Below are 141,728 nucleotides of genomic sequence, written 5' to 3' on the forward strand. Positions count from 1 at the left end.
GTTCTCAAATCTTATGACTTCACCTCCGCAACTCCTCAATGCCAACCAAAGCTATCGCGCTCCGTTCACCGGGGACTGAAATGGTTATTCAATAACCACCTGAGACAACGTCTCGGCAAGTTCAACCCCTAAACCCCTATTAGAAAGAAAATACGCCCAAGGGTGGCCTAGCCACATCACACGAAGACTTACCTCGCCTCGGCCTTCATCTGCGAGGTTAGCACAATTTATATAATTCAACCACGTACAATTATGATAACCAAACAACCATGGCTCAATCACATTATCAAAACAATTCAACCACTTGGATCGTCTCAACGATCAATCGACTCGGCCGATTACAGGTCATTCTAGCAAATCAATCATTGCTCACAATCACGGCCCACTAGGCCAACATTAGAATCAGTGGCATCACGGCCCCACTCGGCGCGACCTTTAACAGGTGGCAATTCACGGCCCCACTGGGCGCGACCTTTATCAGGTGGCATATCACGGCCCCATCGGGCGCGACCTCTAATAGGTGGCATATAACGGCCCCATCGAGCGCGACCTCTAATAGGTGGCATATCACGGCCCCATCGGGCGCGACCTCTAATAGGTGGCATATCACGGCCCCATCGGGCGCGACCTCTAGTAGGTGGCATATAACGGCCCCATCGGGCGCGACCTCTAGTAGGTGGCATATCACGGCCCCATCGGGCGCGACCTCTAGTAGGTGGCATATCACGGCCAATCGCCCATCAATTTCCACACTTAGAAATTTATAAAGAATCCATATATATCGAAATCACATTCAATTCGCCACAACCAATCATAAATATCAAATTCTAAATGCACAGCAGCGATCGGCACGAAATTCTGAGCAACCGGGGTCAAAAATAATTTTTCTGATTTTTTTTTATAAAAATAATATTTTAATAATTTCGGATTATAATATAATATTATATTTTCCAGAATTTCGAAGCACTTAAATAATTCAAAACTAAAATCATTTTGTGTCACATCAAGGCTTAACTTTAAATAAACTCCCTTAGCATTTAATTAAACATACTTTAGATTAAACAAACATCTTAATCTAAATCATAATTAAATCAACTAAATTAACCACATAAGCTTAATCAACTTAAGCTAAGCACACCTAAAGCATAATTAACCCTCTAAGCGAGGTTTAGTGAGCTAAACTCACCGGATTAGCGAGCCGAGCGGACCAAAACGACGAGCACGACGCGAGGATCGACTTTCCTCAAAGCGGGCCGAGCATCCGAGCTCGGGAAGGCGGCCAAAACGAGCCAAACGTCCGCTGCATACCCATTTTCCAACTCTCGCTCACCTTGCTGGTTGGGGCCGAAAATGAGCAGATCCGAGGCTGGTTGGGGTCGGGAGTGGGCGGAGGAGCTATGGCGGTGGCTGGTGGCGACGAACGGCGGTGCACGGCGGCGACGAACGAGCTCCGGCAGCTCTTGCGTGAGCTGAACAGCAGCTTGGGACGACGAGCCGGGCAAAGCGGGCGGAGCGGCGCCGGCGCGGGCTTCACGCGGACGACGATGGTAGCGGCGAGCTTCGGCGACGGGCCGACGGCGGTCGGGCGGGCTACGGCCCGCTTCGACACCTCCTCGGATCCGCTGGGTTTTCAAGCGTAAACCGGAGCCGAGAAGAGAGAGAGAGGGCGACGGTGGCGCGGCCGGTGGTGCGGGCGGACGGCGAGCAGCTTGGCGGTGCAAACGGCGGCGAAGGAGGCGGACGGCGAGGGCTACCTCGGCTTCTTCCTCTGCAATTTTTCTGGTCTTTCGCACAAAGAAGATGGAGGAGAAGCCAACGGAAGGGAGAGAGGAAGGGAGAGAGGAAGGAGAGAGAAGGAGGAGAGAGAGAGATGGGACCATTTTTTCTTTTCTTTTTCTTTAATCCCACCAAATGGCCCACCATGACCTAGGATGACATCACACTCCACTATCTCCCACAACCTCTTCCAATGGGTTCACTTGCAATTTCCGCCGGGGTCCAATTCTTGTACATCAAATTCTTCAATTATAATCAATCCACTTCCAATTGAGTCCAAATTGAAATCCATACAATTAATCCAATGTCACCATGCTTCAATTCACATCTTCACTTGTCCATAGGACCAACTTAAGTCCCAAAAGCGCGACCAAAAGCGGCCTACTAATTTCTCGAGCCAAATTAGCCATATCTTGGTTAATTTGCCGAAAAACTCGGCTTGCATGAAAAATCTTCTGAAGATTAGTCAATATTCCTAAAATGATTTGTGACACACCTAGACTTCCAATTTCTGAATTTAATCTCAATTTCACGGTAAATTTCACTTTGGCACGATACTAGCGCGGCCCAACCTACCGGGTAACCTTTAGAAATTTTCATGCATTTGACCTGTGGTTGATCATCTCAAGCCACAATGTACATCTTTGAAACATTTGCGACTTTCGGTTGTCGAGGAAATCTCAAGGTTTCAAATACGAACACAGGTACCCAATCGACGTAAAAGTCGATCCGGTGCCGATCAACAAGAATTGTGCGATCCGGTGGAATCACCCACACACGATCACATGCCTCGTCGAGTCGACCTATCTCCGATCTCTAATCGATTTTTAATTGTGCCGTAATGACCCTTGCAGATTAACTCGGTCGAAAGATCACTTCTGGTCAAATTCTCGAGTCGATGCATTGGAAACTCTTAACGGCTTCACCCGATAGACTAGTTTCCACATGAGTGGCCGACTCAAGGAAAAGAACTATATGTGTGCCAACGAAATGCCCGCCTCAATTTATTGAAAATAGAATTGGAAAAATCGGGATGTCACAATTATTCTCTTATAAATAAACTTAAGTTGAAGGCTCTTTGAAAATCACACTGTTTAAATCTTGCTCATAATATATGAAACTCGATCGATGCTTATGAACATGATATTATGATGCTTTATCACATCAATATATGTTCTTCTCTGCCTGATGGAATGTTGCTAAGTTTTTATTCAAATGATTGAATTCATGATAATATGAAATTCATATTTGACAATCTATAGGAGATTAAAGATATGGGGGAGAGCTTAATGGGTGGAATCCTGACCAGGATGACCTACTTAATGAATGAATATATATCATTTAAAGCGTGTAAGGACTTGACAGTTTACCTACTATTGCCTATTTTGATGAAGTCTATTTACTTGAGACTTGCATTTTGCTATTTATATTTTGTGAACATTATTATGCTTGTTTCTTATATTTGTAAGGCCTTGGACTATTTTAACTGGCCTACTTATACTTGACTATTATGCATATATTGGTTGTGAACTAAGTCTGAGATTTATTTTGGGATTTGGATTTTGTTAATCTTAAAACATATTCATGATAAAAATGATGAGTGAATGATGATTTAGTTTAGTACTTTACTGCAAAAATACTCTTTGACCGATCCGAGTTGATTGTCTTGGATTGAATGTGGATGATTCATGTTTGTGTGAACATTACACTAACCACCTTATTGGATTGTGCTGTGTCGCGGCCAAAATTTTTCGGGTATGAACCACCTAAGGTTTGGCTAATGGATTGTTAAGTCTAGACTTAACTCGGGCTCTCCCAAGGCCATACCAATTCACGACTTAGGTTCAAGTTCTTAACATGCAATTGATTTTCAATTAGGAGTCGCCACTAATCTATTTTTGGTGGATCGATTAGAAACCCAAGTAACGGGAGATTTACTTTACTCCTATGAACCAAAGATTTGGGTATAGGGACTTGGTTACGCTTAATTTCTCTAACGCCCTTTCGGTACCATTTCTTTTATTTTGAAAAATATTTTGCAGGCAGCTTGAATTGATTTTAAACTATCTCTCTAACATGTGAGGCGATCATGCGGGTGCGCAAACCACCAATTTAACATTCAAGAAAGCAATGAATAAATTGCAGGACTTACCTCATAGCAACGAAAGCATTTGCGTTGTTAGATCAGAATTTACATCAACAACCCTAGATATGATTTCTAATTAACACGCAATTCCTTTTTTTTCGCTTATTTAATGAAAATCATGCAATATGCAATGCAATATAATTAAATGACCTAATTCTAATGACATGCAATTTCTAATTAAATGAACCTAATAATCTCTAAATGACGTGTATTTCATGAACCTAATCCTATATGACATATGCATGATGATTTTTTGTTGTTTTTCCTTATTCCTTTTTTAATTTCAAATTTAATAATTGCCAAATAATTAAACATGCAATTTAAACTAGTGAAACAAAAATCTAACATCCTAAATTTATGTTTTTTGATATTTTTATTTAAGAAATTCGAAATAAATAAATTTCCTATTCTAGACTTGCAAAATAACCTAAAACAAGTAATATCCTAACATGCATCTAATCTAACTCAAATATTTTTTTTCTTTTACGGGAGCAAACAAATAAGGCATCAAGAACAACATGGCACCAAATCAACCAAGACATCATCCACGTCCATTTAATTTTGGGAAATAAATTGACGAATCGTATCTCACGCATGAGATCGGATTAGCCAATTTTTAAATAAAATCACGTATTGTATCTTGAGCGTGATATCGGATTGATGATTTTTCCGTACGATTGCGGGTCATATTTCGAGCGTGAAATCGGATCGTCAATCATATGTACGTTGCGAAATTAGGAAGATTTCCCAATTTAAAAGGTTAATCGATGTTTTGTGGATATTATGGTATCATTCAAATATTCAAACGAGGTAATCTCACAAATTAGGCAACAAGGATATATGAAAATCAAATTAAAGAGATTCTTACCTAATATTTGGCGTCACATGAACCACGTTGTCAAGTTCGGTCGAATGACGGATGGCGGGATGATTCACGGGCGGCAGTTCAAGATGACGTGCTACTGAAAGATGGTGCCTCGCTCAGTGAGCAACGGCAAATTTCGAGTGGTGACTGATGCTTCACTGATTCGGCTTAGCAAAGTCAACGAGGATGACTAGCATAGCAGGGGGCAGCCACAAGAAGACTAGAACGGCAAAAGGGAGAGTTGCTGCAAAATAGAAAAACAATAAGATTGCCAACTCGATGAGGCAGCGATCCCTTCACAAAGGGGTAGCATCGGGTCATCAGTGGAGGATCAATGCCAACGAGCTAGGGAGCAATGGCACTAGTGCATAGCAACAACGAAACCAAAGCAGCAACGCGGTTAGGTGCAACAGCTCGGACTCGATTGACTTCTCAGGTGGCACGTATGCAAGGAGCAGCTTGGCCGTCGTCGAAACCTCACCAGGGCAACAGCACGATGTGGCGGTGATGGAGACAGAAGCACAACCCCAAGTCTAGCCATGGAAGGGGCGGATGCGTGGAAGGAGAGTCTCAGCCAAGAGCTGGTCGAGATTCCTCGCGTCTGCTCTACTCTCTCTCTCTCTCGTGTGTCTCTCTGAAATTCAGAATCCCCCCTCCCTCTCTTTCAGTTTACTGCTCTATTTATAATATGGCAACTCCAAGTCGATTGAATACGTGCTGAATATTCCCTTTTTGATTTTATTTCTTCAAATTGAATATCAGTTTGCAAATTTTGTCGATTTCTCCCCTTTTTTACCGTGAATAGATCCATGGGTATATCCAACAATATTTCTTTCTTTGTCCTTGAGTTGATGCAAAGAATTTGTTTCCCTCATGGATGCGTGCGATTTCTTTGATGGTGCACTCTTTCTTGTTTAAAACGAGAAATAATGTAGCATAAATACCAATATATTGATCCTTTCAACTTTCTCGCCCGTATCCCTTTTTTTCGTATTCTCTACTAGCTTTTGTTTCCTCAAAGACATCTCCACCATAACCTTCCTTTCCTTAATTACTGAAAGTCGCGTGCCCACACAAAATTGAAAGAATTTTTGCATGGATCAATGGGTCAAAACTTTCGCTTAACAGAATTAAAATGTTGGCATTAAAAGGGTGCGGTCATGATAACGTTTCAATGAGCTTGACCCCATTTTGCCGTCCAGTGGACTAGAGATATTTCAAAGCCGCAACCGGTTATGAGATTGTGTTCCCATCGTCATCGAACAAGGTCATCTGCATCTCCATCTTTGACAACTTCTTGAGCGCATCGGACGGATCGTTCTTCACTGCCAGGTGAAGTGCGGTCTCGTCGTGAGCGGTGCAATGAGCTCCAAAGAACCGCTTCCCCTCTAGTCCACTCTCTAGGGTCTTCAAGGTCTCTCAAGCTTCTAACACGACCTTCTATTGCTCCTCGCCTTCACTGCACGACACGGCTTTCATGGCCAGCATACACTGAGACAAGGAACCGTCCGTGTATTATAGATCGACTTATGCTAACAAAATGTTCTTCGTTGAATCCTTCGTGTTACAGCTTCAGGGCGGTATTTCCAATTACTATACTTTCGAGAATGGAGCTCCTCTATGCACATGGCTCAAAAAGATTAATCCAAAGCATTGTACGAAGATGATTCTCAATAAAAGCATTACTCATTAGTAGGGGTGAAAATGATACCAAAATCAGAGCCTACTATTAGAAGTTCCGTCGTGACTTCCAAATCCCCAATGGCCAACACAATGTGTAACAGTGTAGGGCCATCGCGATTCAACTCCCTTGCAAAATTGGGCTTTTCCTATTTTTCCTGATACATGAGTATAAGGAAAGATGGCTGCACAAATATAAGATTCGGCACTCATGCATTGAAAAAAGAAATAGACTTAAGAGCGCTAGTAAATCCAAACCAAAAAGGGATGAAAAGTCAGTGATAATAGTGAGCTGACTGATGATAACACCACGTGACAATCCTCACAAGCTTTTATACATGTATGCAATCTGACACATTGAACTATGAATTTCCTAAACCAGCTTGGAACTAGTCAGTTTCGACCCTGTCTTGACGATGTTTCCACAATTTAGCATGTGAGCTATTTACACTTCTATCCAAACGCATCTAGTGGTCTTGCATCAAATAGCACCAAAACACCACACTGACCTAGCCCTTTTTTTTTAGGGGTTAAAAATTGATCCCTAATTTTTGTGTCATAAATAACTAAATGGGTCGTCAAAATTCAGGTGTCAACATGCTGTATGGTGAACATAGGAGAGAATTGTTAGATATATTATTAATATAGTCCAAAATAATATGTTCACATACAAGTCCAATAGGTGAAAGCATGGTTCTGTGGGTTCATATGAGCCGGAGCCCAGTAACTTGCATATAAAAACTCTAGGGTTTCCCTACGCTGGAGGTAACACCGTTGAGCGTTCCAAACTTGACGTCTCTTGATGTCATACTTCAAGCAACCATTTCTTCTTTCTCAAACCTATATATAGGTTTGAAAGATATAGGTTTGAGAGAGAATAAATGTAGCACGAGCTTACTGATTTGAGGTTTTTTGTGATATTAACCCGTAATATAATTACTTATTCTGTTCACTTGTAAAAATTCCATTTCTTTCCCATCTATAAATTAAAAATATTAATAAAATATTACAAACATAAAAACACGTATATAAAAAATTAATAAAGTCAGATGGGCTGAGCCATTTCGAGCTACACAATGTGAAGCCCAATAACATGGCTAGCCCGAAATGTCTCTCCATGTAACGACAAAAGTGGAATTAATAAAATATTATAAAACTCGAAAACTCCATTGGTTTATTTAGGCTAAGGATTTTCGGGTTGGGCAAGGCTTTCGGGTTCTTAGACTTTTATCTTCACCCCATCTCATCATAAGTCGGGCTATAGCACATGTCAAAATTATTTCATGAAGATGGCAGATGCATAACAATTTATAAACCGTTGAAACCGTACATTCATTAGAGAGCTCTTAAACCCTTTCTCCAAATATAAAACCTTTTTTATCCTTTTTGAGTTGTAATCTAATTAATAGGGTCAAATGGCTGGTTTCGTACTATTGCTAAACATTGAAATGAATAACTGGATTCTCACCATAATCATCTATTTTTTAGAAAAACATAATCATAAAATATATCATCTCTTTATCATCTATAGTGATTAAACCCATAATATATAATTCGATAGATCAATATTGTTGGGCTAAGTGTCTATGTGATGGGCTAGACCCATGAATTGTAACTCAATAGCACATGTGTTGTAGTGGGTCTATTTCTAAGATAGCTTCTTAGTCTTAACAATGTGGTCCTTCAAATATGAGAAGAGACCTAAGAGAGAAAAGAGAGAAAGAGGAGTCAGGTTTTGTACTCATTCAAGTTTGCATTGCCTTCAAATTGAAGTATATATGAGTTTGTTGTATTTATTGTTTTTCTAAATGGTTTTATCAATCTTCAAATGAGTTGTGTTTACTGTTGGAGAGTGGTAGCACATGCTTTGCAATTTAGACTTTGTGGTACAGTGTCTTGTAAAAGAGTAAGCTTATGTCTCCGTAATTCTTGGTGTGACTAGACTTCTTTGTACTCCTTATTGAAGTTAGGTATTGGATTTCGTCACCACATGATTTTTTTTTCTTTTCATGCAGAAAGAGTTTCCATAGAAATACTGGTATTATTATTCTCTTTGAATCCTCTCTCATTGCTTCCACTGTATTAGTGTGTCTCGGTTGGCCTGATTGATTAGTTTTGTGTCTCACCTAGTGTGGAAGAGTCCTGATTGATTAGTTTGTGTCTCACCTAGTGTGGAAGAGTCTTACATCCTAACAAATACAAATAATGAGAAGTGACCTTTTGCCATCAGTGTTTTTTTTTTTTTTTTTTTTGGAAAAAGGTAAGAAGTATATAGACTTTTGCACAAAAAGCTATATAGTTGTACAGCAAGGAGACCCCGGCACCAGCTTACACTCAGAAAGACAAGAAGTCCAAACAAGTGGAAGGGGGCAAGGGGGGAGAAAAGGGAGGGGAAGAGCTGTGAAAAAGATACAATGCAAATAAAAACAGTAGCAAAAGAATGCCAAAACAGCGGCCAACAAAGGAGACAAGGGGAAGAGCACACAACACTGTGGCCCGCACCCTTTTGCCATCAGTGTTAATCTCTACATATATTGAACTAGGTCTCTTTCTACAGATTCTGTGTCATCATCAATGTTTGATTCTAGGAGCTATTTTGCCACTGAAATAGGAGTTTGCGCATGAACAACACCCACAACTACCACCTAGCATGTACTACAAGAATTCATCCCATTGAAGAGCGCAGAGAGAGCTTGGGCTTGATAAGTTCAAGATGGAAACCTATTGGTATACATGGTAGTTCCCTTTTAGCGTATAAAAATAATAATGAAAGACTTTTTGTATTCATCTTCCTTTCTTCTATATAGGTTTCGTAATAGTAGGCTTGCTTTTGTTTAGAGATCCTGCATGCAACAAATTCGAAAGACAGAACAGGAGCAAAAAGATGCCAATAAAATTCACAAATAGTGAAGAAATGTTCTGAAATTTAATTTCCTGCATTTATTATATTGTCCTTGCATTCTTAGGTTAATATCGTCTTGAAAAAAAAATCATTCGTAATTCATGCTATATTTCCATGGTTTACGGACATGACTTTTTTGACGCTTTTTCTTCCTCCAATCAATCATTGATCTCCTTAAATTATGGTATTTTACTAATTTATGAACATTATAATTCACTAACCCTCAGTTTCTTTCATCACATCTCTTTTGACTAACGTTTTTATATATTCTAAAAAGTATGGACAAAGACATGCCCGGACTAAGCACGAGCCATGTAGCTGGCGTTGAAAAAGCATGGACAAGGATAACATTACCTAACTAATAAAAAGAACGGGAAAATAACAAATGAGTTGAGATAGTGCACTTTAGAGGGATGAATTCCAGAAACTTCCTGGGAAAATAGGACTTCTATCACTCTATCACCCGGTTCTCTTTTGGGGCTCTTTGCCACCTTATTTGGAAATATAGGAATGGGATTCTCTTTAGGAACTATACCTTCATGCTTCTGACCGTAAAGAACCACCTTATTAAAGTGGTTAAGAATAAAGTTTAACCTTCTCGAATGTTGAAGACAACCCAAGAAACAGGAGATTTCAACGTAGCTGGGGGATAGACCCCTGCATCTTTTCTTCTACTTCAGTGCATCCATAATATTTCCAGGTTGGAGTGGTGATGCAGGAGGGCCCGCTGCTGTTGTATCGGTGCTGGCCTTGATTCCTGTCGGTTGTCTCGTCCTTACCGTTTGGGCAATGACGTTTTGTTTGGTTTTGGCTAGGGTTGCCATTGTTTGGTCGGCTGGTCGCCTTCTTTTGTATGGTCCTTTTTTGGTTGTGGCTGTAGTTGTGCGGCTTAACCACGTTTTGTGCCTTATTGCTTCCTTTATTTTTTTTCTTTCGGCATCCGTCCACTCATTATGCCTCTGTTCATTATAAGTGTATGTTTTGGTACCGTTTTTGTTGTAATTATTGGTTTTAGCTTAATATGATTACCTTTCACCCAAAAAAAAATTAATCTGAAAACTTCCCCAAAAACACACCTAAAACAGTGGATCTTGAGGTTAAAAAATGAGCTCTAAGGCACTTGCAGTGAGATTTCGACCTCTACTTATGATCCTCGAAATAAATTCCAGTTTGATCAAAAGTTACATTGTGTTCAAGCGGATTCTTGTTTTCGGACTGCGTTTGCATTTGTCACTTATGCGAAACTTCTTTCACTTTTCACTAATTGCGTCCACGCCCCTTATTATAAGTTTGGCTTTTAAAACTTCTCTAGACAAAAACGAGTAGATTACCCTAGCCCCAAACAATAACCATGTATGCAATCATTTAAAATAAAATTTATCATTACTAAATTAATCTCGCAACCTAACTTTGGCTTGTAAACTCTAGTCGATTCACAAAAACTGCAATAATGAAGCATATCGCTATCATTAGCAGGCCGGTCTAATATATAAAGCACAAGCTCCGTTAAAAATTGACGTGTAATGGTTATAGATTCGAAGAGAAACGCTCCAAATGTACACATCAAATCTAACTTACACACTCCCCTATGATTGCGGAAGAGACAGCGACCAACTAATTCTTGATTTTGATAAAGCATGCTGGTTTTGCTACAGCTATTTACCTAATTTGAATAAACTACCCAATGTAATGCTTTTATATATGCTTTTGTTGCCGTCTCGATTTCTCCTCCTTCTTGCTTCTGATTGGATCTGAGCTGAAAAAAGAGGCGCCATGCATTGAAAATTTCAAAGCTCTAGAGGGTGTGTGTGGAGGATGATCATTGCCCTAAAACGTTGATTAATCATTATTACGATCGTCACTTCTCACGGAATCATCTCCGAAGTTTCGCGCCGTGGTTTTCTATATGTTCGATCCTTGCGCCTAATTCGAACGTCAATAATGTTACCTTACGGAGTAAGGATGGAAAGAGTCTTCGATCAGCGGAGCTGGCAAGCAATAATTTCAATGATTTTACGCGCTCATGACGACTTTTGAGCCCCAGGAGCACCGACGCATCCTTACTATATATACAGGACCAGCAATGTGCTTTACGATTCAAGTTCTCCACTGTTTTTTGAGAGGAGTCCACAATTCCAAACGACATCAAAATAATAGTCATGATGGTCCGTTCTCACGCTCCTTCCTCGCTGATGGGGATAGCGGTTTTCGCCGCGTTGTTGTTTCTCCTCCATCCGTCGAGTGCTCAATTAAGCTCAAACTTTTATGCCACATCATGCCCGAATGTGTCCAACATCGTCCAAACCGTGATCCAGCAGGCCCTTCAATCCGACCCGCGCATCACCGCCAGCCTCCTCCGTCTCCATTTCCACGATTGCTTTGTTGACGTGAGTCCCTAAGCTTGGTCTTGGTCAACTCCCGTTAACAGCGTGTCCTAAATTAAGCGTTTTTCGTTTTGACTTTCAATCCGATTATCGGGTAGTTGGTCACTTGAACTAACTTTTGAGCATACTATGTGTTGACAGGGGTGTGATGGATCGTTGTTGCTGGACAACAGCGCAACCATTACGAGTGAGAAAGACGCAGCTCCGAATACAAATTCGACAAGAGGGTTCGATGTGGTGGACAACATCAAATCAGCCATCGAGAGCTCTTGTCCTGGGACCGTGTCTTGCGCCGACATTCTCGCCCTCGGTGCTCAAGCTTCTGTCGTTCTGGTAGACATAGCTATAGTCAAAGAAACTTTAAATATAAATTCAAAGCATATCTAGGGTTGGCTACTGATACTTGGCTTCCACGAATCATAATGGTGCTTCTCTTGATTGTCACTCTTATAAACTTGCAGTCAGGAGGTCCATCTTGGACGGTGCTCTCGGGGAGGAGGGACAGCTTGACGGCGAACCAAGCAGGAGCGAACACATCGATACCTAGCCCTTTTGATTCCTTGGCTAACCTCACTTCCAAATTCGCCGCTGTTGGCTTGGACACCAATGACCTTGTCACTCTTTCCGGTAAAGAACCACAGACAAAAAGAAGAGCTAAAGTGTATTGTTGGACTTGCATATGAAGATCCAAAGGATGGTGTCAAAATTTGCATACAAACTCCTAGATTTATATGCTAAATGATAAGTTTACTAAGGTCGTTTTAAATTAATATATCAAGTAACATTGTAGATGGCAATTATTTTACATTTAACGTGACCCACTTACTCAGATGCATCCTACTGAATTTGTCACATTTATTTGGTATACAACTTATTTTAAGCATACCTAGCATTGCTCTATTCATCGACTTCCATAACTGAGCATTTGCAGATTCTTTGTTCTGCCTCAGCTAACTTTTCGTGCATCTGATCATGAAACAGGAGCTCACACCTTTGGACGTGCACAGTGCAGGACATTCAGCCCTAGGCTCTACAACTTCAACGCGAGTGGCAGCCCAGATCCAACCATAAGTCCTTCATACTTGACCACTCTCCAACAACTTTGCCCACAGAATGGAAGCGGCTCCGTCCTCGCCAACCTCGACCCGACGACCGTGAACACATTCGACAACAACTACTACGCCAACCTCCAGAACAACCAAGGGCTTCTTCAGTCCGATCAAGAGCTGTTCTCAACATCTGGCGCCGCAACGATCTCCATCGTCAACAGCTTCAGCGGCAACCAGAGCGCCTTCTTCCAGAGCTTTGCTCAATCGATGATAAACATGGGAAACATTAGTCCTCTCACCGGAAGTAGTGGGGAGATCAGATCGAATTGCAAGAAGGTCAACGGGAGTTGAAAGCTCTTTATTTATTTCTTTCTTTCTTTCTCTTTTTTGGTGTTTTCTTTGCGTGTATGTGATATTAAAGCACAATGAGATTTAAAGATCAGGCATGGTTGAATACATCAGTTCTATTGGGGAGCGAGCCATAGGTTTGTATTTCTTGTTAAGCGTGCAGTGTTAAGAGTCGATTAGATTAAAATTCTTATTACACGGTTTTACGCGTCTTTGTTGAGATCTTCTTATACTAATCATCCCCTTCTTTAGGAACTCTTATAAACGTGCACTACCGTCAACCGCATAATATTTTAGTTCGTGAAAAAAAGGTGATAGTACATGAGACAATGACTTAGACACATCTCGATTCAATAACAAATGTGGTTGAACGGGCCGGTGTTTTAATCGTGATATCTGATGATATCCTTCAAGGCTGTCTAAGGGAGGAGAATGAGGAAAAGGCGCTGACTTCCTTCGTATTGATTAGTTCGAAGATTAAAACTTTATTTACTTAAGAATAAATAGGATCATTACATATGATATTAAACTAGGCTCATCTTCAAAAGATGAGTGGTTCATGGACGAACTAGGCTCATGCCTAATCTAACAAGGAAAGGGACCGATTGTCAAGATGGACAAGATGTGACACCTAGAAAGACTTTTATGATGGCAAGGGAGGCAAGAATGCATCAAACCACACATAAAATAGGAGAATTATTGCCATGCCGTAGTACAGACCAAAACCACTGGCCTCCCAATGGATGATAAGCCCTCATGATGTTACTCGTAAGTAAGATATACCCTCAATTGGTCATCATCTTTTTAAGCATAAGGACAATATAATTTTGCCATAGTGCAAAGAAGTGGAGGGCCTCATCTTACAGGTCAACATGGAAAAATGAGGAGTAAAATGTTAGCATTTGGTTTGGCATAACTGCAACTTTTTTGCTTCCCCCTTTCTTTTCTCTTGGGCAACACCTTTCATAATATTTTGCATATTGCGAAATTAGGAGGGAAGAGAAAGGGTTCTAAAGACACAATTGTATTTGAATGGAGGGAAAGAGATATTATAATTAAAAGGGATTAGAAGAGAGGAAAGATTGGTCTGATCAATTTTATGTTCATCTTAAATCTCGCGAAAATTATCAAAAAAGTCTTAAACCTATTGCATTTGTATCAATTCAGTCATAAACCTTTCAATTTGGCCAATTCAGTTCTAAACCTTTTGCATATTATCCAATTCAGTCATATTGACCAGAAAAGTCTGATGTGGCCTACCAAGTCAGCGTCGAACATCCTACGTGGCACGGCTGGCACGGACACAGTTGCCAAAAAATAAAACGAAATCGTTTCCTTTAATTAAAAAAAAAAGAAAAAAAAGAAAAAGAAAAGAAGACTCGCGAAGAAATAGAAATGCTGCCGTCTCCTTTTCATCAACTAAAGCCTTGATTTCTCAAATCACAAACTCACGAAGAAACCATATTGCTCTTGTTTTTTCTCTATATATGATCTTATCTTGCTTCAATCACGTTCGTCAACCACATAATCGTGAAGTCCGACAATCATGAAAAAATCGAGTCCCCCTTTCACCCAACGCCTTCGTCCATTGTAGAGGTTCAAACGTCCAAATCGTGAAGATCCCATTCATTCATTACCCGATCAAGACCCAATTTGTCTACCACAAACTACAGCAAACATGAGCAAGTGTTGTGGTCCCCGTTTCCTTGTGTTGTCGATAGCATTGAGCAAAAGCAACAGTTTTACATTGTGATCCCGAACTCAACAAAGAACAGCTAAAGGTATGTCGTCCTTCCCAAACCACAAACTCACGAAGAACTCATATTGCTCTTGCTTCTTCTCTAGATCTGATCTCATCTTGCTTCAATCACGTTTGTCAACCACATAATCGTGAAGTCAAACAATCATGAACAAATCGAGTCCCCCTTTCACCCGACGCCTTCGTTCATTGTAGTCCCAGATTCGAACGTCCAAATCATGAAGACCTCATTCGTTCATAACCCGATCAAGACCCAATTTGTCTACCACAAACTACAGCAAACACGAGCAAGTGTTGTGGTCCATGTTTCCTTGTGTTGTCGACAGCATTGAGCAAAAGCAACAAGTTTACATGGTGGTCCCGAACTCAACAAAGAACAGCTAAAGGTATGTCGTCCTTCCCAAACCACAAACTCACGAAGAACCCAGATTGCTCTTGCATTTTCTCAAAATCTGATCTCATCTTGCTTCAATCACATTCGTCAACCACATAATCGTGAAGCCAGACAATCATGAACAAATCGAGTCCCCCTTTCACCCGACGCCTTCGTCCATTGTAGTCCCAGGTTTGAACGTCCAAATCGTGAAGACCCCATTCGCTCATAACCCAATCAAGACCCAATTTGTCTACCACAAACTATAGCAAACACAAGCAAGTGTTGTGGTCCCCATTTCCTTGTGTTGTCGACAACATTAAGCAAAAGCAACAACTTTACATGGTGATCCGAAAATCAACAAAGAACAGCCAAAGGTATGTCGTCCTTCCCAAACCACAAACTCACGAAGAACCCAGATTGCTCTTGCTTTTTCTCTAGATCCGATCTCATCTTGCTTCAATCACGTTCGTCAACCACAAAATTGTCAAACAAAGTCTTTACTAAGAATGTCACCTTCCTCCCCTTCATGAACCAAACCCCAAATTACCTAAAGTCCCAATTTGGAGCTATGTAGCACCGACACAAACACGCAACATAACACAACACAACATGATACGCTAACACGTCATTTCTCAAAAAATAGAGAATTCCGACACGTTCCGACACGTTATATATTTAATATATATTTATAATTATAATAATAATAATAATAATAATAATAATAATAATAATAATAATAATAATAATAATAATAATAATAATAATAATAATAATAATAATAATAATAATAATAATAAAGAGCATAGAATTAATTTATACTAAAAATATTAATTCAACATTTTTTTTTATGACCCAGAAACCCCGTACAACTAGCAGCTGACGAGTAAACTTGGGGGGACACGTAAGTGGGAGGACCCACCACCCCCAACGTCTCACTTAAGACCCCAAGCGACTGTGAGGGGATTCGAACTCCTCCCCTTCGTGAGGGGGAGAGAGCCCAAACCATCGCAGCCACCAAGGCGATGGTTAATTCAACATTTGTTGATATCATTTATTGTTTTAATTTGACAAAGATTGAACGAGAAATTCAAAAATTGCAAACATGAAAGAGTAAACTTGAAGGAACGGATTAGTGAGATTTTTTATAGTCCTAAATATAGTTCGGAATTCATGATATAAACTAGCTTGGAGCTTCTCTGCAAAACAAGTTTCGAGAAAAATGAAATTCAATGACAAGAACTCTCGAAGTATGACCAAAAGAAAATTAAATTACTAAATTTGTCACGGAAAATGTGAAAGATAACTCACAAACCAATAACATAGACCAAAAGAGATAATTCGCAAGCAATACTTGCGAGAGACGGAAAGAAGCAAAAAAAAAAAAATTATAACTTTAAGTATATGGGAGCAACGGAACGACGCCAACGAGAAAAGAGGCGTTCCATCGTCACTAACGGGAAGATCAAAACTTATAAGGGAGAAACTTGAGAGTAAGAATTTTCTTATTTCCCATTTATTTTTGTTATTTTCATTGTTTTTTCATACATTTACATTTTGACCCATCAAGTATTGAAATTTTTGAAATTGAACCTGTGCGTGTCGGAGTCGCGTGTCGGAATTTCGGACTCACGTGTCGGGAAGAGTTGACCACATGTCGGATTTTCCAACACTCGTTAACCGCGTGTCGGAACGTGTCGAAGCGTATTGGTCAAAACATGAAGGCTTCTGGAAAGTGTCTTAGATTTGGAGTCGGCCAAAATCGTGAACCCTAAAATCATGATCTTGAATTTCTCTTAGTTTTTCTCCCAAATTCGATCACTTCTTACAATTTCCCTCGAGCCAAGTTCTTCTTCCATCAAATCAATAGTGGTCGATTCTCTCATTTCACTCAATGCTTGCCCAACGCCTGCCCAACACCTTTGCACAAATTCGCTCGTCCAATCTACAAAGATTTGGAATGTGAATCTTGCCTTTTTTTCATGATTTTGGTTAGCTATGTGATTACTCAAATGAACTATTTGAAGAAAGTAATGTAGATTTACAGCTCATGCAATTTTTGAAGTTTGGAAATATGAATCTTACTTTATTGACATACGAAACTTTTGATTGAGGTTTCCTAGTATAACTTTTTCTTTTTTAATATAACGGAGGTGGAGGAATGCAAATTGCACTCTCTTGGAGTTTGATTATTCTGGGCTCTAACGTGAGTGGATGAGATATGCTTACCTTGGATTGCATATCTTTCACTGAAGCTATCGAAATGTCTTTTAGTATGCATAGTAGCTTTTACTTGCAAATTCAAAGTACATGAATAAGTCACAAATTGCTCACTGCTAAAGCCACGGGCATTTTTTCAAAGATAAAATAGGTTGTAATATGGAGAGTCGATATTAAAGTTCATTTTGATATATATTGAGAGTTTTCTTTCTCTGTTTATACTTAATACTCCAAGTTCTGCTAAATGTTGTTTTAAGCACTATCTTGTTATATTCAAGTCTAGATTAGCCCTATCATTTGTTCCCCTACATTGTGCAATGTTGAACTATTTGATAGATTATCCGAACTGTTTGATGCTGCATTTGTTCGTCTTTTGCAATAGTTATAGTGGGAGGTTATTAAGGCAACAATTATATTGTATTTAGTAGTAAGTTCTACTCCTATATATATATGTCAACTGACTTTAATAGACTAGCTAAGGTCATCATAAATATGTGCTTCTGCAAAAGACAAGTCCACAATGTTATAGATGCAATACTTATGCTATCATTATTTTATCCTTCGCAGATGGTAGAATCACAAGAGGAAAGTACGGTTGTAATTTTGAAAGCATAAAAACGAGTTCAACTGGAATTGATAGTGAGGTGACATCACAACAAGAGACCTATGAATTCATGAAAAGATCCACAAATTTGTCACAATCGAGGATTTCAGTTCCTTCTATTGACAAAGATAATTCTGTGTTTTGCTATTATAGTTTGAAATCTCCTTTGCGGACAGCATGTATACGAGAATCAAGGAAGGAGATTTTATGGTTGCCCAAAATACAAAAGTGGGGGAAGTTGCGGATTTTTTATCTGGGTTGATGTGGAAATCAATCAACTAACAAGAAGTATGTCAAAAAAATTTCACCGAAACAATGTCAAAGAAGAAACAATTTGAACCCATGATGAGGATGATGATAGTTTAATGGATGTTGAAGTTAGCACTCTCAAGACACAATTGAAACATGTGAAGTAAGACATGGTGTGACAGTCTGATTTTTCGCTTCTATTTTCAATTAAATAATTCGGCTTTTCGTCGACGTACCTATAGCGCTATTCTCTGAGCTGATCACTCATGAGATAACTTGACTAATCGAGAAAGTTATTAAAGAATTTTGATGCAACAGACTTGAAAATTCGACCAGAAATCGACCGCTCGACCGTGTTAGTTTACAAGGATCAGTTCGGCACAATCGAAAATTTATCAGAAATCGGAAATAGGTCGATTCGATAGAAATAAAATTAGGCTTGGGTGATTCCAACTAATTACAAATTTCTCGTCGATCAGCACTAAACCGATTTTTCTGTTGTTTTGGTATCCTGTGCTCGTAATTGAAACCTTGAGATTTTTCACGACAATCGAGAGTCGTCAATGCGTCGAAAATATACATCGTGGCTCGGGAATAATCGACCACAGGTCAGTGCACCAAAAGTTCCCAAAAACTAACCGATAGTTTAAGTTGCGCTAAAAATTACATTTTGACTGAAATTAACCAAGGAAATGATGTCGATTACAGAAATTAAGAATTGTCACGTGTCATAATTCATCCCAATGACATTGTTGCGTCTTCTCAAAAATTATGGATGATGGGAATTGTTCACGAAATATGCAAGATCAGCAAATTAAAAGAGTAAGGGAATTGCCACATTTTAAGTAGGATTTAAGACCTCTAATGTGAAGCAATTTAAGAGGTATTATAAGTGGTTACTAAAGGACTTGACCCTATTGAATTATATGTTAGATTGGTAATTAAATAAAGAAGAGAAGTCTTCTCAAAAAGGAAATTCGTAGGAATCCCTCTTTCCTACAATTTCACCTCAATTTACTTAGCATTTAATGGAGATTGACTTGGAAAAGATAGAGGGACCACTTGATAGGGAAAGGAACTCAATCTCCATGGGAAAAAGTTACAAGAATCAACTTCAAAATTCGGATTCAGCAATTCACATGGATTCCAACCTTTTCTTCCATCTCAATTGGAAGAAACAACGTTGGAAAAACTTTGTGGGGCCTATGATGGTGATGGGTGGCCAAAATTTCCATGGAAAATTAGGCCAAAAGCTGAAGGAAACTACAATGAAACTTCCCAAGCAATTTCCACTTTCCTTCCCCACCCTTTTCTCACGCATGGAAGTCTCTCTACTGTATTTTACACGGCAACTTCCACATTTCCCCTTCTTTCTCTTATTTTATTCTTTTCCTTTGTCTCTTTCAACGTACAAACCGTTGCTTTCTCTTCCCTTGAACGTGATACTTCCATTTATGCTCCCTCTTGAACGACAAACCGGAGACGAGGTTGGGACACCTGGAATGCCATAGCTTGGCACGGAGGGATACTTAAGTGCCATAACTTTAAAATGGTACACTTAAGTGCCAATATCGGAGTAAAATGAGACACTAAGTGCCACTCCGGCGAAAATCCGGCCAAATGACTGATGTGGCAATTTTCCAACGAGTTTGGTTCAAAACGGCGTCGTTTTGAACGCTGACGTGGCGGAAAAAACGCAAAAACGACGCCGTTTCGTGTCTACGTGTAAATAATAATATATAAATTAATTAAATTAGATTTAAAATATTCAAAAAAATTAAAAAATTAAGAAAATTTTAAAAAAAAATTAAGAAAATTTTAAAAATTTTAAAAATTAAAAAAAATTTAAAAAAGGGGGAGGTCGAACGGGGTGGCGAGGAGCCACCCCATTCGACCTCCCCCTTTTTAAATTTTTTTTAAATTTTTCTTAATTTTTAAATTTTTTTAATTTTTCTTAATTTTTTAAAAATTTTAAATTTTCTTAATTTTTAAAATTTTTCTTAATTTTTTAAAAAATTTAAATTTTTCTTATTTTTTAAAAAAATTGAATATTTTAAATTTAATTTAATTAATTTTATATTATTATTTACACGTAGACACGAAATGTCGTTTTTGCATTTTCTCCGCCACGTCAGCGTGCAAAATGACGCCGTTTTGGACCAAGCTCGCCAGAAAGTCGCCACGTAAGCCATTTGGCCAAATCTTCGCCAGAATAACATTTACATGTCCCATTTAACTTCAAAACTAGCACTCAAGTGTACCATTTTGAAGTTATGGCACTTAAGTGTCCATCGATGCCAAGTTATGGCACTTGAGCTGTACTTCTGCCAACCGGAGACTAACAAACAAAACAAGGCGTGAACGTGACGTTACCAAAAATTCTTGGACCCACATAAACGTCAGCCGCCTACCACCATGATTTTCATATATAAGTCATATAGTTTCAGTGAGGAAAAACCCCCCCTCACCCACACAAGAACCGCACAACCGACCAAACTCCATATTTTGTTTCCTCTACCGAAAAATTTATAAGTTTGTGTGTTGCTGTTGCCATCATACCACAGCACAATCTTTTGCAGTTTCGGCTCAACACCATCATCAAGAGAATCAAGGCTGGTCTCTGTGTTGCTGTCCAAGCACCAACGAGAGCCGCCGTTAGCCGTGATTAGGGTTGTCTTCTAAATCTGGACTAGGGGTTGAGTACCTCTATTAGGAATTTGTACAAGTTAAAAATATGTAGATGACGTTATATATGGATAAATGTTGGTTAGGGACGTTATGATAGATATAGAAAAGCTTAGATAAGGTTTAGAGAGCAAAACAAAAGTCGTGGTGGAAGATTCGGATTAAAATAGTAGCTGATTTCTAAAATAGTTTCTAGAACGTGTATGTTTTGCTAATTTTGTAGACAACTTTGTGTTGCGATTTTGAAATAACTTTATTCTGAAGAAACGTTTTGGACATCTTAAATAGTAACATATATTTTTCTCTTAATTTTTAGAAATTAAAAAGATGACGATTTTAACGACGTCATCCTCGGAACAGTAATCGGACAGTTTTGTAACCCATGACCTGTTATGATTCCAAAGGTTGCTAATGACCTTTAGAGGTCTAATTTTCAATTGGTTCCTTCACAAAAGTTGTTCGTTATAACTTTTAGTTTAACATATTTAAATTTCAAGTCAAACGAAGAATATTTCGACCCAAAAATGAACTGATTTCGATAGGTTTGGCTCTCTGGAACTGGACCCGATTTTTGTGCTGGATAGAAAGAATTTCTGGGCCGAATCCAGAGGGATCTGGATCTCGGTGTCTTCATGAAAAATGTTTTTTTATATGTTTTCTAACACGTGTCCAAATTTGAGAATTTTTCAAACTCATATGAGTGGGTTTCTGATTTCGAATTTGGGAGAGCGTAATTAGACTGTTTTCTGTGAATTTGGGCTAGTAAGAATGTATGGTTGTTTTGAAGTATTCTTGCTACAAAATTGCTCAATTGATGCTGTGGATGCTGTATATAATGGATTATTGAATGTGACATCGATCATATGCATTCACAACATGATTCCGTCACCTGCCTTTGGGCCGGACGATACTCCTTCGAGAATGCCCCACGTCAACGGATGCCGGTCGCAGTGGAGGCTGGACCAATACTCCTATATGGAATGCCGTCTAGATGTAGACAATGCCGCGCTCGACGGTGCGAGGTGATGCTCGGTTATGCCGGAAGACTGTTATCTGTGCATTGAAATCATTTGTGACACATGAATGGGTGAAAGTGAGGAACCTAATTAAAATACGGAACTGTGTGGTGCGGTATGGGATGTACTACAATGGTTTAGTCTGATAATTTGGGGCCCGTGCAATTATGTGACGTTTATGTCCTTACTGTATATGTTAAAAGTATTCTGATGATATATGATCTCGATATCTTATGCATGATTTGATTTACACTAACATGCAGGAAAGTACTAGTATTAAGAAAATATGAGAAACTTGATTAGATTGCATGCAGGATGTACCATTCTCCTAATCTGAAATTGGGGGATTTACTCGCTGAGATGTGATCTCACCTCTTAGTGGGCTAACATTTTCAGGTCCCTAAATGGAGGAAGGCCGGATCGTGTACAATCGGTCGCAGTAAAGGAGGAGTAGGACTCTCGCTATCTCCTTCCAAGTGATGACGGGTTTTCCGTCAAGACTGGATGTAGGGTGACAACTTACCCCCAAGATATTGAGAAATATGGTATTATAGTAGTAAACCCCAGTTTTATAAATAGAAGCTTAGTTAATGGGTAATCGAACAGCTTCACTTTTGTACCAAACCTTGGGGTGTTAAACTGGTCTATTTACATAAATACAATAATGTTGTAGGTATGGTTTGTGAAAAATAATATCCTACGTTTCTATCCCACTGTTTTGTTGAATGGAGATTGTTTTACATTTTCGCATGTGCAAAATAAATGAATGGGTCGACAACAGTTCCTAGGATGTTGCAAATTTATAATCGACCATTGAGGGATGTGCATGTGCCCGGGGTTCGGGTCGTGACATATGGCAAAGCTGAAAAAAGAAAATTTGAGATAGAAGACAATGTCGGTTGTGTCGTGGATGCTTATAGTAATTTTAGCTCACATGTTATTTGGAAATTTAAAGACGAAAAACATGATGAGTTTGCCATAAAATATATTTGCAAATATTGTGTTATTAGCTATTTGGTACATATTTTGAGCATGTTATGTATTCTTCCACATGAAGGGTGCGTTTGGATAGGCATTTAGAAAACCCATTCAGCCCCCAAAGCCTCTTCAGCCAAAATAAGGATGTTTGGCAACCCCTTGAAGGAGCTTTCAAATGAAAGTGGAGTCCTTGAAAATGCTGAAAGCCCAAGGCTGGTAGGGACCAGCCTTGAGCTTTCAGCATTCTACCAAATGCTGAAAACATTTTTTTCCTTCCTAAACTACCCTCATTAATTTTTCATATTTCCATTATTGTCCCTGTATTTATTTATTTTTTTTAAATGAAAAAGGAGCAGGACGACGTCCGCCGGCAAGCCAGATCCGGCGCCGGCGACCGTCGGGCGACCTCGGCGAGGGTCGCGCGACCCAGCCCGAGGGCCGCCGGAGGTCGCCCGACCTTCGGCGACCCTCGGCGAGGGTCGCTCGACCCAGAGCCACGAGACCCAAGCGGGCCGATCCCGGGTCGCGCGACCGCGACCCCGGTCGCCGAGGTAGGGCGACCTCCGGCGAGGGTCGCGCAACCCAGCCGAGGGCCGCCGGAGGTCGCCCGGCGCGACCTTAACCGCCGCGTCGATTTGGCTCGCCGGCGGCCGCAGCCCTCGCCGGCCGGCGAAGGGTTTAGCTGATTTTTCAAAAAAAAAAAAAAATATATATATATATATATACACACACATTATACCCATCAAAAGCTCCTTGCAAATATTCTTCTTACCAAACACACATTCAACTCAAAGTTCATTTGCAAAATTTTTTACTAAACACTATTGCATTTTTCCCAAGTAGCTTTGGGCTTTCAGCATTTGCATTGGACTCAAAGCCCATTGCAAATGCTGAACCAAACGCAGCCGAAGTACCTGTATGTAAAATCTTATAATGGGAATGAATCGAAAGTTGATTGCAAGCTTTTATTTGAGTTTTTAGCTATTTCTCAACCTATTCATTGCTTCCCCACTTGAAGTGAACAACAAGCCTCTACTTCAATAAACAGTGAAACTAGTTCAATGCAATACGGTAAACATCTACAATAATAAACAAACATCATATTAGATGAACAAAACAGTTCATTATAAAATGATAGAGATTACAATAAAGAATTTCACATCCCATCTGTTCCAATCAAAAACCCAAGACACTATTGCACAAATCTCATCATCTAAAAATAAAAAGTCAAATGCCACAAATTATCTCACTATTACTGATTAACGATCAATGACAAAAAAAACAAAAACAAAAAAAAAAACAAAACATAGTTATCACAGTATTTTACTAAACCCAATCCCGCGAGTGCTTCTTGTCAACATTGCTTCCTATCAATATTTTTGACATTTTTCTTCTTCCATGATGGTCCTACTTCTTTTATTGTAACTTTAGCTACACGTGCAAACGATGTTGATTCAACATGTGGTGGTATTTGTGGTGCTTCACTTCTTGTCCTCTTCGACGAGCAACTTTTGGCACTTATATATTCAACTTGACATGATTACATTTCATTATGTTTATAAAATATTTGTTACTATAATCTAAATTTCTAAAAAAACACTATTAACCATCCCAACAACAAGAGAACTTACATTCACACTAGTATGACCACCAATACTATCATGTACATTAACATCGCTTGAACGTTTTTCAACCTACAAAGAGAAAATTCATTTAAAGGTTTATTCGAGAAACAAGCATGATACAATGAAAATGGAAGTACTTACTGAAAGTTTTAGTCTTGAAAATCGTGTTTGCGATAATGTAAACCCAATCTTTTTTATTTGACACGTTGAGCTATTATGTCCTATTTTCAAGCATGTTCGATATGTCATCTTCATTCATATCATTAACATTCTAGTTCCACACGCCACCTCACCTTCCTCCCTTGATCTTTTCTGTTTACGTCTACCAGGCTTTATTTTGGCTAGAAGTGGTTTTGGTGGCTACATATTAGTTTTTTCCAAAATTTCTCTCCTTAAACTAGTAGTATCATGTTCTCATATGCAACTAAGAAGTTGGCTTGTTTATAATACTCATCAGTATAGTCATATGCATCATCTCGTCTATGATTTATAGCAAAAATGGCATAAGGACAAGGGATACCAGTTAGTTGTCATCTTCTACAAGAGCATACTCTTTTAAAGACATCCACCACGTGCTTCTCATCATCATCCATCACCTCATATTCAACATCGTCATTCTATATCATGTGACAATAAATCATACCAACTCTATTTTCTTCCAATTTTCTTCCAATTCTTGGACCACAGTCTCTTTTCCATCTAGCACATGCATCTCTTTGTGTATGCATTATTGTCGTTATCATTGTACGCATGTCCTCCAACATTCTATAAATGGACTTACACCTAACATCTATAATTCTTCTATTAAATGCCTCACATAAGTTGTTATCAACAATATCACATTTTACATCAGTAGAAAAGAAAGCTCTGGACCAGTGTTTTGGCTCTGTTTGAACTAAGTCATGATATGTGATGAGGCTGATTTTTTTCAATACTTGAGAGTGTTCATCATACTCTGCCATAGTATTACTCTTAGCATATTGCTAAAACATCATTTGCATTTGTATCCATTTGTACTTTTTGCTCCAATTGGCATAGATGTGTTTGGCGCATATTTAATGTTCAGCTGCAGGCAATAGCTCAGCCACGGCTTATAACAAGCCCTGGAAAAAATGATTACGATATAAATCATATTTTACAAATTTGATCATCTAATAAGCTTAACGAAAAATTATAAATAAGAAACTTACCTTCTGTTCGTCGCTAATTATAACCCAACATTATCCATATGTGTGCATAATATTAAAATCATACATCAAATGTGTTAAGAACCAAGTCCATGTATCTCTACTCTCAACTCTAACAACCGCCCAAGCAATTGGGAACATCTGATCATTTGCATCACTTCCAACAGCACATAAGATCTGACCTTGACAAATTCCTTTTAAGAAACAACCATCCAACCTGACAACTTTCCTACACCCATCAAGGAACTATTTCTTATAAGCAGCAAAACAAATATACATTCTCTCAAAGAATGCATTAGATTGCATATCAAGTTTTTCAACATTTAATGTAACAGTATTTCCATAATTGCTCATCCTAAGCTCCTCTGTATAATCCCACAATTTTGCATATTCCTTTTTATAGTTTCCCATCAACACTTTATAAGCAAATAGCTTGGCTTTCGTACATTGACTGATACACACATCCAACCCCAATTATTCATTGATAAGTTCCCCTTAAAGCAATAGTTTTATAGTTTTAATAGTTGGTATTGCTTTTATTATAGCAATATAATGATTTGTCAATCAAGAACTTCTCACCCTATTATTTTTAAAGCTAATACTACAGGTGTGCTCTGAATTGTAGGTTTTCACATGAAATGATCCATTACGAGCATCAATAGATCTAGAGATTCTCCAATGACAACTTTCACTAACACATTTTGTTCTAACACATTTCTTTTCATTCTTTATCAATTTTATCTCTCTACTATCAGCCACTAAAAATTTTATGAGAGCATCTTTGAATTGTCTGCTACTATCAAATATCATAGACACCATAAACACAGGTATAGCATAATTAGGATCATACCTTGGAAAGTTGCTTCTCCTTCTAGTAAAATTATCATTTTCTAGTTTTAAATTATATCCCAAATGCTCATCTCCATATGTTTCAGAGTACTCTGTTTGGTAACCAACTTCTGAATCAACTAAATTATCCACATCAACTGCAGGTTGTTGGGAAGGTATTAATTGCGTAGATGTTCCCCTCCAATCAAATACTTTGTGGCCCTATTGCGAAACTCTCTGATGTTCTTCCTTGCTTCTACAAGCTCCTCATTATCATGATCATCATCATCAATCAAAATTATTGCATCAGCTAAGAAGTTTGTCTCATCATCATCATCATCATCATCCACCATATATTCATCATACTTTATGCCAGTATATTCATCTACATCCAATACACCATCGTGAGCTAAACCACCATCATTCTCAAAGACTACGGGGGTGTTTGGTTGGGCATTCCCAAGGGGCTTTGGGCCCCCAAAGCCCCTTGGGGAAAAATTGTGGTGTTTGGCAAAATATTTGAAAGCCCCTTTGCCCAAATATGAGCATTCCGAAGGCTGAATGCTGAAAGCTGGGGAGGGGCGGCATTCGGCATTCGGCATTCCAGAAATGCAAAAATTACTGTTCATCTTCTTCTCCGGCTCATCTTCTTCTCCGCTCGGCTCATCTTCTCCGGCTCATCTTCTTCTCCGCTCGGCTCATCTTCTTCCCCGCCGCCTCAGAGTTCGGCTTCTCCGGCAACCACCACCACCGCGGGGGTCGCGCGTCCCCGGTGACCACCGCCCAGGTGGCGCGACCGCGACCTAGGCGGCGCCGCGACCGCGACCCGCGGCGGCTTCGCTGGCGCGCGCGGCCAGCGACGCCGCCCGAGGTCGCGCCGACCTGTGCGACGCCGCTGGGTCCGCGCGACCCGGGCGGCGTCGCTCGGGTCGCGCGAGCCAGCGACGCCGCCGCGTCCGTGCGACCTCAAGCGGCGCCGCTGGGTCGCGCGACCAGGCGACGCCGCCCGAGGTCACGCCCTCGGCCGCCGGATCGGCCGTCGGGAGGCAGATCTGGCGGTCCGGTGGCTGGGATCCGCGTCGGGAGGCTGGGATCTGGCGGTCCGTCGGCGATCTCGGCCTCCGCGACTCGAGCCGCCAAATCGGCGGTCCGGCGGCCCTGGCGGTCCGCGGCCGGGATTGGCCGCCCCAGCTTGGTCTGTTCGCCACGGCGGTTTGCCGCCACCGGATTTTATTTTCAAACTTTAAAAAAAAAAAATAGCAAAAGCTAATTGGAAATGCTAGTTTTGCCAAACGGTAAATTATTTTTCAAAGCTACTTGAGATTGTAATTTACCAAACGGTGAAGCATTTCGGGAAATCCCTTTATCTCAAAGGTATTTGCATTCTCCCAAGTGCATTTCCCCAAAGTTGAACCAAACGGGCCCTACATCTTTACCTAAACCAGAATCATTACAAGCACTCTTACTAGTAACTTGACTAGCATCATTATCAACACCTACACTAATAGCCTGACCATCACCATCACCTCCCTCATCGACTATAGAGTTTTCTCCGTATATCTCGATTAATCCATGGTGTAAATAATTGAAAATTTCTTCGACAACACAACTATCATTTCATATGTATCTCAATCCATCTTCTATAGATTTTTCAGGAAACTTAAAATAAAGGTGTTGAAATGTAGTATTTACCCAATTTTCTATGTCACTGATAAAACTTTCATAACTCCTTGAATTGATGTTTACTTGCACTAAATCTATCTTCCCCCCAACATATTCAAGCATTGGGCAATGAACAAATTTTCCCCCCTGGAAAAAGCAAACCCATGCCAACTTGTCGCTCATTTCAGCTCCATAGAAACAAAACTTATGTTATAAGTAAACATATAACAAATGAACAATATGATAACGCATAAAAATAATTGTATGCGATATCTTCCTCTGTAAACTTTTCTTATGAGATAAACATGAAAGTTATTAAGAGTTAATGCTAAAATTGCTATGAATTAAGGACTTCCACCTTATAATGCTCATGAAGTACATATCATATGTTTGATGTTTATTTAGACATATATTATTATGATTATTGAAAATATCAGTGCAAATTGATAAGAATGATCAAATCCTTATATAACCACCTATATTTATGATAGATACTCAAAAATTGCTTCTTTTATCAATTGTTATGAAAAAGCATTTACACTTTTACAGTTACTCTTATGGTTTAAATCGCTCAACATAATATGTTTTGAGAGCTTAAAGAGAGAATTTGCAAACTAGAATTTCTTCAACTTGATTTATATTTCGATTACATCAACTTATATTTATGTATTTAAAGTGCGTTGCTTATGGCCTTGCATGATTCTTACGACATTTTAGTCATTGTGTAGTCTATCCTACATCATGGTGAGTACAAGAACAGCAACAACACTCATGAAGAAATCGAGGCAAATCGAGGCAAATGTATAATTTAGAATAAGACAAGGACGACATACCTTTGGCTGTTCTTCGATGAGTTCGGGACCACCACGTAAAGTTGTTGCTTTTGCTCAATGCTGCCGACAACACAATGAAACGGGGACAACAACACTTGCTCGTGTTTGCTGAAGTTTGTGGTAGACAAATTGGGTCTTGATCAGGTTATGAACGAATGGGGTCTTTACAATTTGTACGTTCAAACCTAGGACTACAATGGACGAAGGCGTTCGGTGAAAGGGGGACTTGATTTGTTCATGATTGTCTAGCTTCACAATTTTGTGGTTGGCGAATGTGATTGAAGCAAGATGAGATCAGATCTAGAGAAAAAGCAAGACCAATCTGGCTTCTTCGTGAGTTTGTGATTTGAGAAATTAGGGCTTTAGTTGATAAAGGGGAGATGACAGCATTTCTTTTTCGTCGTGAGTCTTCTTTCTTTTTTTCTTTTTCTTTTTTTTTTAATTAAAGGAAACGGTGTCGTTTTATTTTCCGGCGACCGCGTCCACACCAGTCGTGCCACGTAGGATGGCTGATGCTAACTAGGTAGGCCACATCAGACTTTTCCAGTCAATAGGATTGAATTGGACAGTATGCAAAAGGTTTAGGACTGAATTGGCCAAATTAAAAGGTTTATAACTAAATTGATACAAACGCAATAAGTTTATGATTTTTTTGGTAATTTTCCCCTTAAATCTCTCCCTCCATTCGGAGAGATTCCAAGGGAAACTTGTATTACTTGACAAATTTATTTTTCTTTCTCGCTTATGCCTTTATGGCCATAATCCATTTTTTTCATCTCTTTCCCCCGCTAGTATTCAAACAACATTATAACTCAATTCCTTTCAATTATCTCATAACTAACTAAATCAATTTTTTTCTTTCCTAATCACTCCATCTAAATTGAGTGTAAAATTGTTGTATTGAGTAGAAATTTTCTTCCAACCAGTAGATATTGAAGATTTGCATAAATTACTACATGCTAAAAACTTCTCAAGAAGATACGCCCATGAAAGATTTGCAGTGGATAAATATAGATAGTGATGTGTGTTGATGAGAGCACCGATCATTAATTCCAAATCTCTAGGGCTCTAAATGAGCGGGCCAGATCGGGCTTCTAGCCTTATGTTTTTACCGGCCCAATATTTCGGACCTAAAATTTTTAGCCCCAAAATAACTTGAACCCGAAATATACTATATACACCGCCCATCTTCTATTTTGGGCTTTTGGGATACTAGGCTTGGGCTACGCCGCAGACATAATGAAATAAAAAAAAAAACTGCAAACGGTCTGTTCACTTGTAAAGTTTTAATTTTTACAAATTTGCGAGTAATTTTTATTACTTCAGTAGTATTATAAATTATCTTGTTCACTTGTAAAACCCATTTTTCCCATTTAAGACTAGATTTATCAATGAAATACTACAAATATAGAAATTTCTACGGGAAAAAAAATGGGGCAGGCCAAGCCATTTTGGGCTACACAATGCGAGCATGAGAACCAGGCCAGCCCAAAATAAAAAATATAATAAAGCTCGAAAAACGAACCGATCTATTTGGGCTAAAAAATTCTGGGTCAAACTAAGTTTTCGGGTTTTCACACTTTTATTTACACCGCTGTGGATCTCACCATAAGTCAAGCAATAGCAAGTGCAGAATAATCGCTTTCAAAAGGTTAAAACTATACTTTTGCTAGAGTGCCCTTAAACCCTCTCTCTAAATAAAGAACTTTTTTTCCCTTTTCCATTCTTAATCTATTCAATACGTTCAAATGACGGCTTTTGATTTATTGGCAAAGAATTGAAATGAAAATTTTATTCCCACAGGATTGTAATTGAAACTTATCGATCCATTTCGTTTCATCGTTGACCAAACATAGTCATAAGATCTCATAATTATGCATAGAAAATATAATTAGGTAGTCCAATACTGTTGGACTAAGTGTATGTTTGTGAAATGAGCAAGATCCATAATTTAGGCCCATAGTGTCGTAGTCTATGTAGCATTGACACTCTCCGGAAGCTTTCGTGTCGTGTCCGACACTCCGACACGTGTCCGACACGCTCCAACACATCCCGACACGCTGTCAACGAGTGTCGAAAAATCCGACACGTGGTCAATTCTCTTCGACACGCTCCGACACGTGAGTCCATAATTCCGACATGCACAATGTCAATTTTAAAAATTTCTAATACTTGAGGGGTTAAAATATAAATATATACAAAAAAATAAAAGAAGTAATAAAATTGTTATAAATAATACATGCACGGGATCAATTTTTTTCAGTTTTTTTTTTAGAATTTTTTTTTTTTAAAAAAATCTTTTACTATGAAATAAGTAATAAAAAATGCTATATATGATAAATGAATAAATTTAAAAATATCATTTCAGCATTTTTCTTTAAAAAATGTTTTTTTTCCTCTAAATTTTGTGTATTATTGTAACAAATTAAAATAATGAATGATATTATTTAATATTTTTCGTGTAAATTAATTCTAGGCTATTTTATTATTATTTATTTACGTATTTATTTATAAAAATATATTTAATATATAATGTGTCGAACGTGTCGAAATTCTCTATTTTTAATAAATGACGTGTTAGCGTATTGTGTCGTGTCGTGTCGCGTGTCCGTGTTGGTGCTACATAAGTCATAATCAATCTATTTTCAAGATAGCTTCTTACTAGTCTTTTAAAGTGTGGTCTTGCAAAAATGAGAAAAAAAACGTAAGAGCGATAAAAAGCACACAAGAGAGAAGGAGAAGTTTGAGTTTCATACACATTCGAGATTGAATTGCATTCAAATTGATGAAAGATTTTGTTGTATCAGTAATAGTTTGTATCAAGTTTCAAATTAAGTTGAGTTTGCTCTTAGAGAGTGGAAGCACATGTTTGTTAGAAGGGTAGTATCTTTGTAGTTCTTAATATGACAAAACCCCTTTGTACTTTTGAGTCGATCCAGGATTGCTTGTGGGGTTTCACATAAATCTCGACATTACTATTCTCTTTAAATCCTCTCTTGTCGCGTCCATTGTATTATTGTGATTATTCTTGATTTGACTTGGTTGACTGGATTTCATATCTCACCTAAATGCGAAAGTTTCTTACTTCTTGACAAGCAAAAAGGCGGCGACCTATAAGATTATCATTATCTTCATCTTTGTCTTGGAAATTAATTTACCCGACATTATTTAGATTGGACTAACTGTCCAAAAACTCTACACGAATACCTTATTTTGCTCGGAGACAAAATTACATGCTCTTTTTTTTTCTAAATAAAGTAAGGACAAAGGAGGAGCATGCTATTACAATGAATTAGAGTATTGGGTGAAAGTGAGAAGTTTGGATTGATTCAAGTCTCCCTCGGACCAAAGAGTTGATATGGTGTCAAAATGTCTTCTTTCTTCTTCTAGTTCCTTTGATATTAGTGAGACCCTTCAGTTTTTTCTCACTTCTCTGTGTCGTTTTTAATTGGAGGATGCCTTTTCCCGATTTTTCTCAAAAATTTATGCAGAATAAAAAAATAATCCAAAAAAGTTGGAGCAACTTATGTCAAGACTACTAATTTTTGTAAATCAGCTTGTTATGCGACCCATCCCAATTTTTTCTTGCACTTAGACTAGTTGTAGCTTGTTGAGCTTGAGACCGATTGCATAAGATATCATTTTAGGTTATTTGCAATCCACAAAGCAACTCGATTGTTGCGAAAGTGTATTTTTTTTCAAGAGATTTCTCATCAATGTCTAAAGTGGGCCGAAGTGGAAATTGTCGGACTTGATTAGACACTATTCGTTTATGTACACATGTATGTTATATGTAGAGATGCTTCATCGGATTCTTGTTGGATTTGAGTGAAACAAAGTCATTGGCATGCTTGGAAATGCTAGGTCTTTGAATACGTTTGTTGGCCGTGACTTTGACGTTCTCTCCTCTCATGCATTGAACGAAGAAATTATGGGTAGTTAGGGCCAGAGAGATAATATTTAACCAATGAGATCTTACCATGTGGCGATATATTGCCTACAAAAATCAAAGGGTGGTGGATTGCCGCGTGCCACTAATGATAGTTGGCCAGTTGTCAGGTGCCACGAGCATCCTGGCTCACTCAAGCTCATTAGAAAAGGATTCGGGGCAAGTGGAGTGTTCCCTAATGGGCTCTGTTTTAAATTCACCATGTCATAACATTTTAGATAGAGATACTATAAAATCAGTCATAATTCCCAAGTTATTCATACATAAAAAAATGACACTCTATGAGGCATGTTTTAAAACTAAGACGCTAATTGCATGAATTTTTTTCTAGAATTTTCACTTCACAAAAGTATGTCAATATATTATTATATATAGATCTTGAGTTTTAATATGATGGAATCTCAGTTTAGTTCCCCAAAACAAATCCAATTTTCTCCGGAACTTCTTTTGTTTAACAAAAATCCCAAAATTTAGAAAATTTAGGTTGAGTCTCAATTTTATCCTAAACTTTAGGTTCAATTTTAATTTTACCATAATAATTTCTATAAAAAAAAATCTCAAACTTTAGGTTTAGTCCCAATTCTACCCCAGACTATTTTTGTCTTAAAAAATCACAAATTTTAACTATGGTTCAAAATTTAATTTGCCCCAAATTTTTTGTTTAAAAAATCACATATTTTAATTCAGTCTCAAGTCTAGCTCCATTAACCCTCCATCAAATAATTGTCATTAATTGTTTGACTTTGCATTTTCACGATGGTAACAAATCTACTTTAGCAATGTGACATAGAAAATTATATCCAAAATGAAATTCTATGCTACGAAAATTAGAGAAATCAGGAACAATTGATGGCATATTTTAACGAATGGCTAATGATGGCAGATTTGGGACAAGATTGAAAAATCGGTGATGTTCTTTAGAAAACAAAAAAGTTTAGGGTAAATTTGAGATTGAACCTCAAATTGGTAATTATTTTTTTAAACAAAAAGAAGCTCGGGGTGAAATTACCACAGGACCTGAAGTTTTGGGCTTGGTAGAAAATTGAGGCATTGGAATGTTGGATTTTTTTTCCTAATAAAACGGTAGGTCATCTTTACATACCGTGGCAAGAGTTGGGATCCGTTTAGGAAGCGAGCCAGCGCCCCGCGTAGAATTTTGGAGTGGGTGGTGGTGCTGCTGATGCAGAAGAAGAAGAAGGAGCTCTCTCCTCTCGCAATGGAACTCGTGCAAAAATTCATTACACGCGCTCTCTCCCCTCTTCCGTGAGCCCTCTCCTTCCTTCCCTTCCACCCATTTCCATAGGATCCCAAGCAGCTCGAGTTGACTCGAGCTAACCCTCCCCTCCAATCTCGCCGTCGTCCCAAGGGACAAGAAGCTCCGACGCTCGAAAGTTCACACCAGGTTTTTCCGGCTCCTGATTATCGGTTTTACCCTTCTTTTTGGTCTTTTTTCCCGGCTCTCCTTTCGTTAAAGACGCCGATTGTTGTCGGAATCGGTTTTGTCTCCGGAGTCAGAATCGCTGTGGCCTCAAAGGTGAGCCCTTTTGGCCAGGGTCGTCGTCGGTTCCTGAGTTTTCGGTTTGCGCGGGTTCGGCATTCATGGGATTGGGAAGTGCGATCTGGGTTCTCGATTTGCGGTGGAGATAAGCTGTTCTCTGAGATGGGTTGTTCTGTATAGGTGATAAAGGTGCAATTTTTCCATCTGGGTTTGCTGAGTTTGGGATGGGGAAAGACCTATCGAATCTGGGTTTTGGGGCTGATTTCGATAAATTTGAAATCTTGTCGTCTGAATAATTGTACTCTCCAATAATTCGGCGCTTTTCTTTTTTAGCTGGATTTTGACGTGTTATGTATAGAGAGAGAGTTCTTCATCAGAAGTAACTCAAACCCTAAATTAAAAGGGTTGTGATGGCGGAGGAGACATCTGGTGTGATGAACCTCGATTTGAATTTGGGTCCTATCCCCGAGCCAGGGTCAGGATCTGTACCTGTTGAAGCTGTGAATTTGGAAGATTGGATTGGAGAGCCTCTTCGTGGGCACAGGGAAGCTGCTCGGTTAAGGGGTTGGCCGCGGTGGAGATGGCGACATGCGGCTCAGGAGCATAACATTTCAATGGAGTTTAGTGAATTGATAGATAATTCTGTTGATGGGACTTCACTGCAAGCAGGTGAAGGTAGTGTCACTGCCGAGGAGAGAGCGAGTGATGTTCCCAAAGTTTGTGAAAATAATACCAACTTCTTAGAAGACGGAGCGACAGATAAGGACAATCTTTCAAAGAATAACGGGACTGATGGGGGTTTCTTCGATTGCAACATATGCTTGGAGTTGGCTAGAGACCCTGTTGTTACTTGTTGTGGTCACTTGTTCTGCTGGCCATGCCTTTATCGATGGTTACAACATCATGAGGATATCAAGGAATGTCCGGTTTGCAAAGGAGAAGTCACATGTAAGAACGTGACACCTATATATGGCCGTGGGAACAACATTCATGAGCCTGAGGAAGATCCAAGTCTTAAAATTCCTGTTAGGCCCCATGCACGTCGTGTTGAGAGTTTGAGGCAAACCATCCATAGAAATGTTCTCAATTTCCCTATGGAAGAGATGATCCGACGCCTTGGAAGTAGATATGATTTGACTAGAGATCTTTTTAATCTACGAGACTCTGATGGTACTCGTGAAACAGGTGGGAGGACCGCTTCCTTGATAGACAGGTTTCTAACTTCTCGGAGGATGCGCAGGGAGCAAAACACAGTCGTTCCTCCAGATGATATAGTTGACTTAACACAAAATGAGACCACAAGCCATGAGAGTGGTGAAAGCCGCCGGTTGCACTCACGTTTACTTAGAAGATCTCAATCTAGAAATGCAGAAATTTCTTCTCTTACGACTCCACTTGGTTCAGCTTCAGCCTTAGTGGAATATTTGCGCAGTCGTAGTATAGGAAGAAACCAAGAGCAACCTCCTCCGGTTGATGATAGAGATTCTTTCTCAAGCATTGCTGCTGTTATAAACTCAGAAAGTCAGGTGGACACTGCTGTGGAGATTGATTCCATGGTCTCTCTTTCAACTTCAACTTCCAGAAGGAGAAATGATGTTGCTCGACTTTCAGATTTGGACAGTGGGGATTCTCGTGCACCCAGAAGAAGACGACTAAACTGAAGATATGCTTACCTTGTTGCAACAGTTTCCTTAAAAGTTTGACTTTGTTTGTACTCCAGAACCAGGTAAGTGCTATTTGTCAGTACTTAAAGATGTTTCCTTTATTATGTGGCAATTTTTCAGAATAATTCTGCACTGACCTGATGCATCAGTTGTTACTTCATTGATTGGAGGAGCAGCATAATAAATTTTTCCTCTTAGCTCCCTTTCTTCCTAAAATTTTGGACTGATTTTCTAGTACAAATTAGCAGTTTTTATAAGAATGTGATTCTTTCGATTTAAATGATGGATGAGTGAGTGTGGTAGCCATTATGGATACCATTAGCTATGCAGATTATCAGATAGCTTGTATAGTATTGTGGCTTGTAACAGCAGCGGAAGTGAGGGGAAGGCCAATATTGCTATAGGAGCAAAGATGTAAGAGATGTCGCTTTGGATGGCTGGGAAAATTTTGAAAGATGTCAAAATTGGCCGTCAACATATAGGACTGAGAAGTTGAAATATTGCAAAATGATTGAGTGTAGATAAATGGTGTAGCCTAGTTGAGTGCAAAACAGAGAAACCATAATATTTTGGTTTCTTAGGAGGACATCCACAGTAAGGGAACGACTTAGCCTTTGTCTTGCAAAATGCAGGCAAAGATCTTAGATTGATTTTTGAACTTGTCACTGATGCTCTAACCCAAATATCTCAAATGTGCAAATTATATAATCTTTTGACCACCACCGTGTGAAATAAGAGGTCTAGAAAAGTTAATTTGAGTTATCTGATTCTGGTGCTTGGTGCAGAATTTTTTATGGTTAAGCTCTATTATTTCTTGAGTTCTGTTTGGGGATAGATCATCTTGTTCTGTGGGCAATGCATGGTATAGATGCTGAGGCTGAACATATTTATGAGCTTCAACCTGACTTAGCGTATATACTTTGTGTGCGAAAATCAACTTGAACTATATACCTAGCGCTCAATCAAAATCATATTTGTGCTGGATCTCAGTTCAGAATCTTTTTTGGCGAAATCAGCTCAATACCTGTGAAACAGAAACTACAAGTCAAAAAAATGAAACGCCAATCTTTTGTACTTATAGCAGTTTCAACCTAGAAGTCCTTGCTTCTAGTGGAAGATGTTGACCCATCCTTTGGGATATCTTGCATCTTATCAAAGCGGAATAGAAAGGTGGGGGTAGAGGGGACGAAGCAGAAGAGAAGTGCTTGTGTACTGGTAATACGGCCATGGGCATGGCTTAAAGGATTACCTTCTGTGACTGCTGGATTGAGGATGTCATAATCAAAGTAACAAGGAAGAAATACCATGATCTGCAACAAAGAATAAATCATACAAGTTCGACAAAATTAAGTGAAACATATTTTTAGTTAAATATGAGTAGCTTGACTTATTTACATCCTTAGTTATAGCCCTTGGGAGGTTGTGCTTGCAAATGAGCCTCCAAGTGGCTTGCAGTGTCCAGCTGGGTATGGAATTATTCTGATTTATCTTCATGTTTATCAGGGCCAGTCACTTAGGTTCAAAATGTTGTGACCTTCCCATGTCCAAAGTGTAAGCGATTAGGTTTGTTGTAGTCTATTGCAAGAAGTTGATCGAGTAAATAATAGCATTTGTCCATGCGCCCGATGTGATTTAACTGTTCTCATTGACGTACTTGTTGATATATGGCTGCTTTAAGATGTACCTCATTCAGATGAAGGGGCATGAGGTTTCGACTGGAGTAGTTTCTCGCTGGGACAGTAGCAATGTAATTGCTAAAATGTTCCTTTTTGCAATTTTATAGTTTATTTATGCAATTTATTATGTGAGCGTAGAATAGGTCCTGGAAGCACGTAAGTTTCTAATGTTTAATGCTCACGATCATAACCACGTTTCTGATGGAAGCCCACCCTCATGATAACTTTCTTTCCAAAGAAGGCATATACTTTATCATGCCTGCTTAGGCACTACCGTGCCTTCTGATTCAATTTGCTGTTTTAGAGTTACAAACATTTCTAACTTATTTTACTTCTTTTTTTCAGGAGATGTTAGTGGAGCTACAAAGTTTGACTGAACCCCGCTCTGAGATCCTGTAGATTCTCATGGAAGTCTAGTACCTGTTGTTATGTCCGAGGATTAAATATGTAATCGCTGTTCTTTTGCCGATCCAATCATAAATTGTTGTTTATGTCATGTATTCTCTGGCTAGAAAGCTACTGGTGTGCCAATAAGGACCAGTTGACATCCTATCATTAGATGTATTACCATTACCTGCTAAGTTGTGCAAATAATGAATGTTTAGATCAAGTTTCCTCTCTCTCTCTCTCTCTCTCTCTCTCTCTCTCTCTCTCTCTCTCGTTACTTCAACTCTATTTTGTATTTGCTTTGTTCGTTTGATCCGCAGGGGATGCGAACTCGCAGCAGCCTTGACGTTCTCAATTCCTTGAGAACGTTGCGGATGGCAACGTGTACTTTCTTAACCTTCATGCGGGCCTCAGAGTTAAGGTCGGGTCCTGGTTTACAGGGCGAGCAGTGTTTGTATGTATATATATATGTGCACAGCCAACTATTGCGGCAAATGTCTGGTAATTGGAGAACGCGTGGGAGTACTCCTTGAAGCACAGCTTCGTGCAGATGTTCAGTATGGGTGCATTTGATAAACATTTTATTTCCGAAAATAATTTGTGCTCAAAACTACTTAATTTTGATTCTGTTTTTTGGATGAGTTTCTAAATATTTGAACGCTTTTGATAATTGCATAAAATTTTTATTCTTGAAATAGGAGAAACAAAATTGTGCTCGATACGACTTGATTTATTTTTTTTTGTGAATTTCTAAGTTTTTTTTTTTTCACTTTTTTCTTTATCTTATTTTTCCTCTTTTAGCCGGTCGCTAGACCTTGGCGATGGTGAACAACCTACCAAATACGAGAGTCGACAACCTTGCCAACCCCTAGAGAGGTTAACGTCACCCAACTTAGCCATTGTTGAACTTGGTCACCACTTAGAGGAGGAGGAAGAAGAAAAGAAAAAAATTGGCTTGATTCAAAATTTATTTTCAATGATGAAGAAATAACATTTTTCTATTTTTTAATTTTGTTCCAAATTTATTCCTAAGTCATTGATTTGTTCCTAATAATAAAAAAATAATTGACATTACCAAACGAATTTTTTTTTTCTTTTATTCTGGAGAATAAAATAACAGAATTAGCTAAGAATTGACCGGTTATCAAATACGGCCTCCACAAATGTTTTAATCTCGAGAAGAGATGGAAAAGGGTGACGAACCAAAGTCGCTATATTGATTATTTTAGCGAAAACCTCTCCAGATGGGCGGGCCTAGGCAGGATGGCTTCAAGAGGTTCAGGCCCAAACAGGCCCGGCCCGAGCCCGCCCAACGTGCGTATCTTCGGTATTTGGACATCTTCTTTTCTTTCTCCAATTCCCACGCACGTTACCTTAGTCAACCATTATGACCATAGGACCACAATTTTTTTCCTGCCTTTGGATACTAAGCCTGGAAAGGAGGCGGGGCGATAATCGCGACCTAGCCGCTAGGATCGCGATTCAAGGCAATACTCAAATCAATCTGGATCGACAATGATGGCACAAAGCATCGAGCAAGATCGATTTGAAGCTTTCTGGTCAAGAATCACCATGGCCATCCGCCAAAAGGACTCGAAAAGGCAGCAAAATGAGCGGTCAACTTTTTGGCTGCCCCTTAGCAATGAATAGTCAACGTTTTCAACTTACGTAATTCACGCGACCTCGCGCACTTTCCAAGTCGCACCATTACGAGATCTAATGTTTTATACGAAAGGGCAAATGGGTTGCTGTGAAAGAAACTAAACTTTCCATCTATTGTTCATTCTAGCAGAAAATATTACGGTTAATATTACGAAAAAACTTAAACTAGCATATCTGTGACGAATTCACCTAAAACTAATTTTTTTACCGTCAAAAACTCTAAACTAATACACCAATAATAAATTTACCATCCGTTAGCTTTTACTAAATTCTATTGTCAAATTGCTAAGTTGGAGGGCACGTGGCAATTAATAGATGTATCGATTTGGAACTGTATCATCTGTTTGTCACAAATGTACCAATTTGTTATTTTTTATAAAATTAACGAAAAGTAAATTTATCATAAATATACCAATTTAAGGTTTTAGTTTTATGTAAATTTATCACAGGTGTATCAATTTAAGGTTTTTTGTGGTATTAACCCAAAATATATATTTCACTATTGTTATTTTTCTATAGGATTGACTTTGTTTATTGAGATTTATATGACTAAAGGTGAAAAAGCGTACATAACGCATGTCCTTTGATGTTATACATTCTTGGGAGGTGGTGAGTATCAATACCTCAAACTGAAATTTTAATTTTGTTTATTATTAAATATAAATTTTAACCTTCTTGAGTTACTTGATGGTAGAATCCAAGTAGATCTACTAGGAGAAAGAAAATGCCATCAATTACCTATAGTTTGATTCAATTACAACAACAAAAGCTTGATGGATACAAACTTGAAACGCAACATTTTTATGAATAACAAGCGAAACACGATAGACCCTGGGGCCTTTCTCTTTTGGTACACCACATTAATATTCTTAAAAAACGAGTCAAAAGATTGTATACCAAGACATTCTAGAAATTTCATGTCCGTGAAACATCAATGACTTGGGTAATATCTAATGGGGAATAGTATTAAAATGGACATCAATATGTTCCCATAAAACTGAGTTCGAATCATTAACTAGGAAGCCCGTGTGATTACGCAGGGCGTTTATGCAGCGTGTGCTCGCTTGTCTTCGCGTACAGCACACAAACGCAATATGCTCCCATAAGATAATCGATCCCCATGATTGCTCATGATTCACATCATTGCATGAGAAATGATGGATCGTGTACTTTGACTAGCCCGATGCAGCAGCAACAGGCATCAACGTCGACAGAAGCGCGACATCATTCGGCTTTTCTTCGAAATCGGAACGCCCTAAGATTAGTGTTTTTTCTAAGGGCCTCGTGTCTCCTCTTTTCCACGCACTAGCGCAGCATCCCAGGGCAAAAGAAAGACGGGAGGGATGATGATTGATGATGACCGGGATGATGATGATGATGAAACGGACGATGATGCAGATCATTGCGAGCCACTGCAATTGATAATGAAGAAAAAAAGCATGACATATTCTCAATCATGATGTTTCCGGGAGGGAACAAGATGATCCCTCTGATTCCCAAGTTGCGTGCCTCGGTTAATCGAATGTGTCTTTTCTTGCCCTAATCTTGGCAATCGTAAAATAATCATCCGAGTTGTCTTTCCTCATTCATATATCCGTATGCTTTTTCTCATAAACTGAAGTATTAGGTTAGGTTGGATTAACTTATTTGATACACACAAACCGTCTCATCCACGTGCATCGAGTAAGACTCCACTCATAGTATGAGTTCATACAGCCGCTTCGACACCCAAAAATAAAGAAAAACAAGCAATATTGTACTTTTGACATGAATTTTGCCAAATCTAAATCGAGCACTTAACCATTCAGTCAATTCGTTGAGATTATAAATCTACACTTCGAGATGCTCCTTACTTTCAAGGTTATGTAAGATAATGTCTAGCGACCTTATGATGGAGTTTGGACGAGTATCGATCTCTTCGATAGGAGGGTCCGACTCCACCGAAGTCATAGATGCGATCCCATCTCTTGCCTCCTCCCGGCCAAGGGGGAAATCCTCCGTGACTTCAATAATTGCGAATGATCCCAAAAGCAATGGCATATCTCTGACCATTGCGGGTCATGTGATATGGACTCGTAGCCCTTGGTCCATATGCGTGATTTCATTCACGACTTTATTACAAAGGAAAAGTTAAGCCACGCGCAGGGGACCACCGACATACGCCTACTTTTCTCTCCCCCATTCTTCAGTCTTAGTCCCCTAATCTACTAGATAAAGCAGACAGCGCTATAAATAAGACATGAGAAATCATAGGTTAAATTATTGATAGATAGATATTATTCGAACTTCATATATGGAACGTTCATCATACATGTCAATTTGTCACCGTAGGACGACCTTTTTGTTGTAGCTATTGCTTAAGTTCTCGCGATTTAAAGTAAACAAAGCTATAGTTTAGAGCATTTCATCTACGTCGTATGTGTTGAAATGGTTTATTGATCTTTGTTTTTGCATTTGTCCGCTTGCTAGAGAACTAAACATGATAGGATATAATTTTAAGAGAAATACTTTTGATTTTTCCCTGGTATGATAGGAATATAAATTCATTCAATCCAATTAGTAATGTGAGTGGATCTGGAATTGGGATCAGCCAAAATTATGTTAACCTAGTTTTATTTGTCAGGGAGGCATCGGATGCTGCTATTGCCAATTCATTGACCTTCCAAGTTGCGCTATGGAGGAAAATAAAAAGAAGAGATGCATTGATGGAAAGCTGCTCAAAAGAGCTATGAAAAGAAGTTCACCCTTTTCATTTCAGGTGAAAGAACAAGTTGCCTAGTTACGAAGTTATCAAGTATAAAAGCTGCCGCAGTATGAAACACAAGATGTTTTTTTTATAATCTATGGTATGACTGAGATTCGAGGATCACTCAAATCAATTTGATTTGTGATACCATTTTAACCAATATTAATAAATTATCAACGCAAAAGATTACGAAAGTCCTCGCTTTTCTTATGTTATTAGATTCAACCCTTACCAAAAATATCTGATTAATTTATAGAAATTACGACTTAAAACTGCTCGAGAAATGGATCAATCGAGATACATTGAGCCTGTCCTAAAGACGATCCAATCGCTGAATTGCGTGATTTGAAAAGAGCCTCGAAAAGGATAATATTTTTAATTGAGTCGTGTAATTTACTCTCATTTTCTTGGCACGTAAAAACTTTCCTCGGAATAGTAAAAGTTGCCCGCTTTGTCTGCCCAAAATAAGAGCCAACCCTAGGAAATGGAGTAAAAAAAAAAGGAGAGTCAGCTTTTGGTCAACTTGGGCCAATTGATGTCGTGTACCAATGGCTGAGTTACACGTGCGCACGTTGCTGGTTAGTTGAAGGGTTTGAGCATTCATTATTATCCCATGCTAATCGTGTCAAAAGGAATAAACAGAACAGGAATGATTCTAACTATACGGAAAAACAAAGTCTACAACAGATTGATTTGCTAAATAAGGGGATGAGTTCTGTTGAATATAGTAAACTCAATGAAATAATCATTAATGAAATGTCATATTCATGAGCTCATTCAATTTTCCAGATCAATCTTAAATATATATATAACAAATTTCTATAGATGATCTATATAAACACAAAAAATAGGCCTTGTCGCTATCATCGTCATCACCAAGAGAATGGTCAAACTAATTCCATCGGCTTGATTGTTTGATTGGTCCTTTCTCTGCTCAATATTCATTACTCTATTTATCAGCTAGGTGATTTATTTTTTATAATACTCAAAAAAATTCTCAGCCATTTGATTAATTATCGTCTGCTAGCTTATATGATGATACGGCTCTTATTTGGCGACATGCAATAATGCAGTAGCAACATTGCGCATGATTCATGATCATGAGCCCATCAACCTATCAGCCCCAAATCAATAGATAGACAAGTCACCTCACCACTCCCTTGAAGGGAAAAAAAAAAACCACTATTGGCTTAATCATGAGAAGTAAGTCACGTTTGCTGCCTTGTGCTCGTTTCCATTAATCATCCATAAGGACATATACCATATATTATTAATTCACTTTTCCATAAAATGCATTGACAATTTTTTTCTGCACCAAGCAAAATAAACATTAAAATATCTCGTATTGTTATCTAACCATTTAAGTTTCATAACAATTTATTCATGCGCTTGACTTTACTTAATTCAATTTCTTTCATTAGACCAGCTAATTTTTGCTCAAAAACAAAAGTCTCAAGCTACAAAACCTATATTTTTCGTCATTCTCTTTAAAATAGACATTGCTCTTCAATTTAACATAATAGTTAGGTGGAACTTTATTAGGAGAGACTTGCATATTTAATGGATCTCTTACGAGAAAATACATCATACCTAAGACTTGGCAGTTTCGAGACTTGGTACAAGAAAAAAAATACATCGCAGTTATACGTGCAACTTGGCATGTTTCGGTCCCACCAAGTTCAAATCTCTCTCTGTCCCCATCTCTCTCTTAAGTGTACAAAACGTGGTCGTGTATAATCATGTAGATTCACGTGTGTTCGCCAATGCGGATAGCCTTGGACCATCTCTGTCCTCGTTTACTAGGACTAGGCAATAAAAATGAACATAAAAGCGCACTCGCGTGAAGGTGTGCGTGGATTGGAATGAACTAACAATTAGGTTTCTCCTTCCAAAACCTGAAAGCCTTCATCATATTTGCTGCGTTCTCTCTCTTTGGCGTCGATCAGATGGAGCTGGGTCTGAGCTTGGGAGATGCGCCGTTTCTTGAGAAGGAAGACTTAGGGTTTCATCTTGGGTTGGGAAGCAGCTTCTGTGGACGGCCCAAGGAAGCAAGAGATCACGGCTGTGGCGATGTTGAGGATAAGAGTAAGCGGCCGAGAGACGCCGTGGCTCTTCAGCTTCATCTCTTTCCTTCTCGAAGCCCGTCTTTGCTTCCTCAGCTCAACGATAATAACGGTAAGCTCCTGTTTTCGCTGATTTTCTACTTCGTGATGCTTTGAGATTTGAGCTTTTGCACGAGATGGATCAAAACTAGAAACTCAAAACAGGAAGTTTCGACGTTGTCTATATAGCCTAGTGATAACATAGAACCTTGTTTATTTTGTTTCTTTCCTCCTGTCTTTCGTTGGCCACTTCGATATTTGCACGAAGGAAACCTGTTCGAAAAAGGGATCAATCACTTCACTTGATTCCATATGAAAGAATATGGAAAGGGCTTCACCAGATAATCCTATCATCCGATTCTGGCTCATCTTCAAATGACTGATGTGATGATCTTTTTGTCCATTGCTTTCTTTATTAATTACTTTTCCGCTGCTCGTATGACTATTTCAGTGTTGCGAACGTATCATCGAATCCCTTCGCCAATTCTTAGCCTGGGGATTGGAGTTTCTGTCTTTTCGTTATCCCCTAACTTTTCACATAAGTTCAGCAAATTCATCGTCTGTTTCGGCCATGTAATAAAGTCCGAGAACTCTTCTCTCGATGTATTCGAGCAAAACACAACTAAAAACAGGTCATGGTACCTTCACAGGCGATTCTTCAGATGGGCTAGCCGAAGGGAAGTGGTTGCCGAGCCGGTTGCTGGCGACTGCGGCGGCGGCAAAGACCGAGTTGGTGGATGCTGGGGCGGAGCGGCTGTCTTCCCCGAACAGCGGCACATCTTCGTTTCATCAGCTGGAGTTCAGATCGGGCTCAGGCGGAAGGAGCAAGACGGTCGACGCCTTGTCGTTGGAAGGCGACAACGAGAGGGCGTGTTCCAAAGGCAGCGATGAATATGATGAAGACAACGGTTTGGCTCGGAAGAAGCTCAGGCTCTCCAAGGAACAGTCTGCTTTTCTTGAAGAGAGCTTCAAGGAACACCATACCCTTAATCCTGTAAGTGTAATAATATGCAGAAGAGATTGAAGCGGCGTAGAACTATAAATTATTCAGTTCTTGGATTACGCACAACTCCTTTTTGCGCGCGCGCAAACTGTTGATCTCGTGACTAATAAATTTTACCCCAACTTACTTATGCTTACGTACATAGTGGGATTAACTTTTACTTCTGTAAATGAAAACTTCCACCTATCGTGACATAAATCATGTATTGATATGTTCTTAAAATGAATGGTTAATATACATATTAGCAAATGTGTGCATGCGTTGCGTGCGTGCAATAAATTGGTAGTCATTAAATACTTTAAAAAATTACGGATGTGAAAAAATTTATTCTTGGAAAGAAAGAAAGAAAGAATTACGACGTTTTAAAATTATTTTTCAGAAGGTTGTTGGAGGATAGAAAATATTCAAACTATAATACTCAAAAACGCAAAAGATAAAATTTTAAAAAATAATAATAATTTAATCGTCCATGGACACAATATTTGTTAGAAGGTATAAGTGCATTGAAAATCTTAAAATTTGTAAAGAAAGTACAATTTAGCCCTAAAACTTTTAAAAAGAACAATTAAAATATATAACTTGTCCAAAAATAAACTTTCAAAAAGTGCAACTAAATCATAAAATTTGTCAAATTAATCCAATCAAATCTTTATGATGATTGCACTTTTTGAAAGTTTTAAAACTCAATTGCATTTTAGTAACACACTTTAGGATTTGATAACATTTTTTTTTAAGTTTTAGAACTCGACAATACTTTCGTAACAAGTTTTTGAACATCTATTTATAGAAAAGGCAATTAAGGATATTTCTCCATTTGTAGATCAAGCAATTAAGGATATTTAGGAAAAGAAAAAATCCCTTAAAAGTAGGAGGCTTTCTTTTGTTTTATATAATAGAATAGATAATTAAGACTTGCGAAAGATCCTATCCATAGTTTAAATACCATGCTCCTGGAATTATGAAAACAGTATAGCATTTTATCATTGCTTGAGAAGGACAAGGGATTTGGTAAATAATAATGCTGAGGGTATACTAAGAATTTGCCCAAAAAGATCATGACAAGCTCTTAACATACACAGCAGTACTCTATAATAATATTCTTCAAAAGGTTAGTAACCAAAAATTGAGAATATACAGTGATAAAGCGACTAGCTTACTGTTAAGATGAAATGTAATTCGGACTCTTTGATGACTATGCTCCTCGTGAGTTCACGAAATGCGCGACAACGAAATACTGGCAAATGCAAAGAGATAGTACTGCACACTCGACGTATGAGGCCCAAACGAAACACATTTTCAACATATGTACCATTTCGGGTTTCATTTCCACCGTACCTGCACTAATGTTCTTGTTTCTTCTTCTGGGCTAACCTTGTTCTCTGTAAATGCGCAGAAAGAAAAGCTTGCATTGGCAAGACAGCTGAATCTGCGCCCTCGCCAAGTAGAAGTGTGGTTTCAGAACAGAAGAGCAAGGTGAAAATATTTCTGCAATTCTAGCACAGGACATATCTGATTCTACATGTCTCATGCTGGAGCTGAGACACTAGGGCATGCATTATCCATATATGGAGAGCTTATCAACTCTTATCACATAATTCACGATGATCCAAACTGAGAACTGCATCAAATATCACTGTACGGTGTATGTTAACAAGTTCAATTTTCAAAACTCTGATAAAATCGTGACCTCGACAAGAAAAGTCTAAATATTTCTTTTTTTGGTTGCTTAAAAGGAATCACAGAGCAGATTGTGACGTATTTTATGTAATTCACGTGTATCGTCAGGACGAAGCTGAAGCAAACGGAGGTGGATTGCGAGCACTTGAAGAGATGCTGCGAGAGACTGACAGAAGAGAACAAGAGGCTGCACAAGGAGCTTCAAGAACTCAGGGCTCTCAAGTCCTCCCACCATTACTCGTTCATGAAACATCCGGTTCCAGCCACCACTCTCTCCATGTGCCCCTCCTGCGAGCGCATCTCCACCTCCACTGCCGCCGCCACTAACATGAATAAAATGCCTGCTCCATCGTCATCATTAACGTCGGCTAATCCTAGAACAGCCTTAATCCACCAGCCTCTCCCGAATAATACGCAGGCTCAAGCTGCTTCCTGATGCATTAGCAATGGGCACGCTGTTCTCTTCTCCTCTCTTGTAAATGACATTCAGGCTTCTCTTCACCATTTTAACTTTGGTCTTGTTCAATCAGCTCTATCTTCCTTTGTCTCAGATTTAAGTTGCTCTATTTTTCCTTATTAACTATATAGACGTATAGATTTCGACATGGCCACGAACCAATGTCTGATGATTTTTCTAGGAAAGATTGATGTATTATATATTTTTTGATTGATTGTTCACGTTGTTTTTGTGAATCCAGTATATATATAGGAAGCTAAACATCATGCACGAGTGGCAGTTTTGTGCTCGAGATCTGCTTCTTCGGCATTGTTGCTTGTGAAAAGCGATGTGTTTTCAGGAAAATAAATATAGGATAGATCCGTATATGAAGTATATGTCCAACGGTGCCAATTACAGTGCATGAACCACAAGGGAATTTAAAGCCTGTATTTTTTGCCAGTACCAAAACAAACGACGTATATATTATAAAATGCAGTTGGATCGATATAGCAAAATAAGTCCGTACAAATATTCTCGGATTCCTCCTTAATGCGACATGAGTAGAAAAACATATAGAGGATTAGCGTTCATGGTGATTTAGGGTAGCTAATCCACGACGTCCTTGCAAAGTACTGCATTTAGTGGACTAAGCTTCGTCCTTTTACCCGCATGTTGTTCTTGCACATACTTTCCTTATATTCCCACTAATAATAAGAATTTCCAGCCTTATTTACTGTTGGACAGAGAAGAAAGAAAAATCTTGAGTTGACCATAGTAACTCGACATTTGACCGCTGCAACCCTCTATATCATTACGATCTTGAATGGTTCTTGAATATTATGGTGAGGATTGAATCATTGGACTTGCATCTTATCTTATCCTTAACTGAGCTTGATTGCCAAGCAGACTTCAAGAACCCTAGACCCACATCGTAAGTCCTTTTTCCTCCCTCAAACATGAGCGGGTCGCTCTCATCGGCAATAGATTCCAAAAGTCCGAATGATCGAAACCGACTTGCAGTCACTGATCCTATGGTTGCGCTCAAATGATGTAAATTGCTTGGGACTAATAAACAGAGAAGGTTTTCCAAATATTAGTCACTTTTCCTTTGGCTGACGGTAAGCTTATTTGGAAATCATCGATCATCTCACTGTATAGTCATTAGGGAGAACGGTCCACCTTCGCTCCTCTAAACACCGAATAACTCTAAGAGCGACGACATGACTGTCAAGTTGCTGTTAAATATCACGCTAGCATCCAATATGACTATGGAACGACCTTGACAATTTAAAAGAAAAATAAATAAATAAATATCTCCCGAAAGTCCAAGAAAGAAGGTAAGGAAACAACCGGACCTCTTTGGTAGTAAGACTATGGAGGCACCGAGAGCCGATCTCATCAGACAATTAGCCCGATTGGACGGACGCTAGATTAACGCAACAACATCGCTATCCAACACTCCACAAAAGGACTAACTTAGATGAACAACCACATGGTTCGGCCGGAGATTAACGAGGAAAAGAATAAGCCCATGGACCATGGAGGAAGGAACCATTATTCACTAGCAGCTCAAGAATTCGCGGCGGTACCAACCTCTATTGTTGGTCAAACCTAACTCTTAAGACAACCGTTGATTGCGCAGGTTTTCACGCGACAGTAGACATTTCACAGGTTGTGCAAAATGCCTGTGGATGGAGGAAACGATCTGGGAACGCTTTTCCACTGCACGTGAGGAACCCACCACTGTGCAATGGCCCTCGGTCAAACTGAGTTGTTGGAAAACTCTTCCTGCCATGCGAAGATTCGAAATGAGAGGAAAGGTGAGCTAGAACAAGGTAGCAGCTGCTCATCAGAAAGAAGAACTGCTAGGGCTAAAGCGTCCATTATTTTCGCCTTTTCCACTTTCCAGACATGAGTATGCGAATCTCGCTTTCGATGCCTATGTTTAGTCACGATGTAATAATTGCGCTTTTTAGGAGAAAATTATTGCGTACGGCCTAGAGGTCAGCTAATGCGAGGGACTTTGGAGCAATCCGGCCATTTTGGATACGCGACCCAGATTTTCTCAAACTGTTGAATCACATGAATCAAGTAGAATCAGTGCCAAGACGGCCGCCACTGCCGTTCTATTGATCAACGACCGATAGTAGTCATTGAAATTCAGTAAAGTTTTCAATTGAACCACAATACTTTGATTTCAATTTTCAACGATAAGTCTTTTCGTTCGATGCGCTTTGAGCAGGATCCGGTCATTTTGCTCCTGCAAAATGTTGACACGGCGGACGCATGGTCAAATTTCTGCATGTCGGATCAATCGCCAAGTGGGCATCGTGATTTGCGTTTGATTGGATTCCCCGCCAAAACGCTACGATTGGAGAAGAAGTTGAAGTTTATTGCATCATGCCATTGGAATAAAAGCTCGTGACAGGATCGCAAATTCAACTCTCGAGGGCCAAAAGACCCTTTAATTTTTTTTTCTTAGAATTCATTAATTTTTCTATTTACATTATCAACCCAATTACTATAACAGCACAGACATGAAAAAGATTGGACCGGCTAAACAAGTCTCTCGATTCCCAAAATGACTCATGTGGCCCACAGCGGGCCGTCAAATTAGAGCTCGACACATAAATTCATCTAAGTTTTTAATTTCTATTGACCGTACTTTTTTTTTTTGGAGCAAATATTGACCGTACTTTGAGATACCTTTTCTTAGTTTAGTATCGAAGAACAGGAACCATACACTTGTCATTCTCGAGATAAAGAACAGCCAAACGCCATAGCAGGACAACTTAACCGACACAATCAACGCTGACACTGTCCCTTTCCCGCAATCAAGTGTCAGAAATGGCGGTCAAACCGTCCCATGTGATCCCGTGACAAAGTGCTTCACTTTAAACCTAAAACCAAATACGAGAATTTCATCATTTACTAACCATCGCGAAAGACAGGACCAGTCGGTCACCTTCGTCGCGCAAAAGGAACCCTTTTGACCGGGAGTTGCTTCAGGAGGAAGAATACGTGATGACATGCAAGGGAAAAGTTCGAGAGGAGATCTGCATTTTATATTTGCCGGCGTGAAAAGGGAATTCTAGAGAACATCATGCTGAATGGGCGGGGAGCATCTTCCACGTGAATTACGATCGGATCTTGAAGCAGGAGTTGATTTGTCCAGTTTGCAATGCGTTACGCAATTACATGTGGCCGCAGCACCGCAAGCCGAGGATGATGCAGAATAAAGAGAATGTATGTTATCTGGATCTAACGTGCCATGAAAACAGCAGCAACGTTGAATAAAAAAAGGTTCATAGAAATTGATCGTTCTCGATGACTTCGACTAGATGGGTGCAAAGTGCAAATGCAGCAAAAGAAATTTGTACTCTCATGGTGGACCCAGTTTCATCTTTCTTACAGTATCATCCTTCATGAGTTCTCTTCCGAAAACAAGAACATAATTCTAGACAGTTGTAAAGAGTAACATTGCTATAGAGACCCATGCATGCAGCGAGGCGGCAGCATCAAAATATTGCTCAGCCCCAAAAATATATAGGTTTTTCGTTTGCTGAATCTATGAAATCTTTCATATGCATAACTTATGAACAAAATAGGACTTTGTTACATCAGGGATCACTCCATCCATCACCCTCCACTCTCTTAACAGGAGGGAAAAGAGAAGGGAAAAAGGAAGAACTTGCTTTCATGTAGCTATTCTCGTTCTTGCTCTCATCCGTCACCTTTTGGATGTGTAAATACCAAGACCGAAAGGAGTATTCATTTGTGCGTGGTAGTAATAAAAGAATTTAATTTCACCTCTGTAATATGTGCAGTTTCGAGACTGATCAGGGTCTCTTTTGCGGTTGCTACTTCTGGTTCAACTTCACCAGGAGTTCGGCATATAGAATCTCGTTCCATGCATCGGGCACACCAGGGAGGCACCAGTGGCTGCAATCTTGGAATCTCAGCGGCGATCTCCTCTCCACATCCGTCAAATGTTGTTTCCGATAGATCGACGGGTGGCCGTCTTTCCTATAATCCGTCATTTTGGTGACGTTCAGGTAATTGACGTGCGTTTTCATCCCTCTAAACACCTTCTCCAACACAATCATCTTCGGAGGATATTGTCGAAGGTACGTGTCATTCTTGATGGGCTGAGTCTCGTGGTCACATTGACCGCCCGAATTCCATTGTCCACCACTGCACAGAGAGAAGAGGACTAAGTTAAAGATTGAGCTTTTAAGCTGATAAGATGAAAAAACGCACTAAAGCCCCAAATGAAGCAGCTTCAAGGAAGATGATTAGATAACCGATGAATGAGCTTTGGTGCTTCGACATACAAGTTTAATGTCCAATTGAGGTGATTGGGTTTTATTTAGTAATGCTAGAGATACTAAAATTGGACTTCAAAATTAGTTCACTGAACAATGGGATAGCCTGTATAAGTAAACCAATGTTGAGAATCAATCTCGGAAACTCTAGCATTATTCGAACACTAGACAAACATTAAAACCTTTCAGGCTAAAGATCAGTTTCACAAAAGCATCGGCAACATTAAATTATGAACACTACATACTTTTTAACAATTTTAGAATCAGATGACGAATCTATTACCTTAGATATACATTCAACCATTGCTCATTAAGCACTAATTCATATAAACTTGTGGATAGATTGTTTGGGGGCTTGCAGAAACACAATTGTCCCACAAATTGACAATCTCGAATCCTTGGAGCAACATCTTCCGCATCAACTTTGTTAATGACACTACACACACAAACAATGCACGCCCACACAGAGAGAGCAATTAAAGAGCAATCTTAGCATACCTAAAATGGGAGTCAGAGTATCCTCTGAAGAATACGATAGACTTCATGGGGTTTACATTGGCATCGACCCACCTCCCCCATGTTGTAAGAGCTTTCCGGAATGCCTCAAAACATTTAATTCACCATACACATGGCTACCTTCTTGATAATAGTCTTTCCTGAAACATTTCAATCATTCATTCAGATTATCCAAACGATGGTAACAATGATCTCTTCTTCCATATGAAACAAAACATCACCAATGAAATGATATCTATCTACCACATCCATGGTCAAACAAATGGCATACCCTTTGGAAGTTTTATCATGAGTCCACCAGTGACCGGTGTTGAAGATTATGATGTCCGCATCTTTATACTGATCAGATGACCTTCCTACCAAATCTAACCTAAGTGTTTCCTTTTTAGATCCATTCTTGTCGGGCATTTCCCATTCTCGAACCAAAAACGGGGACACAAAGAACTCCACCGTGAAGTCGTAGTCCTACCAAATAGCACCACCAAAGCATTAGCGATAAGGCTAAAATTGACGCGTATTGAGCAAGAGGGATGCGAATTCAGGTCATATGAAAAGGAGAACAATTCGATAACCTACTTTGAATACGAAGGAGTAGGATGCTTCCCCGCGAAAGTGCTGTCTGCCACTGGCTTCATAGACTTTCTTGTGATCTTTCACAGCGCCTCGCAGGATGCAAACCAGCGATTCCCACATATTCCGGTTCAAGGAATCACCAACGAAAACCAGCCGCTTCCCTCTCAACAATTCGATCATGTGCCTCGCATTCAACCTGATCATTCACAACCTTCTCACATCAACATAGAATTGCACAATCTCCAACAACACGGGACAATGCACGTAGCACCACATCAAAAATGGTAAAGCCGTGTTCGGAAGAAGGAAGGTTTAAAAACGATTGAAGGAAAAAAAAAAAAAAAAAAAAAAAGCTTGACGATCTTCAGTTACCTATTTGCATGGCCAAGCAAAACTTAAGTTTTGAAAACTACTAGATCGAGATATAAAAGATCGAGATACACCCAATCTCAACCGAAAGAGTTTTAGAACACAATTAAAAAATAAAAAACAAACTTTTCTTCTTGGTTTCAGATTTGACCTAGAAAAGGGCAACAACAACAACAACAACAGAGATGAAAAAACAGAGTGGACACTCCCCAGAAGCACGCACATAATTGGAAGGAAAAAAAAAAAAAAAAAACAATACCCACATTCCAAAGAGTAGATCCACCATTAATTATTTGGTTTCTAGCTAAAGCAAGAGGCACAATGAAATCGCCCGAACAATCATGGTAAAATTCAAATCAACCTCAAACGCAGTCATACCTTGGCAGATTGCAACCCTTAGGCCTCCATCTGTACTTCTGATAATCCTTGTCAGGCCTCCCATTGAGTATGCAGTTGAATTGCTCGTCGATCAGCGAGCACGAGCCCGGCTTGTAAAGTGGGTACGAATCGTCCTTCACCCACTCCCCGTCGAAGAAATCGCACTTCTTCAACGACTCGATCCAATCACCCGTCCCCTGCTTCGCCGACGTCCCTGAAACAGCGTCATTGCCCTGTTTTCTCAGCAGGGAGTTCGTGTAGTTCGGCTTGATTTGCTTCTCCCCGACAACCTGCGCTACCTTCGCGGTATCGTTCTTCGCTGGGGGAGCGAGTGGCTTCGCCGGGCTCTGGGTGCGATTAGCCGACGAACCCGGCGCGGCGACACTCGTCTGATTCTGCTTCGGAACTTCAGGCGTCGTCGGTTTCGGTGTTTCCAATTTTGCTGCGCTCTGCGTCGCGTTCTTCACTTCGTCTTGCTTCGGCGCTTCAAGGGCAGCCGAGCCCGACGAACTCAGAGTGATGTTTCGCGCAGGAGGCGGCTTCGCCGCGCTCGCAGTGGAAGCATTAGCGGTCTGATTCGGCCTAAAAATCGGATCTTTATCAGAATTCACCGGGACTCGAGTGCTGTTTCGCTCTTCCGGAGGTCGAGAAGCCGTGGCGTTCGATCCGGTTCGAACATTGTCCGAAGAGGGAGGAGGGGACGAGACGGCACCGCCGGCAGCGGCGCCATCCTCGTTGGGGAAGAAGTAAGAGAAGAGGGGAGAGGACTGAGATCTGTAAGAATCCGCGGCGGAGGCGGCGGTTGGGGTGGCGGTGGCGGTGGCGGGGGCGGTGGCGAAGATGTTGGAGAACCAGGGGGAGGAGGAGTCGGAGGAGGAGGAGGAGGAGGGGTTGAGGAGGAGGAAGAAGGTGAAGGCGACGAAGGCGAAGGTGAGGCCGTAGGCGAGGGCGGCAGTGCGCTTGGTGCGGAGGAGGGACCTGAGGTCGGAGTAGAAGAAGAAGAGGCCGCCCCCGCCGCCGATGGGGAGGTGGTGCTTGCTGGGGTCGGCCATGGAGGTCGACACCGCTCTGTTCCCCTCTCTCTCTCTCTGCTGTATCTTTCTTCCTCTGCTTTTCGCGTGGAGGCGAGGAAAAGAGAGACGCCCAGAAGAGGAAATGCGTTTCTGGGTATGAGTGCGCGTAGAGAGAGAAAGGGAGAGACGGCAAGAGAGAGAAAGTGGTGGGCTTGTGTGCTGTGCAGAGGGAGAGAGAATGTGAAGTGGGCGAAAGTGGGGAGGGACTGTGCAAGGGGGACACAGAGAGATTGCTGCGGACGGACGAAGACGCTCGTCAATGGAGTTTTGAAGAGGGAGGGGGGTTTTATGTCTTTGACCTTGGTGTTTGAGCGTAATACCGGGAATGCCACTGAAGCTTCACGTGACTCTTTTCTGTATTTTCAACGAAAGCTTGTTTTTAGAATTTTCCAGATAATCTTATTTTATCCCTCGAGGGGATCTTGTGCTTTAGGCCGGTGCTATCCGATCTAACCCACCTCCAGATTGTGGAATTTCAAAAGGCCGGCGTTATTTCCAATCTTTGCATAACTAAATCTAACTCAACATCTATCGGTTGAATTGCAATTGAAATTGGTAGTTCCGAATTTATTTACTTTTCTTTTATTATGAATTTTCTATATTTATATAGGAATCTACCTCTAATAATTAAAGATTTCGCATGTTTAACTTGTTGTTCATTGTAAATTTTCATGTATATTAAAGCCGCTTTATATTTCTTTTACCATATATTTCTTTTGTTGGTAGATATTACTTCCATAAAAATTTGTGACATTGAAAAGATAAAATTCTAAAAAAATCTAGTTTTTTCTATGTTGTTGATCAAGTTTATGGATAAATTGTTGTATGGATGAAGTTTAATTAAATCAACACATTGCATAAAGTAAGAAATTTTTTTTAAAATGCCAATGAAGATTGATTAACACCATCTTTGCTGAACTGTTTATAAAAAAAATATTAAAATATCCCATTATGCATAATGTTTTTAGTGAGTTCCAAGTTTTACATGCTCTGTATAAAAAGTATGTCATCAATATGGTAAGGAAAAAATGTGCCTTGGTGTCGTAAATTAAAAGACTTAATATATATTTTAAACTAATGAAATTAATAAAAAGTTCATCAAAAATGTGAGATTTTGAGATAAGAGCGACAAAAATTAAATAAGTTGTTATAAGATCAATGATAGAAAATAAACTTTCCAATTTTATACTATACCAAAAAAACGTATTTTTCCCTTACTTTTAGTAATATAATTTTACACAAAGCATATAGAACGTTGTAGGAATATATGATAACATACTTTTATTTAATAGCTAAAAAAAATATGGTTAATACTTAATAATGGTAATTATCCTAAATTGCATGAACACACTCGTCCCTGAGCAAGATATTAGCTTGATACAATTCGACATCCATCTTCTGTTTCCATTTTAAAGTACATGACCATATCTGTATTACACGAGTAAAGGACAAATAAAGCAATTGAATAGGAGATATGAATCAACCAAAGAGTTGGTCATAATTTTAATTTTTGAGAATTTCAATTTTGATTATCCACTATCTAATCTAGTTAAGAAGAATTTGAATTTCTCAAGTTTTCTTCCCTATCCTGTTGCTTGAAATTCTAGCACTAACTTCTGGAGAAGGTTAACATTTGTATAGCATCAGTACCGACTCATTCAATGGACACTATTTTCTATGGAAGAGTTCCCATTGGATCATTCATTACAACGCTAGCAACTAATGCACAAATATATATATATATGTGCATTCTTGAGTTTGCAATCGTTTCATTTGGGTTTGGTCAAAATTATTCGTATGACAGGGCATTAATTATAGTAGGATAGTCGTAGAAACTAAATGGCACAACCCATTATTTCCTTTCTAATGAGAGGATATTGAGGGCATGGGAAATGGAATTCCAAGGCTGCAAATCTCTCTAAATCAATTGGAGAATACAACTTCTTGTTGTGCCAGGAAAAAAAAAATATTTGGCTAGCATCATTGGTCAAATGTTCCATAATTGCTATGCCCAAAAGAGTATCGTTACATTAAAGTAATTCAACGTTTTCATAATTATCAAACTAGATGCAAAATAACGTGCATTTTCATGCAAAATCAATATATTTAACTAATGATTACGCCCAAGCAAATGAACATGCTCTCAAAGAATAAGTGGGCGTGCGAAGTCTTGCCATATTACATTGAAACAAAGTTATTATGATAGCTTCAATCGATAGCAAACGTAGTCATGAGCTATTTTTTGTTATTTGTAATAATTTGTCATTTTGTGATTTAACTGATATCACCAATAATAAACGATGCGTAGTATGTATCGAGTCTCCATATTAATTAAATAAGAGAAGTTTAATAAGCCTCTTGATTTTTTCCGTATGATGTAAATAACTAACACCTTTAAGAAATTTAGCAAAGAACGGAAAATTTTTAAAAAATAAAAAAAAAAAAAGAACACAAAAGCAAAATTCCGAAAAGGAGGAACTTTCAGTGGGAGTGGCAAAAATGGTAATTTGGGCAGGTCGGTCGCTCACTCGACGCGCTTCGCTTCTGCTGTTGCCACTTTGAAAGTTCAGCCAGCCAGAAGTGTAGTGTCTTCCGCTTCACCTTACCCGATGCTACAAAAAAAAAAAAGTGCTTCCTTTTTGACAAATCAGTTTAATAGCTTTCAGCGCGTTGGGGTCCACGTGTGTCGCGTGGCTCCCCGTCGTTTTTCCACTTTCACTTACCACAGGTACTCCGCGTACGTACTTACTCTCCCCCCACGCCGTCGCTTTTCGCGACGGACGAACATCACCCGCAAGCATGGGCCTCGCCTCACCCGATCACTCTCTCTCCCCTCCTCGGTAACCGTTTGAACGGTCGAATCGAAAATCATCCTCCCTAAATCCACCCTTTTTTTTTTTTTTACCCATTTTCACGCAAATACAATTTCATAAACATACAAGTGCCTGAACCACCGCTCTCAGCGGTGTAACGGGCTCAAGCTCTCTCCCCTCTTATGCAACTAGCTGAGCTTTCTCTCCCTCTCGAAGGAGAAATGTTCAAATCCCAAAAGTGACGTAATCATTCCCTCAGAATTTACCTGTCAACCGTCAGCTTACAGAGTTCCTGAATTACCAAAAAGAAAGAAAACAAAAATACAAGTGCTTGACACTGAGACAATAATGCGGAGTGAGTGAACACAATATCGATTAAAAGACAAAATAAACTTGTGGAGTGGATTAAATATAAATAAACCGTGAACCTATTTAACATTCATGTTATTTCAAATTTTACCATTCTAAACTTATTTATTATCCATTTATTGAATATAATTAATCTACGGAACAATTTGGCTCATTAAATAAGATTCAATGAAAAAACATTTGAACGAATAAATGGGTCTGTGATGGGCATAGTAATTGCGCACTACAATGTGAAGGGGTTGTGAAGCACCGTGGTTGGACAGCCCCGGGACGGCCAATGGGTGTTGTGGTCATTCCCGATGCAGCCACCAATAATTGCCGATGAATAAAACGAAAATGGCATTTTTTTGTGGCGGAGTTTAGAAGCAGATTTGAGATTAGAAAACAAGGAGATGCTAATCACACGACATACGACGAGACTAAGGTTGCATTAAGCGTCGGATAAATAAAAAATCTCGCATTAATGGCATCCCACCGACTACCTGTCCCTGCTGATCTCTTGCTTAATCACTACGGGGCACAGGGGAATTCCTGTCTAGATCCGAGATCAGTGGGCCCAAATAAATTGCGACCGTCGATCTGCTGGATCTGGGATCCGAATCCAGACAAAAATCTTCCACGCATGCGGAGGTGAATGCGGAGGAATGATACGGTGTAAATCAGCCGCATCCGTCGAGTATTTTGTAGAGTGACGTTTCCGCCATTGTAATTTAGGATGAATACCGTATCGTGGAATGTGCAAATTGACTAAAATATGTTAATCATTCTTTCAATCATTTGGGATGTGAGCTCTCGTGTTTTATTTAGTTTTTTTATTTATTGACTTCGTGTGTACATTCAATAAGCTTTTTTCCCCAAAATAACATGTTGTTGTTCTTAATGACGACTTCATTTTTTTCTTACCTTTTTAATCTTTTGATGGAACGAAAGGGTGAGAGGAGAAATTCAATCTTGATGGTTTCTCAGCAATACTATAGGAAATACATATAAGATGCTAAATGTCCAATTCAAATCTTCGATACTGTCGAAATGGCCAAATGATTTGAAAAGCTAGACAGATTTACTCGAAAAGATGAACTAGTTATTTTTAGCCCTATGTGCCCATTAGGTTTCAAATCTAAGATTAAGGAGGATGCGTTTGTTTCATTGAAAATTTCATGATAAATAAAAGTATTTTCCATGAAAATCATTCTTATGGAAAAATAGCTAGCTTTCATTTGTTTGATAATTAAGAAAAAGCGATTTTTTTTTTCTTGTCAAAAGGGAAATCATTTTCCTCCCAATCTAAGCTTCTTAATTTCAATTCATGGAAATCATTTGTTTGATAATTCTCCACCGCCATCCTTACCACTCTAATGCCTTGAATTGTAAAATAGAAGTTAAAGTAAGGATGAGCATGATTTTAAAGTAGAACTTGAAACTTAAAAATTGGGTCAATGGGAACTTGTCTAGCTTTGGGTTCAAATATATGTAGGGTAGGTTTAGATTCTAAAAATTGATGAATTTGTTTTGACGAATAGGTTCAAAATTCCATATTAGTAGAACCAGAAACTTGAAACTTGAAACTTATAGCTTGTAATAAGTTTTTGTATTTTTCTTGGTTTACGTCTTTATGCAATCCTACGGTATTCTATAGCATTTGATGGTGAGTGTATAATTTGGAACCATTAATCCGAACAAGTGGCGATTATTAAATATAATAATTTACTGCAATCGTTCAATTAATAATCTAAGTGAAACTTTGGTATATCTTATAACTCATAACAAGATAGGTTCTAGGTTTTCAATATATATAAGGTAGGATTCAAGTTCTAGAAAATGAAGAACTTGTCCCAATAGATTGATTCCAACTTTTGTGCAATTTGAAACCGCTCATCCTTAGGTCACTATACATGAGCCATAAAATTTAAGAAAATCGAAAGATAAAATATAAGATTCACTCTAACGGCTCAATCCAAACTTTTCGAATGAAATTAAAAACATTCCTATCAGGTCAATGGAAAAAGCAGAAGAAATCGAGTACAACCTGAGCAGATCCAACAGCTTTAATTGGACGAGTAGTTTTGAATAGAATTCCATGATTCGGAGAGACGTTGACCGTTGATTGGAAATTGACCCGATGGAATGTAACATTGGAGAAAGCGATAAGTCCTTTAAAATACGCACTCCACCTTATAAGATTGTTACCTGGATTCCCCTCCGAATAATAATTAAAAAAAAAGGAATTAACCGGGCCACCGCTCCCTAGATCTGATAATAAATTTATTTTTCGATTCTGCGCAATTTTCAAACCACGACATCTTTTTTACCACAAAGAAATCCGTACGATTTTGCGCGGACGCGTCGAGCCACACAAATCCAAGGGGCGCTGGTCTGTCGGTGACCCCATTTTCTTATTAATTTTATTTTGTTGTTTTAATTTAAGTGTCATAAAAAAATTGGATTCGAAATTTGACGGGCCCCACGACTCGACAGGGGTCGCGATAATGCGCCACGTGGGGTACCACCGAGCTCACGGGACCCACCGCCGAGCTGTACGGATGGCGGTGGAGAATTACACCTTTTTTTTTTGGTGGAGAAGTACACCTTGCACAGTCAAATTTTCACCTGTGTCTGTTACACAAAAGTCAATTTTTCAGAGTAAAATTAGTTTTGGTGGGTTTTTGGGTTTTTTGAGCCAAGCTGAAAGAAACCCTTTTGAATTTTTTAGCCAGGAGGACAGTGATTACCTTTCAAATGCGGATAATTGGAGATTGAGGAATGCTACGGCACAGTCAATTTGTCATCTTTGTTTATTACGAATGCTGGAAGATTCAAAGCTAGGGTTTAACATAAAGACCGCCGACATACGTTTTCGAAATTAATGCGAAAGGGCAGGAAGTAGAACTAAAACATTCTGTGAACGTCAGTGAAGTATTGGAACCATTCTACTTTTATAGCCACCCTAAGTGTCTAGCAAATTCTCCTCATGACAACGAAGTTGCTGATGTAAAAAGCGACACTTACATCGGAACATATAGCTAGCCGACAATTTAGTGTTCATGAAAAAGGATAATTTTTCAGGAAAATAATTAATTTTTATTCATTTAAAATGAAATGTTGGTTTTTCTCGATCTAAACTTATTATTTTGAATTAAAAAGATATTTTTAGAAAGTAATTAATGTTTCCTCATTCTAATGTTAAAAAACAATTTCCTCAAAATAAAATTCTCTCGAACCGATTTTGAGAGTCCATAAGGATGAATCTACTCCTGACTTTATTTAGAGAAAAGACGTGCCTCGACGAAATGGGTAGGGAAACATCGCTTTCGGCAATAATGGGATGCCAGAGAAAAAGCGGCCACAATCGGTGAGATCCGATCCGCGCCTTGCGAGATGTTGTTATGTTAGGAACGTCAAGGGGAAATGAATTGAAGATTGGTGTTAGTTTTGGACCGTCAAGTGAGTTGCGCAGTAAAGTCTCATTTCAGAAAATGGGTGACTGTTTTACGTCAAATCTCCACTTACAGTCATTTAATGCTCGTCGACGAAGTCCCCGTCGGAGGGTACCGATGAACAAGCGACCGGCGGAGTTTCCAAGAGGGAATGGCCAAGGAAGGGATTCTATTGGGTATCCGTTCGGTTTTGCAACTTGGTAGGACTTAAATGAAATAATAATGTAATTAGTTTATGAATTTTAATTTAATATGCAATGTGATTAATGAACTTTAACCTAAAGTGCAATATCGTCTTTGAATTTTTAATTTATTTAATATAGTCTATTGATTTTTTAACTAATATATGAAGTATATAGAAATGATTGATATGTCATTATATTAATCAAACTTCATAAAAAAACATTGAATAATTTTATATAATCAAGAGAAATTGAATATGTATCAAAATTTTAAAAATTATATCGAACAAATTAAATGTTTAGAGACGATATCGCATATTGTGTCAAAATTTACAAACCATATTAAATAAATCAAAAGTTCATGAATTACGTTGCATATGAGATCAAAATTGATGGACTATTTATATAATTTTTCTTGACTTAAACAGGTTGCGATGTAGGTTGTGCTGACGGGTTTGTGGACTGGATTTCCTTTCGCATTGGGGGATGAATAGAGAGATATGCAACACGGACGGCGATCTTCGGAAATCCGCTGCCGGTGCTGTTTTTCAAGTCGACAGACGAATTTTGGAACGAGCGGAAGCGAAATTATTGTGTATAGAGAAAACGACAACGAAATAAAAGGGGGAAAACGACATGTGGGTTCGAGGCCCATCATCCAAATCACGAAATACTCTTCCTGCACTCGGTCCGACACTTTCGTGTATCTTGTCTTGAGCAAATTGGGGGTTGGATTCAATTAATTCACGGGACCATAAATGACAAATACAGCGCAATCTCATTCTCACTCCCTCGTCACCCTAATGCTATGGCTTAGCGTTGACGCAGCTTCCGCAACTTTTCTTTTTCTTTAGATCCGGCTCAACAATAAGAATAGTGAATAATTGTTATTCTGATTTTTGCGATATAGACTATGGATGGAATTTGAGGCCATGGATCTCGGCCAACGCGAGGTTGGCGAGGGGTTGCGGCTCTCAATTTGGGCGGAGAGGGCATCCCTCGATTTAAATTTGCGCTCTCGCTAGTGGCCTCGCCGCCGCATGTAGGGTCGGCCCTGCAGACCCTTGCTAGTGGCTGTGGACAGCATCCATTCTGCCGTCTAGCCACCAAGCCTATCTCGACTTCTTCCACTAGTGCGTAGACAGCATCCCTCGGCTTCCGCAGTTCTTTATTCCACACAGCAACGTCTTCAAGGAGCATGCCAACGGAGGGTACGACATAATCTACACGTCTATAAGTTTGACGGAAATGTTGACACGAAGAAAGATTTATAATTAACGGCTTAAGCGTCCAGAAAATTTAGGGCCCAAATTGAATAATTGTACAACCACCGCGTCTTTCATTCATTTATTTTAGGAAAAACTTAAACCACCGGATGGATAAATCGTGAGACTCCATAAATATAGAAGGATGTTAGGCAGCATGAGGCCTTCCTATTTCCATAGATCCAACGATGATCGAGCTCTTAGCGTGAGATTTGGATGATTCCCCTTTCCGATGCTGCCTATGTCGTTAAACTCTGCTACTTCAACAGCTTTAATCAGCAGCTTGGGCTTTTTGTCCGGAAGACCACCTTCCTTGTCCTTTAAGGTACACTCATCAAACGTGCGCCTCTGAACAATCTGGGAGGCCCTCCTTGGTACGACCTCGCGGCAATCTTTCAGATGTCATCGAAGCAATGAATGATTCGAAGCGCTGGGTCGATCCATTATATTCGCAGTCTGCTAACTATGTCATTGTCATTATTGACGACACAAGGTAGTCTCTCTCTTTTTTGGGGACAAGGGATAGGATCAACAAGACTTCGCCGCTAGTAACTAGGCCCATCATCATCTTGTGCAGCCAGCGGTCGCAACCCTTTCCTTGCTTTGGAAACAACCTTGACAGGCGTTTTGCCTTCACCAGTACTGAAAGGAAGCCAGCATAAAGAAGATTGGCATGCAAGTGCGACCCATGTTCTCGGCACTTGCAGTTAAATCGCGATCTTAAGATTCACTTGGGGAGGTCGAGCCTTCTTATGCAAGAACAAAGATACGACACCTGGCTCAAACATCAAGCTCATCAGCCTTCTTCATCAATCTGAGGAGATGCTGTCAATTGTGCTGCTGAAGCATGAAGAATCAAAACAGGACGTTGTCGACCATCCTGTACAGTTGATTGATCGATTCACAGCTTAAACCTGAAGTTCTCAAGACTCTGATTACAGTTTTGTGCGGGAATTGGGACGCTATTGTCCAGTGTGTCTGTAAGGCTTTGCAGCAGGGATTATTACTCACCAACTTTTGTGCCAATGAAGATTCACTTGAAAATAATAACCTTAAACGAACTAACTTTACAGCTGATTTCACTGTACAATGTTGCTTTTACTGCACCAGAGATGCACATGAGAGAGAGAGAGAGAAAGATAGAGAGAGAGAGAGAGAGAGAGAGGTCCCATTTGCACGATCAAACGTACTTTTTGATCATTTCTCTAACTTCTTCAATGACAAGCCATGCTTTGTGTCCTCCAATTACTTCTTCTTTCATCTCTCCATCTTTCCATACCTGCAAATTGTGTGTCCAGTCAAATTTGCAAACCTATCAATAACCCAAAGCACGAAAGAAAATTCCATCAACTACTACTGTACTGCGTACCTGAATAGTCGGCATTTTCTGCAAGCGCAGACATGGAAAGAAAGTATAGTAAGTGATGAGGAGTAGAGAGAGAAATCAAAGCTTTAAAAAATTGGGTAGCTTGACGTACAGAGATGTTTCCACGCTTCACAAGGGTCTGAGGAACTTTGTTGACGTCTACACAATAGAATCTGATTCTACCAGTATCATGAGAAGAAGCAAAGGTGAAGATGAAATCAGTATGACGCAAATTTGTTCCCAAGAAGGGCATCATCTAGGTTCAAATGAAGCATGCTTGCTCTTTCAGATCGCTGGAAATATAGACAATACTACTACAGGCTTTCGCCTCTTTTGTTTTTAAGGAATCCAGCAAACTGTGAGAAGCTCTGATACCAAGTGACTTTGCTCTCACTAGCAGAAGAATACTTAGTGCAGAAACCTCAACAAACATTGCAACAAACACGACTCTCCATAAGTACTTTTGAAGGCAACGAATCAACGAGCTCTTGGAGTAGCAATCACCAAAATGGCAACTTTATAATCATAACTGACAAAATTATTAGTCAAACAAACGTTGCTCCTATAATGTTAAACCCCCATGGAAGATCTCCACAGCCTAGGTGCTTAAGATTACATGGAAGTGATTGTAAAGAGGAATTCTACCATGCCGACTGGTGAGGCATTTGGTGCATATATAATCTCTCTCTCTCTCTCACACACATACACACACACACACACACAGAGGAAGAAGAAGGAGAAGAAGGAGAGAGGGAGAGAGAGAAATTACTTGCTTTCGTACTCGATCGCCAACTTCTCAAGCTTGGGCTTCAAATAAATGCATTTCCGACACCAAGCAGCCATCCTATTAGGACAAACAACTTGACACAAAAGTATTAAGTAAAAACACAGGTGCTGCGCATCAGCATATGCTCATGCAGTTTCGATTCAGACGAAGGTCTTTGAATTATGCGATTGCAGTAAACATAAGAAAGCACTGTCCCTATCCTTTGCCAAACAACATTCACATTTATAGTTTTGAGCAGGTGCTGCACATCTGTAAAGAGGGGAGCAGAATTAACGGAAAAGAAGAGACCGAAATTCGATCAAATCTCCCCGAGCCATCGCTAATACAGAACTCACGAAGCCAATATCGAAGCCTGGAAACATAGATATCTCGGTGGAGTCATCGGCATGGTATTAAAAATGTGACCCATTCATGCGTAGCGCAACGTTCAAATGGTGATTATCGACAGAGGCCAATGGTATCTCTCGAAACCTTGCGCAGAAATAGTCGCTAACATGTAACGAGCCGCATCTCACGGTCTCACCTAGAACGACAGAGCTCGATGCATCTAGCGCTCATTAATGCCACGGAAGCAGTAACGGCCGAAGCTCGAGGAAGTGGAGTACAAAACGACGTCCAGTTTGAAGACTAGCATCGATTTCCGGGGAGAGAGAGAGAGAGAGAGAGAGAGAGAGAGATACCAATCGATAAGGACGGGTTGGGAGAGCTCGCGAGCGCGCTGGAGGATCTGGTCGAGCTGATCGCTGTCCTGGATGGGCTCCATCTCCGCGACGGCGTGGCTCGAGGAGTCGGGCCAGAAGGCCCCCGCTCTCGCGCCCCGCCTCGCGATCCTGCTCGGGCAATCCGAGCTCCTCCCGCGATCGCCGAAGGGAAAGTGACCGGGCGGTCTGTGCAGGGACAGAGAGCCGACGCCGCCGCTCAGCCCCTGCTGCTGCTGCTGGTGGTGCTGCTGCTCTCGGGGGCAGACTTCTCGGAGGAGGACGTGAGGGTTCGGCGCTAGAACAGACATTTCTCTCCCGGTCTTCCAGAAACAGAGCGAGAATAAGAAGGACCAGAACTCGGAGGGGTCGATAGGGGGCACGAGTTTTCTCAGAGCATTCGACAATCGAAGGAGACGAAGAAGAGGAAGATGACGACGGAAGCCTTATCCGCATGGGAGCGACCATATCGAGTCGAGAGCGCCACAAGCGAAGGGCAAATTCGTAAAGCAAAAATCCAGTCTGTTTATAATTAGAGGTTGAAAAAAACACAAAATGAACAAAAAGCCCACCTCCATTTCTCCTCTTTTATGTTCAGCCCCTTGCACATTTGATTGAGGCAACATGGTTTTTAGTTCCATTTCTGGATTATTATAAACCAGCTTTGGGCCATCATCGATATCTCTTCCGCACAAATTCCATCGCTCAATCCACGGTGACAAAAAGGGCGGAAACAGGAGATCAACTTAAGACTAGTCACTAACCACTGCCACCACTGTAACGGCGGATTAACAACACGGGCTCGGTAAAGTTCTTACCGCAAGCTGAAGCACCCTTCCCCGGCGACAGCGCCTCCTGGCGATTTCCGGCAAATTGCAGCATGGCGATGTGGAGATGCGCGGAAAGTTAACCACCTCATAAGAGCATGTGACAGTTTTCTACCTCAGCATGCGCACATCGCCGAAATGTGAGCCGTCCGAACTACCATCCATAGATCGAGTCACCGATTCTCGACCCTGGCTATACCGAATTTAAATCTAGTCTAAAGAAGCGACGTGCTCTTCCGGCATCGCTTGAGAGACAGCTGAAATTTAAATAAACGAAACGTGCTACGAGCATAAGAAACACTCCAGCGCGGCAGATATCAGAGCTACGCGAACACGAGATTACGTCTCTCCCCTCAGATAAAGCCACTCTGCTATTACAAGTTCAAAGTGCCCTACGAAATTTCCACCGCACTCTCATTTTCCTTTTGTATAACCATCCAACTCCGTACATTCATTCACATTGTCACGCTTGCTCCATAGTCCAGAGCAACAAAAAGAAGACGAACCTCCACACCACATAATCCTGAAAACTACACGAACAGCATAAAAGGCCGCTTTTTACATTGATCACAACTAGAAGAAAAGGATCCAAACTACAGAATTTCGGGTTGTCTTCCACATGGTAAGTTCCAACTTCAAGCAGACCACATCTTGGGTGCAATGTCTACCTGTGTCATCGTTTCATTCCCCCAGTGTCTCCATTAAAACCTACTAACCAGCTATGATGTTTGCTCTGAGAACATTAAAGGGCGCACACTACTAAACTACATCAACATCAAAACAGTAGTCTGCATATATTCCCAGTCAAGTTCATGAATGCAATCAACTCGACAATGTCAATCTCCTCAAATAGTTTCATACCCGACACTTCCTGTCATTGCTCTAAGAGCCTCCCAATGGTTCCCAAAAATTCTTTAAACTGCATCTGTATTTAAAAATCACCACGGTTCCCAAACATTTTTTTCTCTTTCGTGATAGGTAATAAAGAATATTTGTTAAAACAAAAACTTAAGGTACGTTGGGAATGCACTGGGAGACAAGGAAAGAAAAAAAAGACAAAGGAAAACATCACAAGATTATGAGAAGTCAGAGCAAAATGTCCAAGCCAAATAGAAGCAGCTTCTTCCAGTCTACCATGTATTTGGTGAACCAGTTGCATTCCTCTACTGATAAATTCCAAGCATTCTACATAATTTGAGGAGATCGAACAAACTATACCAAAATTGCCCAATCACTTATAGCTCGTTGCACTTCCTGGTCATCAAGATGCATGCTACTAACAAGACATCATTTCTAGCACAGAAAAAGCCGCAACACTTAATTACACAATCCAAGATTAAAACCATTGAATTTATTCCAAGAACATACATAATTCCTTGACAAGTTATATGCTTTTAGTAGGTGCAATGTACAGAATGGCGAACTATGGCATCGATCCCACTACAAGAAAGATGAAATGCAAAATGTGGCTACGAATAAAGAGTCACCCCCATTATGACCTAATAAATGAGAAATGGGAAAGTCAGTTCTACGTACACATCAAAATGGGCAGCTCCACTTTCAGTACGTCAAATCCCTAAGACACCAAGAGTCTTAAAAGTTTCGAACAAGCTTGAACCTCCCCTCTCTTCCTTTTGTAAGTCTAAGTCACTAATTCAAACCATACCCTAAGAAGTGTCAGGCGAATATGACCATCATATACAAGGCTAAAATCCAGCTACGTTCTCACAAGTCCCAGTCACAGTAGTTCATGGCACCGCTATATTAGCCTACCAGGGAAATCAGAGTAGAACCACAATTACTAACCTATTAACCTGGTACTAACATATAACTAGAATACTCACAGCATGGAAACTGACAGATACACAAGGCAATCAACAATAATGATTTCAGCCACTCAAAAGCCTGAGGGTAATAGTGCAACACGTGAAGAAGATTGCAAGACATGAAAGACTACAGATGTACAGATACATAGTGTACTACGAACAAATAACCTTGTTAATGCGCCTATCCCAACCAACTCATGACCTGAGGGCAGGATCGAAATATCTTATTATTAGAACAAAACACGAGGCACGAAATCCAGGTTCTTCAAGAAGCTTGAGTCGCATGGACCAGTTTATCAGATTGAAAGATCAAACATTTAATTATGTCAAGACAATCTCAGCCAACCTATATCATTGCTGAAAAAGACACGTCCTGGTAAAAATTCTACACTTGAGGAGGAAAAAACATTCAAGTGTCATATTCCAAAACCAAAAACTGCCCGTATTTTGTGAAAGATCAAGTCTCGCCACCCTCTCTCGGTGTTCTCCACCACAGTTGCATTCCCATACCTACAATCGAAGGAATCAGAGAGGAAAATGTGCAATCAATACACGGTATAAAGTTCAGCGCTGGCAATTCATTTCAACTGTCAAACTTGAGTTATAAATTCATCTCAATGCACGTAATGGGAAAATGTTAATTCTATCAATAGTGCCAAAACAATTTATTTATCTTAAATTCGTGCCCTCTTCTCAATCCTCCATTCACGTATCAATCCATATCTATTCATTTAGTAAATCGCCAGCCTCTAGTGAAAGTTTCAACTTAAATCAAATGTCCAAACTTTAATCTTCAATGCAAATTAAGAGTAAACTTGCTCCAAAACTAACCTGTCTTCTTCAGGTACGTCGGTGTGCGTGAGCTTGACAACAGTCAGACCAGGTTCAGGCTCTTCTAGAGTAAGTGTTACCTGCAATTAGCCCATGAACAAAAGAACCCATGAGCGTATATTACAGAGATTAACGACATCAATGCAGACAATTATCAACACGAAAAGATTAAAGAACTTACGGTGGATTGAATACCATCGGGCCAGCTCCCAAACCTCCATTTCTGCACAATCAACTTCCCCTCCTGCAACTCCACATTCCTCCCCGTCACGGAACCATCGAAGATGCTGAACTCTCCTCCGACCTCTTTGCTTATCCTCGCATTGCTCTGCGTGAACCCTTTCCACCTATTCTCGTCCATCAATATCTCGTACATATCTTTCGCTCTGCAGCTGAACTTCTCCGTCATGCTAATCGTCTTGAAACCTTCCTTCTTCTTCTTCTTCTTCGCCTCCTTCTTCTCAGCGGCCTCCGCCTCCTTCTTCCCCGCGGAGGCAGCTGCCGGAGCCGCCGCAGCAGCCGGTGCGGACGCCTGGTTCTTCGGAGCCACCTTCTTGGTCTCCAAGTCCTCCCTCGCCGGGCCTCCCTTCGCCATGCTCTCCACGAAAACCCTAACCTTCTCCAAGATCACCGGCTTCCCCCGGCTGAGCATCGCCTCCTTCAACCTCCGCCCGATCGGGCCGTCGTCCTTGACGAGGACCTTGACCTCGGGGTCCTCGTCGGCGTTCTCGTCGGCAATGTAGGGGATCTCCACGGTGCCGTCGACCTTGAGCAGGGACTTCCCGTCGGAGTCCCGGGCCTCGCCCTCCCAGGAGAGGACGACGCTGATCTCGTAGCCCGGGATGATCTTGCCCTTGCGGATGTTGACGTAGGCCTCGCCGTCGACCTTCTCGACCGTCTTGGTGCGGACGAAGAGGTCGCCCTCGCCGTCGAGGAGGGTGAGGTCGGAGAGGAGCTTGGTGAGGACGCCGCGGGCCCACTCGAGGCAGTTGGTCTCGGACCAGTGCCAGTTGTGGACGTTGGTGCCGTCGGGCCGCTCCTCCACGATCCACCGCTTGTCGCCCTCGCCGTACTTCGCCATCGTCGTCGCCGGCGGCGGTCGTGCTGGTGGTGTGCTGGCGGCGAATTTGCGGGAAGAGGAGCGCCGGAAGTTCGGAGCTTTTCGCGAGATTGCTGGGGAATGCTGGGGGAGGCGAGGCGAAGGAGGTGGAAGATGGGTTAATAGAAGGGGGCGGAAAGAGAGGAGGAGGGAGAGAGGTCTGGAGGGTTCTGATAATGGAAGAGTCTAGAACACGTTTGGGAAATTGGGATGCAGCTCTTCTTACTTCTTGGGAAGTGCTGGAATTTTGGAAAGGACTAGAATCCCTTTCCTCTCAAATCTCAAATGTATCAAAGCCTCTGATTTTGACTAAATATGTACACGTTATAATTGAATTTTTAATTTATTTAATATAATTTATAAATTTTGATCTAATCTATAATATTATATATATTCAAGTTGATTCTAGATCAATGTTTAAATTCGGAGATAGTATAGTTAATAGACTAAATTGAATATTTATGAAAAATTTAGTGATTATATTGACATTATATATTATGTTAAAGTTTAAGAATTATGTGTGTTATTTTTTGAAACGTAAAACTATAGCTTTCAAAGTGATTTTTTTTTATTAATCAATGTTCTCTTACCACTCTCTACCCTCGAAAAGGCAAAGGAAAAACGAACGAAGTTTCCTCAAAAGTAGACACCATCATTTCCTATCCGCATCCCAATCACTATAATATATGTAGGATCCTACATAGATCTCACGAAAATTAATGACACTATAAAATGATCCACTAGTCAGGATTTCCGCAAATATTTTTTATTGAAAAGATTGGGCATTTAGGCTAAAGACAGAGGGGCACATAATTTGAGAGCTCTATGTACGTCGACATAAAGTACCTTGGCAATAACTCAGACATTATCTAGCTTGCTTACTTGCTAATGTCAATCACCCTTCAATCTTCAAGAAAGATGTGGATTCACTTCTGCTATTTCGACAAGTTAGCACAACCAAATATACCACAGATCAATTGAAGTTCAGTGAATCTCCAATTCGATCCAGATAAGTGATCTGCAAAACGAATTTTACCCGAGGACCTTGATTAAATCACCTGGCAAAAAATGAGAAGTCCTTTTGATTTGGAACATACAAAAGAACACCAGAACCGTCCGGTAAGCCAGAGAAATTCATGTGTGAACAGCAAGAACTTTTCCAGAACACAGAAAAAATAAGTGTCCTTGACCTAATACGTCGGCAACTAAGTTTGAGGATTGATGCTGTCGCTACAGGCCAAACATGTACAATTAACCAATATTTGATTGATAATCCCGTGATTATAGTACCACAACAATTGTCTTGATCCATGCAGTTGTCAAGAATTGCTGTTACATAAACGAGATGTTGAAGAACATAGGACAAAAGAAAAAGAATTCAATTTTTTGAGGAGAGAACAGTAGCGACTCTCCAAAGTAAACATCGCATTCATCTACTACCATACATTGGCTATCAAGATGTTCTGCATAAACATGAATGAGCACGATCTACTGCTCTCTCAGGGAATCTAGGACTGTATGGTTCAATCTGATGGCTCATTTACTCAATTTCTCCTCTGAACTCATTCCTCCAGCAATAATGCCATTTCTTGCGGTTGCCCTTGCCTGCATGGAAAAGGAAAAACAGAGGATTTTCGTCATGCTGAAACTGAACATCTTGAGCATTTTATGGTCATATGACCCTCATGCACTTACCCCTTCGCCATCTTGAAACATAAAACAGCTGATCGGTGAATGAACGGAAGAGCTGGGTTTATATGCTTCTGCAGCACTAGGTTTCACATGGTTGATCTGTGATTTAGGTCTCGTAAGCAACATACTAGAATTGATTCACCTCAAATGAGAAGTTAAGGAACACTACTAGTAAAAGAATTTAAACTAAAGTGTTACCTCTGTCTGCCTCTTATTTTGCATGGCTAAGTCAATTTGCTCACTCTTTTTTCTGAAATTTCCCTGCAAAGCTGCCAACCTTAAAAATCAATGGCATTGACTCAAGAAGAAAAAGTACAAGAAGAAGAAAAATAAACAGAACCCTACCGTTTATCTATCTTAAATTCTTTTTGGATGGGGGGCAACCTTTGCTTTGACCTCGCAAGGGAGTTAGTCATTTGCCAGTTGTTAGGGCATCACTGTTTTTGACTGAAATGACGATTATGTGAAACAAAATCATCTTTTAGCCTTTCCCTCATCTATGTATCTCATGAAAAACTTATACTTTTCACTTGAACTTGCCGCAATCTCTGCTGCTTCGAAAAAGTTGGTGCATAACCTATCAAACTGCAGGTCATGCTCACTCGTCTGCCGATATTCATAACAATTTATGACATAACAGTAGTGTCTTTTCAAATCCTTCCTCCAACAAGCTAAAATATAACATGATGGAATCTCTTTCACATCTTTCTCAATGAGAATCTTTACTATATGTTGGCAAAGAATTCCTTTAAACTCAAACAGATTACATGAGCATTGAACGTCAAATTCAGCTTCATTATAACTCACATTGTACACAACTCTTTGTTTAGGTTTGCCCCTTAAAATGTCTGTCACATTAAAAGAAGATATCAAACCATCAACCTTGTCCAACTCATAATTACAGTAAAGCAAGCCCCTCAATTCATCTTGGAACAATCTCAATATATCATAAGTGTAGCTCTCATGAAATTGCTTCTCAAAGTATAAATTAGTAACCGTCTTGTAGGTCGAGTTGGAAAAAAATAATCTACCTTATTCTCCTTCTCAACTTTGCTTTTCAAGGCATTATCATATTGCTCAACAAATTGCTTCAATGAAGTTTTTGACGTTACATAATCATCAAAAAACTGCATCCACACTTTCATTTCTTTGCATTGTAGACAACCCTGCCCAAAATACCTTTTTGACAAAAATACAAACCCAACGGTGATGATCAGCAAATAAGGAACTCAACCATTCATTCTTTTCAAAATTAAATTCTTCAATCATTTTGAACCAACTTTCTTCAAATTCTTGAGGATTCAAAGATTCTTAAACAGTACCTTTTAGAATTTTTTATATTGCCTTGTATTGAACTAGACCTCCAAATTTTTCAGGAAGCTTCTTCATTATGTGCCAAAGGCAAAGCAGATGATGAGAACTTGGAAACCCTTCCACGACTGCACCTTGGATCATTTTACATTGGTCAGTGATTATAGCAATTGGAGGACGCCCCATGCATGCATTCCAGCCACGATCTAAATAGCCAAACATATGCGCCTACATCCTCTCTTGATAGCAAACCACATCCGAATAGAATAGACTGCCCATGGTGGTTAACTCCAACAAAAGGAGTAAGTGGCAAATCATACTCATCAGTAAGATATCAAAGAATAACACATCTCCAAATGACTCATAAGCTGCTCTAGACCTTGCATTAGCCCAAAATACATTCTGCAACTGTCCTTCCTCATCCATGCCAATCACATAAAAGAAATTTGAGTTCCTTCTTTGCATTCGAACAAAGTAATTACAAAGTACATCTGCATCTCCAATCCTAAGTCTAAATTGTCCCACCTCAGCAATGTAGTTTCTACCATCTTTCTGACCAAATGCTGAGTTCTCAGATTTTCCCACTTCAATAGCTACAGAGTGAGAATTCTTGTCTTTCACCAAAAAAAAAAAAGTGAGAATTCTTGTCTAAAGTTATGCTCACTCGATCATTCAACTCAACTCTCCTCTTTGAACTAGAATCCAATTTCCTACCAGATCTTTGAAATCATGAAATTTTGGGACCTAGAGCATGATTATGGTCCAAAAGAACATGAGATATAGTGCATCATCCACCACCATCCACAATCACATTAATTTTCACCTTACAATCAGTTTTGATTGATGGCCTCGAGATAAATTTACTCTTTGCTGTGGGTTTCTGTTTACCTCTTTTAACACATGCTAGAGAATAAGAACTTGATTGTCCCTCAATGTTACACTTTGTGCTAATTTTTCTAACACCAAATCCTTGCTAATAAGCATATTTCACATAATAGCAATGAGTTTCCTGTTGTGAAGCAAAAATCATCCCAATGCGTGGAACCTCTACATCTACATCCATTGAAGGTTCCTTAAATTCATTCGTTTCAACATTGTCATTATCACAAGCATCATCATTTCTTTTCCCAACCAAAATCAGTTCTTCTTCCACTTTTTTTGCATTTGAATCAACCTCCATAACTAGTGTTCAAGCATATAACAGAAAATAAAGTCAAAAGTTGTGACATGATAAATAACATAATTTTTTTGTTAAATTGTAAAAGGGCAGACAATGTTCCAATGGCACATTTGCAACCACGATCAACATGACAATAATAAATAGTAAAGGAGACACAAAAGAAAGGGAAAAGCCTTTGGCCATGAACTGCCCGTTACAGCAAAGCCCTCAATTTACTTTTCAACATGTAAAAATTTAGGCAAGTGATATCTGGACCCCAAGCACTAGTGGGTCTCAGATAAAACCACTCCCATGGAGCTCCTTTCAGGCTATGCCCTCTTGTACATACAAGTGCAAATTGAGAGTGGATTAACATGATAGTGGCACTCTCCAAACCAGAGTTGTAGATAAATGACTGTGAAAAGCTCAGGAAGATTTGAACAGGAGTGACTTTTCGCATTCTTGTCAGTTTTACATTTTCAGTTTCAGGCTTATTTTGAAAGTCAAAACCTTCGCTCATGTGGCACTTTCCACCACAGTCAATTTCACAATTGGGAACATTTATTCAGATCCCCTATCATGACTTCTTTTCTTTTCATTAGTTGATGATTTCAGGAACAGAAATATTTGTTTAAAATTTATAAGTTACAAACAATCTTCAGATTTAGGATAAGTATTCTTTGTTCCGGTTAGCCATACAACAAGAAACGTAAAGGACAAATTTGCAAAATAGCCAAAAAAGGGTAGAGTAGAATAAACATGAAAGACTAAACACTCATTTGATAAGACACAAAGATTAGCTTTAAAAGAATAGAAATGAAAGTTCGAGGTTACTAGTTAATTTTTACACATCACTTCAGACAATCACGTGGAAGCTTTATCTCTATCCCTTTATTGAGCTTTTACAAAAGAGGAAAATAAACTGAGATTTCTAAATGTAACAACACCGAAATACTTGTAATTAAAAATCAAACAGAAGGATCAATCATGTGCATAGCATCTGCTTTTTACTAGTACAATTTAGAAGTGTTGCAAGATTAACCAGAATAAAGAAATGAGTTTCTAAAAGTGATTCAGGCCAGTTCAAAAGCATCTCGCAAGTACTTATTCAAGATGTGGTTTTAGGGGGCTTTTGCTAAAGAAACATTGACCGAGATGATGCCATGATATATAACACGCCCATTCCACACTTAAAAAAATTATTAAAGATGACCCCATAATCTAAAGCAGAATTGACCGCAACACGATTTTAACTGATCTCTTATTCTTTTCATAAAGAAATAAACTATTTTGGTGATCTCAATGCTATGAGTGTTGTTTCATCGATTTGACCGATTTTCATGACACGAAAGTAGCTCTACAAACTGTAAATTTTCCATTTTTTCGATTCTTTGAGAAGTTGTCACGAACATCTGGTGGGCGAACTACAAGTCTCACAGATACTGCCGTGCAGCTAGCCAATATCCAATAGGGGGACTGAAGACACATAGCCAACGCAGGCACTCGAAGATCATGCTGAAGGCATCAGGCCAGTTCCAGCCATCTTCATAGAAAACCCACACCACAAAGCAAATCCCAAGACCTCTCTCAGTAGTTTTCTCTATTAAAAATGGAAGACGTGAGCAGAGCAGAGAGACAGACCTCCGACCTGTTGAGCAGAGAGGAAACGAAACACCGGCGCGTGAACAGTCACCGAGAATGAGGAGGGGACAGTGGACCGGAGCGGCGGAGGAGGAGGAGGAGGAACGTCGCCGGAGAAGAACCGTCGCCGAGCGAGCGTCGTTCGTGGCAACGCGGAAGAGCCGTGGCCGACGGTCCGAATTAACAGGCCGACCGCTTGAGCCGATGGAGTTTTTAGATTTTTTTTCTTACTTGATAATCCACATTAGCCATTCGGAAGTTTAGTCGCGTAGGTGAATCGAACTCGTGATCCTTGTGAAAAAGACGTACTTAACTTATTACCACCAGATCAATCATCTCGGTTGTATTTTAATCTACATTTTGTTCGACCGCAATTTTAGATTTAAAAAGCCCAATCAGAATACCGACGTGACCACTAAGGAGGGCCAGGACGTACTTCATCATGTTCGGGTGAAGAGCCCACCATTGAAAAATGGTGGCCAACAGTTCTGCGATCGTGTTAGTCTAGCTAGGGATAATGCCTAGCGGGGGGCATCGGATCCTGGCTAGTACCTCGATGTCCGCGCCTCACCATCGCGAGCTGCCCCATTTTCACCTCCTGCTCTCTCCATTAGAGTGTCCATTTTCCGGGGGAATGTAGGGAATTTGTGTTTCATATGATAAATGAGAGAGAAAAAGTAAACGACGTGAATATAATACGGCTCGAATGTGCCTTGTGCCGAGAATCATATGCGCCCTAGCCACAATAACATATAATGTGCAATGACATAGAACTTTGGTCCATTTATATGAACACGAGTATACGTATGACTTCAATAAAATGACATTAGACTATTGATCCGGACACACAATGTGTAAAGGAGGTATGGCTAAGTGCATGATAAGTATTATTTCTCGGAGCTATGCATATTTCATGTTATACTGACAGTTTTATTTATTTATATATCTCTTTAGTGAAGTCAACGCTTTTTATAGATTTAGTTATATTGATAACCTAAGTCGAATAATAAAGTTTGCATGAAGAAATGGGTAAATTGGATAAGCTAAATCAGATTCGTATTTATGAATATAATTTAAAATGGAGCACTTTGTTTTTAGTTCAAAAGAGGACTAGATAATCCAAAATGGACAAATCGGGTGGAATCTCGAGAATCCGATAAAGTCCGCCCTTTCTCTGTATAGATAGCAAGCTTCTCTATTCAATTTGCGGCAAGTAGGCGGAGACATTAGGATCTTGCATAGTTGCTATCAAGAAGATCCTGAAGATTAAAATAACTTTTGATAATGCAAGGCCCTATTAAAATAGGATTCATTTTATCAAGATTTTGACCATCTTCGAAGAACCAAGGGACTGCCCCTTACCCACTGTAAAACGTTGGAATTATACACTATTTTTTATTTTTAATATTTAAGGTGTGCTTGTTTCAAAGAAAATTCTAAAAAAACGTGTTTTCCATTTACAAATTAGGAAATTCATTTTCCTAACTTCAAATATATGCATATTTTTTTTATCATAAATGATTATCCATCATCATTTTCAGCAAACTAAACACGTAAAAGTTCAGACAACTAATTTGCAAAAAAATTCTTTCACTCAAATAAGTAAACACAACTAATTTGCAAAAAAATTCTTTCATTAATCTCATTAATCTCATATTATGAAGATATTTATGTACGTATATCATTTAAAGCCCATTATTTTAGCAGAAAAATGACATTATGTTCTTTAACTAAATTTTATCTTAAACTTTAATGATGCATTTTGTATGTGCAACTTGAGAAATATCACTATTTCATATTTTCAGCACTTGTGGATGGCAACCTCAAGATATACATATACACACATGAGGATAGTGCAAATTTCTCACGGTCACGTTGTCAAAAAGGAGAATAATGAAATCTTAGAAGTAAAATGCTTTTTTTTTTCCCCCAAATCAAAACAAAAAGCATGAGGCTTCAAACTCATTCATACTAATTTTTTTAATAAAAAAAGTAACCCATTGGGTTAAATAAAGTTTGTGGTGATATTTCGATCCATTCATATGATGTGAATTCGAATCATTTTGTTTCTGTTATTCTTTAGTGTCATGTGGAAACGGCGAAAGGGCTCCCTTTATGAGCCTGTGGAATTTACTCGCCTCAATCGGCATAAATAAGGATAGTGTAAACTTCTCATGGCCAAGTTGTCAAAAATGAGAATAATGAAATCTTAGAAGTAACAAGTTGCTTTTTTTTTCTTCCAAATCAAAACAAAAAGCCTAAGGTTTCAAGCTCAATCCTACTAAATATATATTTTTAAAAAAAGATGTAACTCATTGGGTTGCAATAAAGTTTGTGGTGCTGTTTTGATGTCATTCATGTGACGTGAATTTGAATCATTTGGCTCCCATTATTCTTTAGCCTCACATGGAAAAGGGAAGGGGCTCCTTTTATATGTCCGTGGAATTTACTAATCACAATTAGCACAAATAATAATAGTGCAAACTTCTCATGGTTAGGCCGTCAAAAATGAGAATAATTAAATCTTAAAAGTAAAATGTTGCTTTTTTTTTCCCAAATCAAAACAAAAAGCATGAGGCTTCAAGCTCAATCCCATTATATATATTAAAGGTAAACCATTGGGTTGCAATAAAATTTGTGGTGATATTTTGATCTCATTCATGTGACGTGAATTTGAATCATTTTGCTCTTGTTATTCTTTAGTTTCATATAAAAACAGGGAAAGGGCTCCCTTTTGTGTGCCTATGGGATTTATTCGCCACAATCGGCACAAATAATGATAGTACAAATTTCTTATGGTTAGGTTGTAAAAAAAGAGAATAATGAAATCTTAAAAGTAAAATTATTCAATTTTTTTTTTTCCAAACAAAAACAAAAAGCGCGAGACTTCAAGCTCATTCCTACTAAATAATTTTTAAAAAAAAAAATGTAACCCATTGGTTTGCAATAAAATTTGTGATGATTTTTCAATCTCATTAATGTGATGTGAATTTGAATCATTTTGCTATCGCTATTCTTTGAAAACTTCAATCTCACATGAAAACAGGGAAGGAGCTCCCTTTATGTGCCTATGCAAATTACTCGCCACAATCAACATAAATAATGATAGTACAAATTTCTCACGGTTAAGTCATCAAAAAGGAGAATAATGAAATCTTAGAAGTAAAATGTTACCATTCTTTTTTTCCAAACCAAAACAAAAAGCGTGAGGTTTAAGCTCAATCCTACTAAATATATATATAAATTTAACTGATTGGGTTACAATAAAGTTTGTGGTGATATTTTGATTTTATTCATATGATGTGAATTTGAATTATTTTGCTATCGTTATTCTTCAATTTCACATGGAAATGAGGAAGGGACTCCTTTATGTGCCCGTGGAATTTACTTGCCACAATTAGTACAACCAAAAATAAAAATAAAGATAGTACAAACTTCTCACGGTCATGTCGTCAAAAATGAGAATAATGAAATTTTAAAAATAAAAATTTGCCTCTTGTTTTCCCAAACCAAAACAAAAAGCATAAGACTTCAAGCTAAATCTTACTAAATGATTTTTTTTTTAAACGTAACCTATTGGGTTGTAATAAAGCTTGTGGTGATATTTCAATCTCATTCTCATTCATATGATGTGAAATTTGAATCCTTTGACTCTCGTTATTTTTCAGTCTCACATGGAAACGGGAAGTGGCTCCCTTTATGTGCCCATGGAATTTACTCGCTACAATCGGTACAAATAAAGATAGTGTAAATTTCTCAAGGTCAGGTTGTTAAAAAAGAGAATAATGAAATCTTAGAAGTAAAATGTTGCCTTTTTAAAACCAAATTATAACAAAAAACGTGAGACTTCATGCTCAATCCTACTATTTTTTTTCTAAAACCCATTGGGTTGCAATAAAGTTTATATTTTGATTTTATTTATGTACTGTGAATTTGAATCATTTTGCTCTCGTTATTCTTCAATATCACATGGAAATGGGGAAATGGACTCTCTTTATGTGTCTGTGGAATTTACTCACCACAATCAGCACAAAAAAAGATAGTGCAAACTTCTCATGGTCAGGTTGTCAAAATGGAGAATAACAAAATCTTGAAGTGAAATATTGCATTTTCTTTTTTCCAAACCAAAATAAAAAGTGTGAGGCTTCAAGCTCAATTTTACTATATATATTTAAATGTAACCCATTGGGTTATAATAAAGTTTGTAGTGATGTTTTGATTTCATTTATATGACGTGAATTTGAATCGTTTATTTATTGTTATTCTTCAATCTCACATGAAATCGGGGAAATGGCTCCCTTTTATGTGCCCATGGAATTTACTTGCCACAAGTGGCACAGATAAGAATAGTGCAAATTTCTTACTGTCGAGTCGTCAAAAAAGAGAATAATGAATTCTTAGAAGTGAAATGTTGCCTTTTTTTTTCAAACCAAAACAAAAAGCGTGAGACTTCAAGCTCAATCTACTAAATATTTTTTTTAAAATTTAATCTATTGGGTTGCAATAAAAATTGTGGTAATGTTTTGAACTCATTCATATGACTTGAATTTGAATCATTTCGTTCCCTTTATTCTTCATTTAACATGGACACGGGGAAATGGTTCCCTTTATGTGCCTATGAAATTTACTTGTCACAATCAGCACAAATAAGGATAGTGCAAATTTCTCACTATGAGATTGTTAAAAAGGAGAATAATGAAATCTTAAAGTAGAATGTTTGCAAACAAAAAGTATTAGTCTTCAAGCTCAATTCTACTAAATATATATATTTTTAAAATGTAACTCATTGGGTTGTAATAAAGTTTGTAGTGATGTTTCGATCTTATTCATATGATGTGAATTTGAGTCATTTCGCTTTCGTTATTTTTTAGTCTCAAATGGAATTATGTACCCATGGAATTTACTCGTCGCAATCAACACAAATACAAATAGTGCAAACTTCTCACGATGATGTCATTAAAAAGGAAAATAATGAAATCTTAGAAGTAGAATGGTTGCATTTTTTTTTCCAAACCAAAACAAAAAGTGTGAGGCTTCATGCTCAATCCTACTATTTTTTATTATTATTATTATTTAAAATGCATTAGATTGCAATAAAGTTTGTGATGATATTTCAATCTCATTTATGTGACGTGAATTTGAATCTTTTCGATCTCGTTGTTCTTCAATCTCACATGGAAACGAGGAATGGACTTTCATTATGTGTCCGTGGGATTACTTGCCACAATCGGTACAGATAAAGATAGTGCAAACTTCTCACGATTAGATCTTCGATAAAGAGAATAATGAAATCTTAGAAGTAAAATATTGCCTTTTTTTTTCCAAATCAAAACAAAAAGCATGAAGCTTCAAGCTCAATCCTACTATTTTTTTTTTTAAAATGTAACTCACTAGGTTGTAATAAAGTTTGTGGTGATATTTCGATCTCTTTCATGTGCCGTGAATTTGAATCCTTTCTCTCACGTTATTTTTCAGTCTCACATGAAAACGGGGAAGGGGCTCCATTTATGTGCCCATGGGATTTACTTGCCACAATTGGCACAAATAAGGAGGTCAAGTCATTAAAAAAGGAGAATAATGAATTTTTAGAAGTAAAATGTTGCCTTTTTTTTTTTTTTTTTTTCAAATCAAAATAAAAGGCATGAGGCTTCAAGCTCAATCCCATATATATTTTAAATGTAACCTAGTGGGTTGCAATAAAGTTTGTGGTAATGTTTTGATATCATTCATGCAACATGAATTTGAATTCTTTTACTCTCGTTATTCTTCATCTCACATGGAAATGAGAAATAGGCTCCTTTATGTGCCTGTGGAATTTACTTGTCACAATCGGCATTAGTAAGGATAGTACAAACTTATCATGGTGAGGTTGTTAAAAAGGAGAATAATAAAATCTTAGAAATAGAATATTGCATTTTTTTCCCCAAATCAAGGCAAAAAGCGTGATGCTTTAAGCTCAATCCCATTAACCACTGGAGTTTACGGTGGCTACCATTTCAACATGGAATGAGAGGTGAGAGGTTCGAATTTCCACATTCTCAGGGGTTTGGGGTGGGGACGAATTTATTTTAGGAGTGGGTTTCAATTCCCACGCCCGCACTGCCCCGTACGACAAAAGTCTGAGTGAAAGTTTGCAGAGTAAGTGTAGACCGACAAAAAAAAAAAAAATAGAGCTCAATTCTATTAAATATATATATAAAATTAAAACCCATTGGATTGGGTTGCAATAAATTTGTGATGATATTTTGATCTCATTAATGTGACGTGAATTTAAATCATTTCGCTCATGTTATTCTTCAGTCTCATATGGAAACGGGGAAGATGCTCCCTTTATGTGGCCGTAGAATTTACTCATCATAATTGGCACAAATAAAAATAATGCAAACTTTTTGCGGTGAGATCATAAAAAAAAAGAAAAATCTCATTCATATGTATTTATGTCTATATCTATATCAATACGTTTAAATCAGATGTAAATTTATGTCGTTCGAATTGTAAAGCAAAAAGGGGGAAAATGAAACTGACTAAAGAAAATAGACAAAAAAGTGAAACAAAGAAAGGAGTTAACCACCCGCTTTCCATTAATGTCTCATTACATAACCGTATTTTGCAAAAGACACACACTCGCTCGATAATAAATCGAACACATCACGTCAAATCACCCATGAAGATAAAATCAAACACATCGCATCAAATCGTGTACGTGATTTTCCTACTCATACTTTTCACGTATGAATCCGTCGGGGCCAAACGCCGCGGTCGCGAAATGCAGCAATCACTCGATTCCAATTCTAGAAAGCAAACGTCAACGATCCGCAGGGGAGGAGTTCGGATTTTTCAAACGTAGCGTGCGGGGTAGAGAGACACAGACACCGTCGGCTTACCGCGGCAGGACAGGACGTTACTGTGCTGCTCGCGCACCCCGAGAAAAGTCAAATTAATCTCACGAATCGAAAATGAATAAATCTTCCCGAGAAGCACACACAGAAATCAAAGCAAAGAGAAAAAGGGGAAGAGAGAGAAGAGGAGGAGGGAGGAAGGAAGGGAAGGAAAGAGACAAACGACATGGGAAACGAGGAAACAGAAACCCGACCTTTTTAGACCGTCGCCCGTTCGCTCGCTCGCCAGACCGCGTTCCGCAACGGCGATCCGTTCATGGGCTCTTCTCGATTCCCGTTCCGGGTAATGCGGGAAAACGCCGGGGGGCTACCGGCGTTTTCCCAATTTTTCTTTTTCTTTTTTCTTTTCGGTTTTTGCCCCTCCCGAGATGGTTCTTGTTCTGTAGTGATTTTTTACAGTGATTTCTTGTCGTGCTTCCGATCTTTTGTCTGGGTTTTTCCTTGCGCGGTCGTGGATTGCTGTCGACCCAGTTTGGTCTTTTCGAGTTTGATCGCGCGTGGGCTTCGAATTCTCGACTGGGTAGATGCGCTTATGTGAAGTCTTGATTTGATTCCGGCGCTTTCTCTGTTTGTGTTTGCGTTTCTGTCTGCTTGTTCCTGTGGCGATGACTCTGCTGAAGGAATTAACCCCACGTAAGCTCTCGGCATATCCGGTCCGACTGTTGTTTTGCTGAAAATGGGCAACTTGGGCTGGAATTTCGATTTGATTTGGTTCAGTTTCATTCGAGCGAATTGCAGCGCCACCCATGGTGAAAAATTAGATTTTTTTTCTTTTAAATATTGCATTTTTTTTTTGCTTTCTCAGTGGTTCTCCGAAAATAGAAATCGCCCTTTGCGGATGATTTTGCAGTACAAGGCATGTTTTATCTTGGTATAAAGTGTGAAAGTGTCATTTTCAGTTGGAATCTGTTGTTGCTGGGTAATTTAAGTGGAATACTTTCTGCTTTAGTGTCCGATTCCTGCTGGTTTGCTCGGATCACAGCGAAAGAACGCTATGTCGACCTGTTCATCATCCTAGTTTTGCTCCATTTGCTGACAACTGCTAATTTATATGAATTAGGATCCCTCCTCCTCTGATGGTGCTTCTTGGTTTAAGTTAGGTCTGTTGATTTTGCCATTTTGAACTGTTATATAAAGTCTTCACAGGGGTTATGTCTCGTCTGTTGACTTGCTTCTTCACTAAAATTGTTGATTCATGACGGCGTTCAGTGGAAAACGTTAGTGAAGTTGTAATACATCCTTCTCGGAGAGTGAAATATCAACATGGTCTAGTTTGATTTCTGATAAATAGGTTTCTTGGTGAATGGATCGAATTGCAAAAATGTAACAAAACCTTTTTCTTAGGATGGAGATTAATTCTGAAAGGTTGTTGAGAAAATAGCTTTCCCCATCTTTAGGACTGATGGGCTTACGTGCTGTTGATTTTATTGCAGAAGAAGGTAATGAAAACTCAGCAATAGCCTCAGCGAAATAGAACATCGTGAAATTCAATTGTTAGAGCAAGATCATTCTATTTCAATCGGACAATGGCTCCTGCTGGAGGCACTTGCAAAGAAGTTCATGAACCTTACCCTGCCGCCGCTGATTACAGTGTAGTAATCAGCAAACAGGAGACCACTTCTACACCAGCAAAATCTTCCATTTTCTCACCTGGACAACGTGGAATTTGTTCGAGTGCTGGCGTAGATGCTCTGCTCGAGTGCCCTGTCTGCACAAACTTTATGTATTCTCCAATTTACCAGGTATCTTTGCCGTTGGTGTTTCCAGCGTTTTTCTTATGATTGTTATATAGGGATTCAAACATTAGACAGCCTTAACTTATCAGGAGATGTGAAGATGTCCTTCTCTCCTCCCAATCCCATTATTGGATAAGCTGTTAGTGTTTTGTTGAGAGGAAACTTGATTGGTGTCCTTGGATTGAGATGCATGCGTAATTTATATTTCACTCACTTGAAAACTCGCATAGCATTTTTCACATGTTATATTTTCTTCAGCTAGTAATTTTGACTTTTGAATATGAAAGCATGCCACTTCCATTGTTTGTTGACTCTCCTTTCTTGCTGCTCCAACTTCAGTGCCTAAACGGCCACACTTTATGCTCAACCTGCAAGATTAGAGTCCACAACGTTTGCCCGATTTGTCGGAGTGAACTTGGAGATATAAGGTGTCTGGCGTTGGAGAAAGTCGCCGAGTCTCTGGAACTCCCTTGCAGATACAAGAATTTAGGTTGTCGTGAAATCTTCCAATACTTCAGCAAGCCTAGCCACGAGCAGCAGTGTCAGTTCCGTCCATATAATTGCCCTTATGCTGGATCTGAGTGCTCCATCACGGGCGACATTCCAATGCTTGTTGCTCATCTTAGAGAAGACCATAAAGTCGACATGCATAATGGCTGCACTTTCAACCATCGATATGTCAAGTCCAACCCACAGGAAGTTGAGAATGCCACGTGGATGTTAACAGTAAGTTCTTTTATGCATTAGCCCATGATTTTTTTGGCCAAGAAACTTGATGCTCGGGGAGTCCAACAACTGATAATGTTCTTTTTGAAACTTGTCACTGCCTTTGATGTGCCTAGTCTTTACGTGCATGTTCTTTTATCGTAGCTGATTTCCACCTTGCGGTAGTTCCAAGTTATTGCTTTGAGTTCCTTGATGACCTCTCTGCAGATGGTACATCCCCAAATATTTATTTCTGTTTGCTGAAATAGAATATCGTTGCAAAATATCAGTGAGTACCCTACGGACTATTGTGATTAGTAAGTTACATTAATATATCAACCAAGTGCTTATGCTGTTGAGTAAGCTTCTCTGATGAAGGCAGTTTTCTTCTATATTATTATAGTGCGTATTCATCCAATGTCCAAGGTGCACTCCTCGTCTTGCAAAAATTTTAGTTTTTATAATATCTTAATCGGTGACTTGAGGGCACTTGTGAACAGAACCCCTTGTCCAAGGTGCACTCTGCGTCTTGCAAACCTTTTAGTTTCTATAATATCTCAATCAGTGACCTGAGGGCACTTGTCAACAGAACCCCTTCTATTGTTTAGCAGACTCGATAATACAGCTAGCGATCAAGAGGACACGATATGATGCTTTCATTAGCCTCGGTGCTTGTTTAGACTTTTCTTGCACGCATTTTACCTGGAATTACACTCTTTTTGTTTCCATGCAGGTGTTTAATTGTTTTGGGAGGCAGTTCTGTTTACACTTTGAGGCATTCCAATTAGGCATGGCTCCTGTTTACATGGCCTTTCTACGTTTCATGGGTGAAGAATATGAGGCGAGGAAATTTAGCTACAGTTTAGAAGTCGGCGGGAATGGCCGTAAGCTGACATGGGTAGGGAAACCAAGAAGCATCCGAGATGGGCACCGGAAGGTTCGTGACAGTCAGGATGGTCTCATCATTCAAAGAAGTCTGGCTCTTTATTTCTCCGGCGGTGACCGGCAAGAGCTCAAGTTGAGGGTCGCTGGCAACATATGGAAGGAAGAATGAGCAATCGTAAGAATATTACTGTTGAGGTCTGAATTTTTACTCATGGTGGTACGAGCAGCGGGTGAGGTACTGCTTTTTCGGGGCTGTGAAGGGGCCTCTTCTGACTAATATTGGCTCATAGCTCGGCTCGCTCGCGTGTCTACGAAAAAGTTATATATTCACTTGAGTGATAATTCTTGTAAATAGATTGGTACTTGCCATTGCAGCAAATCTAATACCATAACAGGCGAAAATTATGGTGGAAGAAATTGTTCGGTCAAATTCTGGCGAGGTAAAGAACCAGCATTCAGTTTATCGTTGAATATCGCAGGTGTTTCTTATGACTCCAAAGTTATAGGAGGCAATACTGGCCATTGCTGCTATACGTGCTGGCAATATCGCACCGGGTAATGTTCGTAAACGATGTTCTTTTCCACAAGTATGGTCGGATCAGGCTTTTGTGTCAAAATCCCACCTTAAATTATGAAGAAAAAAAGTAGATTTTCTGCTAATTGAGAATCGCCCGCGGTAATAATTTGTACGCCGTGGTTGTGTCTCAGCTCAGGAGCATTTCTATTCACAGATGCGTACCCGTGCAATTTCGAAACTCAAGACGTGAAATCAAGCGAAAGTAGTTCCCTGCCTGTCGAGTGGGAAAGTAATTCTCGGTATCCACGAATTAATTAGGATTGAGGTGGTCCATAAACAATCGTAGTTGATGCAGTGATTGAGTCCCACTGTGTAGGTGAAACATTATCCTATAAACTCGTTCGATTATTGCGAACATGTCAACTACAAAGGATTTCGGGATATTTTTTTCTCTTGACGAGCAGCATCACGGAAGGTTGATGCAGGTGATATGCATCGGGTGACGGGGGTTTCTATGGTCGACCCGAAAAACTGTGTTCTAGATATTGATACATGTAACATTACAAATAAATGGACTTTCGTCGTTTGTTGAAAACTAAGGAAGTATTTTATATGTCATATGTGATTAAGACTTTGGCAAATCATTTGCGAAATCTAGACCGTCCATCTGCGCAAGGTCCACGAGATCATGAAGTCGTGAATCAAACGTGGGACGTGGGACGTGGGAGGCACGTAGACGTAGGTGAGGAAACGAGCAATGCAAGACGGTTCTTCAGTTATAGCGGTTGGACCCGACACGGCGAATCTCCCGCGAAATAAAACAGAAGAAAGCTTCCTTGTTCTTGTTCTCTGTTCATCTAGATCATAACCCAGTTTCTCTTCTGCCTCCAAGAACTCTCTCTCTCTCTCCCTCTCTCATGCATGGTCGTTTTCGAACGGAATCTGCACATCAAGTCTTTTGACAGGTAAAGCTATGTTTGCATTGTTGTTCTTGTCTTTCATCCAGGCTTGAAAGCGTGATGTGTTATTTTTTTGATACGTTTAACCAATGCAATTGATCACTAGTTTCAAATTGAATCGTGTGCTCCTCTGTATTTGTTCTGATCTGTTTTTTGCTTGTTTTTCCTCCTTTTTGGCTTTTGCAGGACTTTTCCTTGACATTGAGTAAGTCAAATTTTCAGATTGATGCGAGTACCGCTGTAAAATCGTTGAGTTAGAGCAATTTGTTTGAGATGGGCTGTTGAGAATATTGTCAAGGCTTGAATCATGTGGTGCTGCCGAGGCGTGGAAGAGGAAAGCTATCGGCCTCCTGCTCAACAGTATACTGCCCCGCCTAGAGGAGGCAATCCCTATGGTAACCACACTATTCGATCTTGTTTCTTCGTGAAAATTTCAGCGTGCAACTTTAAAAATGAAAAAGAAAGAATAGCTGCTTAAAAGGCCATCGACCCCAATCTCAAGTGAATAGTGTACTTGTTGCTCTCATTTGCATGTCTCTTCCATTTTTTTCTAATGGTTTGCATCAGAATTGCCACTGAGTTATGTTTCTCGAGGGTAATTTTACGTCTTGATGCTCTCATTCTTCTGTCTTTAGCTTTGACTTTTTTTGTCCCCTACAGCATTTAAGGATGTCACGTCACAGCCTCTAGTACACCAAGTTTCGATGTCTATATACTGTTATATCCTGTTATGAAGAAATGAATATGTAGAAAATGCAGAAATGTCAACTTCAGTTTTTCACTTGTGACTTGGATGATTATCAAATATCCGTGTTGTGCATCATTTCCTTTTTTTCTTTGGCATACATTTGGTTGGTTTTCTGGAGGAGGGGATCAGTTTTGAGTGTTATTTGAATTCGGTTCTGACTCAATGGTATCTACTCTCATTTCCTTGTTCAGTAGGTGGCGAGAGAGGGGAGACAAGGAGCTCCAATGTCGTCAGAAGTGGAGCTACGCAAAAGGTTTTGCCCATTGAAATACCGGCTTTGCCATTAAACGAACTGAATAGGTTGACAGGGAACTTCGGTTCAAAAGCGTTGATTGGGGAAGGTTCTTATGGCCGCGTGTTCTACGCGAGGTTAAGTACTGGCCAGGAAGCAGCAGTAAAGAAATTAGATACCAGTGCTTCACAAGAACCCGACTCGGATTTTGCAGCGCAGGTAAGTCTCCCATGTCCCAAGTTATATTTAATCGAAGGTGATCCCTGCAATATTGTGACCCAACAAGTTGATTGTGTCACGTATCTTTTCTCACAGCTGTCGACTGTTTCGAGGCTCAAGAATGAACATTTCGTGGAGCTGATTGGATACTGCTTGGAGGCTAATAACAGAATCTTGGTGCATGAGTTTGCTACCATGGGTTCTCTACATGATGTCTTACATGGTATGACCGATAAAACTTGGGGATTTTCCAGACTACTTGTGAGAAAAATGTGAGTGTAATGTATCTCTGTCGTTGCAGGAAGGAAGGGTGTGCAGGGTGCTGAGCCCGGTCCTGTTCTTACTTGGAATCAGAGAGTCAAAATTGCTTATGGTGCAGCAAAAGGCCTTGAGTATTTGCATGAAAAGGTTCAACCTTCTATTGTTCATAGGGATGTCAGATCCAGCAACGTCCTGCTATTCGACAATTTTGTCACCAAGATTGCCGACTTTAACTTGTCAAATCAGTCTTCAGACACGGCTGCTCGACTGCATTCGACTAGAGTCTTGGGAACCTTTGGATACCATGCTCCAGAGTAAGCTTAGTTTGTCCAAATGACCAGCATGTCTTTGTTTTATCTTTTGGATGGAGTCAAGATGGTTGCATGCTTAGAGGAAGTAGGAAAATATTAGTAATTTTACGTGCATATAAAAGGTATTGAAGAAGTCTATGGATATCAGAGTCGTATTGTAAGATTTAGCAATTACAGCACAACATTAAAACGGCAAATGATCTATTAGTTGGGATATCTATGAATATCAGAATCAAATAGTAAGATTTAGCAATTACGGCACAACATTAAAGCAGCAAATGATCATATTTCTACCCTTGAATGCATTCCATAGAGTAAGTGTTTGTAGAAATGCGGCCATTAACAGTACAGTAGGGTTAAAAAACTCCTTAAGTTCTGTAAATTTAAGAATAGGGCTATCAAATGGTCGACTGCGAAATCCCGTGAATGGTTAAGGTCAGTGGTCTCTACTTGGAGTAGTCGCTGGGAGAAAGAAATAGCTATCTTTATTGCATTTGAAAGTAGCAGTTGTCCTATAATTAGGAATTTTGGGGGAAGCGATTGTCTAGTTTTTCATCAAGACATTATCAAATAGCTTCCTGACGTAGCTCATCTCTCTTTGTGACAAGAGGTCAGTCATTTGGTTTGGTGTCTGTCTACTGTAAAATCTTCCCTAAGTAGTGACTACCTACTGCCCAGCCTAAGAGTCAGATTGTTATTCTCGGTTACAGTTGTAAGGAACTCTTGCTCTCTTTTGCAGATATGCAATGACGGGGCAGATAACTCAGAAAAGTGATGTTTACAGTTTTGGGGTTGTTCTACTAGAGCTTTTGACAGGAAGAAAGCCTGTAGACCATACAATGCCCAAAGGACAGCAGAGTCTTGTAACTTGGGTCTGTTTTTACCCTCCACAACAATAGTTTTAGACGTTCAGTACTTTCTCTTGTCACCCGTTTAACTGCAGTTTATTGTCTTTGGAAATACTGCAGGCTACGCCAAGACTGAGTGAAGACAAAGTGAAACAATGCGTTGACCCAAAGCTTAATGATGACTACCCACCTAAGGCAATCGCAAAGGTGATGACAACATTTCCGTCTTTGCAATAACAGCCATCAAGTTCTAAGTTCATTAGGAAAATTTTACTCGAGCAGGAATGATACTTCAAAGATAGTCCCACTGATGAAATGTTTTTGGTTAGAGGGCAGCAAGGAAAATGAAAATAAGAATTGGCTACATTTGTGAACTTGTCCGTCTTTTGTTTGATTAATATGCCGAAGATAACATGAAACATATGCAAACATAGTGCCTGAAATCATATTCTTGAGAAGATCAGCATAGGAAAATAATGTGGCTTTGGGTTGTAGATGGCCTGATATGATTACCATTCAATTAACTCATTGATTTGCTTTAATGTTTCAGCTAGCTGCAGTTGCAGCACTGTGTGTGCAGTATGAGGCAGATTTCCGGCCGAACATGACAATCGTTGTCAAGGCACTGCAGCCGCTGCTTCATTCTAAACCAGCAGGCCCGGACTCTCATTTGTAGAATTTTAAGTCGAAAATTGCGATTTGGAATCTCTCTCTCTCAGTTTTTTTTTTCAACTGTCCTTAGTTCCTTTTGATAGACTCATCTTCCACATTTGAAGTTACTGAGTATCTAAGATAAGTAATTCACATTCCTGAGTACTACTCTAGGAGTTCATGGTGGTAGAAGTAATGAGATTTGTCTTGTAAAGTTACTTCACCTCACTGTTTTTCCTGGAAAGCTGCTATGTAGAAGCTAATCATTCATCATCTAAAGTTATGTTTGAGGAGAAACCCTGAGGAATTATTTTCTGACTTAATTTCTGTCTCCGAAAATGACTTTGATCTAAACATTGATACAGTGGATAATAATGGAGAATGAGGTTTCCTCCATGGATCCTCCTGCTAGTTAAGCTCCAGAAAATTTGCTCCAAATGATTGAGAAAACTAAAAGGTTAAATAAAAACTTAAATTCTGGGCTCATGAAGCTGAATTTACTTTACTCGATCAAACTCAGTTGTTGTGTAAATATGAGTGGTCCCTCTAACATGACAGAAGACGTATTCACGCCCCATTGAACTTCAAAACAGTAAGATAAAATCCAGGCTCATCTACGAATTCCGCCATTTCAAAGGAATGGGCAACTGCAACCTTCTCTAAGGTCGTCTTATCAGGCAAATCAGAGACTATGCAGTCAGGGAATTCTTGCCGCTGCTGCTCCAGGACTTGCCTCCCTAGAGGATGACCAATAACAACTCTGGCACCTGAGACAAATGCAGATTCTGAGAAGGTCAACCTAAGAAACATGGAGGATAGCTCCATCTAAACAACCATAACGTATTTATGGAGCCCATCAATACTAGAAAATACTGCAATCAAACACAAAAATGTGATGGCAACATAGTGTTTAGGTAACAAGCACTCAGCAGTACTTTTCACAGATAGTAATAATTCTACTAGGGATGGAAACAACATTATGCTTATTCTGTAATAAATGGTAGAAGGATTTGCAGAGATGAGGATAGCAAAAGATGAACAGAGATGAGCTCAAAACAGCGAATGAGAACAACAAGAACAAGGCAAAGTACCTGGAAGGCATCGCTTCGCTAGTACTTCAAAAACCTGGTCAAGGGCAAACGGTAAAGCAGGCAGATAATAAATGTACACCACATCAAAAGGCGCCCACTTTTCTGGAACATATATTAGTTCACCTTGCCAGCACTTAACCTTGTCATATTTTTCCTTAATACAGGCCAACACGAGAAGTGAATCATGGACAACAAGCAGAAGCTGGCTGTTTGATATATCAGCCAACCTATCTACAAAACCTTCAGAACCAAAAGAAACCAAAACTTTGGAGGTGCTCTCTAATTCTCCTGCAGATATTATGCGTCCAATATTGTGCCCCACTTGAGGATTGTCATCCATCTCAAGAAAGGACCAATCTTTCTCTACAAGTTCCTCGAAATTCATAACAGGTATTGTCTCCTCATTTGACAGAGCATTTGCACCCATATACGACAAACGGAAATTCGATAAGTTAGATGAAGTGTAGGTATAGGATAGAGAAGAATGAGAAAAATAGTGTTTGCGCCGACGGTGGTCACTAGAACCAAAATAACAACACTGCGGCGTAGTATGAGGTAGGGGATGGTGGGAATGTGATGGGAACAGAGGTAGGGAAGAAGAGAAATGTAGGGAATTCATCAAGACCTTTAAGTCAAGTGCGAACTCAATTCTAGTAAATGTGACAGAACCCAACAGAGTATTCAGCGTGATGTGAAAAACCGACTTGGAGCTTCTTCTTCCCCTTCTGAAGATAAATCCGTCAAGCCATTATACTTTCTCTATTTCCTTCTCATTCGTGCACTGCAACAAAGAGACAACCATGTTACTTCCACTCAGTAACCAAAAAAGTAAAATGAGATGCTAAATGCTTTGTCTATTTGACAAAAGCTACTCCAAAAAATTCCCTCAACTAAACAATATGATAACTAGGGTTCACTCTTGCAATATAAATAGAGAACATCCACCAAGCAACTGCTAAGCAGAGTATCTAATGCACATTGAAGTAAATGGTTTCATCTCTACCTGTAATCAATGTCAAATTGTTGGTGCAAGCATGATGTTCAAAACAGTAAACACAGACCACGTCACTGCATTTGAGGTACCTGTTATTCTCTCCTCCTCCTCTTCTCCTAATGAATTGATTTTAGTCTTATAGCAGTGCCAAACAAAAAATACAAGGATCATACTTTTAAGACTATACGTATATTTATGACCATTCCCTTCTACTCAAAAGATTTAATATTCTTCCTTTCAATCTACAGTTCACCTGCATCACTAATTTGAGGACCCTATCCTCCTCCAGCATGAGTCTGATCATAGCAAGTACTTCCAAAGCTATATCACACGGCATGATACGAGTTTAACTAATCTAGCAAATCTAACAATGGCCAAGAGAGTACGATTGTGTAATCGGCCAGGGGTACGCCGCTCCAAACCCACTAGTCAGCCACCCCAACCCGCACCACACGTGTATAGCCCCAATTCCTGACCTGACAATGGCCATCAATCCCCGCACCTCAGCCCCGTTTACCCCATTTATCAGCATACAACAACAGTGCTTCAGCCCAAGCTCAGTCCAATGAAATCGTCTGTTGCAAAAACATGAGACCCAGCATTCCTTTGCACACCAGAACATAGTTTGCAGTAACTGCAGTCGGCTAATTATGCTTTGGCATCAACAGAAAAAAATCCGTCAACCCCCCACCCCCCAAATGATTTCCAACGCACAGCGACGACCATATACCATCTCTACAAGCAATAGCAAAATCCCCAACACTTTCACTAGGTGCCAGCAGCATAATTAGGCCAATCAACCCAACAAAAGATCGAATCTTTGCGGAGCACTCGTTCGCCTTGCATCGAAATGCAGCAACACTTACGAGCAGAGAGAGAGAGAGAGAGAGATAGAGAGTGATTCGAAGCGGCAACCTGCGGGCACAGAGCGAGCCTCCCGTTCGCTTGAAGCTGCAATCGGCGGCGGCGGCGGCGGCGAAGACAACGGCAATCTACCGCCGGAGTTTCAGTCGATGGAGATATGGCTGGGCTATCCGACTGCAAATTGGCAAAGGCACGCCCGTTAAACTTCGAGTCTAGAAAGATAAATCAAACCTTTTTTTCCTTCTTTTGCCCTTGGAATAATTTACATAAACACAATTAAGGCTATGTTCATTTCGCGAAAAATAATTTCCGCAAAAATATTTTTGAATTTTTCGGCGTTTGTTTACTGGAAAATGAATTCCCAGGAAAATATTAAAATCTTCTAATTTAAGGAAAATGTTTTCTACTTTTAAAAGTGAAAACATTTTTCTCATTTGATCTCTCTTATTTTACACTTTTACAAATTCTCACTTTCTCCTCCCATTTCTTCTTCTTCTTTTCTTTCTTTATTCGAATTATCTTTTAATTATCTTTTTTCTTTTTAATTCAAATTATTTTTAATTTCCTTTTTTCTTTTCTTTATTTCCTATCTTCTTTTTCTTGGCTAGTCGTCGGCCGTTCTTTGGCGAATATCGAGCTCGTCGATCTCAAACTCACGCTCCGCACTCTTGCTTATCATTTTCTTTATTTACTCTACCCCTGCGGTTGTATATTGTTTAAGCAAATAGCTCTACATGTTTTGCTTCTTTTTTCTTTTGTTTATTAGAACACAAAAAATACAGGGGAGACCACCCGCCTGGGTGGCGCTGCTAGTGGCGAGCTTCTCCCCCTAACGCAAGGGGAGGAGTTTGATTCCCGAGCGTCGCAAGGGTGACTTACCTAGGGCATGAGGGGTGGTGGTGACTCACGTGCCTCCCTAGGGTTTACTTTGCCGCGCTGTTGACGTATGGGGCTTCCCTGGGTCATCAAAAAAAAAAAAAAAGGCATAGGGAGAGAACGGGCCACTCAATTGGAGGTGGTGGTGACTCATGTGCCTCCTCAGGGTTTACTCCGCCGTGCTATCAGCGTATGGAGCTTCCCTAGGTCATCAAAAAAAAAAAAAAAAAAAGACAGGGGGAGAATGGGCCACTCAATTGGAAGATCCTCATTAAGGTTGTACATGCTTTGCTTCTTTTTAAAATCCATACGAATGTTTTTTAAAGTAGATGAGTGTTTGTTGACAATGAAGGAATAAAGATATGAAGCAAGTTTGCCTAGCTTTAAAAGCAAATTCATATTTGATAGATTTATAAGTCGGTAAGTGATGCATGCTTAAGTGGTAAAGTCTTAGAAAATATTTTCCTTACCAAACACTGAAATATATTTTCCAAAACATTTTCAAGTTTTAGCCTAACACTAGAAAATATTATCATTTTATTGGAAAATGGCTTCCGGGAAAATATTTTCTGAAAATAGCCTATTTTATGCGAAACGAATGGATCCTATATCACAAAATCAAGAACATAATTAAAACTCGCTATGCTTTTACAACACTTTATCTTAGCATAGATCTATTTACTCTTTCCAATCTAGATAAACCTGCAAAGACTTTAAAGAGCAATCTATAAAATAGAATGATAATTAAGAATTGCATGACGCAAATATTAATTAAATACTTGATTATTCATGACCAACTTCTCAACATCACAAATGTGCACGACACAATTCTAGTGCACACCTTGATCTCAACAGTATAACGATTGTGCTCTCGGCATTATCATATGCATCAATGGTGCCCTTGGTGCCAACATTTACACCCACCCAATTTCCCAAAGATAGTCCCTCCGACGTTATATGTACTTTGGTTTATTTTTGTTTTTATTCCTATTCTAAGTATGCTAAGAGCTGCGACTTGTTTGAGCTCTTTTTGACATAGGCGAAATTGGACCGGGTCGATATGAGCCTATCGGCCTTCAATTGGTTGGTTCCCAGATCAATTAACTCACCAAAAAGAAGCTTGTTCTCACTTGTCAGCTCTTATCAATACTACAAATCTTATACAACTAGATATGCTACTGGCAATTGCTATTTATGGGGAAAGAAAGAAGAGGGGTAAAATTCGTGGTGTGAGCAATGGAGAGTGGTCTATAAATTTGTGATGGAGAAGTGGTGAGAACATTGATCAAGCGGTTAACTTTACATCCATCATAGGTTAGGCATACTCCGTGGCGTGTATGCTAGAGTTACATGGAGGAATTAACTTCACTTATCAGTAGGTTTAACAAATAAAAGGAGCTTTGCATAGGATATCGAAATAATAAAAGTATGTATGAATATAAAAGTTCGAGATATCATATATTGACAAGTTTAAATTGATGATTAAATATTGAATCGGTTGGAAGCAATGTGATACCATAATCGAATTCGGAAAATAGCTTGAAACAGAAAGAAACAATAAGCACTTTGGATCATAATCGTGGGTCTCGTAAGTTCTATATGGGTACAAAGTTATGTCCTCATGTTTTTGAAGAGGCTTCAGGGTTATTTCTATAATCTATGCATGTTAGAGCTTCGAAATTCGACAATTGGCAATTGAGAAGAATCCATCTTTTATTGGGTCTCAACTTGGGTCGATTCGAGGCCCCCAGAGCCCTTTTCCAGCACGTGGGTTTATTGCATGACGACGTCAATGTCCGAACGAAACCAAAACGACTGTTTTAGCCATCGCAGCACAAGCCCCATAACGAGGATCAACGCAACAAACACTTGTCCAGTCATCTCTCTCTCTCTCTCTCTCTCTCTGTGCATGCATGCTTTCGAAGGTAAAGCAGAACGGCATTCAAAGTCGGCAGGGATGCGGTTTCGATGTGGCTCGTAACGGTCCGATTGCATTTATAGCAGATCTTGCTTTTCAAGGCTCCTGAAGGAGGTCATGTAATCTGTCTCCATTATGCAGATCGCTTATGGAAGTACAGTTCTCGAATCCACCGTACACTTGGGTCGGGTGGTGTGAGTACGTGGCCACAACAATCTTGCATGAAGAGAATGCCTTTCGTGGACGGCACCTTTAGGTAAACAATGTCGTCTACCCTTCGTTCTAACAAATTAAAACCGACCATTGGAAAAAGATATAAGACTGCGGTTTACTCTGCTTGAAAAGATTTCACGATCATCATGCATTAGATTGGCTCGGTCCCGTTATTATCACATACGGAGTGAGTTTGTAGAGTACTTTTTAGCTCCGCCTAACGTGCAATACAAGTCCTCTCTCTCGTGTGATGCTGCCAGGGCTTGAATGTGTTCATTAAGGCTAGTACATGTGTAAGATGACAACTTTCTCCTCCTCATGTAATGTGGAATGCTTAGGTAGACGAAATTAGGGTTTTTGGTACATTTATGGTGAGGTTCTTTTCTATGTACCGTCTCTCTCTCCTAGTTTCTTGACCCACAGCTCATTTGTTAATTTTTTAACATTTGTCGGTTGGGACCTCCACTTAGTTTCACCCAAACTTCATATTGGTCATGGATAGACCACCCAAGTTTGGGTTCATAAGCAATGACAACTACCCTATGAAGGCTCGCTTTTGCTGTGGTTCCAACATGACTCTATGGACATCTTTTTGATATTCCTCACCAGTAGCTTTACCCTGGTTTGGATTATGTAGGTTTTGTAATTATTGAGACTACTAATGTTACTAAGATACTAAATTTTTGAAGAGAGATAACAACATCAATACATATATGTTATACTAAATTGGTATTTCCATGTGTTGTGCATTTTATGCAGACATATGTTTCCCAATGAAAGAGTATTTTTCTTGATAAAGAAAACCTACGAGAACTTTTAGAAACTAAATCCTAATAAAATTTGTGTAAATCTATCATATTAAGTTATAGAATAGATTGTTATTCTCATTGTAAATTAAAGATCATCACTCGATTGTTTCTCTAAGTTATATTGACTCTATTACGATCTATATATTACGTAGTGTAGGCATGTTCTCGAGTATCTAAAAACCACATTATATTAAATATGGAAAAATTATCCAATCAGCTATAAATTTATTGTATGAATATCATTCAATTCTATACTTTTTAATTATGCAATCATAAACATTTTCATGAATATTTAATGTAATTCTTCCAGTCAATTTTCACCAAAATCGCCAATGTGGTGGTTTGCCACGTAGGACGGCAATGATTGGAGCCTCATGTTAGTGATTTTCAGCGAAAATTAATTGAAGGATTACATTGGAATTTCGGCAAAAATTTAGGATTAAATTGGTAAAATTAAAAAAAATTATGATTGGATTGGCATCTGTATAATGTGTTTAGAACCGATTAGGTAATTTTTCCTATTAAATATGCATAGTATATATAGTAAAGTGACTCTATTATGCACAAAGGTACCATAAGGTTTTTATCCAAGTTAAACTACGTAAGAATATGGAAGAAAATTTTAGCCCATAAACAGAGCCGTAACTATTTTTTAAGGGAAGAAGAGAACAAGTTGACAACATAAAATGCATACTTTGAAGGTGAACTGTATTTATGACCGTTGACCTTAACTTTAATGACCACAATCTCCATTTAATATCAAGAGAGGGACTTTAAAGTGAGGGACTAATATGGTGATCAAATAATTTTTTTTTCCACTAAGAATAGCATGTTTGAACCAAGTAGATTAGAAATGATTTAATAAGACTCCATGTTGAATAAAAACTCGCTATGCAAATGGAGTCCTAGATATACGTATAGAGAGATCTCTCAAAGCAAATATCGTTGCAACAATATACATTTAAAAGTTTCAAGTATTAGCTTATGTCATTATGACCGAATATACTGAAAGAACTCAATAGTAGCTACAGTAACGAAAAATAGCCACCTATTAAACTTTTGTTTTTATAGGGAAGCGAAGACGTGGGAATAGATATTTAATGAATAAGGCGACTCTTTTTATCACGTGTTTATTCTCATTTACATCGGAAAATCCCGAACACAATGTGCATGTTTTCTTTGCATGTGTGTATGTTTATTGTAGGAAAGTACTAAGGTTAAGGTCCGTGCTTATATATGAGGATGGTCAATATGCAACAACAATGTGAAAGGTTTTTTTTTCTTCATGCGTCTGTTATTCTATTTACATAATTAATTCGATGACAATCTGCTTTCTCCATGAATAAATGAATATTTAAAGCTAGGATATATGGTTGATAATGTTTGGCCATCAGCTGCTATACGAGGTAAACGGCATGCATGGCCGTTCTTATGCAAGCGATGTTTGCATAATCATGCAACTCATTTGTTTTATCAAGACTAAACCAGATTATTCTAACGTCAGCATATGCAGAAATATCAGGGTTTATACAAACATCACTCATAACGCTCGGATGAAGACGAGATTAACCCGAATTCTAGCCCTTTTCCCTTTAACACCAGGTGTCTAGTCCTCTGCTTCACTGCTGCATCATGCTTTTCACCAGGATTTAATGAGAACCCTAAACTTAACCCCGCCTTTTGATGCTAGCTTTCTTTGCTGCAACTCCATCGCTTCTCGTTTTGATCGACTGTTCTCTAACGCGTTTAAAATTGAGTGAAACGCTTTATCGGGTGAGGAAGGTGCATGATCAACAGCACGTATGCATATAATCGCATATTTTCCTGAAATGTCGTGCTTATTATACAAGCATACAGACAAGCCTTACAAACAGGTTCAGAAGAAAGTTTTGCTTACGCACAGTCGTCACAAAACTTCTGGTTTCGTTCCTCAAACTTAACCCCCTTTTTCCTCCTATAAAAAGGCTTAACAACCTTCACGCAATAACACCATCTCTCTCTCTCTCTCTCTCTCTCTCTCTCTCTCTCTATGGCAAAAGCAAACTCTTCAGAGAGCTCAACAGCTAATTCAAACCCACCAGCAGCAAATTTGAGCCTGGAGCCACCCAGACCCTACACTTGCAGACTTTGTTTCAGATCTTTCGTTTCTTCACAAGCCCTAGGCGGTCACCAGAATGCGCACCGCAAAGAGAGGAGAGAGGCCAAGAGACTCTTCATCGAAAAGCGCCTCTCTTTCATGAAAAACTCTGCTGCCTCAAGCCAACCGCCGCCTCTCGGGGTTGATCGTTTTGCAGCTGCCCCAGTGTTCAACACTGCGGCAGCCCACGGGGGTGGCTCTGGCATGGGCGTGCCATTCAAGCCAGAGCAAGGTCACAGGCCTCAATGTGCCCAAGGGTTACCTTCAACGATGCCTGAGATTAGACGCCAGAATGTTGCATACTCAGCCACAAATCAAGAGACCAGCCCTGGGTATGACTTCTTGGGGCTGTCAAAGAGGGGGAGTGGCTCAGATGCTAATAGGAGTAAGGACTCAAAAGAAGAGGGAGCTCTGGACTTAACTTTGAAGCTGTGATGCAGTGAACCTTTTTCTGTGCCCTTTACACCGTATTTTATATGACGAGATGTACATGTAACTGAAATAGAGAAGAAGAAATGTATGAACTCTACTAGATTGAAGAAAATATAATGCAAAATATGTGTTTATGTGTGTCTACAAAATTACTAATTTGCTTAAGCAAAGAAAAGGCCGGAATCTAAATGTTCTTGCCGTTAGTAGTAACCCTAGGAATGAAACGATGAAGAAGCTCGTGGACTGAAAGGAAAGTAGAAAAAGCACAGTACGAATTCGAGAAGATGAAGAGAGAAAGCTGAATTAATGGTTCTTTGGTTTCTTTTGTTAACCTGGCTCAATTAGTTGGCTGATAATGTGCAAGACGTCTCAGCTCTGTCGGTGCATTCTATTATCATCCAGCTGGGTTTACCTTTCTGATTTCCTACTAAGTTCTAACAAGTGCATGTTTTATGAGATACTCATAGTCATATCTGAGCCTTAACAACAACAAAGTAGTCTTGGCTTCTTTGAATTATCAGAATTATTATCGTTCTTCCCTTAATTCGATCAATTGCTCTCTGTGGTTAAGCATTAAGGCCATGTTTGTTTAAATTTGTTTCTGTTCTCGGAACACAAATTTTTGTTCTTTTGTTTTGGGGAATAAAAAAAGAACATAAACGCGTTTGTTTACACTTTTGTTCCTAGAAATAGAAACAAAAAATAGAAAAAACTTGTTTCTTGTTCTTGGGAACAATTTAAGAAATATTTTTTTTTTTCTCATTTTTCTTCTTTTTTCTTTGGCCGGTCGTTGAAGCATTGCTGGCCCCCGACGAGGCCGAGTCTTGCCGATGGCTGGGCGAGCTTGGCCTCGTCGAATTTGGCAAGCTTAAGCTCGCCCAGCCAAGGCGAGGCTAACCTCGTGCCGGCTAGCGAGCCTCGCCGTGGCTGGGTGAGGCCGCCAACCCTTGTCGGCCGGTTGTTGACCATGGCCGAGGTTGACGACTGGCCAAAATGAAGAAAAAGAAAAAAAGAAAAAAAAAAAGAGTAAAAATATTTAAAAATTAAAAGAAACAAAAAAATTATACAAGTTTACCAAATGTGTTTCTGTTTTTTCTATTTTAGGAACATAAATTTTGTGTAGTTACCAAGCGCGTTCTTCTGTTCAAAAATTGTTCCCAATTTCTGTTCCGATGAACAACTTTTGAATAGAAACGTTACCAAACGCACTCTAATTTGCTCAAAATACAATTTAGAGAAAGTGATGCTTTAACTTGGTTTGACACGACACTAATAGCTTGAATAGAGAAAATTTCATCATGATGTCAATCGATCGTTATCTTTTTTGTTTTCTGTTAGTTTGGTGGTCATGTGGTGTCCAGACTAACTTTCACGCACTTTAACTTGTAAACCGCCTTGAATGATCTTAAGGGATCACATCACCATTTTTCAAAACTCAAACCTACTATCATGTGAGAGTTCATCAACAGAAAACGTATGAACTTATTTGGAGAAATCATCAAAGCTATGTATTTACTAAGATGCGTCAGGCATTATACCAAGAAAGTTGCAGCATTGTATAAGTAGAAACTTTGATAAACGACTAAGGATGTGAGAAAGTCGTCGCTAGGATTAACTACAAACTTTTAGCCTCGAGCTTGTACTAAGCTTTATGCGCTTCACCACCAATGAACTTCACCGTATCTTTGGTTAAAAGTGCAAACTAGCTCTCCCGAAGGTGCGATCAAGGTTGAAATGGTTCAAAGCTGTCCTAGCAACTCGATTACGTAATGTTGCGTAGACTCACAATTGGGGGTGTAAACAGAAAAGAAATTAAATGGATGGAGAGACAAAAACAAAGCAAGTACGAAAATAAAAAGGATTTGAGGAGTGTCTAAGAACACTTTCTCGTAGGTGACAGCGCCTCCACGCTTTGGGGATATCAAGATACACAAGAACCAGATAACCTTCGGATACATGAAAGCCTGTCTGAAGTACTAGTATCCACAGACAGTAGATTCTGGCCATTATCATTGAGTTCATTAAATGCGTACGAACCGAAAGGTGCAAGTGTTGATTCTATTTTCTGTGATCTCAATTTAGCAGCTCGAGATCATTGGCGCTGTACTCATCTGTTTCTGTTTCTCAACGACACGTGTCACAAAGGGATTTGTCGAAAACCAATGTCAAGGTAGCAGTAGTACTCAATACTCATCAGAGAAGCTCAAATTATTCCTAGGACTTCAGAAAACAAATAAAATACACTTGATCGGAGGGCATCCACAGGAAAGAAAGACCCTCGTGTATTTACAAAACATCAAGCTCTTTCATTCACTTCACAGAATTATCCTGTACAACTGTATCTTCCCAAACCAATCCCCAAACAAAGCCAAAAGTCAGCGTACAATCCACATCTCAAACCATCAACACCCTTACCTATGCAGATTCTGAAGACCGTGTCATCGTTGATTTTCTTTTGCCGAATCAGGAATGTCGGTCTCCACTCCATGTGATTTTTTCAGCTTTGCAACAAGAACCCACATGTTAGCAAGCTCGTTCTCCAAGTAAGCTTCTCTCTGCTTGGACTCCTCCACTCTCTTTTGCAGCTCGGACTCCCTTTGGTCCTTCTCCAGAAGAGCAGCTTCATAGGCTACCTCTCTTTCTCGGATTATTGCCATCTCTCTTCTCATATCAACACCAGGTGAGATGCTTTGGTCTTGACGCTTTATGTGGCTCTCCCTCCGTCCATTACGGATCATACTGCTGTTGTTCCTGCGTGGCGTTTGGGAGTTCCTAGAAGCTGCCAGCTCGGCAGTGAGCCTCTCATTATGATTCATGAGCTTTGCAACTTCTTCTGACAAGGCCTTGAGCTCAACAGCAGCAGCTGAGGCGAGGCCCTTGGCATAGGAACTGTCCTCAGCCAGCTTCTGATTCCGAAGTTCTAACTGTTGGTTGGACTCGGTTAACTCAGTCACCTTTCGGTTCAATTCTTCAATCTTGGTGGCCTAATGAAGTACAGGAGTTGATTAAGATGCTCATGGCACAGTGTTGTATAAAATGACAAGCATAACTAAGTTATGACTTATACACTGGCTCCTCAATAAAACGTCATAGCTAAGGACAATTGACAGAACAAACAAATTAAGAGTCATGCTCTGGGGCACTAGAAAAATATATTAGCTGCCAGGAATGTTCTCATATTCACACCTTTTTTCTCAGAATGCACAAGCAGGTGCAGACAATTTTCTGGAAGTGTAAGGATTTAAACATTGACAGGTGTTTTGATATCATGTTATGTAAACTTTTTTTCCCAAAAACTTAATTATCATAGAACAGACCAAAAATGCATCTACCGTATTTCTTAACATTCATGAAAATGCAAATAATCTAATTTCCAGGAGACCTTTACTTTGCTGGTTGGCTGAAGGCAGGAGGTAAACTCCCACCAAAACCTGCAAGCTTCCCTATAACTGAGTGACAGAGCATATATGATGAATTATTGCACAGCTTTCATAAGCAGTACCATCAATTGGCTATGACTCCATTAAAAACTCTCCTAGATCAGAGATTAGCATCAGAAGAGATGGTTAAAGGTGCAAGAGGAAACCTGTCTTTGCACAAGTGAGCCTTCATTTTTGTCAGTAAACAAATTATCTTCTTTTTCCAAGCCAAGTTCTCCAAGAGAGCTCTTCACTCCAGCAAATCTTTGTGAGTAGCTGACTGATGGACTAAGCTTTCTCAAATCCAGGCCATCCGAGAGCTGTTGCCTCAAGGATGTTATTGTTCCTTGCAATCCTTCACACTCACGAGTCTGTACCAAAACAAGTGCAAGTCCAAAACGGGTTTTAAAATTTGACAATCGTCATGAACCAAAACTAGGGTATAGAAGAAATGCAAGAAATTAAAAGCTCAGGGTTACCTTTTGGTTGAGCTGCTCTTGAATGACCCGGTTATCTGCAGTTTTAACCTGATGATTCGACAAGCCAAATAGATTAATTATAAGCAGAGACTCATAGATGCAAATAACAAATGGCCCATATCTCTCTGTCTATGCCCTTGAAATTCAGTTTCTGCATACCAGATGAGGCAGTAGCACAAGTAGTCAGTTGGAGTTGCCTTGCACAGCAAGCAACTCAGATTGATTACCAGAAAGGTAAGAAATATATAACCCACATTTTTCTTCTTTTGGCATTGCATGTTAGGCTTGAGGCAGGAATCTAATGTAAATAGACATGATGACAGCATAAAAGGGAAATGGGCTTTAATGCTTTAACAGATGACCAGAAAGCAACTACCACCATCAGGTAATTGTACATATGTCTTCATGTTTTTTCAACTCTTTTTTGGCACAAAAGGATATTATAGATGGAAAACATCACAATTCCGAATTCAAAAATAACTCAGTGCTGTTCATTATGCATCTACAGACAGAGTGGAACGTATAATAGCATCAACACGTGCATTAATAAACTACCTCAAGTTCGAAGGACTTCTCATTCAGTTGAGCCATCAGGTCAGTGATGTGCTGCAATATTAGGAGATACAAAGGATAATGTTGTCTGTGAACCCATAAAACAGCCGAAACATTTCAAGAAAAGTTCAACTTACTTGAGATACTTCATGTTTACCCATCTTGTCATGAGAAGCAACGATGGAATCAGCAATTTGCTTCTCAAGCAAAGCTATTTGTTCATTCTTGATGTTTATTTCATCATTTAACTTCTTCATCTCCACCTTGAATACCAGCAAACTGTTAAGATAGTACTTGATTACATTATACAAGATTTAAGATACAAGGAAAGAAAAAATTACATGAATCTGTTCCTTCTGAGGGTTTCTTGCAGCCTCCTCTGATAACCGCTTCAAAGCACTCAAATGTAGTGTCAACTCCCCTGACAATATCTTTTGTTGCTCCCTTAGGAGTTCAATCTGATCAATTGATTTTATGCTACTCTGGACCCCATAGAATACAAGTGTAAGTGTATGGGTAATAATGTAACTCACCACAAATTTGGACTTGCAAATTTACACGTACATAAGTACATTGATACATGCAATTGTACAATATATGCAAATGTCCGTATGTATGTCCATATGTGTGTGTGGATGGAAAAAGGAGAGAGATCTCATATGGATCATGACACATTAATGCATGCATGCATCTCTGACTTAACCCAAAGAGAGTAACCAAACATTCTACTTTTGACAGAACCTGGAATAGCACATGGCCATGATGTGCACAGATTCATGTTGTGACTGAACATTCAACAGACTAGAAGAATAATTTTGGAACAGTCTTAGAACACTCATGAACAATATAAGAATATCTTCGGCATAAACCCACAAAGTTGCATGCAGTTCCTAGGCACTGTTCGGTAATAGTGTTTTCTATGAGTGAGAGTTCATTGCCAAGATAAGAATACTAATTGTTGATGAAAATATCAACCAACTGCCAGGTCTTGGCAAGTTTCCTGCTTAACACTTGCCATAGAAAACATAAATGGCTTACCAGAGGTGTCTCTTGTCCCAAAAAGTTATCCTCTCGCACATCTCGGTCCTCTCTACTCTCACAAAGAATATCTGCTACAGGGGAACTTTCTGTTACTAAAGATTGGGAATTTCTGGATTCTGTAAGAAAGTTGCCACTTTCGGCTTGGGGTGTTGAAGGTGTGCTAATAGATTTTACTCCACTTGATTTATCGCTAGTACTTGCCAGTGTACCCAAGCCACTATCTCGTTTCTGTAAACAGAAGAAACAGGAAACAGACAACATGAGACTCAACTGAAAAATAATATGCTGATAAAGTCTAGTTGAAAGCATTTGGCTGCATATAGGTGCACCAGTTCACTAGGGCAACCATACTTGGAAAATAGAAGCCAAAGCTATAATGGAAGTCGAAGCAAAATTTTTTTAACGAAAATAGAGAAAAATGTATGGAAAAAATTAAAGAATGCTTCAAACCCCCAATTTTTTATGTTTCCAAGTACTATGGAAAATCCTGAGAAAATCTTCAGCATTTTAATTAATAGGCTCTCCAAATATTTAAAAGATGATGAAGCTGTAGATTGGTACATCCATATTCTAACTAACGACATAGTGGACCTAATATACATATACATATGTGTGTGTGTGTGTGTGTGTGTGTGTATCATGAACTTCTCTTGAATACTTGAAAAGAGGAGTACCCATGGGCCTCATGCTGCAATAGGGTGTGAGCTCTTTAGTGTATGTCTAGTTTGCAAGATTCCAAGTGAAATATGACTCGGTATCAACAATATACCCAGATCCCTAGAGATAATGTTTTTTCTTATGCATTATGTCTTCCTAATATTGAATTGTAGCATGCCGAGCTTAATGATATTAATCACATTGTAGCACTATCTACTAGGAAGCCTGAAACATCTAATGAGTTACAGATCCCTCATGAAGGATGTTCACTGGTACAGATGAAGATCCCGCAGTTAGAGATCTTTAGGTATGATTGCTGCATGGTTTACCAGCACCTTGCATCTAAAATTGAAGCTTTTACTAGAATCTCAAACAAAAATGGCTTGTTCAATTCAGTATCACAGATTTAGTGTCAAATAAAATGAAAAAAAAAATTCCAATAAGGCCATATACATGAGAGAAAATGCTAAGCATCCAATGCTTAAATGTTTCTTCTGTTATCATTTAATGGAAAGAAAGCATCAAGATATGCATATGGCACAAGTTAAAACAACAGTGATGGGAATTCCTAATAAGCATATCAAGAACCCCTTAAACACAGGAAAAAGAACAGTAGAATTCTACATAGACGACCCCCCAAAAAAAAAAAAAAAAAAAAAAGAAAGGCAATATGAATTATAAAAATATGCAATATCTAGAAAGGAACAGAAGATTCGTAAATCATACACGTGGCTTCAACCAGTTCAGCAATCCATGCTTCTTGCTCTTCTTTTCCTCCTTCACTGGTTCATCTGCTGTTTCACAGCTGGCCTCTAGAGAAACATACAACTCTATATTTTCATCATCCAACATCAAGTCCCGTCTTTTGTGGGGTAGATATGCAAGCTGTATAAGTTGAATAAAGTAGCAGTCATGAAACGCTTTATGTTGAGTAAGTAAACCAAAACCTAAAATGCTTTTAAAGTCCACTTAACTTAATAAGTGAATTTTAATTCAAAGGAAAAAAAGCGTGAAGCTTAAATAACTCACTCAGAACAAATTACTGTACACAGTTGTTAAACAAAAAGAAAACTATAGAAACAAACTCTTACATATTCTTTTTTTTAAGGTCATAGAAACAAGCTATTATGAAAACTAACCGCACCTCTTCTTCACCAAAGGAATGTCTTCTCCTATGACCTGGGCGATGAGGAAATTTGGACGACGGTGAATCTTTTGTGGATACCAAGATTAATTTTGTCAACCGCTGAATTCGGCCCAATAAAGCAGCTTTTGCTTCCTCTTCTTGTTCCAATCTGGACTGAAGCTTAACTTGACCATCTTCTAACTTTACACATATAGTTGCAAATTAAAAAATGGAACAGGTCATACAATTAGTATTATGTCTTCCTCACTTTAGGAAGAAACAAAGCCACAGAGGCAAATATATGAAGAAAGTTATGAAACTTAACCACTAGTCTCTACCATGATGAAATTAACCACCTAATGTTGGCAAATGCTAAAATGAACTGTTTTCATTGATTACAAGGATATTATGATTAAGGTATACAAATATTTAAGAACATCCTTGCTGCGCTCCTGCAATTTTCAACATTTTATACAGCTTAGGCACTTCTTCTGGCAGTTTCTATGCATTACTAATGAAATCCACCACAGGATTCAAATGAGGTTGAATCCTTTGGGAGGAGATGGTAAATAAAAAGTTGAGAGCTTTTTTTTAGCAGGTAAACACAATGATTATTTTATCTTGATTGAAAAAAAATAGATGAGGAGAGGCCTTTGTATTCCTAACTGACAATCCTACTTATAACTTTTGAAATAACTTGCTTTCAGCCCTTTCAAACAATAATGACCATGCTGACAGACTATTAGAGTACCTTTTGTTTCAGGAGCAGAATGTCATCTTTTCCAGAAGCATCTTTCCTTTGAGGAATGGTGACGATACCCTTTAATTGTTCTAGTTCTTCTTTTAGGCGTCGTATCTCATTTTGGTACTTTTTAATCAGCGACTTCTCGTCAATGATCTGCATAAAAATAAATCAGATATAAGGATCCTCAAATATGGGGAATCGACAGATCAAGTGTGCTCACCTTGTTTTGTGCTGCTTGAATTTCAATATGTTTTGCACGATGAGCAAACTTCAATGTGTTATGTGTCTCCTCAGAATTGCTCGATGAAGGAGTGACAGTGCAAATAAGCTGGAATCTCCAGAAGAATAATAATTACAATCGACCAATTTTTTCAGAAATGATATCTATGATTTGACATAAGTAACTTGAAGGCTTACAGATACTCGTCCATGACCACTTAGAGAAGACTGGAGGAGCCTCGTCAACTTGGAGTCTCGGTATGGTATGTGAGTAGCCCTCCCATCAGTTAATTTCGATATTACCTAAAAGTCACAATACTCAGTTAAAACTAAACCTTTCAGAAGTAAAATAATAGCCATGACTTTAAAACAATTCCCAGAAAAAAAAATTCAAAAATTGACAACTTCATGACTGGATCAATATCGTTGTTGGTTGGGGTATGAGATGAATACATGCAGTTCAAGAACTTAGAACCCACTTGGCATTTAGTCAATTGAGTGACAATTTTGCCTTAAAGATTATGATTCTGCGCAACTTAATTTAACTGCTTAACATCTCATTTCAAACAGAGGATATTGCTCGCAATTTATCTTAACTGATCCAAAAAATGCAGTTTTGAAACCAAAGCACAAGACATAAAGTCTAGGGAAAATAAACATTGCTTTATCTTATAATATTTGCTGTCATCAACACTTCTGTCTTCTTCTGCTTCTTCCTTTTCTAGATACCAGAAAAACCAAAGAAAAATCCTGTTCATTCACAAAAGTACACGGAGAGAAATTTTGTCGTCTTTTTTTGTATATTCTTTCGCAAACAGAGCATAAAAACACAAACTAAGCCTTAAATGGTGGTTCATTGAGGCCAAAGAGTCTTACAGTGAACTACACAAGGATCTCTTCAGCTCAAGATAAGCAACTGAGAACCATATATTACAAGTTGTCTTCCTCAACCTACGTCATTAGATCTCCCCAAACTTACACAAGGACTCAAAAAGCTCAGTAATTTCTGCATCCCTTCAATGGGAAAACATATCCTTGCTGTCCTAAGACTAGCTCACTTCTTTTCCTTCTCCTGGCTACACAAGTATAACACTAAGATTGACTAAAAAATACCCATTGTCTAAACTCGCGAAATCAATCCATATTAACAACTTGATTTGATAAAGAAACATAGGAGGGAGAGAGGGAGGGAGGGAGGGAGGGGCCAGGAAACGAGAATAGACTGAAGTAGTTTTGCTGTGGTAAACAGTAAATAATATCTGCACCGAGTCAAGTACCAGACTATCATCTCTAAAAGGTCAGAAAACCAAAACGATCCATACTAACAACTTGATTTGATAAAGAAACACATGAGGCCTCACAGTTCCCAGAGTTAGCAAACTTTTGTTGATGTAGGATCCTTCTTTCCTCCTGATACCAGTTGCTTCAACTTTTGAACTTTCAGAACCTGCCAGATCGATGAGGTTCTGCAGATATAAGTAAAACATGAAAGGTTACAGGTTGCAGACTTTTATATGGAAAACAAATTATTTATAAACAATCAATGGTCAAGAAAATGTTTAATCTATTATTCCAAAAAAAAAAAATTGAAAAAGCATACTCTTCGTGGAAGCAATGATCTACCTAGAGGAAGCGGTTGCAAAAGCAATCACATTGCAATCACTGTGGAAACGGTTACAATGGGCATATTATTGTGTTGTGAAATTACACTACAATGATTGCAGTCCGAGTTCTTTTCTATCAGACAGTAGAAACAGTGAGATGCTTATTCTTCAGCTTCAATTTACTTTTAAAAACTTTCAGATAGCCTAGGTCTGCAACTTTGAACATTCATCTGTGATAAGACATTCATACTTTCGTGTTTGCTAAACGTACCAAAGCACACATAAAAATGATCAAGAATTATAAGATGTCAACTTCTTTTCTGAATGAAATGCCATAGTGTTTCCTTGACTAGTTTTTTTTTTCAAAAAAAAAAAAACTTTGTTTGATTGGGTTGATTTAGTTGCTATTATAAAGGACAAGCCACAGTTAGTTGCCTGATCAATCATCCAAGCTTATTGACTGATATAGAAAATCAGTCGCAAAAAAACAGGACAGTTTTCTCAGCAAGAGTGGTCCCCAATAAAGCAGTGAGTATGACTTTCCTTCACACCACGCTAGCAGCCAACAGCAATGGTGCTACCCATTATGGCAACAATTGCTATCTGCTGCTCTTTGAAACTACAAAAACAATCAAAAAACTTGAAACAAACTTATCGAATGAAAGATTTTGGATTTTACCAGTTGCGACAGGGTTACTGCTTCCCCCTCTGAGTTTTCACCAAATGGGCTACTCTCTATTGTCTGTAAACAGCAGGAGCAGATGTAACATTGTAAGAGGAAAGAACAGAGAGAGACATACATGCCCAAAGCTTATCAAGATGGATAAAGTATTGTTATTGGCAGTTTATATATGTCACTCATTCGCTGAGGTAATTCAAACAATATCCGTTTTAGAATTACTTTCTGCTCGTGAATAACGAGTCTGCTATTTTCCTGGGGTTTCGCATTATTTTAGCTAGTCAATTTTGGCATATTTAATCAAATTTAGGTTTGCAGTTGATATTATGTTATTACATTGGCAATTAATCACTGATTGTTGACTCGTCTGGCAGGAACATTTGAGTTATATGCCTGATTGAGCTAGTGATACCTGGTCGCTTGATAAAGCAAGAAGGTCAACAGCTTCTACTTCCATGTAAAACAGGTGTGATATCTCTGCCAATTTCTCTGATTAAAACCATCTATTGCTATGGAGAGGTGACACAGTGCATAGTTAAAGGTTGCAATCATATGTGATGGTTCTTTTCTTTGAGTCTTCATAGGTGAAAAGAATTTCTTTCTTTCCTTCCTTCTTTATCTTTGACCCGTCTCTTGTTTCCCTCTCCATTTCTGGAGGGATAAAATGGCTCTTTAATTGTTTAATTTACAAAAACTCTACCGTAAAGAACTTCAATGTTTCAATCAACGTATTAGTCATAATTATAACAGCAAGTCAATCTTGTTTTTGTCAGAATATAATCAACATACCAGAGTAAATATTGTATGGCTCCGGCTGCTCAGTAAATTGAAATTGGTGGATCCAACGTGTCTATGTTCTGCGATCAATAAAAATCACACAAACAACAATTTCAATATTAAACTATCACGAGCGTCGAAAAAAATTAAGCTACCAAATAAAACCAGTAAATTGTCAGTAACATTAATGAAATAGCAATTAATGCAAAAACAGCCATTTCAACAGTAACAATCATGTTTCTAATCCTCCAATCTACTAATAGCACAAAGATATTATACCATTCGATCCCTTTATCAGCCAAAACATTTGTGAGAAAAATGAATTATACCATAGAGGAATTTTACCATGAATCCATTGATTCTATATGGATTATTCACACCTTTTTATTCTTTTGTTACTTTATATGGACATGAAGCTGTGCGTCATTTTTTCGGTTCAACTTGCATGATAGATCGTGCATCTACCTTTACCAAATTATATGCATTAGAATGGACAATTATACTTCAATCGAACGATTATTTTCCTTCCAGAGTAATATAATTTCACATCATTTACCTTCTCCAGCTGCTATCAGGGAGAGGGCATGAGCGGGAGACAGTACAACTTCCTCCTTTATTCCCTCAACAAAGGTCCCCTGCAAAACCATTCTTATTAGCCATGTGAGACCCAAACTCATTGTTTGTTAAAAAGATGCGTCCGACTCACCAATTTGGCCTCCTTACAAGCGTGGCAGATTTGACAAATATAACATGAAGTGAAAATAAGGGAAAAAGCCACAAAAAATAAAACCCAAATTATGTCTAATATGACACATTTACTCTTGATTTTTTTTTATTTTTTATTTTTATGACATCAAAAACCCCAAAGTATGCCTACCATGACTCATTTACCTTAAAATTTTCCTTGTGACATAAAAAAACCCCAAACTTGTACCTATGTGATGCATTTAACCTTTGTCAAGGCTCTGTTATATGAATTTTCAGCTAAAACAACGTCATTTTTTATTCACTTAAGTCACATGGGCCCATGTCAACACTATTTGCTTTCTGGTGTCCATGTAAGCAAGTTTTTAACGGTTCTCGTTGATAGAACTTTGACGGAGGATAAATATGTCCACAGGTACAAATTTGGGATTTTTGGTGTCCAAGAAAAAAGTTTAGGGCAAATGTGTCATAGTAGGCATAGTTTAGGGTTTTTGGTAGCTTTTGCCCTAAAAATAAATGACAGCTTGGCATAAAGCAGACTGTATTCAATTGCTGTTGAAGCAATCATTAGATTATGGAACTCCATAGCGTAAAAATTGCAAAAGCGATTAAGGTTGATCATATTTCCTTGCGAGGAGGTAGCATTGCCCCTCGAAACATCTTGAATGCGAGATAACCTTTTTCACATATTTCCAATGTCTAGGGGTGGTTTCCAAACTCTGATGTCCATCACAATCTTCTCTCCATCAGTGCAATTAATTGTTTAGGTACAAATAATATTTTAAGTAAAAAAAAAAAAAAAAACAAAGCCCAAGCAAGCATGAAGAAATTTCTAAGAAGAGTAGCAATTGTTAAGTGGTCACCTGAGCATCCTCTCGAATTCTTAAGTTTTGCCCAGCTGGGTTTAGCAAATCATTTACAACCTGCAATTCATGAAGTATCAAAACCACAGTGATTTCATAGACTAGTGTATTAGAGCAACCAAACTGCTTCATGTTAAGTACAGATACCAAAATCACCGAAAGAAACAAAATTAGTGTAACAGGGCAGAAGGAACCAAGCACTTGGAAATCATGAGAAGAAACTTACCTCATTATAAATCTCTAAGTAAGACACACGAAGTAGAAATTCCCTGTTCGGAGTCTGAATTGCAAGAAAACATGTTATTTTGTGACAAGAAGATCAAGGTAGAAGACACACCGCTGGCTCTGACTACTATAGAATTTACCTCTTGAATAATGCTAAAAGCATCCTTAACAGCTAGTGGTATAATTCCAGGGGACCTCTGATCACCCTGCAAAGAGCCATCATTGTGATTGCAAGTTCAGATGCATAGCTTGAGATCACATGAAATTACTACACTCAGTAAGCCGCTGCAGATAGCATCCTCCAGCTAAGTTTGCCATGCATGACAAGGAGTAGGATAAAGCACCGCATAAAGCAGCACAATATGAAATACTTGAACTCATAGTTCAGAAAACAACCCACAGTTATGGTGTTAGCTTAGGACTAAAGCATCTTCTTAACACATCATCGTCGCATGAACTTTATCCTGATGGATGAATTTACTTACCCTTTTCATTTAGTGGGATGCTAAAACAATAAGAAGACAGAGATAGGGAGTTTTTATTCAAGCAAGTTGGTTTGACCCAACTCCAAACAAAACTTTTAAGTTCTTATTTAGAGGCTTTCAGCATGGAATTCTTTCATCAAACTGACAATTACTACTCTGAAGAAATGAGGTTAAAACACACTCGAATTGAATAAATCAGAACTAAGAATTGCTTGTTCATGAAGCAGGAAAAACATTTACGTTGACCATACTCAATGAACCACAAAAACAGAAGTGTAATAAAGCTTAGAATATGTTATGCTGCAGTGTTTAAGAAAATGGAGTTAATTCCTATCCATGGATAAAAATCATCTTGCATCTATGTCACTCCATTTATTCACATTAGCAAAAAGTAGAAAACATATTTTTTTCTTTTAACAGTTCATTCTGAGGAATCCCAAACCAAAAGAGGGCCGAATCTCTCTCAGACTATGTTATAACAATTGTTATGATAAAGTCAAAGTAAATTGATGCAACTGGACCCCTCAGCACAAATTTGAGAACCGAATGTTGCCAAATAGTATAAATACAATACCCAAGAAAGATCTATTTATTTTAAAACTCCTTCTATGAGCAATGTGATTGTGTTAGTTTCATTCCAGGTAGAGGTGTGCAAAACGAACAGCCCAAATTGGGAAGTGCCTGGACCGAACCAGATCAGCCAGTTCGGTCTGGTTGTTGGGAGTATCAGTCTGGTTCCTAGTTCCTAAAATTCAAACAGGTGTCCGGGCAATCTGATTCCTGGTTCCAAGAGGGAACCGGACCGGATCAGACCGAACCGACTACAAATACTTTTTTTAAAAATTATTTCTTTAAAAGAAATAGTAAAATGCGAACTAAATACTATCTCGTTCAATGGTACCACAAACTACGACACAATAACTCTTCACTCATCGTTGCTTCCGTCAATATCTTAAGATTTGTCACTCTCTCTCGTTGTGCACAGCCACCCTTTAATGGGAAATTTAAAAAAAAAAAAAAAAAAAAAAAAAAAGCGGTCGTTCCATTAGACCAGACTGGAACCAACGGTCTAGTACGATTCCCAGTCCTAGGACCAAATGGTTCGGTCATTGGTTCCCAAAATTGGGAACCGGTCCTCTTGGTCGATTTCCCATTTCCACCTTGGAACCAAACCAAACCGGGAATTGATCACTCCTAATTCCAAGTACATTTAAAAACATACAGTATCTCGGAGATACTGACAAAATATACTACAAGAAAAACTATGAGTGAGGAAAATGTATGAATGACTACTCAAGGATGCAATAGCACATTTCAGATCAGAGTAAAGTGATCAAATTCATATTCCAATATGAGGTGACATAAGCTTTACAGAGTACATGAACTCACATGCATGGTGTGAGTCTTCCCACTGCTTGTCACACCATATGCAAAAATAGTTCCTGCATTTGGGAGGTAAAGATAGATGACAAAAAGCAAAATGTACAATGTAGAGACTCTGCAATTAGAGATAGAAGAGTTTGAATAGCCAACAGCATACAGACCATTGATTCCTTCCATAGCACCACTAATAACATGTTGAGCAGCAACATCATAGACATGACGTGTCGTGGTTGTGGGACCAAATACGCGATCTAGAAGCATAAAAGAGGAAAAGTTAAAGCTAATAAAGTATAGATTGTAACTACTAAGAAAAAGTTCATTGCTGGCACAGGATGAGAACAATTTCAGCCTCTCATAAATAAGGAATATTTTTGAGAAAATAAAGTCTAGTTTTCTGAGCATATAGGAATCTAATACAAAGCCTCAATGAATTGCTAACACCTTCCAACAATGGTGAGTAATAAATAAGTATTACTGATTCGCAAATGCAATCCCCCTGCATTCTTGCATTACCACAAAAACTTAAGTTTGAACTGGCAATACAGCTACCAATTGGTTGATCTCAGATAATAAGATTAAGGGGAGCATGTTTTATTACTAGCGGTTCATTCTTTTGACAGTAAGGACTATCAAGGGAGCTGTCTAGAGTCCGGAGTCAGCCAGGAAACGTGGAATGGACAGTATTTTTCTAAAACCAAGCAAGAATGTCAAGTGGAAAGGAAGCAGGGAGTTATTGGATGAGTTCAACTAGGCTGCGATAAAATTGCTGAAGCTAATTGGAATTATCTATTTGACAGTTCATTGTACTTAAAACCATAACTAACCACTCTTAGCTTTTGTTAGACAGAAAAAATGCATGTAGCCTTCCAAGCGCAATATATTTTCTAGTCAATCTTCTTAGAAATCTAAAGCTAGTGCCAAAAGAAAATTTAGTACACATGTGAATATACCTGCCCACTTCAGTTATTACTACAGGAATCAGCTAAAAAAGATAGAGATCATGCATCAACATGGCCAAACACTTTTGAAAAACTTACCATATGCATATGCAATTGATGGATTATGCTCGTTGCGCACGATCGTTTCTCCGTCGGCGTACCAAGCAATCTCTTCACCCTGGCGAATTTCCCTGGGGCTGTTCCAAACAAAACCAACAAACCACATTGGCAGATGTCCCACACGATTCCACCAGCAATTCACTACTCAAGGAAGCCCATGCACCTGAGTGGCCGAAACCGGACGGTCACCGTGACATTCTCTTTGGATCTTTCAGAATCCGAAGGGAAAGTCTCCGAGTAGAAGAATTGAGGTTTGCTCCGAGCCGAAGATGATGCGGGAGAGCTCTGGCCGTCGATGGAAGTTTCCAGATTCTGTTTCGAAGACGTCGTGGTCGAGGATGCAGGAGAATTGGCGGCTCTAGAACTGCTCAGACTCAATCTATTCGATTTCGACACGCGCCTCGACGCCATTGTGCTTTCGATTCAACCGCCGCACAAACTGGCAGGCCCAAAAAAAAAGAAAGAAAGAAAGAAAGCTTCAATAATCTAATCACTTAGAAGAATCTCCAAGTCCGAGCTCGCGCTCAGAACACGAACCGGAAACGCAATTCCTCGCACGTCCAATACCACATTCTTCGGAGGATTACGCCCGTCGACCGCTCACCGCACCATCTCCCCACGCGATTCTTCACGGCAAAACCAAAGAAGAAAAAGAAAACGCAAAATCGCATTCGGATCGGATTGCTCGTAGCCTCTCTTCACCGAGCACGCACGTCACCAACGCAAGAGAACGAACGAGGAGGCGCGAGAGGAACCGAAACCGCAAAAGCGACTGGCGCGCGCACGGAGAGCCAACAATCTCGACGACCGAGAGACTCTTCACTCGCAGTCAAGAGAACCTCCGAGCAGTCAAGACAGAGAGACACCGCGGGGAAGAGCCAGAGGAGGCGACAACGGCAGCCCCGCGCGCGCGAAGGGGAAGCAGTACCTGCGACAGGATCAGGCCACCATCGCCACGCCGGCCGTCACTCCAAGGAGCAGGGGGGGAGAGAGGTTCACGAACGGAGACGGAGACGGAGACGTTCCGGGGAGCAGAGCGCGGCTAGATCTAGGGACGCGGGAGCGAGCGAACGGCGGCAAGGACGTCGTCGTCGTCTTCAGTCATCACTGCCGGTTAACCGGCGAGAATGCGAGCCGGAGCCACCGCCGCCGCCGCCGCCCTTTCTCTCTCTAGCTCTCTCTCTCTCTCTCTCTAGCTCCCCAGCTTTCTCTCTCTTCGGGGCTGGGGATGGAGGGCAGGGGGGGATAGCTTTTCGCTGGTGTTTTGCCTCGGAAGCGATGCAATTTCAGCAACAAAAGGCGAATCGCGTTTTCAATCCCAAATGCTTTTTTTTTTTTGGTGTGCTGGAAGCGAAAGAGAGAGAGAGAGGGAGAGTCGGGTACGGTTTAGCTGAGGAAGAAGCGCGTTTAATTAAGCTTAATTTGGTGGGTACAGTACAGACACACTCAGAAACAGAGGAGAGCTAGACAGAGAGAGAGATGGAGGGAGCTGATTTTCCATTTTTCTTTTTTTCATTTTCATTTTTTTGCATGAAATTGGGTGGAATTATAAATTATTTATTTTTTTAATAATATAGTGGGGGAGGAGGAAAATGGGGTAATGAATTGTGACTTGGAGTATTTGTGGGGAGGAGCGCAGACTCTGCTGCAGCTTTGCAGTGTGTAATAAACGCACGGTCACAGTGGAGTCGCCAGCCCAATCAGCTCCCCGAGACTTTCTCCCCCTCTTCTTTTTTTTTTTTTTTTTTTTTTTGTTGCCTTTCTTCTATGTTTGGGAGGGGACAAGCGGCTCTTTTGGAGTGACTTTTTTATTTCTTCATCTTAATTATCTCGAACGGGAAATGGTTTTTATTTGGCAAAATAAAATCTCCGCCGTATTAATGTATTTTTCCTCCTTCTATCCTCTTTTGGTGCAATACTTTCCTTTTTCCTAACCAACTGTGTTAACAACTTCTCCTGCGCCTTTCATTTAAGTTGGTCCATGGAGTTCTTTTCATTAAATCTCGATGCGGCAGTCCTATAAACCTCGATCCAAAGAATGGAAATTCGGACATCGAAAGACGGTATCTTTTGGCATGAAAGTTATCGTGGGACAATTAAAAAATAAAACTTTTATAGGACAACGATGAGGTGGTGCTTTTTTTTTCATGGCGCGAAATGTTGGGAGCTTGAGAATCGGCATGTGGATATCATAAGTATAGTGGGGATATGTTTTGCGGGCTTCTATTTAGTCTCGACGTGGCATTCCAATTTGAAAATCGAAAAGGGAGAATGAGATATTTAAAATACTATCTTTAGAAATAAGAATTGTGGAAGGACGCTTAAAAGGGAAATTTTATAGGAGGAGGATAAAGCAACTTTCTTTATATGAATTTGAATATCAACAAGGAGTACCTTTTGAGATCCTTTTAGTGACTTGGATGTTTCTTAATTACATCACTAAATAGCCTCCTAAGTTGATAGTGTTCTATATATGGTGATGTTAATTAGTTTTAAGCAACACGGTTCTCTTTGGAAAACACTTTTATAGAAAAAATAGTTGCTCGAATTTAGTTTGCCATGAATTGGGTCTATCACGATAGTTAATCACGTGGATCTTACAAATTTAGTGACTGTGATTACACTCGACATGTGAACTCAAATGCATTTAAGAATGTTCCACTCAAAAAGCCTCTTGTATGTATAAACACCACAACATTGATTCGGCCTGCTTGTTCCTAGATATTGAAACGTTACAATATTATGAAAAAGAAATATCAACAAAAAAATAAAGTCCTTTGAGTACACGGCATTTTCTGAAATTTTTAATATGCTCCTATCCCAGGATACTAAACTCGAACTTAGCAATATCACTATTGCACAAAAACCCTCAAACTTTAAAAGTTAAGTTTACTTGATAAAATATATTTATTTAAATTGCTTCATTATCTATCTGCATAGCTTTTCGGTGTTATTATTTTAGAAACCCATATATGTAGGCGCCACTTGTTGATTTGTCGAGGCAGACTTGATGGACAGAAAATCGAGTTTTCAACTTATAGAATTCAATAGTAACGAAAGCACAATAAAGGGACTAAAACTAAATTAGTATAATAGCACAAGCACAATTCCAAGATTCTCATTACGATTATTTTTTCCAACCAAATAATATTCAGATACATTGCATGCGCTTGGTTCTAAACTCGAGTGAACAAATATCAAACATTGCCCCTTCTTAAGATTGATTCACTCTATGTTTAAACTAATGAATTGACTTTAATTCTTCCCTCGTATGGTTTTTCTTTGGCTAGACTCTAAAAGAAAAGCAACAATCACATACATACAATACATATCGATATAACACTATCAAATCCACAATATTCCTCTCTTTTTTTTTCTTTAATAAAAGAAAGAAAAGGGAAAGTCATCATACCATTACCAACCACTCATTGTGAACCGAGGGATGATGCTGATTGCTGGCTGTCTCGGATACTTATTCGCCCTCTTGTCTTCTTTATGTCATCCGGAATCTTAGACCCCACCTAAACATCGGGCACTGGCCCTTTCGCTGACTGATCTACCCCCACTTCCTTCTCAACCAGTTGTCAACCCAAAAGCCAAAAGGGAAGAAAGAAAAGTAAGAAAAGCATCGTCCTCTTTTGATTTTGGCACTCTTCTTTCTTCCTTCTCACGTTCTCTACTTCCCGCCCTTCTTCCAACGTGCGATCTTGCGTAATTTTCGGCCACTATGGCATAAGCTAAGAAATTACCAGGATGTTGTCAATTTTCGAGAATAATTCTTCTCCTCTTTTTTTTTTTTTTTGTCCATAATTGGTGACGTATTACCCAAGCATGTGTCTTGGAGACATGGTCGAATCTTGAAACGGGTAGGAAGTTTCGTCCGGTTTCCTACTTATTGTATCCCTCCTTTTTGTATGGGTCTTACGGTGGTCCCCCGGGAGTAATGACCATCGTACCACACACACGATGGTCATTAGTGAAACCAGTGATGGGATTGTTGTTATCCATGATAGAAAAAGAAGAGTGAGTTCTTTGTTCTATAATTTCTTTCCATTTTTATTTTTAATTTTTGCTTTTTTTAATTACATTATCCTATCAAAGTAGAACAAAATTCTATCAACCTTAAAACTTGATGACCTATTCGTGGTTCTTGTGCAACTCTAAACATTGGAAGGATAGCTTTTTCTCATATCTAGCTTTCTTATTCTATCCACATAACATGTCTTTGGAAGAAACAACAAAGAATTAAGCTTTCATGTTTCCCCCATCATCATGCGACGATAAGGTAAATCCATTAAATCGAACAAGGTGACAAAGGCCCCGCCTTTCGTTTCACGCTAACCTGAAGTAACAGCTTTGACAACCTTCGTCGTGACCCTTCAATTGTTTTTTTTCTTTTTTACCATTTTCTTCACGAGTTTTGGGGTTGTCCCCAATTGTTTATTTCCATGAATCGAGAACAATAATTCCCGTTTGGTATCAAAGAGAATTGCTTCTCACCTAACCCACCGAGCTTACGTCCCTCTCCATGAATGATTAGATATGGGTCAATGCAAGATATAGGAAGAAAGGTCGCAAAAGCACCATCTTTTTTGCCTTCTTCGCAGTCCTCACTAGTCATCAGATGTCACACTCCACCATTTATTTGCACCCAACAATTCGATTCAGATCAAATTGCACGATCCATAGCGCGACCAATTCGTCAAATTTCCACAAACTTCATCTCCATTTTGATGTTTGATGATGCAGGTCACGATCGATTCCAAGTTTGTGATCCATTGTAAGGAACGGCTCCCTTGTACACGAGTCTCGCAAATCTCACAACATAGACGTGTCGACCCTATGCCTTTTCTTAATTTCTAAAGTGGACTTAAAGAATGAAGTTTCGGAGTTCGAGTAGGTAATATAGATATCTTGAAGTATGTCTCCTATGTCTTCCTACGCCACTTCAAAAACCCTGTATCATGTCTCTACATATTCAATGAAATTAGTGCCCGTGTAGTTTGAATATTTTTCGAGAACATATTGCATGAATTATATGAAGTAAATTGAATCTATCAATTTGAAAAATAACAGATCTTACGTGAATCTCATCAAATATGACGTACATGCAAGATTCATCAAACAATCACTACCTCCACCTCTGCTACAAACATACAAAAATCGTCAATGCGAATGGTTTACATTGAATTTGATCATAAGCCCGGCCTAGACGCATGAGGATTTCAAGTCACGAGTTAATAAAACATTCGTCTAACCTTAGTCATATGTTGCATGCAACCGAGTATAGAGAACACAATGGAGGGTGGGTTTGCGATCTCTTTCCATGAACCGTACCTTAGAAGTGAGAATTACTTGCAGCTTCTCGTGAATACAAAGTCATGGTGACAAAAAGGTTTCGATTACTTGTCTTGCTTCTTCGCTCTTGCCTCGGAGAACATATGCCTCTTTAGTACACACCAGTTATGTTTCTATTTTGGGAAAATTGCTCAACTAGTTCTAAATTTGTCATATAGATGTTAATTTAGTCTTAAATTTTTTAATTCTACAAATTTAATCTTAATACAAGAAATTAAAACGTAATTTTTTTGGTCAATTTTCGTCGAAAATGACTAAAATGACAGTCCAATCATTGCCAATTGTCTTATGTCAGCTATTTTCAACGAAAAGTAAATGAAATAATTACATTGGAATTTCACACAAAAATTTAAGGTTAAATTGATAAAATATAAAAGTCCATGACTGAATTGGCATCCGTACGTGGATAATTTTCCTTATCTATTTTGACTTTCAGATAAAATGTTTTTCGGTCTTCCCATTTAATTCGGTTGAAGAGCTGTTTCTTCCGAAGGCATTCTTCTGATATGGTAGGCCCCGGCTCTAGGCAGAGATGCGACCAAACGGTGGCATTAATTATTATCATTGATGGTCGATGATTTAGCTTAAGGGTCTGGAAAACGTTAAAAGAAATCATGAAAGTGGCGGAAGTTAGATCTCATATCGCATTCATGATTGGACCGTCACATTCACTACTCCAAATATCACATAGTTGAGTAGATAATTCAACTGCTAAAGTTAATCAATAATCCAATTACAAAAAGTTCTACCGACAGTTATCAGGTCGGAAATCATTAGTGGCCATGATAGCCTTGGGCTGTGCTACGTTAGGTCCCCAATGATAAGTTGATGTTGAAAAAAAAGAGAGATTTATATAAGAATAATCATTACCCCGCTTGCGTGCAAATTTATACACATATATGTATATTTTCCTAGCATGATACTCACTCTTGCCATAGTTTATATAGCTTGCATGTAAAAATAATGTGAAGATTGATTGATTAGTCTAAAACTTATTCGATTTTACCAATTTAGGTATAAGTCTTTCTATCGAATTTCAAAATAATTCTTTTGGTCAATTTTATCGAAAATCATTGATGTGACGGTCCAATTATTACCGATTATCCTATATGTCCTACGGTTACTTTAGTGATTTTTGACAAAATCTATTGAAATGATTATATTGAAATTTTATACAAATGTTTACAGCTAAATTGATGAAGTTACACAATTTTAAGATTGAATTGGCATCCTACAATAAGCTTAGAATTGATTAGATAATTCCATCTATAATATATATATAAAAGTAGATGCATCAAGCAAAGCAACATTTTTTTTTCTTGTTATCATGAGTACGTGAAATTAGACGAAAAGAAAATTAAAATTTTGACTGGCAATTATATGTTCAGAAGAAAAATCGTATACCATTTAATTTGTGAAATCTTTCAATGAACGTTTTCTTACGATAAAGTGGGCTTGTCATGAAAGAGAGGACCGTGAGTCAAATTTCAAAGCTAGAAAAGTAAAGAAATTAAATTCAAAGAACTAAATTGAGCTTGAAGAGGTGTCATGTCATTGTCGAATGACAAGACTCTACACGTGTCCTTACATTTGTATCCCCTATAAATATTTTCATCTCAACTTTTTCTTAATTAATAAGTAAAGTGATATGATCTATGAACTTTTAATTCATTTAATATATTTTCTAATTTTTTTTACAAATGTACAATATAATCTCTGAATTTTAATATATTTAACGTGGCTTTGTACTTTTGGTATCTCTAGCTTAGTCCATACACTACGCGAAAATGTTCAACGTTGTCATTCTATTAATTCGCATTAAAAAAAATGCTGAACATTTCTTTTATATAATTTAGAGACTAAATTAAACATATATTGAAAATTCAAAAATCATATTGAACGATTTAAAAATTTAGAGATCACATTGCATTTATCTCCATACATCATTCAAATAGTAGTGACACAACTATCTTTACCTTAATCAAAGCTCGTTTGGTCCCATCCCAGGTCACATGTCTCACGACCTTCGAACCACGAATGTTCAACGTTCACGTTCATTCTGACTTCTCTGAAAACTCCAGGGCCCGGATACCGCAGAGACAAAAGGGAACACACGCGTCTGTCAGGTCAATATCTCGACGCTTTCATCCCGAACGTCCAATGTCTTAAGACTGTTCCGATATGAAAAGCCTTCGCTGTCCTGGGCAAAGATAGGGAACTCGAGGGAGACCATTTGGACAGAAAGGCTTGGCCCATGGACTATTTTTTGGTGGTCGTCGCGGTTTTTATAAAAAATTAATGAACGGGAAATATTTTATTGTGCTCGACAACCTCGACCCTGTGAGCGGACCGCGAGCCCGGCGTGTTGAGCTCGACAACCCTGGCGTAGGTCTGGGGTCCCAAGTGGGTCCAAGATTGAAGCACCGAGCACTATAAAATAAGTCGTGGATGGACGGATTGGATCGACTAATTGAAAGTGTGCGATCTTTTATCAGTAAAAAGCCCAGTTGGGTACATGAGGCCTTGGGCTCTGTTGCAAGTGCGTCGAAGAAAATTTTGGAACTGTTCAGTGTATATGTTGCCCAGTTCCACTCATAACCTGGAAATTTATTTATAAAGAAAAAATTCCGGACCAACCGGGCTTTCTCGAGTAAGACCTTTGTCCAAAACAGCCAATTCTTCGCTTGAGCTTCTTGGGCTTAGGCAGGGCTGCCCGCCCGTTGTTCACTTCTCAATTTTTCAACTGGCGCCATCATTTCCCTGTACCACGCCCCAAGTTTTCATGGGGGAAGGTGTCGCGGGGATCAGACGTGGCTGCCCTCTCCCGTAAAGAAGTGGTCGGGTCAGCTAACGGGGTTGGAATCTTTATCCAAGCCTAGATCTCGGCCTGGGAAGGGTGTAAGGGGTCACTTTTCCCAAGGAGGTTCTCCCTCCGTTTCCCTCTTTAAGCAATTTAAGGACTTGCTCAAGTCCAACTTGTGGGATTTTATATGACGGTGGAATCGTTGCGATAGATTCGCCACCATCAATAGCGATAGATTCGCCACTATCGCAAGAAAGCTTAAGTGAGCTCCAACTCGCTTAACTCCGCCATCCCTTCCACCCTTCTTTATTCTCTCTCTATCTCCGTGTTTGTTCATCAGGATGTGCCGCTAGTCCCTTCTTTCCAGGGAGGCAAGAGACCGTCGCCGGTGCATATGGACGACAGCCGCTGCTGACTTGCTCCACTTCCTTTTCCCTCTCTCCATCTTCTTCCTTTTTCTCATCAGTCCATTATTTCTGTTTTGCCAATCTTCGCGGAGTGAAAAATGCTCCGCCTTACATTAGTGCCGGACATCCACAAAAATGTACACATGGGTGAGAGAAAAAACACAAACTCAAGAAGACGACATCAAATGTTTCCATCATCTAAAATCCAGGGACCCAATAGAGATACTCGAATATCGTGCATTTTTCACAAATTTTAAGATTCAATTATCCGATGTTGACATTACGACTTAATTGTACTTTACGAATAAATGGACTTGTTACCCGCCAACCCATTTTTTATTAAATCCATTTCCATGCTATGCTAAGCCCTAGGAGTGAAAAGAAACTAATAAATGTGCAGTTAAAACATCCAATCATTCGGGATTAGTTAGTTGGCATTTCCAATCAAGGCCTCGAAATGGGATTTGGCTTGCAGATCTCCCCATAAAGGGTTAAAGTGCGTGATGAAGCCTGATGAACCTGCAAAAATATGGGCAATCAACGTCAAGGGACCCCCCGCTAGTCTCTCTTGAATTGTCTAAATTGTGACAAAACTAGCTTCTTAGCAATCAAATTGATCCACCTGACGCGGAGGGATGGACATTTCGGAAGGCCAATACAATTATTGTACGCATATCTAAGAAAAAGTCGCTCAAAATTAACACATGCCATAATTAGAAAATAAAGAGGATACTCCGATTCGGAAAATTCGTTGCAACTAACAACTCTAGCTCTGGTAATTGTCCTGTACTTGGGTCATGCATTATTATTTGCCATTCGATTTAGGATCCCAGATGAGATTTTTCAATCGGATCGATGACGACGACGACCCCACGTCAATAAAAACATTTTGGAAGAAAATCTGTCATTCGTGCATGTGTGAGAGGTAGCTAGCTAGTGCGGAAGGAAGATGTAAACGAAGGACATAGGGGGTATATTGTAGGGTTTCTAGGACCACCTGAGGGTGCTCAGAAAGCCATTGCTTATCATGGCAAGTACTAGGCCCCGCCACAAGTCCATGGAAATTAACTCCTCTCGCAGGCTCTCACTCAATTTATGTGAGCTTCGTATTGGTGAATAGTTACGGCAAACGTGGAAGATTTATCAACCCCATCTTAGGTATAACTGCATTAAAAGAAAGGGAAATTGCATGCAACCCTGTCGTTGACGAAAAGATGGTAATTAAAGCTTTGAACCTATGTGGCAAAAGAAGATGTTAAAATGGTCATACCATTAAGTTGTTCGAAATGATATGGTTGAATTAATGAGATGAATGGTCATTTGGGTCTCATATATTCTTCAAGTGCTAGTGATTTCAAGTGAATCAAAACGTTGACAAATTTGGATGAGTTTCGATATCCAATTCAAGTGACGATTCTCCAAAAAGTCATAAACTTATTGTACAACGTCTAATTCAATCATAAACTTTTTAATTTGACAAGTTTAGCTCTAAATCTTTTACTGATTTTCCATAGTAATATTTTCTACTAATGTTGATTGGAAGTCACTAACATGAATGTTAGTCTTCTTACATAGCATGACCAGCATTGACATTGACGATTTTTGTAAATTTTTATTTGAATGTTTTCTCTTTTTCCTTTTCTTTATTCCCTATTTTCCTTTGCCAGTGACTGGGCTTAGGTGATGGTTGACAAAGGTCGCCAGCCATAGGCAAGGGCTATGATGCCCTTGCCTAGATCTAGCGAGGGTGTCGCGGCCCTCGCTGGCCACAATCCTCATCAAATCTAGGCGACGGATGGCTGATGTAACCTAAGAAGTATCATCAAACGTTCATGCGTTCCGGTGATGTCTGGCGGACTAAGTTTGGCCTACAAATTTATAGACGACTGATGAACTTGTTTCAATAGTGACATTCAAACAGTCGGTCATAATTGCGCCCAATAAAGGAGCCTGCCACATTTGGTAATGCACAATCTCGTAAAACAGGCCCTGCTAATATCTAATTGAGATATATGCGGCAAGTTATTCGTCCTAATTAATTCTCGAAGGGCTTTGCGATTTGCACAAGGATAGTCTAATTGCGCAACCATTTGAATTATTTCAAGGAGGAATTAGGACGAGAAGTGGGCGATTTAACTGTCCAAAGCAGAGGCATGCCCTTATCTTTTGGTCAAAATCGACAACGTTGATTAATTGCGATAATAATTAGAGAGAAAAGAGAGAGAGGTCTTGCAATACATGAGATTAGGCAATTCTTTAGGAGGATGAAAGGAGGAATTTTAATGGATGATTAGGGCAACAAAAGACAGAGATTCGGCTATGAGACTCCTCCAAGTATCTTTCCTGTTAATCAAATGTTGTATTTGGATGGAGTGCAATCATAGACGGTTTCAAAATAAGTCAATGGATATCCATATTATTTTGGCCAAGGTGTATAAAAATATAAGAGGCAGAGTTTCACTTTACCGAAAAATTAGACCTACCCACACAAATGTTTTATTGGTTATTATGTGGAGACTTTCTACCTTCATTTTTTTATGAATTATTAGCTCTATTTGAAGTGTTGGGGGATAGCCCTAAACTGCCGTACTCCAACTGCTCCATAATACTTATATTTTCAACCCAAACGAAAATTAGAGAGAGAGAGAGAGAGAGAGATCCATCATTCAGAATTGTCTCTCATGAATCTTGTGTCAACGTCTTTGGGGCATTGAGGGAGGGACAGATGTGGACCATTCTTGTTGTTGCTTATTTTCAGTGGCGATGGAAGTAAATGAAGAGAACGTTGTTCATGTGAACGTGGTTAGCTCGCAACTACCAAAAGCCTCAGATACTTAGTGCTGTCGTGCTTTTAATGTCAAGCACACATACACACACAGACATATGTGAAAATGTCTCGCCATCATTATTGCGCGGCCATGGCCACACAACCAAACACCATTGGCCCATATTAACTCTTTCTAGCTTGATTGATGGATTTTTGAGTTTCCAAGTGTTTGCAGACCCCACCCCCACCCCCTCTCTCTCCATCTTGATCGATCGATCGAATCAATGCAACATCAACATTGAATGAGACACGATCGTACCACTTCTGCTTTTCAAGGCCACTGCCCCTCATTCATATGTTATATACGTATATTTGACTGATTAGCATTACAACTGGCGCGGAAGCGGGAACAAACATAGTGATTTGATGAAAATGTAAATTGCAGAAATGAAATCTGAGCAAAGTGGATTTATGTGGCTCGATAGTACGCCTATTCTGTGGAAAGAGATTGGCGAGATAATTCCATTGTAATCAACAAATATGATGTTGTATTAAACTCAGCCACAGACTCATTCTCACTCATCAGTGTTTCTTAGTCCTATATTGAACTTGAACCCCAAAGAATCAATAACAAGAAACAAGTCTTCTCAGACTCAATTTTTTAAAATTACGTCTCTCAATACTCTTTATATCTCTTTCAAATTTTCACACACACAAAGTGCCCTCACTATACATACAAGACCAAACTCAACAACATAATAATCATATGCAAGAAAAATGAGCCAATCTCCGACGTCATCATGGACATCAAGTTCAATAAGGAAATGATGTCTTACACAAAATTAATTTCCCTATTTTTTTTGCATCGCCCACAATCTTGCCAAGGGTTCAATTTGGTTCTCCTAATATGGGTCGATTTCCTTGCTATTCAATTATGATTCGGAGATCAAATCAATTTAGATTAACTCCGAGCTATAATGAATATTTAATATTTTTTTTAGTTAAAAGAAAATTGTATTCATTACTTAAAAAATGTAGAAGTATATAGTCTTCATAACAAAGCAAATCTAAACAGAGCGTGAATACTGAGAAAAAAAGCCAAATCCAGAACATAAGGAAGATTGATGGAGCAATTGCAAAGTTAAGCACAAAATCATTCCACATAAACAGATTTGTCAAACAAAATTGGCGGTCGATTATTGGATCTTATGATTTTGTCAGTGATGAACACACGCTGAAAATTCCTACTTCAATAATGCATGCCAAGGTTCAGCTTCCTCTGCACTATTGTCATATGAAAACAATTATAATAGGTTAAATAAACACAAATCTAACATGTGGAAGGGTAAATCTTCGTAATTCAACGAGATGCCAAAATTTTTGCGATCATCATTGAGACTGGAGGTAGAGAACCTGTATACGAATAGAGCAGAGGGGCATTGAATCCCTAAATCATATTTATTAAATTCCCAAATCTAGATTGGGAGAGGATAGCACTCAAATCTAGAATTAGATCGAAAGAGTTCAAACTTTCAAATCGAAAACTAAATTGGGAGAAGAGAACTCCTAGAGCTAAATTAGGAGAGAAAAAAGTAAGAAAAGAACAATAAATTGCAAATTGGCTCTAATTAACATGACGAGGCTACTAAGTCTTTCTAGACGATAAGGGCAAATGCCGACTATTAAATCTTTATCACACTGATGAAACTATACATGAATATTCACATTTAATAATGGAAAGCATGGAAAGCAACGATTAATTAACTATACAGAATTTAAATGTTTTGATAGCTCAACCCAATTAGTATTGTAGGCAAATATAATCGCGTCACACGATGAAAAAAATAGGTTATGAAAGGGAGTGGGACCAGGGTACATCACCCAACTCAAAAAAAAAAAGGGGGGGGGGAAGGAAGGATTATAGCCCCACACAAGCGTTAACGCAACATCTGAAAAGATGCCTTGGGTGGTCCAAGCTTAGTGAACTCTGAGTTTCAGACAAACAAGTGATTCATACCCATCAAAGCTTTAAGGAGTTGGAAGAGCTGGAGCTGTCCGAATTGCGTTTGACAGTTTTAAGTGGGTTTTAACATGTGAAAGGACCCAACACATCATGGTCATGATCTTGTGCCCATGCAATGCCATTTTGTATTCTTTTCCATGTGTGCTCACTTTTATCATTTACGATTGAGAGATCCAAGAACAGAATGTGTGGGCTCTCTCCCTCTCTCTCTCTCTCTCTCTCAAGCACATTTTTCTTTGTCTCCACACTTGCTCAGTTGCTTTTCTCTAGCATCCACATTCTTCCTTTCTGTTCTTTTCTGCTAATATGAAATATCTCTTCCATACATATTACAGACAACATAGGCACTTTATTAATGTTAGCTGAGGATAAGGAGGAGTCCCCAGTGATATAATATGCACAGGAATGTCTGAAACTTGTTGCTTGGGGCATCCACTTCCCTAAAATTTTGGGTTTCTAATTATTGTCAAAAAAGCAGGATCAAGGTGGGACTAGCCAATGGTGAAGGGACACACGAACCGGCCCAAGATCTTCCTTTTTTTTTTTTTTTAAATAAAAATTATGGGGGCTCCTCCAATGGTATATTGGTATTTCCCAAACTTTCCTAAAGTTGGCAAAGAATAGAAAATTAGGTTGGTTAAAATGCATGGAAATATCAAAGCGTAAGCCAATTAAGTTAGGGTTAATACCCCGAAAAACCCCAAACTAGTACACTTGTGACAAATTTACCCCAAAGTATTTTTTTGATCACCAAAAACCCCAAACTGGTAGACCTTTGACAAATTTACCCTAAACTAGTACACTTGTGACAAATTTACCCTATGTTAGATTTCGTTAAATTTTATTATCAAATTATTAAGTTAAATGACACGTGACAGTTAACCGGTATACCAATTTTTAGGATTTTACGCTCCATTTGTCACAGTTTACAATTTTTATGATTTTTTTTGTGGTATTTATCCAATTTAGCATAGAGTATATTGGTCACAAATTTACCAGTTTAGGGTTTTTTGCAGTTGAATAAATTAGTTTGGGATAAATTTGTCATAAATATACTAGTTTAAGGTTTTTTATAGTCAGTCGGGGTAAATTTGTCACAAGTTTACCAGTTTGTGGTTTTTTATGGTCAAAAAAATAGTTTGGGGGTAAATTTGTCACATGTGTATCGGTTTGGGGTTTTTTAGGGTTATTAACCCATTAAATTATCTATCACTAACAATCACAAGAAACAAATAATGCTCTCATTTTCATGACCTCCTTCGTTTTGGCAAAACTTATATCTATGAGCTTGTAAAACTAGAAATCCCAGTCTAAAGCTATACAGATTGGGATAGGGGTCCATTAGCTTATGCTTTGGGACTTAGGGTAAAGAGTAAATAGTAACATTTAAATCTCAAGATATATATATATATATATATATATATATATATATATATTTTCACGATTTCCATGTTTTCTCCATGATAAAAGTAGGAACGAGAATTGTAATGAAAAAGTTACTCCAAACAAGTTTAGAAATTACTTAAACGGAATAAAACATCATACATAGTCATTTGCACAAATGGGCAAGATAAAATCTTACGCTTCCAAATATATCTGATAGATTGATTTGATAAAATAAGTCCACGCAATAAAGACTCTTGGCAGTAGTGATTCTTACATTCAACTACCATAAGGCTGTCGGTTCAAAACGAGCTCCATAGCTAGCTGAGGTTGACAGAGCTAAGAGAAAAGGGCAGTGCGGGTGCATGATTAATCTACATGCATGGTCCACACATGTGAGGAATAGAAGAGGAAACAAAAAAAAAGTGATGGAGGGTCAAGCTAGGGACTTGGTGGTGAAGAGAGGAGCGAAGGTGGGAGGCAAAAGACGCAGGACTTGCCCGAGGCAAGGTCACCCTCAGGCCACCTAATGGGGAAAGAGTTGAGGAACAAATGGATAGCGACCCTTCTCTTGCGCCACAACATGCGTCCTCAATCCCACCTTCACGGCTCTCTCTTTCTCTCTCTCTCCGCGACCTCCCGAGCCAAGCCGGGCTGAGCCGAGCCCGTCTCATTTTCTTATGTCGGACCATGATTAGCTGTCATGAAGGTAAAATTGCACTTTATAAGGTAGGATTTTACCGATTAAGCGTATGTGAATTGTATGGGACAAGCGAACTTTAAAAGAAATGTCACATCCGGGGTGGGAGCTACCTAGCTCTTGCTTCCCTTTCATGGTATCAAGATTTTTCGTAGACGTGTTTCCTTTGTATTGGTTTTTTAACACCGTCAATTGGACGTGAACCTATCTCATCTATGTGTCATTTAATATTTGCATCTAATTCTGAATTTTGAAGCTGTGTTCATTCATGGCGTGATTGAAGGCCTGGCCGAAGTCCTGCTTTATCATAATAAAGATGAATATCTACTACATCAATAACTACTTTGGACGTGATGTCTAGAATGTATGTGGGAAAGTCATTTCAAAGATGTTTCTTTCTTTGGCGAGGAGGTGATTGCGCAGATAAAGATTGAGGTTTGGACTCTGGAAGTTGGGCAAGTATCATTGTATGCTTCTCTTTAATGAAAATTTGTAAAGTTAAGGGAAGCTGCTAAGGAAGTCGTACAACGCTTTCGCTATGAACGACTATAAAGCAATAGTATAGGGAAGCTACATATTGCTTCATGCTTTGTATATCAAACCCCAGTTGTTTTTTAACTTCTAAAATGCTAAACTTCATCATGCACAATATCATGAGGGACAAGAAACATCAAGCCTGCTCTTGGTTATTCGTCACACATATAAATCGTAAGGATTTTGTTAAAAATGCTTTACCTTTAGAAGAACTTCTTAAAAAAACTAGATAAAGAAATATTACAAGCACCGATCGCGCTCACAATATGCACGATTAATGCTTTTAAAAATAGAATATTTTCTCATTAAACATGCTTAGCAAGTGTTTTGGAGACACTTAATAAATCTCCACTAAATATAATTATCTACGCATGATTTTTATAAGGTATAATCGGTGCAGTTGCATTGAAACCCTCATGGACCTGCGGTGGTCCCCCGAACCCAAAAACCCAACACAGGAAATCACTACCTTTGTGACTGTGACTTTAATGGCAAAGAGTGCTTGCATGAATGAAGGGTTGTTGTTAGAGTTAGAAGTGATGTGGAGTTTTTGAGGACATGTTGAGGGAGGGGGCCCATTTTCCTTCGAGATTGGTACAATCCCATCAAACGGTACTTCCGTTAAACCCCAAAAACATTAATGCGTGCAAATGGAGCTCAAACCCAAGTAGTCCAAGAAAGATCACATAATAAGACAATACCCTAGAAAATTCACAGAGAGAGAGAGAGACTTGTCTTGGGATGACAAAGAAAAGGTGGAGAGTTATGAGGAAGTGAGCAGTTGGGGTTGGGAATAATTGCGAAACGAGTCAAGCATGCACGAAAAAGGCAGTGAGTTCAGCATCATTAAATTGTTACTTCAGATTGATATTCCAGCTCTCACTGAAAAGCTACACTGAGGAAATAAAAGGGAAAAGGAAAACTGAGAACACTCAACAGCAAAAGAAGACCCTCATAGCAATAAAAGATCATCATCAGCACTCAAATTCTCTCCCTCCCTCCCTCCCTTTCTCTCTCTCTCTCCATCGTTTTGTACCTTATATTGAACAGAAGCAACTTTCTACGTTAACAGACGGTTTAAAAGGTTAGCCTGAACGGAAAAAAAAGGTTAGCCTGAACGGCTCTTGAAAGTCGTGAAAGAAAGGAAAGAAAAGCTTCAGAGACATTATCACTTTCAAGTATCTACTGTTTAGGCTTGTGGGGGCAATAACCATAATTCCTCATTTCACTAAGAAACATCTTAGCTTTTCAGAATCCTAACTGGCAAATAAAGGGTCATAAACAGAAACACGAAGCTTAATGTTTCCTAAGTGTAGTGATGCTATGTGTCGTCCGTATTGTTAGTCTAACATCTATTCACCCATATTTTGAGAAACTTTTCTTGTAATGAGACTTCATGATTAAACCTCTTTCTCAAGGCTAGCTCAATCCGTAATTGGTTAATTTAGACATACAATGAAGTAGAGAAAATTATTCAGTTATCATTAATTACATTTATAGCTGATGTGTATGAATTATATGTATATGATTATATTTTGCAATCGTAATTTCTATCCTTACCTTTATAAATAATTAAGAAGTACGAGTGTAGAGATCTAGCTACCCAAAAGTCTGCGAAATATCCTCCAAGTCTCATAGACCAGTAAAATTCAAACTTCTAGCCTAGTGTGACATATTATAAACAGTCAATACGTTATATAATTTACTTAAAACATGGCAAAAGAAAAAGAAGAATGTTTAGTTCAAAAACCATCGCAAAACAAAGACACGGACATTGTTTAGAAACCCTAATGGCAATCACAAACATTTTTCATTACTGTGATCATAATAGTCAACAAGAACCGGGTGATAATAATAATAGTAGTAGTTGTAACAATAAGGGAGGAAACAGGACCGAAAGAGAGAAGGAAAAGGCTGGGAGAGAGGTGTACTTTATTCATCAAATCAAAAGTAGATTGAACAAACAAGTTGTTAGACTTTCACTTCCCTTATCAGTTGATCCTGAAATCTAGTTAACATGTTCATCATAAAAAGGACCACAACTTGCTGCAGAATCCCTGCAACAGATATAACACAGCCAACAGCTATAAAGAACCAACACCAACTTCTCTCTCCCCCTGGTCCTGGAGAGAGAGAGAGAGAGAGAGAGAGAGAGAGAGAGAGTCATCCTTGACATTTCCCTCTCTGTCCTTACACACATCTCACTAAAACATGGGGTGTTATGTGATGGGTATGTGTGAGTAAGATGTAATTTGGAGAGAGCGAAAAAACTCATGATGTATTGTACATTGGACAGAACTTGAAAAAGCAAAAAAAAAAAAAAAAAAAAAAAGGTCTAGTGTCCCTTCACTGTCTCGCGTGTACTCTCTCGAAAAATGGTACCAAAACAATGTATAGGTCCTCGTTATAGTCTATCTGTATATACATTAGCATGTTGACATGTAAGTCGCAATGATGTACTGGCATCTCTTGGATTCATATTTTTGAAAGTCTGTGACTTCCTTTTTTTTTTTTTTTTTTTTTTAAACTATGGACTTGTTGTGGACTATAAGCTCCTCTCTCTCTCTCTCTCTCTCTCTCTCTCTCTCTCATTTAAGTGATAATTAAGTCTCTCTCTCATAATCAAGTGATACTTAAGTCAGTTTAACGTATCAAATTAAGTCCGCCTCCCTAGTCCTATTGAATGATCGGCCATTCGTACCGAGACTAAAAACCCTCGAGCAATTGAGCCAAATTAGGAGTTGATCGTGAGATGTATCGCAATTTTTTCAAGCACAAAATCCTAACGATTTTACCTCTTTATTGTTTAAGTATGAGAAGTGAATTTCTCTCTGTCCCATGAATACTTCACTCACCAGTATATGAATTGTAAAACCTTTTCTTTTTATACCACACTTCGGAAAACCTTTTTCTGTGCTAAATGTCAACAGATAATCACTCAGAAGTATTTCTTATCACATGAAACTGCACTTGTACGTATGCGTGTATTTTTCCATCGCCATAAGTTATTGATGATCCTTGAACTTTTTCTCCTCTTACCCACATATCAGACAATCAATCAATTCTTCGCAAAAAGGAAGATTTTGTGCACACCGCGTATTCATTCTGGCATAATAAAACTTTCTAGAAGTAAATCAAGGTCAAATCACTTGATTGTTGTATAGATAAATTGTGGAAGGACATCCACGCACATATGTTTTTAGGTATCTCATGCAAGGAAAATAAAACTTGTGTTGGCATTGGAAATTTCAGCATAACAAAACCAAATCATACGTTTTTTTTTTGGAGGGATATGAATCCTGGAATCCTATTTGCTAAAATCAACATTGATTGACAAGTCCTATTTCAATAAGTCAAAAATGCGACATAGGATGCTTTTTATGTAAGAGGGGATTGACATGAGCTTGGATTCGGTTGTGATCATAACATTTACACTCTATTGAGACCGTTGAAATAGTATTTTATATTACTCTTATATACTCTTTATATATACGTAGTCTTTGTCCACCTTATAACTTAAACTTTTGGATTGAATTTTTTAACATGATACTAGAGCTAATGTTATCTTTTTCATGTATATGCATCCACCCCATTTTTATGTACACACGATCTCCCTCCACCTAATTATTTTTGGGTTGGACTTTTCAACAAAGAAGATAACTGTAAAATTTGGCAAGGTCCAATTTGTAAAAGCTGTTGAATATTTTATGTACGATTTTTTGGTAATTGACTAACATAAGACTTGTGCTAAAAGCTATACAGCACTTAGAAGCATTGTGCCTCATTTGTTTATGGGGAGAAGAATAAGATCTCCTCATAGCTGGATCTGAGGTTGTCATGAATTTAGATTAAATCTCGTTTGCAACAGAGACATTGGTGGGAAGGCACAAGAAAATTCGAGAAAGAAACGCATGCAGTTAAGAAATGAAATGGGAAGGGAATATATTAAGACTCTAAGTCCTTGACAATGAGGCAAAACTCTCTCTCTCTCTCTCTCTCTCTCTCTCTAAACGTACCAATGAACATGTTGTTGGCCTTGTCAGGTCCTCACTCTCATGGATGGGTCATCTTTCAAATCCACCATGGATCATATAGACCTCTTTTAGAGGCCCCACACCTTGTCTTTCAAACACTTAGCCTCCACATAAAAACCCCCCAAAACACTCCTCTTCCTCTTCCTCCTCCTTCAAGGGTGGCTCTTCTCTGTGTCTCTTCTTTGTTCTTCCTCTCATTGTCCTTGAACTTGAAGGCCCTCCCTCTCTAATGGAGAAGACTCACGAGAGAGAGACTCACGACTTCATGAACGTCGAGTCCTTCTCTCAACTTCCCTTCATCCGCCCCGCCCCCGTCAACAAGGAGAAGGGCATCAAGCTGTTCGGCTTTGAGTTCGGGGCCGAAGGCGGCGCCGGCCAGGGCCACAGCGGCAACGAGGAAGAGTGCGGGGGCGATGCTGAGACCGGTGTGGCCGAGGAGGCAAGCAAGGATGGCGAGAGCAACGGGGAGAGCGGGCGGCGGTTCGAGTGCCACTATTGCTGCCGGAACTTCCCCACCTCGCAAGCCCTCGGCGGCCACCAGAACGCTCACAAGCGAGAGCGCCAGCACGCCAAGCGCGCCCACCTCCAGTCCGCCATGGCCCATGGTAGCCTTTCCGACACCCATGTCTACGGCTTCATGAACTACCGGCTCGGCTCCGCCGCAGCCATGTCTTACCCTACATGGAACAATAGTAGCACCACCACCATTTCGAGTAACAGCACTAGGTTTTATGGAGGCCACGGCTCTTTCTCTCATCAACAGCCCATCAATGGGAGTCCTCTAGCCTTGTGGCGAATCCCCGCTGCTAGCTCCGGCTTCAGCCGTGACCACCACTCAGCGCACCCCCTGCCATTATTCGCCGGGGACGAGACTATGAAGCGATCTCCAGGCGGAGGCAATAGCGTGAATCCTCAAAGCAGGTACGTTTGTGATGGGAAGGCGAGCATGCAGGACCATGTGAGCTTGGATCTTCATCTGTAGCTGGTCTGATTAAACTCTGTATAATTAACGAGGATTTTTTAGAATTCTAATTCTCTCAAATTGCGCGGTAGTAAACGTTTTACAATCATAAGAGGAAAAAAATTGAGAGAGAGAAAGAGAGACGGTTCTAATTTATGGATACCCTCCTTGCTATTTCTTACTCCATAGCAATGATAACCTTTCTCCTTTGATTTTTATTATGTAAATGAAGTGAGTCTCGATCTTCAATTGATGGAGACAATCGTCTTGCTTTCCTGCTCATCGCAATACTCGCATGTCGGAATTCCGCTTGTTCTCTAGAATGAAGAGCTGCGTATGAGTTGTATTAGGGGCGAAATATGAGCATAAGTTTCGCAGGGGTGGATTGGATATGTGAGCTCAAACTAACAAATATGAGATCTCCGTCTTCGGCCCGACTCCTTATTTGCATCTGGATTTACAATGCGTGCCTGAAACACAACCGATGCGTCCTCCTCGAAAATTCTTTCCACGTGAAGGGAATAAATGCTTGTAACTGGAATTCAGATGAGTACTGTTACAGTGAAGCTCTCTCACACACCCTTTTGCTCTGGGTATCTACACGTAATAGAAGTTCGCATCATATCCTGAAGCATTTTCGAGTTTCGACCCCAATGAGTCATTGGGAATTTTCAGTCGAATGGTTCGCTCTTTTCGGTTTTCCCCTTGGCCTGCACCAGGTGTAGTCGACCTCGTTTTGAAGTCTTTCTGCCATGAATTTTCACTTAAGTACACGTAAGAACACACGGAATCATAAAGAGTGAGTGTTTTCTTTGAGGATTTTCTCGTTCATTGTACGCCAAGCTCACGGTGAGTTTCGAGACCTAACTGGGAGATGCTTGAAGCATCTGGCAGGCCATGTATCATACGGCCAAAAATGGTCCATGTTCATCATACCATTAGGGGCTCCAAAGCTGAAGCAACGCGGAATGTTATCCCCTTAGAAATGGTCGTCACTGACTTGGCAAAATAAAAGAAAAAAGGGGAGAGCAAAAGGGTACCCTGTTGCCATACTGTGCCTATGAAGGGTCTACAAGACTGGGAGGAGAGAGGTGGGTGGTCGCTTTTTCACTTTGTCTGTCTTTTGAACACTATCATTTTTATCTTTTTCAATCATTCAGAGGCAGTAACCCAAAGCCCTTTCATGGCTTTAAGACGGCAAAACCAACCCTCCAAGAAAGGGATGTGTCCTCCATTGCACCAAAAAAGAGACCTTAAAGGACAACATTGGACTTGGTAGTTAGACTGCCACCTTTATTTTCTCATCTCCTGTGACTTGACTGTTTGTGTATCTAGAATGAGAAAGGGGTTAGGTGGGTCTGAATTAAGCATTGCAAGAATCCGCTTGTGTTTTCTTTGCTAACACATCTGTTCTTGTGTAAGGTTTAAGCACAAACACATCTGCACATTTGACAAACGAGGAGTTTTGCTTCCTCATCTGGTCTTTTTCCGAAATTTATGGATAAGGGAAGGTCTTTTTTCCCTGTCAGTCGCCGGTGCAGAAAACCATCAAAATGCCTGTAGTGTGAATATCTATAAACAAACGTTGATTTTCTGGATTTCAAGTGTGAACATACCGACGTCCTCACAAGACTATTGGAAACTGCGCTGTATATGAATAGTGGACAGAACTAAAACTCATCTTTAAATTCATCCGATTATAATGATGAGAAAAAGGCCCAACCGCGCTAGAAACTGCCCATCGGTAACCTACATTTTTTTGACATTGGCTTCCTGTCTTAAAGACCATAATCCCTAGTTTTAACCTGGAAAGCTAACAGCGTTACCAAATGATATAATGACTCGAAGCAACACGAGACGCTAGAGATATGCATTCAATGGGATTCGCAAATGGCTGCGGCGTTCTGATTTTCGTTTTGGACCAAGGACAAAATAATAGTGGCAGTACATGATTGAACAGTCGATCATGAAGCTTTCTACTTTGCATTTTGATGGCTACAAAAGCATTTCTGAGTTCGGTCACGAATTATGGACTACAGATTGGATTTCAGGCCTCACCAAAAATTCCAAAGCGACTAATAACGGTACAAGGGATCTGTAATCACGGATACTATGTTAACTAAGTTCATATTTGGACCAGGCAAAATTGGTTAAAAGTAAAAAGAAAAGGTCGATGATTTAAAAAAGATCTAGTCAATCGATACTTCAGCGAATCAAATATTATAGATAAGAAGGAAAAGAAAGGTTTGCGCCTGTAATGTGTGAGATCATCATGCGGTTTGACACTGCGAAGGAGAGCTACATCATTCTTGATGAGCATAAAAATATATTCTTTTCCAAAGGCAAGAAATCTGATATATGTATCTGCATTGAATTCTACTACATTAGACGTAAACAACACTTTTGAGGTGCGGATGGTCCTGGGTGTCGAGTTGCAGGCAGTGCTAAGAAAAAGGAGAGCTCGCTCACTGATTGCAGAGAGTACCGTTCATGAACAGCTCCCTTTGTAAGTGCTCCAATCGGTGCCCTGACATTATCCACAACGAGCCTAGTCGAACAGCGATTCTACTGTTCATTTCTCCAATAAATATTTAGCTGTTAGACGAAAATACGGTCGGACTTTGATGTACTTACATCGAAAGCACAGCTCAGGGAAGAGTCCTATGTGAGCAGTCTAACCAAAGATGGTAAGCGTGGCGAACAGAGAAACTCTTGTTATTTCCCAAGAGGCGGGTTTCGCGGGCCTTGACACATGAAATTTTTAAGGGGAAAAAACTCTGTAGATTCGGGGTTAACGTCAACCCAACCATCGCCAGGGTCCACAAATAAATGCGTCTAAGGAAGGGAGCATGTGATGGGCAAAGATGAAGATAAAGAAGACAGCCCGAAGAGTACAATTGCAATGTCGTTGGGACCACTCAGAGAGAGAGAGGGAGAGAGATGGAATTAAAGAGACATCGGCCCACAACCTTAAGAAGGCTCGAACGAGGTGGACAGTTTCTACAGTAGTCCCCTTAGGATGCTAATCTGAGCTTTTCTAGGCGCAATCAGCTGGACCGTGAGTGAACGTCCCTGCGTAATTGCGCCGAATGGGACACGGGAGCAATTGACAAGGTGGTCAGGACCGTGGTGCCGTCCGTCCAGGCTGTCTCTTCTAACGTATGATCCAATGTTCCTCCCGAAGAAAAATCAAGAAATTCAGCTTTCCCTGGTCCTAACCAAGGTGCCTCAGGCGGGAGAAGAGTACTTCGTATCAGAAAAGAAAGAGACGGAACTTAAGCAATGATAGCTGTGAACCAAGCTCAGAGGGTAAAAGCTAATCCGTCCAAAACATTCGTACCTAAATTTTGACTATTTCACTCCATCTAGTCATTTATCGTATGAAGTACGGATTGATCCCGACCAGTGATAAAAATTTGAGCATTTGAATATCAGGAGCATTTTTTAAACAAATAAGCATAAGTTACATTTTTTTGACTCGACCGTTGCAAGGAAGCTCTGCAGGCACGATATCCTCGGTCATTGGTTCAACAATTGGTTGGAGATCTGAACTGATGGGAGAAAAAAAGGGAAATAAAAAATCATAAATCTATTATAATTATGTAATTTAATCTTAATTTTTTTATAATTTGCCAATTGAGTTATTCCAATCAATTTTGTCGGAAATCACTGACGTAAACGTTATCCATCCTATATATCAAGGGCATAATTTTTACAATTTTTAACTCTCTTTTTTTCCTTTTATTTTGGCTAGTGAGGGTCACAACCCTCGCCATATCTAGGAGAGGTTCACCTTGTTGGCCATGGCGCCCTTGTCAAATTTGGGTGAGGGCTGCGACCCTACCAATGGCTGATGAGGGCTTATAGGCCGTTGCCTAGTGGCCGATAAAACAAATAAAAGAAGTAAAGAAAAGAACAAAAATTTATAAA

At 39.2% G+C, this 141,728-nt stretch overlaps 13 protein-coding genes across 27 annotated transcripts; 7 read left to right on the plus strand and 6 right to left on the minus strand.

Moving 5' to 3' along the window:
- The first annotated feature begins 11,474 nt into the window (after positions 1-11,474).
- On the plus strand, positions 11,475-13,360 carry LOC104445968 (peroxidase A2-like). Its single transcript, XM_010059895.3, has 4 exons — positions 11,475-11,756; positions 11,895-12,086; positions 12,215-12,380; positions 12,735-13,360. The coding sequence occupies exons 1-4, from the start codon at positions 11,529-11,531 to the stop codon at positions 13,151-13,153; spliced, it is 1,005 nt and encodes a 334-aa protein (XP_010058197.1). The 5' UTR covers positions 11,475-11,528; the 3' UTR covers positions 13,154-13,360.
- A 20,869-nt stretch (positions 13,361-34,229) lies between these two features.
- Positions 34,230-38,576, plus strand: LOC104445979 (uncharacterized ATP-dependent helicase IRC20). The gene is made up of 2 exons (XM_010059903.3): positions 34,230-36,342; positions 38,302-38,576. Exon 1 carries the CDS (start codon positions 35,027-35,029, stop codon positions 36,275-36,277), a length of 1,251 nt encoding a protein of 416 aa, XP_010058205.1. The 5' UTR covers positions 34,230-35,026; the 3' UTR covers positions 36,278-36,342; positions 38,302-38,576.
- A 5,958-nt stretch (positions 38,577-44,534) lies between these two features.
- Positions 44,535-48,211, plus strand: LOC104445990 (homeobox-leucine zipper protein HOX11). Its single transcript, XM_010059912.3, has 4 exons — positions 44,535-44,926; positions 45,504-45,847; positions 47,250-47,329; positions 47,642-48,211. The coding sequence occupies exons 1-4, from the start codon at positions 44,698-44,700 to the stop codon at positions 47,967-47,969; spliced, it is 981 nt and encodes a 326-aa protein (XP_010058214.1). The 5' UTR covers positions 44,535-44,697; the 3' UTR covers positions 47,970-48,211.
- Positions 48,212-51,447: 3,236 nt separating this feature from the next.
- Positions 51,448-55,456, minus strand: LOC104446001 (protein trichome birefringence). The gene is given in 6 exon segments (XM_010059921.3): positions 51,448-52,166; positions 52,796-52,904; positions 52,907-52,953; positions 53,085-53,278; positions 53,390-53,582; positions 54,134-55,456. Coding segments are annotated over 6 exon segments (1,929 nt in total). The 5' UTR covers positions 55,186-55,456; the 3' UTR covers positions 51,448-51,832.
- Positions 55,457-64,301: 8,845 nt separating this feature from the next.
- On the minus strand, positions 64,302-66,634 carry LOC104446012 (thioredoxin-like 3-1, chloroplastic). Of its 2 annotated transcripts, none has more exons than XM_010059931.3 (5): positions 66,103-66,634; positions 65,405-65,479; positions 64,748-64,814; positions 64,639-64,656; positions 64,302-64,548 (listed from the first exon to the last, which is right to left on the minus strand). In XM_010059931.3, the coding sequence occupies exons 1-5, from the start codon at positions 66,429-66,431 to the stop codon at positions 64,450-64,452; spliced, it is 588 nt and encodes a 195-aa protein (XP_010058233.2). In that variant the 5' UTR covers positions 66,432-66,634; the 3' UTR covers positions 64,302-64,449. The 2 variants fall into 2 exon arrangements, with proteins under 2 accessions (XP_010058233.2, XP_010058239.2); XM_010059937.3 differs by having other exon boundaries at positions 64,748-64,808; positions 66,103-66,603.
- Positions 66,635-68,924: 2,290 nt separating this feature from the next.
- On the minus strand, positions 68,925-70,918 carry LOC104446028 (activator of 90 kDa heat shock protein ATPase homolog 1). Its single transcript, XM_010059944.3, has 3 exons — positions 69,786-70,918; positions 69,605-69,684; positions 68,925-69,283 (listed from the first exon to the last, which is right to left on the minus strand). Exons 1-3 carry the CDS (start codon positions 70,683-70,685, stop codon positions 69,190-69,192), a joined length of 1,074 nt encoding a protein of 357 aa, XP_010058246.2. The 5' UTR covers positions 70,686-70,918; the 3' UTR covers positions 68,925-69,189.
- Positions 70,919-71,947: 1,029 nt separating this feature from the next.
- Positions 71,948-76,758, minus strand: LOC104446038. Of its 11 annotated transcripts, none has more exons than XR_005546381.1 (5): positions 76,507-76,758; positions 72,741-72,842; positions 72,594-72,656; positions 72,399-72,494; positions 71,948-72,308 (listed from the first exon to the last, which is right to left on the minus strand). XR_005546381.1 is itself a non-coding variant. In XM_039301477.1 (5 exons), exons 2-5 carry the CDS (start codon positions 73,538-73,540, stop codon positions 72,240-72,242), a joined length of 342 nt encoding a protein of 113 aa, XP_039157411.1. In that variant the 5' UTR covers positions 73,541-73,834; positions 76,507-76,757; the 3' UTR covers positions 71,948-72,239. The 11 variants fall into 11 exon arrangements, 3 of the variants coding, with proteins under 3 accessions (XP_039157411.1, XP_039157415.1, XP_039157406.1); XR_005546377.1 differs by having other exon boundaries at positions 72,594-72,664; positions 76,514-76,754; XR_005546374.1 differs by having other exon boundaries at positions 72,594-72,664; positions 76,507-76,753.
- Positions 76,759-83,491: 6,733 nt separating this feature from the next.
- Positions 83,492-87,161, plus strand: LOC104446060 (E3 ubiquitin-protein ligase SINAT2). 2 transcript variants are annotated; one of them, XM_010059969.2, is made up of 4 exons: positions 83,492-83,688; positions 84,839-85,147; positions 85,481-85,867; positions 86,580-87,161. In XM_010059969.2, the coding sequence occupies exons 2-4, from the start codon at positions 84,932-84,934 to the stop codon at positions 86,898-86,900; spliced, it is 924 nt and encodes a 307-aa protein (XP_010058271.1). In that variant the 5' UTR covers positions 83,492-83,688; positions 84,839-84,931; the 3' UTR covers positions 86,901-87,161. The 2 variants fall into 2 exon arrangements, with proteins under 2 accessions (XP_010058271.1, XP_010058279.1); XM_010059977.3 differs by lacking the exon at positions 83,492-83,688 and adding an exon at positions 83,699-84,038.
- A 162-nt stretch (positions 87,162-87,323) lies between these two features.
- Positions 87,324-91,900, plus strand: LOC104446077 (probable protein kinase At2g41970). Of its 2 annotated transcripts, none has more exons than XM_010059995.3 (8): positions 87,324-88,213; positions 88,394-88,602; positions 89,150-89,406; positions 89,503-89,629; positions 89,708-89,981; positions 90,718-90,850; positions 90,947-91,033; positions 91,377-91,900. In XM_010059995.3, the coding sequence occupies exons 2-8, from the start codon at positions 88,515-88,517 to the stop codon at positions 91,500-91,502; spliced, it is 1,092 nt and encodes a 363-aa protein (XP_010058297.2). In that variant the 5' UTR covers positions 87,324-88,213; positions 88,394-88,514; the 3' UTR covers positions 91,503-91,900. The 2 variants fall into 2 exon arrangements, with proteins under 2 accessions (XP_010058297.2, XP_010058289.2); XM_010059987.3 differs by having other exon boundaries at positions 89,147-89,406; positions 91,377-91,897.
- Positions 91,901-91,952: 52 nt separating this feature from the next.
- Positions 91,953-94,640, minus strand: LOC104446095. The gene is made up of 3 exons (XM_010060007.3): positions 94,478-94,640; positions 92,569-93,349; positions 91,953-92,244 (listed from the first exon to the last, which is right to left on the minus strand). Exons 2-3 carry the CDS (start codon positions 93,185-93,187, stop codon positions 92,045-92,047), a joined length of 819 nt encoding a protein of 272 aa, XP_010058309.2. The 5' UTR covers positions 93,188-93,349; positions 94,478-94,640; the 3' UTR covers positions 91,953-92,044.
- Positions 94,641-100,271: 5,631 nt separating this feature from the next.
- LOC104414761 (zinc finger protein 1-like) lies at positions 100,272-100,814 on the plus strand. The gene has a single exon (XM_010025929.2). It carries the CDS (start codon positions 100,272-100,274, stop codon positions 100,812-100,814), a length of 543 nt encoding a protein of 180 aa, XP_010024231.2.
- A 2,152-nt stretch (positions 100,815-102,966) lies between these two features.
- Positions 102,967-118,208, minus strand: LOC104446106 (kinesin-like protein KIN-7K, chloroplastic). Of its 2 annotated transcripts, none has more exons than XM_010060017.3 (24): positions 117,757-118,208; positions 116,992-117,267; positions 116,808-116,905; positions 115,932-116,021; positions 115,777-115,829; positions 114,043-114,108; positions 113,904-113,957; positions 113,678-113,737; positions 112,666-112,744; positions 112,122-112,189; positions 111,333-111,395; positions 110,411-110,515; positions 109,248-109,352; positions 109,051-109,158; positions 108,837-108,983; positions 108,104-108,286; positions 107,686-107,844; positions 106,300-106,530; positions 105,603-105,743; positions 105,399-105,524; positions 105,265-105,315; positions 104,710-104,757; positions 104,398-104,601; positions 102,967-103,795 (listed from the first exon to the last, which is right to left on the minus strand). In XM_010060017.3, exons 2-24 carry the CDS (start codon positions 117,237-117,239, stop codon positions 103,250-103,252), a joined length of 3,033 nt encoding a protein of 1,010 aa, XP_010058319.1. In that variant the 5' UTR covers positions 117,240-117,267; positions 117,757-118,208; the 3' UTR covers positions 102,967-103,249. The 2 variants fall into 2 exon arrangements, with proteins under 2 accessions (XP_010058319.1, XP_010058326.1); XM_010060024.3 differs by lacking the exon at positions 117,757-118,208 and adding an exon at positions 117,366-117,708.
- An 18,745-nt stretch (positions 118,209-136,953) lies between these two features.
- Positions 136,954-138,047, plus strand: LOC104446122 (zinc finger protein 8). Its single transcript, XM_010060031.3, has one exon. The coding sequence runs from the start codon at positions 137,067-137,069 to the stop codon at positions 137,817-137,819; it is 753 nt and encodes a 250-aa protein (XP_010058333.1). The 5' UTR covers positions 136,954-137,066; the 3' UTR covers positions 137,820-138,047.
- The last annotated feature ends 3,681 nt before the right edge of the window (positions 138,048-141,728 follow it).

The sequence above is a fragment of the Eucalyptus grandis genome, chromosome 1 (assembly GCF_016545825.1).
Source record: "Eucalyptus grandis isolate ANBG69807.140 chromosome 1, ASM1654582v1, whole genome shotgun sequence".
Lineage (NCBI taxonomy): Eukaryota > Viridiplantae > Streptophyta > Magnoliopsida > Myrtales > Myrtaceae > Eucalyptus > Eucalyptus grandis.

What these genes read in the sequence shown, in the direction of transcription:
- LOC104414761 (XM_010025929.2), top strand. Translation starts at nt 100,272, where the DNA reads ATGGCAAAAGCAAACTCTTCAGAGAGCTCAACAGCTAATTCAAACCCA.
- LOC104446106 (XM_010060017.3), bottom strand. Translation starts at nt 117,239, where the DNA reads ATGGCGTCGAGGCGCGTGTCGAAATCGAATAGATTGAGTCTGAGCAGT. An exon ending in GTGGTCATGGACGAGTATCT is followed by an intron (nt 109,159 to 109,247) that starts GTAAGCCTTCAA and finishes TGGAGATTCCAG; the next exon opens with CTTATTTGCACTGTCACTCC. An exon ending in ATTCCTTTGGTGAAGAAGAG is followed by an intron (nt 107,845 to 108,103) that starts GTGCGGTTAGTT and finishes CAACTTATACAG; the next exon opens with CTTGCATATCTACCCCACAA.
- LOC104446028 (XM_010059944.3), bottom strand. Translation starts at nt 70,685, where the DNA reads ATGGCGAAGTACGGCGAGGGCGACAAGCGGTGGATCGTGGAGGAGCGG. An exon ending in CCGATGGTATTCAATCCACC is followed by an intron (nt 69,685 to 69,785) that starts GTAAGTTCTTTA and finishes GGCTAATTGCAG; the next exon opens with GTAACACTTACTCTAGAAGA. An exon ending in GACGTACCTGAAGAAGACAG is followed by an intron (nt 69,284 to 69,604) that starts GTTAGTTTTGGA and finishes CTTCGATTGTAG; the next exon opens with GTATGGGAATGCAACTGTGG.
- LOC104446077 (XM_010059987.3), top strand. Translation starts at nt 88,515, where the DNA reads ATGTGGTGCTGCCGAGGCGTGGAAGAGGAAAGCTATCGGCCTCCTGCT. An exon ending in TCTACATGATGTCTTACATG is followed by an intron (nt 89,630 to 89,707) that starts GTATGACCGATA and finishes CTGTCGTTGCAG; the next exon opens with GAAGGAAGGGTGTGCAGGGT. An exon ending in AGCAGAGTCTTGTAACTTGG is followed by an intron (nt 90,851 to 90,946) that starts GTCTGTTTTTAC and finishes GAAATACTGCAG; the next exon opens with GCTACGCCAAGACTGAGTGA.
- LOC104446122 (XM_010060031.3), top strand. Translation starts at nt 137,067, where the DNA reads ATGGAGAAGACTCACGAGAGAGAGACTCACGACTTCATGAACGTCGAG.
- LOC104446038 (XM_039301477.1), bottom strand. Translation starts at nt 73,540, where the DNA reads ATGAAAGTGTGGATGCAGTTTTTTGATGATTATGTAACGTCAAAAACT. An exon ending in AAGTTGAGAAGGAGAATAAG is followed by an intron (nt 72,657 to 73,426) that starts GTAGATTATTTT and finishes GCAGCTTTGCAG; the next exon opens with GGAAATTTCAGAAAAAAGAG. An exon ending in AAAATAAGAGGCAGACAGAG is followed by an intron (nt 72,495 to 72,593) that starts GTAACACTTTAG and finishes CCTAAATCACAG; the next exon opens with ATCAACCATGTGAAACCTAG.
- LOC104446060 (XM_010059969.2), top strand. Translation starts at nt 84,932, where the DNA reads ATGGCTCCTGCTGGAGGCACTTGCAAAGAAGTTCATGAACCTTACCCT. An exon ending in TGTATTCTCCAATTTACCAG is followed by an intron (nt 85,148 to 85,480) that starts GTATCTTTGCCG and finishes CTCCAACTTCAG; the next exon opens with TGCCTAAACGGCCACACTTT. An exon ending in ATGCCACGTGGATGTTAACA is followed by an intron (nt 85,868 to 86,579) that starts GTAAGTTCTTTT and finishes GTTTCCATGCAG; the next exon opens with GTGTTTAATTGTTTTGGGAG.
- LOC104445979 (XM_010059903.3), top strand. Translation starts at nt 35,027, where the DNA reads ATGGCGGAGGAGACATCTGGTGTGATGAACCTCGATTTGAATTTGGGT.
- LOC104446095 (XM_010060007.3), bottom strand. Translation starts at nt 93,187, where the DNA reads ATGAATTCCCTACATTTCTCTTCTTCCCTACCTCTGTTCCCATCACAT. An exon ending in AGCGAAGCGATGCCTTCCAG is followed by an intron (nt 92,245 to 92,568) that starts GTACTTTGCCTT and finishes CATTTGTCTCAG; the next exon opens with GTGCCAGAGTTGTTATTGGT.
- LOC104446012 (XM_010059931.3), bottom strand. Translation starts at nt 66,431, where the DNA reads ATGTCTGTTCTAGCGCCGAACCCTCACGTCCTCCTCCGAGAAGTCTGC. An exon ending in CAACCCGTCCTTATCGATTG is followed by an intron (nt 65,480 to 66,102) that starts GTATCTCTCTCT and finishes TTGTCCTAATAG; the next exon opens with GATGGCTGCTTGGTGTCGGA. An exon ending in GCGATCGAGTACGAAAGCAA is followed by an intron (nt 64,815 to 65,404) that starts GTAATTTCTCTC and finishes TGATACTGGTAG; the next exon opens with AATCAGATTCTATTGTGTAG.
- LOC104445990 (XM_010059912.3), top strand. Translation starts at nt 44,698, where the DNA reads ATGGAGCTGGGTCTGAGCTTGGGAGATGCGCCGTTTCTTGAGAAGGAA. An exon ending in TCAGCTCAACGATAATAACG is followed by an intron (nt 44,927 to 45,503) that starts GTAAGCTCCTGT and finishes GTACCTTCACAG; the next exon opens with GCGATTCTTCAGATGGGCTA. An exon ending in TTTCAGAACAGAAGAGCAAG is followed by an intron (nt 47,330 to 47,641) that starts GTGAAAATATTT and finishes GTGTATCGTCAG; the next exon opens with GACGAAGCTGAAGCAAACGG.
- LOC104445968 (XM_010059895.3), top strand. Translation starts at nt 11,529, where the DNA reads ATGATGGTCCGTTCTCACGCTCCTTCCTCGCTGATGGGGATAGCGGTT. An exon ending in TCCACGATTGCTTTGTTGAC is followed by an intron (nt 11,757 to 11,894) that starts GTGAGTCCCTAA and finishes ATGTGTTGACAG; the next exon opens with GGGTGTGATGGATCGTTGTT. An exon ending in TGACCTTGTCACTCTTTCCG is followed by an intron (nt 12,381 to 12,734) that starts GTAAAGAACCAC and finishes ATCATGAAACAG; the next exon opens with GAGCTCACACCTTTGGACGT.